At 33.3% G+C, this 122,043-nt stretch overlaps 14 protein-coding genes, 2 long non-coding RNA genes, 3 other non-coding genes and 1 pseudogene across 23 annotated transcripts; 8 read left to right on the forward strand and 12 right to left on the reverse strand.

Annotated features, from left to right (window-relative positions):
- Positions 1–980: 980 nt before the first annotated feature.
- Positions 981–6,064, forward strand: LOC108477271 (protein TPX2). The gene is made up of 18 exons (XM_017779773.2): positions 981–1,774; positions 1,965–2,117; positions 2,447–2,533; positions 2,668–2,815; positions 3,017–3,125; positions 3,550–3,600; positions 3,695–3,792; positions 3,883–3,958; positions 4,047–4,109; positions 4,249–4,335; positions 4,409–4,467; positions 4,673–4,751; positions 4,872–4,937; positions 5,027–5,089; positions 5,247–5,333; positions 5,420–5,464; positions 5,538–5,613; positions 5,728–6,064. Exons 1-17 carry the CDS (start codon positions 1,597–1,599, stop codon positions 5,580–5,582), a joined length of 1,494 nt encoding a protein of 497 aa, XP_017635262.1. The 5' UTR covers positions 981–1,596; the 3' UTR covers positions 5,583–5,613; positions 5,728–6,064.
- Positions 6,065–10,922: 4,858 nt separating this feature from the next.
- On the forward strand, positions 10,923–11,827 carry LOC108478978 (blue copper protein 1a-like). The gene is made up of 2 exons (XM_017781424.2): positions 10,923–11,252; positions 11,352–11,827. The coding sequence occupies exons 1-2, from the start codon at positions 11,087–11,089 to the stop codon at positions 11,684–11,686; spliced, it is 501 nt and encodes a 166-aa protein (XP_017636913.1). The 5' UTR covers positions 10,923–11,086; the 3' UTR covers positions 11,687–11,827.
- Positions 11,231–12,632, reverse strand: LOC128285267 (uncharacterized). The gene is made up of 2 exons (XR_008275732.1): positions 12,535–12,632; positions 11,231–11,603 (listed from the first exon to the last, which is right to left on the reverse strand). It is a non-coding gene; the product is annotated as an uncharacterized LOC128285267 (long non-coding RNA).
- A 1,591-nt stretch (positions 12,633–14,223) lies between these two features.
- LOC108476523 (probable sugar phosphate/phosphate translocator At1g12500) lies at positions 14,224–16,124 on the reverse strand. Its single transcript, XM_017778746.2, has one exon. The coding sequence runs from the start codon at positions 15,710–15,712 to the stop codon at positions 14,636–14,638; it is 1,077 nt and encodes a 358-aa protein (XP_017634235.1). The 5' UTR covers positions 15,713–16,124; the 3' UTR covers positions 14,224–14,635.
- Positions 16,125–31,534: 15,410 nt separating this feature from the next.
- On the reverse strand, positions 31,535–40,250 carry LOC128285266 (uncharacterized). The gene is made up of 2 exons (XR_008275731.1): positions 40,164–40,250; positions 31,535–31,763 (listed from the first exon to the last, which is right to left on the reverse strand). It is a non-coding gene; the product is annotated as an uncharacterized LOC128285266 (long non-coding RNA).
- A 6,271-nt stretch (positions 40,251–46,521) lies between these two features.
- TRNAI-AAU (transfer RNA isoleucine (anticodon AAU)) lies at positions 46,522–46,595 on the forward strand. Its single transcript has one exon. It is a non-coding gene; the product is annotated as a tRNA-Ile (tRNA).
- A 1,229-nt stretch (positions 46,596–47,824) lies between these two features.
- LOC108461448 (growth-regulating factor 10-like) lies at positions 47,825–49,272 on the reverse strand. Of its 2 annotated transcripts, XR_001867750.2 has the most exons (4): positions 49,021–49,271; positions 48,643–48,933; positions 48,115–48,559; positions 47,825–48,016 (listed from the first exon to the last, which is right to left on the reverse strand). XR_001867750.2 is itself a non-coding variant. In XM_017761290.2 (3 exons), exons 1-3 carry the CDS (start codon positions 49,067–49,069, stop codon positions 48,171–48,173), a joined length of 729 nt encoding a protein of 242 aa, XP_017616779.1. In that variant the 5' UTR covers positions 49,070–49,272; the 3' UTR covers positions 47,825–48,170. The 2 variants fall into 2 exon arrangements, 1 of the variants encoding a protein (XP_017616779.1); XM_017761290.2 differs by having other exon boundaries at positions 47,825–48,559; positions 49,021–49,272.
- Positions 49,273–49,943: 671 nt separating this feature from the next.
- Positions 49,944–50,017, reverse strand: TRNAV-AAC (transfer RNA valine (anticodon AAC)). The gene has a single exon. It is a non-coding gene; the product is annotated as a tRNA-Val (tRNA).
- Positions 50,018–51,174: 1,157 nt separating this feature from the next.
- On the reverse strand, positions 51,175–53,643 carry LOC108461664 (uncharacterized). The gene is made up of 3 exons (XM_017761568.2): positions 53,279–53,643; positions 52,591–52,706; positions 51,175–52,178 (listed from the first exon to the last, which is right to left on the reverse strand). The coding sequence occupies exons 1-3, from the start codon at positions 53,387–53,389 to the stop codon at positions 51,674–51,676; spliced, it is 732 nt and encodes a 243-aa protein (XP_017617057.1). The 5' UTR covers positions 53,390–53,643; the 3' UTR covers positions 51,175–51,673.
- An 88-nt stretch (positions 53,644–53,731) lies between these two features.
- LOC108461633 (glyoxylate/hydroxypyruvate reductase HPR3-like) lies at positions 53,732–56,309 on the forward strand. Its single transcript, XM_017761534.2, has 2 exons — positions 53,732–54,847; positions 55,572–56,309. The coding sequence occupies exons 1-2, from the start codon at positions 54,389–54,391 to the stop codon at positions 56,094–56,096; spliced, it is 984 nt and encodes a 327-aa protein (XP_017617023.1). The 5' UTR covers positions 53,732–54,388; the 3' UTR covers positions 56,097–56,309.
- A 307-nt stretch (positions 56,310–56,616) lies between these two features.
- LOC108461632 (leucoanthocyanidin dioxygenase-like) lies at positions 56,617–57,996 on the reverse strand. Its single transcript, XM_017761533.2, has 2 exons — positions 57,419–57,996; positions 56,617–57,327 (listed from the first exon to the last, which is right to left on the reverse strand). The coding sequence occupies exons 1-2, from the start codon at positions 57,916–57,918 to the stop codon at positions 56,784–56,786; spliced, it is 1,044 nt and encodes a 347-aa protein (XP_017617022.1). The 5' UTR covers positions 57,919–57,996; the 3' UTR covers positions 56,617–56,783.
- Positions 57,997–64,574: 6,578 nt separating this feature from the next.
- Positions 64,575–67,263, forward strand: LOC108480657 (PGR5-like protein 1B, chloroplastic; annotated as a pseudogene).
- Positions 67,264–67,388: 125 nt separating this feature from the next.
- On the forward strand, positions 67,389–69,196 carry LOC108480658 (uncharacterized). Of its 2 annotated transcripts, XM_017783723.2 has the most exons (2): positions 67,389–68,249; positions 68,472–69,196. In XM_017783723.2, the coding sequence occupies exons 1-2, from the start codon at positions 68,090–68,092 to the stop codon at positions 69,026–69,028; spliced, it is 717 nt and encodes a 238-aa protein (XP_017639212.1). In that variant the 5' UTR covers positions 67,389–68,089; the 3' UTR covers positions 69,029–69,196. The 2 variants fall into 2 exon arrangements, with proteins under 2 accessions (XP_017639212.1, XP_017639211.1); XM_017783722.2 differs by having other exon boundaries at positions 67,389–69,196.
- Positions 69,197–74,774: 5,578 nt separating this feature from the next.
- LOC108480438 (protein FIZZY-RELATED 2-like) lies at positions 74,775–79,235 on the forward strand. The gene is made up of 9 exons (XM_017783441.2): positions 74,775–75,470; positions 75,567–75,794; positions 76,846–77,025; positions 77,299–77,361; positions 77,460–77,654; positions 78,003–78,104; positions 78,190–78,252; positions 78,424–78,492; positions 78,827–79,235. Exons 1-9 carry the CDS (start codon positions 74,970–74,972, stop codon positions 78,878–78,880), a joined length of 1,455 nt encoding a protein of 484 aa, XP_017638930.1. The 5' UTR covers positions 74,775–74,969; the 3' UTR covers positions 78,881–79,235.
- Positions 79,236–80,136: 901 nt separating this feature from the next.
- On the reverse strand, positions 80,137–95,155 carry LOC108482364 (agamous-like MADS-box protein AGL19). 3 transcript variants are annotated; one of them, XM_017785494.2, is made up of 8 exons: positions 94,920–95,155; positions 94,266–94,469; positions 81,004–81,082; positions 80,835–80,899; positions 80,636–80,735; positions 80,515–80,556; positions 80,388–80,429; positions 80,137–80,312 (listed from the first exon to the last, which is right to left on the reverse strand). In XM_017785494.2, exons 1-8 carry the CDS (start codon positions 95,138–95,140, stop codon positions 80,193–80,195), a joined length of 873 nt encoding a protein of 290 aa, XP_017640983.2. In that variant the 5' UTR covers positions 95,141–95,155; the 3' UTR covers positions 80,137–80,192. The 3 variants fall into 3 exon arrangements, with proteins under 3 accessions (XP_017640983.2, XP_052878564.1, XP_052878563.1); XM_053022604.1 differs by lacking the exon at positions 94,920–95,155 and adding an exon at positions 94,583–94,889; XM_053022603.1 differs by lacking the exon at positions 94,920–95,155 and adding an exon at positions 94,689–94,887.
- Positions 95,156–99,338: 4,183 nt separating this feature from the next.
- On the forward strand, positions 99,339–101,343 carry LOC108483702 (homeobox protein HD1-like). Its single transcript, XM_017787250.2, has 5 exons — positions 99,339–99,725; positions 99,850–99,970; positions 100,563–100,753; positions 100,865–100,996; positions 101,100–101,343. Exons 1-5 carry the CDS (start codon positions 99,375–99,377, stop codon positions 101,238–101,240), a joined length of 936 nt encoding a protein of 311 aa, XP_017642739.2. The 5' UTR covers positions 99,339–99,374; the 3' UTR covers positions 101,241–101,343.
- Positions 101,344–101,415: 72 nt separating this feature from the next.
- On the reverse strand, positions 101,416–104,539 carry LOC108483701 (eukaryotic translation initiation factor 2 subunit alpha homolog). The gene is made up of 7 exons (XM_017787249.2): positions 104,012–104,539; positions 102,917–102,973; positions 102,751–102,837; positions 102,527–102,673; positions 102,340–102,444; positions 101,982–102,080; positions 101,416–101,819 (listed from the first exon to the last, which is right to left on the reverse strand). The coding sequence occupies exons 1-7, from the start codon at positions 104,381–104,383 to the stop codon at positions 101,664–101,666; spliced, it is 1,023 nt and encodes a 340-aa protein (XP_017642738.1). The 5' UTR covers positions 104,384–104,539; the 3' UTR covers positions 101,416–101,663.
- A 66-nt stretch (positions 104,540–104,605) lies between these two features.
- On the reverse strand, positions 104,606–104,678 carry TRNAK-CUU (transfer RNA lysine (anticodon CUU)). Its single transcript has one exon. It is a non-coding gene; the product is annotated as a tRNA-Lys (tRNA).
- Positions 104,679–110,530: 5,852 nt separating this feature from the next.
- LOC108482026 (transcription factor TCP19-like) lies at positions 110,531–112,093 on the reverse strand. The gene has a single exon (XM_017785134.2). The coding sequence runs from the start codon at positions 111,841–111,843 to the stop codon at positions 110,686–110,688; it is 1,158 nt and encodes a 385-aa protein (XP_017640623.1). The 5' UTR covers positions 111,844–112,093; the 3' UTR covers positions 110,531–110,685.
- Positions 112,094–112,804: 711 nt separating this feature from the next.
- On the reverse strand, positions 112,805–116,877 carry LOC108480217 (hydroxymethylglutaryl-CoA synthase-like). Its single transcript, XM_017783125.2, has 12 exons — positions 116,630–116,877; positions 115,804–115,910; positions 115,581–115,713; positions 115,045–115,188; positions 114,631–114,789; positions 114,432–114,505; positions 114,253–114,328; positions 114,094–114,149; positions 113,921–114,008; positions 113,560–113,700; positions 113,314–113,463; positions 112,805–113,201 (listed from the first exon to the last, which is right to left on the reverse strand). The coding sequence occupies exons 1-12, from the start codon at positions 116,690–116,692 to the stop codon at positions 112,995–112,997; spliced, it is 1,398 nt and encodes a 465-aa protein (XP_017638614.1). The 5' UTR covers positions 116,693–116,877; the 3' UTR covers positions 112,805–112,994.
- Between the last annotated feature and the right edge of the window lie 5,166 nt (positions 116,878–122,043).

Below are 122,043 nucleotides of genomic sequence, written 5' to 3' on the forward strand. Positions count from 1 at the left end.
ACTTAAGGGGTTTTATGGAAGAGGTGGAGAACTTGTTCGTTGAGAGTTCGCGATGAAGAACTTGTTCATTAAGAACTCGTGTTAAGGTGGAGATTGTTAGAATTAAATGACCCAAATCATTATTTAAATAAAATACAGTGGTAAAATAAAATAGAAGTAAAATTCATATAGAACTACACTTCTTTTATTTTATTTTAGAATAATGTTTTTTAAACCTTATTAAACTCCATCTATTTTATATTGATTAGAATAAGGTGTTTCAATCTTACTAGAATATGGCTTTACAAGCCTATAAATAGACATAGTATATTCCTCTTGTAATCATTCAAAATTCGACATAGTGAATTTTTTTCTCCTTTGCTCTTGATTTTTTCCCCGAAAGGGTTTCCACGTAAAATCAGATATTCTTTATTTTATTTTATTTTCACATTTGATGTATCAATTAGAGGCATTGATAAATTTAACTTTCATTTTCATTTTAATATTAAAATTTGACTTATTCGATTGGTAAATTCTTACTTTTTAGAAAAAATATTATTTATCTTTTGAAATACTACTATTAGAACATTAAAAATTTTAAAATATTCCAATAGCAATTTAATGAATTAACATTCAAAATCTTAAAGTCGAGACCTAAAATATTAAAATAGTATAGACTACATCTTCCAATATTTTCATCTTAACAACTCGAGCTTCTATGACAATAATATTAGACTTGACAATTAGAAAATAATTATTTAATAAATGTATTAGACTCTTATCTCATGAATCTTTAAATACCCTTTCTACCCTTCTAAACTTTAGTCCTCCAGATTTGAATTCCTATCTAAAGGGGGCCCTCACTCTGTCCATTTCCCATCCCTTCCCCACCTGACAAACGAATAAAACCGTTAGGGGTAATCTCGCAATTATGTTGAAACCTCAGTGGCAAATTCTACCCGCGCCGAAATTTCAGTCCCTTCGACATGATCTCGCCACTCGAAACCGCTGTGCTCGAACCCCGATAGTACTGCTTCTCACTTCAAAGACAAAAAGAAATTCAAATCAAATTCACTCTTTTACCCTCTCCGCACAATCGCTCAACATAACGTTCCCCCCTCAAAATTTTCATAAAACATTAGGGATACTTTAGTCAAAATCTAATAAGCAGCCTTATGTTTTTGTTGTTATATTAATCTTCAGAAGCCCATAATTTCAAAATTTGGATCGTTACAATACCTCGGCGCTATAGAAAAAAAAAAAAAAAAAAAGGAAAAAAACGCAGGGCCAGAGTCTGGCTCCGCTAGCTTGTACCTTACGCTATGAATGTTGTCCTTTGTTCTTCGTTTTCTTATTTTTCCCCCTTTTGATGAAATAAACATTTTTTTTTTCGCTTTGAATGCTACAGTTAAGTTGGCTCAACCGTAGTCATCGCTGTTATCAACTCAAACTCGCCGTTTCCAAGATTCCTAGGGTTTCTAAGCGAAAATCAATTTCAAATTTTCCATGGAAATGGCGGCGGACTTTAGTTCTGGTTGTTTCAGGTGAAGTTAGAGCAGCATTGTAGAGTGAGGAAGAGGGACTGAGTTTTGGAGAGAGAAAAACAAGTAAAGAGAGATGGAAGAAGAGATGGAGATGGAGATGGAGATAGAGGCAGTGTTGGACGTGAGAGAGATCGATCTTTATTACGAGTTCGATGCGGCTAGATTCTTTGATTTCACGCGCGAGGAGTCCCCGGTGGAGGCCAGAGAAGCTGAACTTTGGTTCGAGTCGGCCCCAAGTTATCCTCCTTCTCGTCAGTTTCTCTTTTGCTTAATAATGTTTGCTTGAAGCAAGAATTTTTCACTGTTATTTCAGTTATTATTACTATCTTTCCTTCTTGTTTGATTAAAGAAAATATGCCGTAGAAATATTTAAATTTCTTTCTTAAAAATAGAGTTATTATATCAATGATAATCATTTCTTTACTTTCTTTTGGGTTGTAGCTTTTGTGACAAAGTTAGTTAAAAGAGAGGAAAGTCTCCTGGAAAATGTTACTACATCTCCTAAATGTGATGAAGATAGTAGTACATTACATGGAAGTGATCCGGAAAATATGATGGCGTTGGGATTTTCAGCTGTGTGTACCATTAACAAAGGTACAATTAACCATATTTAGCATCTTGTATGAGGTGCTTTTATTTCTATGAACTTGCTTTCTGTTTAAATTTTAAGGCCGAATGATATAGTTTAGCTTATATTAATAAAGAGCCGTGGAAGTCGGTTAAGAAGAGGCAGTCTGAGGCAAGCTTGTGCTTCTGCAGGCAGTTATATGAAACATTTATGTTTGAGTGTTTTTAGAGTTCTTGGTTAGACCCTTGATTAAAAGGGAGGATAGATCACCAAGAAAAATGTTAAAAAGAAAAAAAAGGATGATTTTCTTTGGAAAATCTGAAAACTGTGCTGGACTGATATTGTTGTTTTTCAGGAAATGAAGGAACTAAGGGGGGGATCTCCGCCCATATACAGAAAATTTTACAAAATGCTCTGAATAAACCATTCCAATTAACTTCAGGTGACCAAGACGCTTATTCGAAGTAGTTTTCAAGCTTTATTATTGTCATTTTTGCCTTCTTTCAAGTATTAAGATTGTTTTTAACATTACTTCCTATACTTTTGCTCACTTCAGTTTTTTCGTTCACTTCCCAGGGTTGACAACTTACAATCACTTACCCAGTGATAAGTTAAAAACTAGATCCAAGAGTGTAAAACCTGTGCCTAGGAGCTCAACTCTTATGAGACCTACTGCTAGCCAGTTAGCCAAACAAAATCGACCCACTCAAGTTGCTACGTCCAGGCAAGTCATGGAAATGCCAAACAGACTTTTCTTTTCTAATTTGATCATAGTCTCATTCTCACAATCCGGTATTTCACAAAGAGAGAGTATCTTACCTCTTGGAAATGGCTGCTTTCAGTTTGAATATTGTTGAGTTTATATCCTATTTAGCAATATTAGATCCTTAAATTAAGGTCATTCTATTTTGGTTTTGTTTTGTAGATTTCAGAAGCTACAGGTTCTAAACAGTAATAGAAGCCTAGGTAATTCTTCTGTGGTTGAAAGTCAAGCTGCCAAGAGGCAAAAGCTAGAGGGAGGTCTCTTGCATAAGGTATATGAGTTCGTGAAATTCCCCTCCTCCCACCATGGTTGCTCATACTTTGCAGGATTTCTCATGGCAGCTATTTGTATAATGTGTTGGTTTTAAATCATAATGAAGTGGTTTTTATATGAGAACCTTGCCTTTTAATGTTTGCAAGTTGGCAACTCAAATGAGTGCACGTAATCATAAGGTCCTCCTACGGGTTTTGTTTTCCATAATATGAAGTAACAAACCAATTAAAACTGAGAATAGTGGCAAACTAGATGTTGCATAGATCAGTTCTTCTAGTGGGCATCTAACTTCACTTTTCCCACACTAGATCTCTGATGTTGGTATTTGAAATTTATCATTAATTTCTATTACTAGTATGGTTCAGTTTACATGTTTATTGAATAAGCTTCTGGTTTGGGCTAACTTTTGTTCTGCATGGCAGGTTGCGGAGGTGAAGCAGCAAACCACTTTGGTCCACAAGGCACCTAAAAAGGTAAACTGAATTATGTTTAGTTTTTGGAAGTGCAGTTGGATCCTAACCTGTGTTGCGTCTAAAATATTCTGAGATTTTCATTGTGGTTATGCAGGATGGAACTAAAGATAGAAATGCCATCAATACCAAGCTGAGGCTTACCATTCCAAGGGAACCTGAGCTTGAAACAGCACACAGGGCTCAAAGAATACGGTTAGTTCAGGTCACTGTTTCTTTACATGTTGAGGTGTAAAGTATAGGTATTATTAACAAGCTACTGGTGCGATATTGTCTTCATTTCAGGCCTAAGAATGATTCAGAAGAAGAGCATGTTACATCTGTCACGCATAGATTCAAAGCACGCCCATTGAATAGAAAAGTTGGTACTTATGATTTTACAAAAGGGACATCCTTCAAATCTGATTTTGTTGTGCTTATGATCTCAAATATATATTTAAAACTTGCAGATTCTCGAGGCTCCTTCATTGCCTCTTCCAAAAAAGAGTGTTCCAAAGTTGCCAGAGTTTCAAGTAAGTGATGAACAGTAATTTCTTGCTTGTTCCTGAACTAATAGGATTTTGCAGAAGCATCAAAAGCAATAATTTTTTACCAAAACGAGGTTGCTTGTCCTCCATATGTAGCTTAGGTTGCTGTCTTATTTCTCCTCAGGAATTTCACCTGAAGACACAGAAAAGGGCAGTGCATCTCTTATCAGCTGTATCCTCCTCTTCAACCCATACAAATGCTGTTGATAAGGTTAGTTGTTGATATTTTTATTTGTCATCTTAACTTAGGCTTTTTCATATCTGGAAAATTTCTGCTCTTGCAGGGGTTTGAGAAACCTTGTACAATTTCTGCTAATGGCAATGAAACTAGAGAAGCCAGAAGGTAAAGTGCTTTAAAATCTAACTATCTAGAGACTGTAGTTTTATGGAGAATATACGATGTAGGTATCTATTCAAGCATACATTTGTTCTTGTGCTAATTCTTTTGTATGTGGGTCCCTTTGTGTTTCTTAGTTTTACGTTCGTATTGAATCTGTTAAAGGAGTGACACTGGTTTCTTTTTTTTTCTTTTTTTTTTGCATCCTTAGACCTAGTTTCATGGATGCCACTAGCCAGGATGTCTGTGAAAAAAAGTACAACTTCAAAGCTCGTCCTTTAAATAGGAAGGTAAAGAAAGAACAAATTACATCAATGTATTGTTTGTTTAAATGCTCACAAATTACATCAATGTATTGTTTGTTTAAATGCTTGAGCTAGGTATCAATGAATATATAATTCCCTCTGCAGATATTTTCCAGTAAAGGTGATATTGGCGTTTTTCGAAATATCAAGAGGGAAACCACGGTGCCAATGGTATGGCATAGAATATCTTTCCTCTTCATATACACACTGATTGTTTGCTGAATTGTTTGAGATGATATTGTGCTTTGTCTACCAAACAGGAATTTAATTTCCATACAGAGAAGAGGGTTCCACAAAATCCACCCATCGAACTTTTTAGTAAGGTACACCTGAATATGATTTTTAGTTATGCTTAATTGGTATACATCCTTTTATATTTCTAGTTAACATTTAAAATGTTTGATCTTTTCAGGGTTTTATTGATTGCATGATATTTTTTTTCTTTTCTAAATACTCTATTTCTGCCTATTTTGCCTGCAGCTATCTCTTACAGCTGAGCTACAGCCAAGCAATGGATCTCAGATGACGTCCTCTCGCCCTACCTTCACATCTACAAAGGTTATCCTGGTATGTTAACTGTATTTTCTGTTTAGCACTTATAAATTTTCAATCTTTCTTAGTGTGGTATTCATATAGTTCTTCTTTGGTATAAGGGCTCAAAAGAAAATAGATTGACTTCTTTCCAACCAGAAAACGAGGTAAGTGTTGTAATTTCTGTCTCTCCCTCCTTCCCCACCATCTTGTAGTACATCTAATGACATTTTCTTACAGATGAGATATTTGGCAAAAGAGAAAACACTTCTATGGGGGAAATAATCACTGAAGTTGGTAACCAATTGAGCACAAGGTACGTTGGGACCATTAACACAATAATCTCTACGTTGGGACCATTAACACAATAATCTCTCTTTCGTCTTCCCTTCTTAATTGTTGATTTTCGAGAACAAATTACTCTACATAGAGATTACGCAGGAGCTTGGGCATCTGCTGAAAGTGAAGGCAGGCTCCATAATGGTTTTTCATCATGACGACATCTTAATATGCTGCTGTTGATTCAGAATTTGACGGATCAACAGTTCGACAAATGCATAGATCTCATCAACATAGTTTTTCTTTCTCTTGTTGCGGTATATGGAATCTGTGGAATATCCACTTTAGAAAGTTTATATTTAAAGGAACTGGTTGTTAGATGTACTTTCGTGCTCCATATACTTCTGGGTCACAACTGACCAAGTGCATAATAATACAAGGAAAATGTTATACATATCTGTACAGCCCCAGATATGGCCATTGTTTAAGTCACTTTCTCCATTGTATTCTTTGTCCACATGCTTTATACCATAAGCATTTTTGAAGGGCCACTTCGCCTTTGTATTTGTTATAGCAGTGGCGAGACCATTAGGAGACATTGTCTGCAAAAGGAATGCACGAAAAAAGGGTTCGACATGAATAACACAGACATGAGAGCCCCTTGCTTAAAACTCAAGGAATCTGTTTTGCAAACTTTATTTCTTATTTTGTTCTTGCTGGAACACGCTTGCTTGCGTACTCGTAAGGACAGATTTGGATAGAAGGCCAAAAATAAAACCTTTAAAGTGTTTGGTGTTTTCTGATGTCATGGTTTAAATGAAAGGTGATTGTTGAAAAAGTTATTTTATAATGTTTGATATACATTTATTACATAAAAGATAATTGTCATATATTTAATTTTTAAAATAAATTTTATTTTTAACAAATATTTGGATTAAATATTTAATAATAAAATTTAATTGATAATTTTAAATTATTTTTAAATTTTTAATTTTAATTAGAAGTAAAATTGTTTTTAAGTTTGTCTTGCTTATGTTTTTTAAATATAATAAGGCATATATAAATTCATGGATATATAAAACTTAAAATTAAAAAAAAACTCGAAATCATGTTTTATTTTAGTTAAGGCTAACCTATAGAAATATAAAAAAAATAGTTGATTTCAAATATTATTTTGAGAAAAACTAAAATAATTAAATCATAATAATATAAAACCATAAGCGATACGGAACAAGTCTACCCATATTCTACAAAAAAAAAAAAAACTAAGTATTTATATAAATATCGGTGCTAAATCAAATTTCTAACTAGGAAAGTAAATAAAATTAGAAAAAAGAATTTACTTGCGAAGAACCCGTTTAGTAATAGAAAAATATTAACTTTTTCATCTTTTATCATATGAATCACATTGCAATGGTCATGAGAAAAGTAATTCTTAAGGGAAAATTAGATTTTAAGGATGTCGAAACCATCTTTTTGAAAAACGGGAATCGACTTTGGAAACGAAAATGAAAGAACGGGAGTCACCACCAATCTTTTTTTGATGAGGTGTGACCGGGTCACCTCGTAAAAACAGTTGTTTTTAATAAATAATTTGATTTATTTAAACAACGATTTTGGTCCGCAAAATTTAGAAAAACGGGTTCGGGAGTCGTTTACGTACGAGGGAGGATTAGTACCCTCGTAACGCCCAAAAATTGGTACCTAGTTGATTAAATAGTGTCTTAGTGTCGAAAATTGAAAACTTGAAAAACTTTGGAATACGATCCCTCTTTTTTAAAAAAAAAACATTCGAACGTTAAAGACCTTCTCGTCTCGAAGCAACAAAATGTCATATCCAGTGAGTTAGGACACGACATCTCAAACTTTTGAGAATGAGCTTGCCTTTTACTTAAAAATCCATGTATTTTAACTTATTTTTAAAAGGATATTCGGTTAGTTAGGGTGAACGAGGAAAATCAAAATCCAGTAAGTTAGGGCACGTTTCCTCGAATTTCCAAACACCGAATATTGCCTTTACTTGTGAAAAATCTTATTTCAAGGTAACAAAATGTCATACCCGGTAAGTTAGGGCACCACATCTCGTATCTCCGAGAATAAGCATTTTTTAAAACTCGTATTGCGATTTTTAAAAGAATATTTCGTTATTTAGATTAAATGAGAAAAATCGAAACCCAGTAAATTAGGGCACGATTTTCTCGAATTTCCAAATACGAAATATTGCCTTTATGGAAGAATTAATATTGGGTTGGATAAAACCTAAATTCGTGATGAAACGAGATAATAAAGAATGCATAACAAATAAAAATTGATAACCATAACAAAATAAACATAAACACGAATGTGAATGATAACGATAAAAACAAAGACAAAATAAATGCATCAAAGCGAATAATAAGAAAGGGAAATAATAAATAAGCTAAATGTTTGAAAAAAAAAACTAATCGTAAAATAATGAAGATTATGAGAGTCTATTTAATAAGAGAGTAATAGTGATGATAATGATAAGAAAAATATAACGATAGTAAAATACGATATTAGTACCTAAATATTAATATAGACATAATGCCTAAAGCATAATAATAGCGAAAATATGAATGAATAAGAAATATAAATAATTAAGTAATGAGAAAATAAATAAGATGAAAAAAGTATATTAATAATACAATGATAGTAAGAAAGAAAATTTAGTGTCAAATAATAAAAATAATAATAGTAACAACAATTTGAAAAATAGTAATGTAATAAGATGGTAATAAAAAGGAATAACAATATGTTAGATAGTAAGTAATAATAAAATAATAATAACAGTAATAAAAAAATGATAATAGTGACATTAGTAATAATAATGATAATAGGAAATAATAATAACAATATATACTAATAACAGCAATAATATGAAAAATAAGAAATAACAATACACGAATAGTAAATATAGTAATAATAATAATAATAATAATAATAATAATAATAATAATAATGATAAATATAGTAATAATAATAGTAATAAAAAATAGAGCAACAAATAATAATAATAATAATAATACAGTAATAAAAATAATAACAATATGTTAGTAATAATAAATTAATGAATTAATAATAAAATGAATAAATAAATAAACACAAAAATAAAATATAATTATAATAGTAATATTAACAAAAAAAAGAATCATAATAATAATAATAATAATGATAATAATAATAATAATAATAATAATAATAATAATAATAATAATAATAATAATAATAATATTAATAATAATAATAATAATATATTGATAATAAGTAATAATAAAAGGAATAAAATAATAGTAATAATAAGAATATTTAATAATAGTAATAATAACAATAATATAAATAATAATATATACATGAAAAATAATAATAATATAAATAATAGCAAAATAATAAAATTAACTAATTTAACAGTAAAATAGCTAAACAATTAAAAAAAGGATTAAATTGAATTTGAAACAGAAAGTTTGGGGCGAATTTGAAACAAATAATGACGAAAATGGACCATATTGAAAGAGTGAATAATAAGGAGGGGCTAAAGGGGAAAATATCCCCCCTCCAAAACGCATCACTTCACGTAGGACGAAATTGAAATCGAAATAAAATTCTAGGGTAAATTTAGAAATAACGAAAGACTCAATTACAAAACTATAAAAAAGCGAAAGGACCTACAGCGCAATTAACCCTAAAAATAAAAACACGCGGATCCTCCTAGTGGGTCGGGTCGCCTGCGAGGGTTGAGGGCCAAACAGCGCCATTTTGTGGTCTCCAAAACCCCATCGAAACTACGTCGTTTTATCCTTCTATATAAATCAAATTTAACAAAAGAAGGTTCATTTTTGCTGAAAATAAAAAAACTCAAGAAGGCCTTATTCTTTTTCTTTGCTGGGGCTCCTGCGCCGATCATGGGTCCGGTCATCGGATTGACGCCATCCGTCATGAGGTGTTGTCACGGCCATGCACGCCTTGTGATGTGTAAAATCAAAAGGTACTTTTTCTCTATTTTTTGTATTTTTTTTAGGTTTATAATATATGTATATATGCGAGGAAATAAATTTGAAAATAGGATAAAAATAAAAACTAAAATCACCTTAGTCCTTCGATTGTGATTTTGGTATTTTGGTTGCCTGATTTTGTGATATTCTCGTGCTTTAGATGTTACTGAGATTACTGCTTTTGTTTATGTTTAAATCTATTTTTGTATTGAAAAGTTGTCGAATGTTTTGTGTTTGCAAAGAAAAAATTTGCCGAATCCCTAAATCAATTTTTGCTTGGCTTTTTAAAGCCACTTACATGCCTTTTCTCTTCTCTCTTTTTTTATATTATCTGTCTCTTCTGCATTTATTTTGCAGGCGCAAGTGGAGGCACTGACTAGGACTGTGGAGTAGGTGGCCGACTGGCATGGGGGATGGGACAGAGGTTAGAGGCGGCAGCACTTGATTTAGGGTTTTTTTTTGTTTCACCTTTGATTCGGGCTATTAGGGTTAATTTGGGCTTGGGGTTTAAATTTAGCTGGGTTTAGCTATTTGGGTCGGGGTCTGATTTGGGCTTTTTGGGTTGCAATTTTAGATTGTAAAAAAAATTGAACTTTTCATTTATTTTTGATTTTTGTTTGATTATTTTCTGGGTCCAGGCCAAATTGGGCCTCTACAAAGGAAAGTAAATAAAATTTGACTTGCCAAACATTAGAACCACTTTCTAACTTACTAAATTTCTAAAAAAGTGACTACTACCCACCGTATCGAACCCTATGATCTGATAATTTTGATATGATATGATATGAATATTAATATATTGAGTTTTAAACGTAGACATAATATTTTTAACTTAATGACACATGTAATATATTAACACTGTGGACTGAAAATTGGAAGGCATTAACATGGTTTGGGTTCAGCAGTTTATATATTCATTAGCACATTTCAACCATCACAGTTTGAATCTTACCAACAATTTCATTTGATGGGTGTTCCATAAGCACTACATGCATTCCTCCCTTCATCTGAACTTTTTCTAGGGTGGAAGGCAGAGCAATGGAAATAAGACTATCAATATCAAATTACAGCATGTAAAAAGGGGTTTCACAATTTTCAGAATTGAAATATGCATAAGGAATGAGAAACCATATTGTAAACTTCAGTTTTCTTATTTGCAACCCAGTCAAATTTCTCTTTGTTTAATATTCACACACATGGCAGGCCATTTTCGCAATGTGTCAAATGAAAACCATGAAATTACAGTTAACCATTTTGAAATAGTCCACTGCAGGAACAGTTCTAAAAAAATTAAATATTCTAAACCTGCTTGATTCTTGAAGTTTTTTGTACCCTCTTCCATGCCATTTGGCTGTGCCGATCTTAGCCGAATTCACATATACCGAAATTAACCATATGTGCATCAGAAACCTTATAAATAGTCTGCCTATGAAACCCTTCAATGCGACCATATAAAAAACACACCATCAAGAAAACTAAAGAACAGGTGCTTACTCCACAATGGCCTCTTCCAACATCTTCTTCATCATAGCTATTGTTGCTTTCTTTGCAGTTCCTTCATGTTTGGCCACCGAGTTTACTGTTGGTGATGAGAAAGGATGGAGTCTTGACTTTGATTACCAAAGTTGGGCAGCTGGAAAGGAATTTCATGTGGGAGATAAGCTTGGTAAACCAACCTTCTCTCTCTATCTATAATCTAAAAATCATACATATATATACATTTAAAGTGATGAAAACATCTAAACAATTACAATTCTTCATGCAGTGTTCAATTACAGAGCAGGAGTTCACAATGTGATTGGTGTTAGTGGAATTGAGTTCCAACAATGTCAAGCATCAAGTAACAACACTGTTCGCTCCACTGGCAACGATGTGATCACACTTTCTACTCCAGGAAGAAAATGGTACATCTGTGGTGTACCCGGCCACTGTGCAGCCCGGAACATGAAGCTTAACATAACTGTGCTTGCTCAAGTGGGATCTCCGGCTACCGCTCCCGGTTCACCAACGTCACCATCTGCTGCAACACCAAATGTGGCGTTTAGCTTTTATGGATGGATTGCTGTCATGGTTAGCTTCATTGGGTTGGTCTTTGTTTGAGGGTTCAATGGTCTTCTACCTTCATATTCCTAGGTTAAACTGTTGTTGAGTATTCGTGTTTTTAAATTCCCTACTTTGTTTTTTCTTTAAGAGAATTGATTTGTGATCGTTTCTTTAAGGCTTATGACAGTACTTACCAAATCCCAACTCCTAATTTCCATCTTCAAGGGAAAAATTAATAATGGTGGAATACCAATTTATCCGTTGATGGAATTGCACCAATCATGTTAAATTTCATGATCAAGAAATTAAAACACTTGATTAATTGAGCACTAACACTAAAGGATAATTTACCGAATCACGTTAAATTTCATGATCAACGTTAAATTTAATATGATATATGATTTGGTAATTATTTTTTGTCTAACATGATGGAATCACTTTTTTTGTCTAACGTAACGATTTAATATGATTTAACGTCGGTAATCATATTTCAATTATTAATTGATCACCAATTAATTTAGTTTTGATTCTAAAATATTTTAACTCTCAACATTAAAAAAAAAAAAACTGCAAAAATGACTAAATTACACAATGTATCAAGACTAAATTAACTCAATAGACAAATGTTAAAAGGATAAAATTGTTATTATCCCTATTTTAAAAGCTATCACGGTTAGTCAACGGGTAACTAAAGATAAAATTAAATAGTTAAATGATAACTTTATATCTTTTGATAATCAAAAGAATTTTAATAATAGTTAGGATAATTAGTTTACACTTAAAAAAACAACAGTATAACAACTTAACAACTTACCCAAAACACAATGGGCTCAAATACTAAGGTGATAGACAAAAGAGAAAGGTATTGAATAACAGCTAAATTTGAGAAAGAGTTTAGAACCAACCGCGTGAGGAGAGGGCTTTATTCATCCAATTTCCTGAACCATCTCCATTTCCCACACTCTCCTCCAACAATAAAAAAAGTTGGACATTTTTTTATTCTGGTTTAAAGTTCATTCTCTAACGTCATTATAACATCATTCAGTAATTGGGACGTGACTGTCATCCTTCAGATCACACTCACATGCTTCGTTGCTGTATGGTAAAGGGAGCCCCCATACTGTCACTGTTTCATCCAAGATTGGGTTTATTTTTGTAGTTCAAACCTCCTTTTTTTAGAATGTGTTGTTGTAAACAGGGATCCTACAACCAGTAAGTAAAGACGTAAACGTGATCACCCTTACAACACCAGACAAACAAATAATAATATGGTACAATTTGCGGTGCTGTCAGACTTCTTCTGCAAATGGAAATTGATCTAAAACATTTAATGAAAGATGAAAGTGGAACCATAGGTTAGATCCAATGTTTTTCCAAACAAGCATCGGCTACATGGATTGGTTTGAAAGATTTAGATTGATTGAATTGCAACTAGTATGAATAGATGAAACTGAGTTAAAAAATCGATTAAATTCGTAATTGAACATATTTTCTCTAAAATAATTAGATCGAATAAATTAATAATTTTGCTACTTAATCTAGGGATCAAATCTGAAAATGTTGGTTAAATTTCTTATATTAAACTTCTTATATTGATTGCAAGGAAGGCTAAGTAATTAAAACAAACAGGAGCAGGCCACGTTTGCCTGAATTGCCTTAACTGACATCCAAAATCGACTGAGACAAGCCATGTGTTAATACGACTCCAAATTCCAAGTCTTGCTTTTAACTAACACAAACAAAAATTAAAGCTAAAGTCACTCCGAGGGTAAAATTCTAACCACCACCACAACTTTGAACAACCCTATGTCCCTCGGTGCAAGTTGCTGATTGGAAACCGTCACAATCAAGCCACACCAAGCTTAAACTGCTAGACACATGCATACCAAGTTAAACAGGTCAGGGTGCTGAAATATTTGATCATTTTGAAGCTGAAGTTGATAACAGACACCTGTTTCATGGAATTTCACGATAAGACTAAATGAAATCACATTGATTTGACATTTTAAAACGTTGGCTAAAGTGAAAGCTCGATCACTCAGGGAAAAGAAAAAGGCTTTACAATCAAAGTTAACATACAGCATGTTAGACAATGAAAACGCCTATCTAGGACTATTCCAAGTACCTAGCATTTAAAGTAAATGAATGGTGTCAATGACCTCAAACGTTATCAAGAAATAGTCCTAAAGGTTGATTCATTGTCCATCAATTTTAAAACCTAAAATCCTTAAATTTTAGACCACAATTCTATTTGACACATGAAAATGCACCCTGAAAAAGAAAAGAACGTTAATCATGCATACAAATAGACCATCCGAGTAACCATCAAGTCCTGTCAAACTATTACAATATACAGAGCTAAGAATTGATATAACCCAAACTAAAGCTAACTAATTGGGACTAACTGAAATAAAACTTTCATACAAAACAAGACTTAAGAGACAAATTTCGAATCTAGGTACTCGAAACCCAAGTCCTCAACATTTGCTAACTGAACCAAGTTCTCATAGGCAGCATCAACAAATTTAATGAAAAGAAAAATGAAGTGAATAATGCAACAGCAAGATATACCCAACATATTGTAGTGGGAAAACTTTGTTTCTCAGCCATAAAACATAATAAACGAATATCTGAATTTGAGTCTTTATCGGCAGCACTCCATATTAATGCAGCAGAAGCATATTATATAAAATTACAAACAGGGGAAAAGTGAAGGAGAGAATTTTATTCTCTTAAACCACCCCAAAAACAAAAAAGGGAAAATAAAATGAAAACAAAGAGCATCTAACCCTTTTCCCCTCAATCGTTCCTATACAATTCAATCACAGTTTTCTTTCTTATCCAAATTCTCTTCTTTGGTTATTTCCCTCCATTAAATCTAATCAAAAGTTTAACAAAAATTAAAAGCAAGGAATTGTAGTGAATAATAAAAAAGAGGAAAAAAAAATTGTGACAATCAAAATGAATCCCATCCCATCTTATCTTTCTTTTTTCCTTTTAATCTTATCAATGCGTTGTGAGTTGTAACTTTGATCTCTTCTTTGCCTCACTGTAAAGCACCACTCCCATTACTGTAACAGCGAATCCAGTCATCCCCATCACGGTCACCGGATTCCTGAAGATCATAACCGACACGAATGCTGCTAAAGCAGCTTTGGCATTGCCCAGCACCTGCAATGTAAGTGCACTTGTATGTTTGGTGACCAAGAAATTTGCCAAGTTCACCAAATAGGCCACCGTAGCATTCCCAAGCAACAAGAAAACAATGAAAGAATCACTCCTAGCTTTCTCTAATGTGATTCTCGCAACGTTCCCTTCGATGTATAGAGTGAATGGTAACAAAATCATGGCTGCCATAGGTGCCATGTACAACAATAAGTTCATGGAATGTAACTTTTCAGCTTCACTGGTTAATAAGATTCCTTGAACGACAGATTTCAAAGCACGGCCAGCAGTGGAACCGATGCAAACCAAGAAGCCAAAGAGGTTAAACAAGGGCTCACTGTTACTAGCCAAAACAATTCCAAATACCACAGGCAAAAGCGCGAAATAGACCTCACCGGATTCCTTCTTGCAAGTGATTAAGAAAGCGAAAATGGCGGTAAAGAAAGGTGTCGTAGCACCAATAGCTTGGTTAAACGATACCGGAATGTACCTCAAAGAAGTGTTCCCACACACGACGGAGAAACAAAAAATGACACTCAAAGCAAAGATCTTGAGGAACTGCTTCCTCGATAAAATGTGTTGCCTTGGAACTATTTCCAGAAAGTTTATGGCAGCGTAACTGTAACAAGCACAGGAGATCATGTGAAGCATGGTGAGGAAGATCGGATAACGGTAGCCATAGAAGCTTAAGAGATACTTGTTAAGTATGAGGACTCCGATATTGGACATGAACCATGAAGCAATGATCAGCGCCGTTAAAAGGTTAGGAGAGAGATGGGATCCAACGTTGTAGATGCTGTTCCTGACATCAGCCGTTGGAGTGACTGGAATATCCAAAACTTCGTGGTCGGCGGTAGCCGTTGAGTCCAACCTTGGATTGCTCATTCTTCTTGTGGTCCATGTCTGCGCTTCCACCATTTGGCTGTTTTGGATGACAGTAAAGATTAACTTTCAAGCCCAAAAATTTTGATTCTTTTGAAATTGCAGAGAACGAGAAGCAGAGAGAGGAACTTTTGGGCTTGTTTTTGTGTGGTTGGCTAGATCTGAAAGAGGAAAGAGAAGAGGATACGTGCAGTAAGAGTGATCTAATCTGAAGGTGGAGATTTAGATTTGAGAAAATGGAGTAATGGGAAGCGTTGGATTAGAAGAAAAAGGGTGAATAAAATAAAACAGTGGTATTGTCCGATTCAATTTCCTAGTGAAAGGGAGTTTTAGTGTTGGTGGGACTGTCGGTAGTGGATTCGCCAGCAAGCAACACGCTGGTCTGAATCTCGACTCTGACCAAATTTTCTTCTTTCTTTTTTTTACTCCAGTTATTACTAGTACTATTTAACATTTTAACTACTACTGTTATTCTTTTTACCTTCCTTTCTTTTACTTTATCACCGGGTGTCTTTTATGATAAAATGACCAAAATAGATAAAAGTATCATGGATTTTTTATATTAGTAGTGATTATATTTTACTCATTTTATTTAAAAAATAGGTATATATATTATATTAAAGAACAAACTGATGATTTTATCGAATTTTTCATCAATTTTTATTATTAAAATTTATTCCATGTATATTAATATGAAGTATATGACATGTAATGTGTAATTATTTGATCATTTTTTCAGTTATACCAATTTTAATAATACAAATTAATAAAAATTAATAGAAATGATATATTTACCTTTTAATAACTCACATGAATTAATTTATTTATTTTTAAGTAGAGAATGCAAAATATAATCATACTTACACGTGTATTTTTTTCTTCAATAGTAATTTAAGAGGTTTTTTTTATACATTTAACGATGAACAATTAAGTATATTTTGTTGAAGTAAAATGAGTTGAGAGTCGTTTAAATATTTGTCTTATTTAATTTGGTAATTTAAGGCCATTTTACTAAAGTAATCCAAAAAATTTTGATATCTACAAAAATAATCCAGGTTCAAAAACAATCACAAAAATAACCTGAAATGAACAGTAAAATTGAGTTTTGGCCTGTCAATGGCCGGCACTAACTCGTATTTTGCACCCATGATTGTCAAATAATTGTGTCAGGCTTTAAAAAATTAATTTTTTTAGTTTTGGCCTGTCAATGGCCGGAACCATGGTATTTTTTTTTAAATCGTATCATATTGGTATACAAAATACGAGATAAAAAAAATTTTTTGGGTGCTGGCCTGTCAATGGCCGGCACCCAGTCAACCAAAAAAAAAAAATCAAATTTTTTAGGGCAAAAAAAAATTTTTTTTGCTCTCTAAAAATACGAGTTTTAAAAAAAAATTTGGGGTGCTGTCAATGGCCGGCACCCAGTACAACAAAAAAAATTCGAATTTTTTTCAAAAAAAAAATTTTTGCTCTCTAAAAATATGAGTTTTAAAAAAAAAAATTTTGGGTGCTGGCCTGTCAATGGCCGGCACCCAGTACAACCAAAAAAAAAATTTCGAATTTTTTTTAAAAAAAAAATTTTGCTCTCTAAAAATACGAGTTGTTGGAGTTTATAAATATATAATAATACTCAATTATTATAAAACAGTTGTTGGAGTTTCAACATACTTTAACCGGGTAAAGTAAGAATTTCAAACAGAGCACCAGCAGCAACGTATTATACCGGGGTAAAATATGAAAAAAAAAATTTAAAACTCGTATTTTTAGAGAGCAAAAAAAAAAATTTTTTGAAAAAAATTTGAAATTTTTTTTTTTGTAGATGGGTGCAGAGCCATTGACAGCCAAAGACTAAAAAATTTTTTTAAAACTCGTATTTTTAGAGAGCAAAAAAAAAAATTTGAAAAAAATTCGAAATTTTTTTTTGTTGTACTGGGTGCCGACCATTGACAGGCCAGCACCCAAAAAATTTTTTTTTTAAAACTCGTATTTTTAGAGAGCAAAAAAAAATTTTTTTGCTCTAAAAAATTCGATTTTTTTTTTTGTTGACTGGGTGCCGGCCATTGACAGGCCAACACCCAAAAAAAATTTTTTTATCTCGTATTTTGTATACCAATATGATATGATTTAAAAAAAAATACCATGGTTCCGACCATTGACAGGCCAAAACTAAAAAAATTAATTTTTTAAAGCCTGACACAATCATTTGGCAATCATGGGTGCAAAATACGAGTTAGTGCCGGCCATTGACAGGCCAAAACCCAATTTTACTATTCATTTCAGGTTATTTTTGTGATTGTTTTTGAACCTGGGTCATTTTTGTAGATATCAAAAATTTTTGGATTACTTTAATAAAATGGCCATAATTTAAAAAAAAAATCTTTGGATGTGATGTTTTATTGAAGATATTATGGTTCGTCATTAGAGACCAATCTAGGTTATGTATGAGAGTTTATTGAGTGCATCCGAATCTGTTCATTAAGGATTTTTTTTTTTGTGTGAGAGAGTGTAAATTGAATTGTAAACATTGTTGAATATTTATCGCCTAAGTTCTCAAGGAGAGGATTTGGAGGTGAGTATTTTAGTCTTTTAAGTACAAATATGATATCTCTATACTTGAATAGTGATAATGTGTGAATTACTCACCAAGTTAGGCTCCGTAGACGTAAGGAAACCGGATTACATAAACAAACCTTGGTGTTCTTTAAATTTTTGTTTACACAATGTTGATAGTGCCAAGCGTAGTGACCATTACAATCTAACACTTCCATTGCAATTTTCATTTTAAGCAATCTAGGAACTTAAGGTAGCAACAAATTTTATAATTTTATTATTGTATTTAATAAAATAAAGGGATAAATATCAAATTTATATATGAACTTTAGTTTAATGTGTAATTTGATACATGGACTTTGCTTTTGTGCAATTATACACATAAAACTTTAATTTTGATTCAATTGTCCATATTAAAATATATACATTTATTTTCATATTATATTTAATATAATTGTTTTATATATAATATATCTACATAAAATAACATTAATCTAATAATATTATTAATAATTTATGAAAATTAAATTAAATTATAAATTTATATATAAAAATATAGAAACTAAAATTTATATATAAATATTATGCATTAAATTAAAATTTATATATAATTTTAATATTTATCCTTTAAAATAAATAAAAGAGTTGACGAATGGATAGACTCATGTTTAGGCGAAAGAATCTTTCGATTTTATACATAAAATTTGTGAAACAAACGATTTTATTTTTTAAACATCGGCGTCCGTTTTCGTATTTAATATTATTTTTACCTTTCTTTCTTATACTTTTACATGACCAAAATGTCTATCACATGAATCAGATGCTACACGTGTGATTTTTTGCTTCACCAGTTACTTAAGGGATTCTTTTATATATTTTTAAATTTATACTTAAATAACTTTTCTTTTCTCTTTAATTTTATTATAGATTTTGATGATATTTATTTTTTATACAAACATTTTAACGTATTCGAATATATGCCTCTTCTATTAACAATAATATCTATGTCAATTGAATTAATACCCAATCACTACTTAAATAACTTTTAAATTCATTCAAATAATGTAATTTTCAAAAATTTGTACAATCGATACTTTTTAACTTGTAATATTAATTACGGGTTTAAAATAATTTTTAGTTCTCAAATTGATAATTGATTTATATTAAAATCCTTGAATTTAGAATTTTTTCACATTAAAACTATAAGTTTTTTCCAAATTAATAATTCATATTAAAATTAGAATTTTTATTTAAATTAATCATTGATAATTCATTGAAAAATAAAATAAAATAAAATATTTAGATAAATAATTGTAAAATTCAAGAATTAAATTACATTATACATTATAATATATATATATATATATATATATTATTTAACCGTCTACTTAGGAAACGAAGGGCACAGATAATTATGATAAGTACACGATCAAATCTTATCTTAAAAATGTGATAATTATATACAAATCCTTAAAACTTCATTAAAATAATCCAAGTGTAAAGCAACATTGATGAAATTGATAATTTTATTACTAAATTTAATAAAATAAATAAAGGGGTTAATGGATGGTTAGACTCATGCTTTAGCCGAAAGAATCTTTCGATTTTATTTTATAAAATTCATCAAACAAACGTATTTATTTTTGGGTAGATTACGTAGGTTAAAAGGAAATTCTTCCAATTTCATCAATTAATTTTTAGGGTGTTTTTATTTAGTTATTCAATGGTTAAATTTTTATAGCAATTGGATGTGCACACTATATCTTATTTACATTTTTATTTTGATAACCTAAACTTTTAAATTGTTTTTATTTTAGTCACCTCAAAATATTTTTTAACAAGTATTGATTAAAAATTTTAAAAATATATTAACGATTAAAGTGAAAAAAAACTAAAATAATATATTAATTTTTTTATATTGTACTGTTTACTCCATTGCCAAAAGTTCTAAATTTCTTTTTTTCAATATTTAAAATTTTAATTTCAAAACATCAAAATCAATTAAATAAGTTGTTGAAAAATTTTATCCCCTAATAGTGTTAGCCAAATTGATACTATAATTGTCGAAACCATTTTAAATTTGAAAAACGGGAGTCGACTTAAAAACAAAAATGGAGTCGCCACCAATCTTTTCCAAGGTGAGATTGGGTCACCTTAAAATCAATCGTTTTAATAAAACATCTGGGCCTATTAAAACAATAATTCTTTTTGGTCTGCTAAGTTTGAGAAAATGGGCTCGGAAGTCGGTTACGTACGAGGAAAGATTAGCACTCTCGTAACACCCAGAAATTGGTACCTATTTGGTTAGTTGATGTCTTGATGTCGAAATTTAAAAAGATTTTTAGAGTACGATCCTTTTATTTGAAAGAAAATCGGGATTACTCGAATAAAATGTAAAGACCTACTCATTTCGAATGTAACAGCCTAATTTTCAGTGGTGTCGGAACAGTGATTCGAGATTACTAAATCCGATAAATGAGTAGGAAATATTATTAATTTAGTGAGTATAAATTAAATGTGAAGTTAGGAAAAATTTTGATATAGTGAATAGTGTACTAAAAATAAATATTAAAATAATTAAAATCGAAAACGAGGTATCGAGACCTCGGGAATTTTAAATCGAGCCATAAATATTTTTATAAATATTTATGGAGTGTTAATATGTTAGTATTAAAGTTTTGTCAAGAAATTTTAAAGTTCTGATAGTTAATTGAACAAAAAGGACTAAATTGTATCAAACGCAAAATTGTGGGAAATGATTAAATAGCTTAATTGATAAAAGAAAGAGGGTTTAAAAGGAAAATAGACCCAAGGTCTATTTGGGCTGGACCGCAAGGGCATTAAATCAGCAAGAAAATAAGGAAAATTAAGGGCAAAATTGGAAAATTACAAAATTTACTTAATAAAGCTAGGACTAAAGTGGAATTATCTAGATTTCTCTTTATTTTTCTGCATTCTCATCAGAAAAACGCCATGGAGGAGTTCTATTAAGCTAGTTTTTCATATTTTTACTCCAAGTAAGTTCAATTATTGATTATTTCTTGAAATTTTGTGTTTTTGTGACTTTTACAACTAGGTCCACTTGTTGAATTCATTAGTTTTTGATTCTATGAAAGAAATTGAAAGTTTATATACATATTTTCTGGAAGTATATGATGATTTGGCATGGAATTAGAGTTTTAAATTGTTTATATGTTGATTTTATTGTAAGAATTGAATAGAAAGTGAATGTTTGGGACCTAATTGTAAAAGAGTTTGAAGTTAGAGTTTTATGTGGAAATTCTAAATTTCAATAGTTATGAAACAACTTATAATGTTTATGAAAAGTATTAATTGAGAAAATCATCTTAATTGATGGGTTAATTAAGCAAGGACTGAATTGTATGAATTGTGAAATTTGGGGCAAAATGGAAATCAACATTTTGCACTAAAACTGTTTTGGACAGCAGCAGTAGTCTAACTTTGAAAAATCACCAAAAATTTTATAAATGGAATTAGAGGATGAATAAAATATGAAATTAAAGCTTATTGAGTCTAGTTTTTTATAGAAGAAATAATGTAAGCAATGAAATTGTAAATCATGAGATATGATAAATTTTGTGAGACAAGGTCAGAATGATTTCGGGTTCCCCTGTTCTGACTTTGTAAAATCATAAAAAATTGGATAAACATAATTAGGGGCTTAAATTTATATGTTTAGAATCCTGAACGAGTCTATTTTCAAGAGAAATAAACGGAAATATCATTCGAATCCTGTACGATGAGATAATTAATTTTTAGTGAAGAAGGGTCGGAACTGGCAGACAACAGAACAGGGGAGACTTCAATGAATAAACTGTATTAATTGGCCCAACTAAAAATTATGAAGTTTTTATGGTAAGAAGAAATATGAGTCTAGTTTCTGGGAAAATTTATGGATCTTAATTTTGAGTTCTTTAGCTCAAGATAAAAATAATTTAGTGACTATGACACAGATGGACAGCTTGAATATTCACATAAGTAGATAGTGAAAATTATGGATAATGTTACCTACAAGTGTGTTGTTTATACTAAGGATGTGGATGGAGAGGAGGAGGAGGAAAATATACAAAAATATATGAATGACTCGTGTATAAATTGATCACATGCCCGATTATAATCGATAAGTGTTGAATTAGAAACGATATAATGTTTTATTTGGAATATTTATTATGAAATTATGATTATCGTTATAATACAAAAATCGAACTTGTGAGTTTATATAACTAAATTTAGTGACTATTTGTTAATATTATTAAATTTCAATATTATTTTATGAATGGTGATTAATATTTATGTATGTTAATTGTTGAAAATAAGTAAATTATGTACAAAAGTTATGAAATTGAACCGAGAATTTGGAGGAACGAACGCAGAAATAAGTACAATCTTTCAATGAAAAGATGAATTGACGGTAAATTACCCAAGTAAGCCGAGATTCAGCATTTGTTGCAATTCTCATGTTTGCTTTCTGTTTAGCTCTTACGAGCTTCGTTAACTCATATGAGTTTGATTAACCCTTTTGGGGTTTCAGTTCACTGGTGAGCTTGATTAGCCAGGCTTCCGTTTAGCACTTGTGTGCTTGATTAGCCTTAGACTTCCGTTTAGCACTTATGTGCTTCAGTTAGACTTCGGGCTTCAGATCACGATGTACTCAAATCCGTAAGCTGTTCCTTGAATGGACAAGTTGGTAAGTCGTAAATGTAACATGTGAAAAAAGAAATGTAAGTAATGTTATCATTATTATTATTATTAATATTGAGCTCAATTATGTGATTTTGTCATTCATAGATTGTGTTTGACAGGATATGTTAGTAAATTATGAGTATGTGAATCAAAGTGACAGAATTTAAACACTTAATGAGGTTGAGCTCATTCACACGAATTTGTCATTTGAAATTGTGATTGACAGGAAGAAACAGTGAATTGAATGCTTATCAATGATTACACATAATTATCTGAAAAACAAGAAAAATGACGGTTATTGATATATGGAAATGTGAGACATTGATATATGAATGTGGAATATGTTTGATAAATGTGTTCATTCTTAATTATGGAATTATGTACCTCATGTGTGCTATTTGCATAAAGATGATATTTCAAATACTTTGGTGAGTAAAGCTTAAATATGAAATAGTATGAAATCGAGACAAGTTGTTATAAAAATATATTTAAATTATCTGTAAGTGTTTTTATACTCCTCGGTAATGCCTTGTACTCTATTCCGGCGACAGATACGGGTAGGGGGTGTTACATCGAAGGAAAGAATGCCATACCCAGTAAGTTAGGGTCCAACATTTCAGACCTTCGGAATTAAGTTGGTCCTCGATTTTACAATTCATGTAATGAGGTTCAAGAGAAGGGTATTCGGTCATCCGAGCCTTGTGAAAAATTGATGCTCAGTAAGTTAGAACGCAATCTCTCAGAACTCCCAAATACCGAATATTGCCTTGATTTTGGAAATCATTATCCTCAATATAACGCAACGCCACACCCAGTGGTTAGGGTGTAACATCCTGAATTTTTAAGAATAGGTTTTTTATTTGAACCTCATACAATTAAATTTGAGAAGGGTACTCGGTTATTTAAATTCAACGAGAAAAATTAGAACCCAGTAAGTTAGGGCACAATCCTCCCGTGGATCCTAAATATCGAACATTGCCTTTATTTTGAAAACAATCGAGGATAAATCTTTGAATAAAATGAATTTGGTAATTGAAACTTAAAAATGATAACATGCAATATGGAAATAGCAATATAATAACCCTAATAACATATATTAATACCTAAAATATAGCAAGCATAAAGAAAATTAAGAACAGTAGTAATAACTGAAGTGATGAATGTAATAACAATACAAAACTAGTTAATATAGTGCCATTATAATAATAAAAATAATAATAACAAAAATAACAATATGTTACTAATAATAAATAAATAATGGTAATAAATATATATAAAATAATAGTAAAAGTAATAAAATAATAATAATAATAATAATAATAATAATAATAATAATAATAATAATAATAATAATACTCTCCCCCTCCCATCTAAATCCGGCCATCAGTCCGACCTTACTCCGGTCACCAGACCCCTATGAGCCACTATCGGCGCCACCGTACACGGCAGTCGAATCTCAAAAAAAACCTTTTTCGATAATTTTAAAATGGGTAATGTAATATCCTAAATTAGGGCTTAATCGGAATAGTGGTTTCGTGACCACAAATCCGAGATAGAAATAATTATTTTACAATGATTTTGATGTTTATGATATGATTGCATGATTGTGTGAAAATTTCGTGATGAAATTCTATGCCTAAAGTGCTTAAATTGAAAGTAGGGACTAAATCGAATAAGTTGCAAAACTTGCATTCTAGAAGTTTTTAGTATGAAATTGTTTTGGAATATTAATGAGGAGGTATTAAATAGCAATTTGACCAATTTTAAGTTCATGGACAAAATTAGGACATGGAAGGAATTTTTGGAAAGTTTAGTAGTAAGGGTATTTTGGTCATTTAGTTATTAAAATGAATTAAAACAAAATTAAAAGCCAATTTTGTCCATCTTCTTCATTAGGCCGAAATTTCAAGGGTTCTCCATAGCTAGGGTTTGTTTCAAGCTTCCAAGCTCCATAGTAAGTGATTCCAAGCCCGCTTTTAATGATTTTTAAGTTTTTGAGATCCCTAACTCGATAAAGCTTATGTTAGCAATAATTTAACCTAGGGTTTATATTTGGAAAAATACCCATAGGTGAAATTTGTGTATTTTGATGTTTTATGATAGAATATGAAGTTTTAAATTATGTTAGACAACTTGTACTACTCGATTTTAAGCAAAAACGAGTAAAGGGCTTAATCGGTAAAAATACCTAATAGTCACAAGTACATGTTAGAGTGAGAATTTGATGTTGCCATAGAAGAGAAAAGTGATCAGCATGTTGTAAAACATAAGAATAAGGAATAAAGTTTAATCCAGAGCCTAGGGGCAAAAATGTAAATATGCAAAAGTTTAGGGTAAAATTGTAATTTTGCCAAAATTTGAGTTAAGGATTAATTTGATAATGTGAGTATTAAATAAGATAAATGTGTTATTTTAGATCAAGAAAGACGTGGAATCGACCTCAATCGAGGAAAAGAAAAGATTGTGGACTAAATTGCAAAATCTTTGTATTTTGGTACCAAGGTAAGTTCATGTGTAAATAATGTAGCATAATGGTTATTTTTAAGTTATTGATGTTAATTATATGTTATGCTGAATTTTATTATGAAATGTATGCTTTGTGGTTAATTTCAAATAATATGTAAATTATGTGAACTATTTGTTAAATATAATTGTTACCGAGTATTGATTTCGGCATTCTACGGAAGACTGCAAGGATAAGTGTTCGAGAAAAATCCCGTTTGAACCTTAGGAATAGATTAGGATACAAGTGACATGTCACTAGAATGGTTGAGCATCCGAACTCGTTGAGTTGAGTCCGAGTTCGTGAGATGTAACTAGGCATCCGAACTCGTTGAGTTGAGTCCGAGTTCACTTATGGATGCGAACGCCCGAGCTCGTTGAGTTGAGTCCGAGTTCGCTTATGGGCGGGTTACATGATTGCTTGATTGAATATGTGGCACTTATGTGCAAGTTATCCATGTATCCGAATTATATTCCGATGTGTTCAACGGGTAAAGTTCTACTCAAATGGAGGAAAATTTCGAGATGTAAAGAGACGTATTGGTAAGTGATATGAAATGGATATTTTGGACAGGTATGTATTTAACCCTCGGGTTGAGTATTGATACAACCACGATAAGGTAATAAGATGATGAAGAATGATTAAAAATGTGATATGTGTTTTAGTGATGTATGCTAATGTTGATGGTATAACTGTTTGTTATGTTACTTATTATTTGCATATGAACTTACTAAGCATTTATGCTTACTCCTCCTTCTTACTCATTGTAGTTTTGGACAAGCCAGCTCAGAGTCGGGATAGGTCGAAGGCTCATCACACTATCCGAAGATTTTTGGTAAATGGCTTGTAAATTTAAGTATGGCATGTATAGCAATATACCCATTTTGTGTAAATGATCTTATGGTATGGTTGTGAAATGGTTGAGGAAATGCTTGATAATGATAAATTATGAAAATGGTTAGTTTAGATTATGTTTGATGTTAAGGAACACTATTAAGATACTTAGTGCATAAAACTCATAAAAGGATGAAATTTACCATAAACAGAATACCGCAGCAACACTAACGCGAGTTTGAAAATTTACTAAAAATCATAGAAATTGAATTTGGTGGTGAAATACATATCAAATTGAAGCTTATTATGTCTAGTTTCACATGAAACAAATGAAACAAGTAAAGGAAGTATATGTTAGAAGATATTTTAATTTTAGTGAAACAGAGTCATAGCAGTTTCTGAATCCCTGTTCCTACTTTAGAAATTCACCATAAATTGTAAAGATATAATTAGGTGGTGTATTTTATATCCTCAGAATCCTTATTGAGTCTAGTTTTATTATAAACAAACCTCATAGTCATATGAATTTTTTACAGAGAGAAATGTGGTTCGTAGTAAACAGAGGTCAGACCAGTCGAGTCCTGAAACAGGGGTAACTTTAACTAATAAACTGTACTAATTGGCCCAACCAAAATTCTAGAAAAAATTAGTAGATATTTTTATGAGTCTAGATTCAGGAAAAATTTACGGATCTTAATTTCGAGTTTCAGTAACCGAGAATATGATTTTCTTGTAACTGTGACGCAAGTAGCTTAAAAGCTGTGAATGTAGAAACAAATAATTCAAAGTTCTAAAAATGTTAAACTAAGCTTAGTAACACCTCATACTCGACTCCGGCGACGGTCTCGGGTGTGGGGGCGTTACAGGTAAGCTTCTTCCCTTTATTTTTACTTTCGTATAAAAAATAAAATAAAATTAAAATAAAAAAAAAGACAAACAAAGAACTTAAAACGAGAATAGACAAAAAAAACCTCTTTTGCTTTGATCTTTGATTAATCTCCAAAAACCAACCCCCCTTTACAATAGTTTTGAATGGCTTTTATAGCCAAATTTTACAACTGATTGCCTCCTTCCATGGTGGCAAGTAGGGTAATGGAGTTAGTGGGGTAGCTTAGTGGGGTGATGGAGTTAGTAGGGTGGCTTAGTGGGGTGATGGAGTTAGTGGGGTAGTTTAAGAGTTAGTGGTCAGTTTAGTGGGTGCTAATTGGATGGTTGGTGTTCTGGGCTCTGCTTATTGGTCCCGGGCATAAATTTGGTCTACAGCTGCCCCTCTTTGCTCATTGTCGTGTAACGAGAATAGAGCAAAGATTTTAGAAGGGCCAAATTTGCCTGGGCTGGTTGAGTCTTGTTTTCTTTGCCGCAACCCACCGCACCTTATTGCTTCAAAATGCTCTGTTGCTGCTTCACGGAGATGTGATCTGCTGTAATTTGATCTGCTTTACTCCTGCTCAGTAAAGATAAGATCTGGTATGTTTAGCCTGCTCCACTCCTGCTTAGTGAAGATAAGGTTGATGATTGGAACCTGCTCCATTGCCGATACATGGAGATAAGATTCATCAAAATTTGATCTGCTCCGCTCCTACTCAGCGAAGATAAGATCTAGTATATAGCCTGCTCCACTCCTGCTCAGTGAAGATAAGGCTGGTGGCTGAAATCTGCTCCATTGCCGATACATGGAGATAAGATTCACCAAAATTTGATCTGCTCCGCCTCTTTCGTGAAGATAAGATCTAGTATTTAGCCCGCCCACTGCGCGGTGAAGATAAGGCTAGTGGCTGAAATCTGCTCCTTTGCCGATACATGGAGATAAGACTTGCCAAAATTTGATCTGCTTCACTCCTGCTCAGTGAAGATAAGATCTAGTATATAGCCTGCTCCACTCCTGCTCAGTGAAGATAAGGCTGGTGGTTGAAATCTGCTCCATTTCCGATACATGGAGATGAGACTCGCTATCTTCGATCTGCTCCATAGCCAATACATAGAGATAAGATTCAAAATCTTCGGTCTGCTTCCTGCAACTTCAGAAAGATAAGATTTGTATCTTCAACCTGCTCTCTGCAACTTCAGAGAGATAAGGCTGATGGCTAAAATCTGCTCCATAGCCGATACATGGAGGTAAAACTCGCCATTTTTTATCTGCTCCATAGCCGATATATGGAGATAAAATCTGTAAATTTTGGTCTACTTCTAGTAACTTCAGACAGATAAGACCTGTATCTTCAACCTGCTCTCTATAACTTCGGAGAGATAAAGCTGATGGCTAAAATCTGCTCCATAGCCGATACATAGAGATAAGACTCGCCATTTTTGATCTGCTCCATAGCCGATATATGGAGATAAGATCTATAAATTTCGGTCTGCTTCCTGCAACTTCAGAAAGATAATACCTGTATCTTCAACCTGCTCTCTGTAACTTCAGAGAGATAAGGTTGATGACTAAAATCTGCTCCATAGCCGATACATAGAGTTAAGACTCGCCATTTTTTATCTGCTCTATAGCCGATACATGGAGATAATATTTGAAATCTTCGGCCTACTTCCTGCAACTTCAGAAAACAAGACCTGTATCTTCACCGATGTCGCTACACTGTCTTCTGGAGAACATGCCTTGTGGACTTGGTCGCATATACCTATGTTTATGCCAAATGATTAAGATGCTATGATCAAAATGAATTAGATGCCCCTAATCAAATGCGCTATGAATTATATGAATGTAAAAATGTCATGAGAATGATTCATTTTTTTAAAAGCTTAAAGTATCATCATTCGTTATTCATCAGAGTTTTATCATTGTCGTATTACGCTGCCTTTTTGCTCAACTAGCATTTCCAACGAAAACCCAGATAAACAACTCATTTTGCTCAACTGGCTTGCCCCACTGCAGTTTCAAAGTCTCTTCCACTGTACCTTCTGAAACATAAAGTTTATACTTCCCACTGTAACTTCAGGGGAGTAATCATTTTATTTTTCCTATCCATCATGCTGCAACTCAGAGGTATAGGATTTTCATCATCTTCAATCAATTTAATTTGTTACACCATTCCCTGGGTGTAATGAACAGATGTATATGCCTGATATCTGCATGAATACAGAATACCATTTTCTTTTTTCTCCAGAATAATCCTCTTTACAATCTTTGTCGGGATTATAACACCAATGTAATTTTTTTTTTGCTCAACCAATACCTTTGACAGAAAACCTAATGAGATAATTTCAATTTGGACTTAAATATTTCCAACCCTTAAGCTTGGTGAGTTTTAAACAATAGTCCCGTTTCAGGCTCCTGTGTTATTTAGAAACTTATAGAGTAATATGCGAAACTCCTTTTATGAAAGTGTTATTAGTCCATTAATCATTATTTAAATGCAAAATGCTTGAAAAATATCATAACAACGGACCAGAAACATAGCTCGAAGCAAGTAAGTTAACCAATGATGGCAAAATACAATTAAGAAGGAAATTTATTGGGATGTATCTTGAAAAGAATAAGATATTCAAAGATATCAAATCCAAAAATGGGTAAACTAAAAACTAGGTGCCCCAGATATCGCAGCTTGAGCTTCTCTGTACCAACTTCTTGAGGACCACTTTGAGCTCAATCTGTATTAAAGGGATCCGGAGCACTTTGTCGATGCCCCCAGACGTATCATACTTCTTAATTGTTAATTTAAGCATAGCAAGACTACTGTATGTCCCACTTTGATCCAAATTCGAGCCGCCCTTTTCGGGTTTTCAACTCAAATCCCTTTTTGTCTCAAGGCGCCCTTTGCGAGTTTTCACCTTGGCCTCTCCTGTTTCATTTCTTTTCTTTTCTTTTTGTGTTCCTTTTTTTTATTCTTTTTGATTTTTTTAAGGTCTCAAGGCGCCCTTTGCGGGTTTTCGCCTTGGCCTCTCCTGTTTTTTTTTATTTATTTTATTTTTCCCTTTTTTTGTATTTTTCCCTTTTTTTGAAACTGTTAACTGTGACTAAATTTGAGTTCACCGAATTGGGCAGGTTATTGCCATCAGTCTCGGTCAATATCAATGCTCCTCTAGAAAAGGCTTTTTTTACTACATAAAGTCCTTCCTAATTTGGGATCCACTTTCCTATGAAGTCTTTTTGTATAGAAATCTTCAATGTCAGGTCCCCCTCGCGAAGTTCTTTAGGACGAACCTTTCTGTTGTAAGCTCGCATCGTTCATTTTTGGTATATTTTGACCATGACGGGTAACTTTCACCTTCTTCTCTTCAATTAAGTTCATTGAATCCTTCTGCTTCATCCAGTTCTCGACTCAATCAAAGTTGGGAGAGAAGGAATCTTGATTTCAATACCGTTTTTATCCCATAAATCAATGAGCAATATGTTGCCCCAATGAGTCCTGGTCGACGTTCGATAAACAAAGAGGGTAAATTATAACTTATTTATGCCAATCTTTATAAGTCTCGGTCGCCTTTCACTTTGTTTTTTTAAGGGGTTTGATGACTTTGTAACATTGGCATATGAAGTAACCTTTACCCTCCTCTTGAAGCAATCGACGATTGCCAAGATGAATCAATGTATATTAGTCGAGAATGACCTGATAACATTCATACCCCATATCGAGAAAGTCTGTGAAGAAATAAATGAGGCACATGGATCTTGTCTCAATAGTACCCAAACCTCATGATTAGTGTGGCTACCGTGAAGCCATTAACATATGTCCTTCTGACACCCATATAGATATTTTCTGCATCTCTAGGCATATCTTGATATGGTTATGAGAAAACATCTTTGAATTCTTGGAATAACTCAATGACGATTCGCTTTGTCTTTACGATGACTCCAGACTCCAATCTTTGCCTCCTGCTCACAATGTCCATTGACTCTTCGTAAAGTAAGGTCTATTTTTCATATTCTTAACAAAATCAAGAGATAAGCTACAATCTCTATCATCTTCAAAGTCCTAAGATCCGCTTAAACACATATCTCACCCCAAAAGGGAGTCAGTTATAGTGTTGCTCCTGTCGTTGATATCTGGGGACCTATTGCAGGTACAAATGCATATTTCCAAAGAACAAATGATTCTAAGGATGTTATGGATATGGCATGATCATGAATGAAAAATAAAACATATTCAAAAGTGTAATGCCCCTACCCGTATTCATTGCCAGAATAGGGTACGAGGCATTACCGGAGTTTACGAATTAAATTTTTTTTTTTTATATTCAATATAGTCCTTTTATAAATATCTAACCTTCCCTGTAATATTAAATCGAGACCAATCCACATCAACCAAATCAATTCAACATATTTTCATGATAGATTCATGCATTTATATAAGATAACGTCATCACATATCTATAACCAGGTTTGTTAACCATACTAATGGCTAACTTTACATTCATTTCACGTTAACATTTACTTTGTTAGCTTATACATGCCATTGATTTCCAAAATAAAGTTTCTTTATATACCGAAATCCTGAGGTTGACAGTGTGATGTGTCTCCGACCAAACCCGACCTCCGAGCTCTTAACACTACAAAACAGGGAAAAAGGAAACGGGGTAAGCACTTTGTGCTTAGTAAGCTCATGTAACAAGAATTATACTTACCTAATATTTTCAATACAATATAATAAACATTCATATATCCTTTCAATGCATTATTACCTTAATATGCACAAACTCAACATTCAAGTTAGTACAATAATTTCCATGTACCAATAATATATACTATGATTTCCATTTCCTTGTTATTTTTCCATATTTATCCCGTTGAATTTATCGGAATTTTCGATGGATTTTCAGAGGTACACTTTTAGTGTACAATTCCGGTCTCATCAATTCATATTCATGTGTGCACATTTCCATTTCAGAGAGCACACTCTGAACCTCAACCTTGCAAGGATTACCGGTCAGGCTAAATCCTCGCAATATAAACTCATAGAGTATTGTCGGGATTACCGGTCAAGCTAAATCCTCGCAACGACAATTACTCTAATGAGCTTGGATCTGAATTACCAGTCAAAGCTAAATTCAGACCCTAATTCGGATTACCCGTCCGGTTAAATCCATTTTACACATATTCTTGGAGGGCTATATCAGATAGGATCACCCGTCCTGCTAGATCCTTTTACCGTTAATTCCTTTTCATAAATCCATCGAATTTTCCTTTCATTCAAACGGATTTCTTCCCATTTTATCAAATATATCAATGTTTCATAAATTTCCAGATAATGAAAATTCAAATCATATTCATATCAAAACATGCATTTCAAGCATTTAAGAATATAATTCAAGTTACACGAACTTACCTTGATACTTGTTTGTAAACAAGAAAATCTATTAATCCCAAACTTTTTCCTTTCCTCGATCTAGCTTCAGATTTGAATCTTCTGGATCTAAATAAATAAATTTAATTATCAATTTAATACATTTCATGTTCATATGCAACATTCTCTATAATTCAACTATTATTTATAGTTCATTCAAAGCTGTCTACTTGAGTCATAGTCACTAAATTATTTATAACTTGAGCTACGGAACTCCAAATTAAGATCCGTTAATTTTCCTGAAACTAGACTCATATATATTTTTACCATAAAATTTTCAGAATTTTGGTTTAGCCAATCAGTACAGTTTATTCTTCAAAGCCACCCCTATTCTGTTGTCTAACAGTTCTGACCCTTCTTCACTAAAATAAATTATCTCTTTATACAGAATTCAAATGATGTTCTTGTTTGTTTCTATTAAAAATAGACTCATTCAGAATTCTAGATATATAAATTTAAGTCCCTAATTAATTTTATTCAATTTTTTATAATTTTTCAAAGCAGAACAGGGGAACCCGAATTCATTCTGACATTGTCTCACAAAATTCATTATATCTCAAAATTTACAAATCTATTGCTTACAATTTTTATTCTATGAGAAACTAGACTCAATAAGCTTTAATTCCATATTTTTTTCATCTTCTAATTCGATTCCTACAATTTTTGGTGATTTTTCAAAGTTAGTCTACTGCTGCTGTCCAAACTGTTTTAGTGCAAGCTGTTTATTACCATTTTTCCCTTAAACTTTTAATAAATGATAATTTCGTCCCTACACAATTAGCCTCTCAATTGAGCTGATTTTTCTCAATTAACATTTTATTCTATCACCTTAAACTAGTTTACAACCTTTAGGAATCAGAATTTCAGCAATAGACTTTAATTCCAAACATTTTCACAATTAGGTCCTAAAATCAATTTCCATTGAAATTGCCTAATAAAATCATCTCATAAACAAATTAAAGCTTTAATTTCATTCTATTTCATCATAAACTTACAGCACTCAACCATTGTGACTTTAAATTTCATCCATGAAATCAAAACTAATGAATTTAATAGTAGGATCTAGTTGTAAAAGTCTTAGAAACACAAAATTACAAGAAAAAGGCAAGGATTAACTCACTTGGTGCAAAATTATGAAATACCAGCTTATAGAACCCTCCTATGGCGTTTTTAGCTGCTGGAATTGAAGAGAAATGAAGAGAAATCTAGATATTTCCTATTTAGTCCTAGTTTTATTTAGTTAATTTTGCAATATTCCAATTTTACCCTTAATTTATCAATTTTTCTGCTGATTGCATACCCTTGCCGTCCAGCCCAAATAAATTTTGGGTCTAATTGCCTTTTAAATCCTTTCTCATTAGACTAATAAGCTATTTAATCACTCTAGCAACTTTTACACCTATTACAATTCAGTCCTTTTCATTTAATTGACTACCCAAACATTAAAATTTCCTAACGAAATTTTAATACCACATTAATAACATTTCATAAATATTTATAAAATTATTTTCGACTCGGTTTTACGAGATAGAGGTCCCGATACCTTATTTTACCCAATTTTTCAATAATTTCTTTTTCTAACTAATCACTAAATCGATAAAATTTTCCTAGCAATATTTTCATACGATTTTCCTATCATATAAATTTTCAAGCAAAAATATTGAAATAAATTTCTCTTTAAATCGGATCTATGGTTACGAAACCATTGTTCCGATAACCTTAATTTAGACCATTACAACTCTCCCCCTTTTAAGGATTTTCGTCCTCGAAAATCTTACCAAGAAAGAGGTTTGGGTATTGTTTCCTCATTGCCTCCTCCGGTTCCCATGTTGCTTCCTCAATCCGTGCTTTTGCCACAATACTTTCACCAAATTTATCTTTTATTTCTAAGCTCTTTTGTCTCCGTGCCAATATCTTGACCGGTTCTTCACCGTAAGTCATATCCGGTTGAATCTCTACTCGCTTGAGAAATAACATGTGAAGGATCTGATCGATATCGTCGTAACATAGATACATGAAAAACATTATGGATTCTATCAAGTTCGGTGGTAATGCCAATCGATAAGCGACCGGTCCAATTCTTTCTATGATTTCATAGGGCCCGATAAATCTTGGACTCAATTTACCCTTTCGACCGAATCGAAGAACTTTCTTCCAAGGAGACACTTTCAGAAATACCTTGTCACCGACTTGAAATTTAATCTCTTTTCGCTTAAGGTCGGCATATGATTTTTGACGATGCTTTTAGACTATCTCGAATAACCTTTACTTTTTCTTCTGTTTCCCGGATCAAATCAACCCCATATATCTTCTTTTCACTAAACTCTGTCCAATATAACGGTGTTCTACATTTTCTACCATACAAAGCTTCATACGGAGCCATTTTAATACTAGACTGATAACTGTTATTGTAAGCAAATTCAATCAAAGGTAGATACCTTTCCCAATTACCTTCAAACTCTAGTATACAACATCGGACATATCTTCCAATACTTGAATTACACGCCGATTGACCATCCATCGAGGATGAAATGCAAGGTCTTGAAATACAACCGAGTACCCAAGGCTTCTTGCAATTTGCCCCGAAACGAGACGTAAATCGGGGATCTCTATCGATATAATGGAGACAGCACTCCATGTAACCCGACAATCTCGGATATGTATGCTTCAATTAGTTTATCTAAAGAATAATCCATACGCATTAGGAATAAAGTGAGTGACTTTGTCAATCGGTCTACAATCACCCAAATAGCATCTTTTTCCTCGGAGACAAAGGTAGTCCCGATACAAAATCCATAGTAATTCTTTCCCATTTCCATTCCAGGTATAGTAATTGGTCAAGTAACCTCAAGGTACCGATGTTCACTTTAACTTGTTGACATATTAAACACCTTGATACAAACTCGGAGATATCACGTTTCATTCCGACCACCAAGACATCTTTTTCAGATCATTATACATTTTATTACTCCCGGATGTACAGACATAGTACTCTGTGGGCCTCGCGTAGAAACTTCAGATGAGCTCAATTCGAGGTACACATACCTTACCTCTGAATAATAAACAATCATCGAACCAATCAAATTCGAATCATTACCGACTCACACTGTGCCCGCTTAACTCAGTAACTTCTCATCATTCTTCCGAGCTTCACATATTTTTGTAAAAATGTCGATTTAGCTCTCAATTCAGCTAGGATTGAACCATCATCATCAATGATAACCGGGTATTCATAGCTCGTAAAGCAAACAGAGATTTTCGCTCAAAGCATCACTACAACATTAGCCTTACCCGGATGGTAATCAATAATCAAATCATAATCCTTTATCGTTCAAGCCACTGCATTGTCTCAAATTCAAATCTTTCGTGTCATCAAATATTTCAAGCTTTTATGATCGGTATAAATATGACATTTCTCACCGTACAAGTAATGCCGCCATATCTTCAAATAAATACAATAAAGACTAATTCAAGATCATGTCTTGGGTAATTTCTTTCATGTGGTTTAAGTTGTCTTGAAGCATAGGCTATTACTTTACCTTCTTGCATCAAAACACAACCTAAACCATTTAATGAGGCATCACTTGTAAATAACAAATTCCTTACCGGTTCAAAGCTACACTAATACAAGTGCTTTCGTTAATAGGTCTTTCAATCGGTTGAAACTTTGTTGACATTCATCATCCACTCGAACTTTACATCTTTCTCGCAATAATCGAGTCATTGGAGAAGCTATCATAGAGAATCCTGTACAACTCTCCGATAATAACCACTAAACCCAAGAAACTTCTAACTTCGGATACATTCTTGGTGGACTCCAATTGACAATAGTGAGATTTTACTTGGATCTACCGATGCCTTGGCGGCAGATATAATGTGTCCAAGAAAACTCACTTCTCGAAGCCAAAATTTCACATTTCTTGAATTTAGCATACAATGACTTCTCTCGTAGAATTTGCAACACAATTCTCAAATGTTCGCATGTTCTTCTTCATCCCGAGAATAAACCAAAATATCATCAATGAATACTACTACAAATCTGTCTAAGTACGGTCTAAATATCCGGTTCATCAAATCCATGAATCTGCAGTGCATTAGTTAGCCCAAACGGCATAACTAGAAACTCATAATGCCCGTACACGGTTCTAAAGGCATTTTTGGCACATCCGACTCCTTTACCCAGAATCGATAATAACTCGATCAAGATCAATCTTTGAAAACATAGTAGCACCTTTCGGTGATCAAATAAATCATCAATCCAGGTAACGGTACTTATTCTTTATGGTTACTTTATTAAGTCTGCGGTAGTCGATACACAATCTCAAAGACCCGTCTTTCTTTTTCACAAATGTAACCGGAGCACCCCAAGGTGAATGACTCGGTCGAACAAAACCCCTGTCAACAAGCTCTTGCAATTGTGTCTTTAACTCTTTTAATTCTATAGGAGCCATCCGGTACGGAGCTATGGAGATCGGAGTAGTTCCCGGAATCAAATCTATAGAAAATTCCACTTCTCTTTCTGGTGGCAATCCTGGTAATTCTTCTGGAAAGACATCGGAAAATTCACATACCACTGGAACTGCCTGTATCTTTGACTCAGATACCTTGGTGTCGAGTACATAAGCCAAGTAAGCATCATACCCCTTTTTGACATACCTTTGTGCTGCCATTACTGAAATCATATCAGATAACCTCTGCATCGATCGATTTAACCCGGAGCAACTCACCATTCTGAAATTTTAACACAATATATTTTTGTTTACAATTTACTACCGCATCATGCTGGGTTAACCAATCCATACCCAATATCACGTCAAATTCATCAAATGGCAGTAACATCAAATCAGCCGGGAAACAATAATCTCTTACCATCAGTGGACAATTTTTACAAATTTTATCCACTAACACAGACTCGCCCAGGGGGTTTGAGACTTTAACCACAAATTCAGTAGGTTCAACAGATAAATTTTAACAATTGCAAGTTTAGCACATATATATGAATGCGTAGAACCGTGGATCAATCAATGCAAGAATATCAAGATCAAGTAAAGAAAATGTACCAAGAATAACATCGGTCTTTGTCAAGCATCTTCTCCGCACGAATGGCATATGTCCTAGCAGTGCTCGTACCTCGTGCCTACCTATAGTATCTTTTGTAGCTCCTCGACTACCACCGACATTACCGGATGGTCGAGGTGGTCCGCCTCGAAACTAGATTACTCGGCCGATATATGTTCAACTTCTTTTCAACCCTTTCGGACAATCTCGAGGAAATGGTCAAAAGAACCACATCGGTAACAAGCCCCACTCTTAAATCGGCATTCACCAAAATGAGCTTTATTACGATCGGCATCTCGGTTTAGGAGTGCCAACACTGCCAACACTGGTCACTGATGGAGTAGAAGGCCTTGGATTAGTGCATTGAGAACCTCGCCCTTTGCCCGAATACCCAATGGTCAAGTAGAACGATCCCGATATTTCTTCAATTTCTTTGAAAGAAACCGGATTTTCCCATCGGTCTTTTACTAAAATTCGAGGTTCCTCTCACTGTTTCTTTTCTTTGCTCAATTCTTCTACTTTATAAGCTCTCTCGCCAATGTAGCAAACTCGAATTTCAAGAATTCGATCAAGAACTTAATGTCTTTATTCAACCCTTCTTGAATCGTTTGCACATTTCAACTTTCGATTGTACCCATTCTCGAGCATATTTACTCAATCGAACAAATTCTCTTTCATATTCGACATCGATCTATTGCCTTGTTTTAGCTCAAGAAATTCTTTTCTTTTCGGTCAAGGAACCTCTGGTCGATATATTTTTTTCGAACTCGATTCGAAAGAATTCCATGTAATTTCTTCTTTCGAACAACTCAAGCTTTAGTATTCCACCAATGGTAAGTGTATCTTTTAGCGGTGAGACGGCACATTTCGACATTCTTCGGTGTACAAGATAATTCTTCCGAACCCGAGTAGTATTTTCTAACCGAATTCACCGCTCGAATCATCATCAATCTATTTGCTTTCAAATTCTTTACCCCATATTTTCAATTTTATCTCTGGAGCTTTCCTTTTTCGTGATTCAAGACTGCACCTTGTGGGATCTCGGGAACCGTGAAGGAGCAGGAGGGAGCTTGAACTTGTCTGCACTACAAGGTTAGTTCTTAAGTATTGATTAAACCATTCATTCATCATTTGAAAGAAGGTTGTTTTGCCTCCTCCCTCGACCCTCTATCTCGGCCTTCTACGCTAGTTTATTCTCTTTGTCTTGAAGCGGAGCATGACTCCCGACTTCCTCAGATTGAGCTCTACGGATGACATTACTATAAGAAAACACATTTTAAATGGTCGGAGATATCACACTATCAATAATAATATAAATGGCATGTATAGCTAATCCCAGATTTGCTACATCGGTCCTAGAACCGACTAAACCGTAGCTCGATACCAATAAATGTAATACCCTACCCGTATTCATTCTTAGGAATAGGTACGAGGCATTACCGAGTTTATTTAATTAAATTTTTTTATATTCAATATAGTCCTTTTATAAATATCTAAGCTTCCTTGTAATATTAAATCGAGACCAATCCACATCAACCAAATCAATTCAACATATTTTCATGATAGATTCATGCATTTATATAAGATAACGTCATCACATATCTATAACTGTGTTTGTTAACCATACTAATGGCTAACTTTACATTCATTTCACGTTAACATTTACTTTGTTAGCTTATACATGCCATTGGTTTCCAAAATAAAGTTTCTTTATATACCGAAATCCGAGGTTGTGATGTGATGTGTCTCCACCAAACCGACCTCCGAGCTCTTAACACTACAAAACAGGAAAAAGGAAGCGGGTAAGCACTTTGTGCTTAGTAAGCTCATGTAACAAGAATTATACTTACCTAATATTTTCAATACAATATAATAAACATTCATATATCCTTTCAATGCATTATTACCTTAATATGCACAAACTCAACATTCAAGTTAGTACATTAATTTCCATGTACCAATAATATATACTATGATTTCCATTTCCTTGTTATTTTTCCATATTTATCCCGTTGAATTTATCGAATTTTCGATGGATTTTCAAAGGTACACTTTTAGTGTACAATTCGGTCTGTCAATTCATATTCATGCGCACATTTCCATTTCAGAGAGCACACTCATGAACCTCAACCTTGCAATGGGATTACCGGTCGAGCTAAATCCTCGCAATATAAACTCATAGAGTATTGTCGGGATTACCAGTCCGAGCTAAATCTCGCAACGACAATTACTTAATGAGCTTGGATCTGAATTACCACCCAAAGCTAAATTCAGACCTAATTCGGATTACCCTTCCGGTTAAATCCATTTTACACATATTCTTCTGGAGGGCTATATCAGATAGGATCACCCGTCCTGCTAGATCCTTTTCTTGTCAATTCCTTTTCGAAATCCATCAATTTTCCTTTCATTCAAACGGGATTTCTTCCCATTTTATCAAATATATCAATGTTTCATAAATTTCAGATAATGAAAATTCAAATCATATTCATATCAAAAACATGCATTTCAAGCATTTAAGAATATAATTCAAGTTACACGAACTTACCTTGATACTTGTTTGTAAACAGTAAAAATCTATTAATCCCGAACTTTTCCTTTCCTCGATCTAGCTTCGTATTTGAATCTTCTGGATCTAAATAAATAAATTTAATTATCAATTTAATACATTTCATGTTCATATGCAACATTCTCTATAATTCAACTATTATTTATAGTTCATTCAAAGCTGTCTACTTGAGTCATAGTCACTAAATTATTTATAACTTGAGCTACGGAACTCCAAATTAAGATCCGTTAATTTTCCTGAAACTAGACTCATATATATTTTTACCATAAAATTTTCAGAATTTTTGGTTTAGCCAATCAGTACAGTTTATTCTTCAAAGCCACCCCTGTTCTGTTGTCTAACAGTTCTGACCCTTCTTCACTAAAAATAAATTATCTCTTTATACAGAATTCAAATGATGTTATTGTTTGTTTCTATTAAAAATAGACTCATTTAGAATTCTAGACATATAAATTTAAGTCCCTAATTATTTTTATTCAATTTTTTATAATTTTTCAAAGTCAGAACAGGGGAACCCGAATTCATTCTGACCTTGTCTCACAAAATTCATTATATCTCAAAATTTACAAATCTATTGCTTACAATTTTTATTCTATGAGAAACTAGACTCAATAAGCTTTAATTCCATATTTTTTTCATCTTCTAATTCGATTCCTACAATTTTTGGTGATTATTCAAAGTTAGTCTACTGCTGCTGTCCAAACTGTTTTAGTGCAAGCTGTTTATTACCATTTTTCCCTTAAACTTTTAATAAATGATAATTTCGTCCCTACTCAATTAGCCTCTCAATTGAGCTGATTTTTCTCAATTAAAATTTTATTCTATCACCTTAAACTAGTTTACAACCTTTAGGAATCAGAATTTCAGCAATAGACTTTAATTCCAAACATTTTCACAATTAGGTCCTAAAAATCAATTTCCATTGAAATTGCCTAATAAAATCATCTCATAAACAAATTAAAGCTTTAATTTCATTCTATTTCATCATAAACTTACAGAACTCAACCATTGTGACTTTAAATTTCATCCATGAAATCAAAAACTAATGAATTTAATAGTAGGATCTAGTTGTAAAAGTCTTAGAAACACAAAAATTACAAGAAAAAGGCAAGGATTAACTCACTTGGTGCAAAAATTATGAAATACCAGCTTAGAGAACCCTCCTATGGCGTTTTTAGCTGCTGTAATTGAAGAGAAATGAAGAGAAATCTAGATATTTCCTATTTAGTCCTAGTTTTATTTAGTTAATTTTGCAATATTCTAATTTTACCCTTAATTTATCAATTTTTCTGCTGATTGCATACCCTTGCCGTCCAGCCCAAATAAATTTTGGGTCTAATTCCTTTTAAATCCTTTCTCATTAGACTAATAAGCTATTTAATCACTCTAGCAACTTTTACACCTATTACAATTCAGTCCTTTTCATTTAATTGACTACCCAAACATTAAAATTTCCTAACGAAATTTTAATACCACATTAATAACATTTCATAAATATTTATAAAATTATTTTCGACTCGGTTTTACGAGATAGAGGTCCCGATACCTTATTTTACCCAATTTCTTCAATAATTTCTTTTTCTAACTAATCACTAAATCGATAAAATTTTCCTAGCAATATTTTCATACGATTTTCCTATCATATAAATTTTCAAGCAAAAATATTGAAATAAATTTCTCTTTAAATCGGATCTATGTTTACGAAACCATTGTTCCGATAACCTTGAATTTAGACCATTACAAAAAGAGAGTCCAAAGAATAAAATAATATGTCACGAATGAAAGAACATTTACTCAAAAAGATGCATTTTGATTGAAATAAAGGCTTTGAACACAAACCTATTTCACAAAAGAGTTCTTATTGCCCTTAGGCTTAAAGCAATAAGTGTATTTTGGACATTACTTTAGATTAGCTCTAAAAATACAGAGATCTCTTTCACAAACCCATTATTCAAAACACTCCCAAGTACATAAGGGTTTGGAAATTTTCATTTCCCGGTTCCTTCTTGAGAAATATCATTCAGATTCAGCGATATGTCATTGAGATAGATAGCTAGTGGTTACAACCCTTAGCTGGCCTACATTGACCAATTTGGAAGGCATGCTCACGATGTTCACTTCATTTTCATTTCTCTTTTGGGTTGACCTCTTGACGCTTTCTCCCGCATCTATCTTCCGGCTCCTTATTGCATTTTCAATCAATTCACCAGACATTACCGTATTTGAAAAGCTCAGAGTAGTGCTTCCCAACATATGGTTAATAAACGGGGCTTTAAGAGTATTGATGAAAAGTATGGTAGTCTCTTTTTCTAGGAGAGGTGGCTGAACTTGTACGGCAACTCCCTCCACCTTTGGGCGTATTGCCGGAAACTCTCATTTGGTTTCTTTTCCAGGCTTTGTAAAGTAATCCTATCAGGAGTCATATTCGTCACATAACTATATTTTTTCATGAAAGCTTGTGCTAGATCTTTCCATAAATTGATCTGGGTACGGCTCAATTGGTTGTACCATTTGGATGCTGCCCCAACCAGACTCTCTTGGAAACAGTGAACCAGTAATTGGTTATTATTGACATACCCAGTCATTCGTCTACAAAACATGGTGATGTGAGCTTTTGGACAGCTAGTCCCGTTATACTTTTCAAATTCAGGCATTTTGAACTTGTAGGGAAGTATTAAGTCTAGAACCAAGCTCAGGTCCCTGGCCTCAATTCTACGATAATCATCAGTATTTTTCATCGCCTTGAATTTTTCCTCCAACCACCGATACCGATCCTCGAGTTGTTTTGGCAATTCCATCTTTGCTTTTCCTATTTTGTTCAAATCAGGGACTACAAAGGTAGTTGGATTGCCCCCCGGATTGGAGTCTGAGCCTATCAAATAATTCACTGGTGCTGAGGTACTGGCCTGATTTTGCTGAGCTCTGATAATTGGTAGACCTTGAGAACATGCATGTGCATTTGTCGGAGTGAAACCCGGAGGACAGAGAGGCTCCTCATTGTCCACCCCAGCACTAATCATGGAGCTTTCCCTCTTTTTTAGCCCTTTAGTCAGTAATTGGGACAACTGGTTCATCATATTCCTTTGAGACTCTAGCACTTGGTTTCTCATATCTTGCCGTATCCTCATCAGTTGTTCTTGCATTTGCATTTGTAACTGGTCATACATCTCTCTTTGAAGTTGTTTAAGTCTTTCCAATCTTTGTTCTATATCTTTTGTCTTAGCATGGGTACCGTAACGACGCTTGGTTGGTAAGTTTTATCGGTTTCCAGATTAACTGAAATGATTTCAATTAATTAAGGTCCTTTTATGAAAATAAAATGCAAATGATGCAATGATGCAATGTAATGTAAATGCATGAAATGCAAATGCATGGAATGAATGCAAAAGAAAGAAAGGCGTTGATTCTGAATTCAATTCTATTGGAACAACTTTTCTAGAAAACAAATTCCTTTACATAAAACGGATTACATATGCGGCCCTGCCCTCATGTTCCAGGCGAAAACACCAATTTCCTTTCTTCGTAGAAGTCAAATCTCGCAAACTTCCAATAGATGCCTTCACTAGCTCCTTTTTACTTGATTCGGGCCACGACCTAATACTCACTTATTCTTGTAATGTTCATTAGCTTCTTTAAGAAAGTCGGGATGCGATGGCTCTCAAACAATCTTCATTAGCTTAAATCCTCGGCAAAGTCTTATTTTTTTCCATGAACTATCAGCTTTCTTTGTGCTTACTTGGACCATATTCAGACAACCGTATTATAATCCACTTTATCAAGAAATCAGTTTTCTCATGACAAACTGTTCTATTTAGCAATCGAATATGAATCAACACCTCATTTCTATAATGATGTAATACAATGTAGTCATAAACAAAGCAAAAACAAAACACGTTAGTACAGAAGCAAAAAAAATAACAAATGAAGCACCTATTCGGGTGACCACTAAATTTGGACATGGCTATACCTAAGGTGGGCTCCTAAGTCTCTCTATATGTGGTTCGGTTCTAGAGAAAATGGTACCTGAACTAGCAGATTCCTCAATCCTTACCCATTATAGGCTCACATGGACCGAGTTCAGTTCAGGGGAATACATTTCCCTATGGCTGCACGGAGGTGAAAACCTCACGAAGACATAGGTACGGATGTATCCCAAAAGTGATCCACTATCCTGCACGGAGGTGAAAACCTCACGAAGGAAATAGTTTCTCACTCCCACTTAAAAGGTGTGACCACAACGGTCATGCAATGCAATGCAAAAGTATTCTATGAGACTTCAACCAAAACGAATGCAGTAAAATGATCGTATGTTAAAAACTAAATTTTAAATTTTCGATAAAAGGACAAAAAATAATCAATTTTGCGGCTTGACTCTCTTATGTTCCCCAGTGGAGTCGCCAAACTGTCGAAACCATTTTAAATTTGAAAAACGGGAGTCGACTTAAAAACAAAAATGGAGTCGCCACCAATCTTTTCCAAGGTGAGATTGGGCCACCTTAAAATCAATCGTTTTAATAAAACATCTGGGCCTATTAAAACAATAATTCTTTTTAGTCTGCTAAGTTTGATAAAATGGGCTCGGGAGTCGGTTACGTACGAGGAAGGATTAGCACCCTCGTAACGCCCAGAAATTGGTACCTATTTGATTAGTTGATATCTTGATGTCGAAATTTGAAAAGATTTTTAGAGTACGATCCTTTTATTTGAAATAAAATCGGGATTATTCGAATAAAATGTAAAGACCTACTCATTTCGAAGGAAAGAATGTCATACCCAGTAAGTTAGGGTCCAACATTTCAGACCTTCGGAATTAAGTTGGTCTTCGATTTTATAATTCATGTAAGGAGGTTCAAGAGAAGGGTATTCGGTCATCTGAGCCTTGTGAAAAATTGATGCTCAGTAAGTTAGAACGCAATCTCTCAAAACTCCAAAATACCGAATATTGCCTTGATTTTGGAAATCATTATCCTCAATATAACGCAACACCACACCCAGTGAGTTAGGGTGTAACATCCCGAATTTTTAAGAATAGGTTTTTTATTCGAACCTCATACAATTAAATTTGAGAAGGGTACTCGGTTATTTAGATTCAACGAGGAAAATTGGAACCCAGAAGTTAGGGCACAATCCTCCGTGGATCCTAAATATCGAACATTGCCTTTATTTTGAAAACAATCGAGGATAAATCTTTGAATAAAATGAATTTGGTAATTTGAAACTTAAAAAATGATAACATGCAATATGAAAATAGCAATATAATAATCCTAATAACATATATTAATACCTAAAATATAGCAAGCATAAAGAAAATTAAGAACAATAGTAATAATGTAGTGATGAATGTAATAACAAGACAAAACTAGTTAATATAGTGCCATTATAATAATAAAAATAACAATATGTTACTAATAATAAATAAATAATGGTAATATATATATAAAATAATAGTAAAAGTAATAAAATAATAATAATAATACTCTCCCCCTCCCATCTAAATTCGGCTATCAGTCCAACCTTGCTCCGGTCACCAGACCCCTATGAGCCACTATCGGGGCCACCGTACACGGCAGCCGAACCTCAAAAAAAACCTTTTTCGGTAATTTTAAAATGGGTAAGCTTCTTCCCTTTATTTTTACTTTCATATAAAAAAAATTGAAATGAAAAAATAGACAAACAAAGAACTTAAAATGAGAATAGATAAAAAAAAACCTCTTTTGCTTTGATCTTTGATTAATCTCCAAAAACCAACCCCCCTTTACAATAGTTTTGAATGGCTTTTATAGCCAAATTTTACAACTGATTGCCTCCTTCCATGGTGGCAAGTAGGGTAATGGAGTTAGTGGGGTAGCTTAGTAGGGTGATGAAGTTAGTGGGGTGGCTTAGTGGGGTGATGAAGTTAGTGGGGTAGTTTAGGAGTTAGTGGTCAGTTTAGTGGGTGCTAATTGGATGGTTGGTGTTCTGGGCTCTGCTTATTGGTCCTGGGCATAAATTTGGTCCTACAATAATATTAAAATTAATTAAATTAGTACAATGATGATTTTTCTTATTGATGACTTTTTGAATTGGTTAATAGTCGTTTTGTAGTTTTTTGAAGTTGAGTGATCAAAACGTAAATTTACTAATAGTTTAGTACCTTTAGGTGTAGTTTACCCTAAATTAAACCTATGTTAATCCATAAAAGAAAAGTTGTTGTGCAATGACACACTCGCAAGGGAGGAATGTAGGTTCGAATTCTGGAGACAACATTGTTAGGAGGGCAGCCACGAATCCTAAACATATATAGTAAAGCAGACATTTATAATATCAAAATAAAATAAAAGAAACACTTCACATCAATGGCCTATTAGCTCAGTTGGTTAGAGCGTCGTGCTAATAACGCGAAGGTCGCAGGTTCGAAACCTGCATGGGCCACTTGATCTTATTTTATTTTGTTTCTGAAAACGGTGTCGTTTTCCATCCATTTGACCTCCTTCAATCTTTTAAGGGGTAAAGTGTCGTTTACCTTAGTTAGTGGTCCATTCCTTTCTAAGGTTCACACAATGTTGTTCGCACACAAATACTATTCATATTTAATTTTTTTTAAACATTTTTCATCTTATTTTATTATTTATCTTTTATGGAAAAATAGAAAATAAAACATGAAAAATATTTATAGTCTAACAAAAACGAAATTTTAGCAAAATTTCAAATTTAATAAATTTCTATTTAACATTTATTCTATTTCTTCTTACTTAAAAGTCACAATGTAAAATTTAAAAATAGAGACAGAGAATAAATTAACTAATGTTTTTCTTTTAAATATGCTAATTTCTCTTCTTCTTTTTAATAAAAATTGTGCACTTTTATTAATTGGGTCAATTTCGAGCATCTAATATTTAATTCAAGTAGTTGATGTCATCACATTAAACCCTAATTAAATATTTAATTCAAAATTACTCGACACGAATAGAACGTAAAAAACTAAAGGAAGTGGTTGTTAGATTTTAAATTTTACCATGCACATATGCTATGTATAAATTCTTCAGCAAATTATTTTGAATTTAAGTATCATCACATCACATGTGATTCTGATTTGAATATATTTTAATTTAGTTATTTTAAGTAAATTATAAAAATAATATTAATGTAACTAAAATGCATGAATATTTTTTTTTCTTGGGAGAAAGAATGCATGGATATCTTAAATCTATATAATTCTATTTGTTGATATATCAAAGTATCAAACCGTCAATTTGGTGGTTGAAGCCAAGTTAGAGTTAGAAGGTATGGCCACGAGAAAACTCTCCATATCACATGTGCTGCCTCTGTTGGGCTTTTGTTATGTTCCAGTAGTCATTTGGAGCCCAACTTGTAGCTTTGGACGGACTCCACCGTCGTTCATTTTGTATACACATGTTTCAAATTTTTTAATAATTTTTATATTTTATATTTTTTGACAAACTATTTTAACATTATTTATAATAAAAATAATACGTTTCAACGTATTTAAACTCACGTCCTATAATAATAATAATATTTATGTCAATCGAATTATTCTATTGTCTCCAATTATTGTGTTTACTCACACGTTTTTTTGTAAGTGACAATCCTTTATATTTATCTTATCATGATAACAACTTGGCTCATATCTCATATGGTAATTGTTGTTAATAGTACATAAATCATATAAAAGTTTAGCATTTCATTGTCATTTAACCATAGCATTGAAAAAGAGCGACAGATGACCAAAAAAAACAAAGGGCATTTTGAAACATAACTAAAGTCACGTTACAAATTCCATCAGAAATGGAGCCCATCATCATCACTACTCACCACCAAGCAACCCAAGAAACCTACAAACACCATTAATGTCTCTCACATATCAAATATTACACACACACACAAAAAAAATAAAAAAATAAAAAACTCTCCCAAAGGCTTTTAGCTTTACCTACAAACGTTAGATAGAGATCTGTCATTGTTAAACCTTTCTTTTTTTCTTTTCTTCTAAATTTCTTGAAATTGTATTGAAGATTCAGATTTTGGGTTACTTCCACGAAGAACACTCTTTGGGGAGAAACCAATAAAGCCGGAAGAAAGATTGCCGCTGCTGCCACTACTGCTAGTATTACTGTTATCAAGTTGCAGAGAAATGGAGAGGTTGGTGTCAGCATTTCCATGCCTGATAATACGACTACCACTACTGGTAGCTTGAGAAGCTTCCACAAGCTTTCTTGAACGCTGTCGGCCTCTATGCATGTGTCTCTCACAGTATTTATGGTCTGGGACTGCTTCTTTGCTGCACCTCCATTTCTTCCCATCCGTACGTCTACATCTTCCGGGCTCTGGATCAACCCCATTCTTATACTCCAAGTGCAATGGTCCACAACCCAAATCTGAATCAACAACATCAAAGCAAAAACAAAAATCATTTCATCTAATCTATGAACCAATAAACAGAAGGGTGTTTAGTGTTTACAGCTAGAGTAGAGTTGATAAGGATTGGCATGGAGACCACCAAGAGAACCAGCAACACTTTTCCATAGAGGGAGAAGGAGATGATTAGGGACAGGGAGACCAGCTTCCATGTACTTGTAGATAAGAGATTGAAGCTGCAGTTCTTGCAGTTGAAAAACAGTGAACCCACACGATTTTGTGAACCCAGTTGGCCTATGATCAGATCCACGTCCAAGCTCAAGACCTAGCCCAATTGGAGGCGACCCTTCTCCACCACTCAACATATTACTCTCCATGTTTGTAAGTCCAATCCCTGGAAAAAGAGAAAAGAAAAGGTTTACAAATGCATGATAGTCAAGATTTTTTTTTTTTGAGAGAGAGTATAAAAAGAAGAGTGTACCGAAGTCTGCAAAACGGGCAATCTTGAGAGGTGTGTATTGAGGTTCCATTTCTTGATAATCAGTATGAGGGTCAAAAGCAGAGAAGAAGATGCAGTATGGACTGGCAACATACACTGAATTAACAGTAGTAAAAGGCCTAAAAGATTTACACACACTCTGAAAGTTGCAGCAGTAAGAATAGATTTTTTTTCAGGTCAGAAAATTTTTTAGTTCCCTGGCAGTTTAAATGAGGATGGGTGGGGGAGGTATCTTCTTAAATGGGTTTCAAATATTAACAAAAAAAAGAAAAAAAAAAATTCCTTACCGGGTTGTTTTAAAACCTGACAAATGCAGCAATGACAGCAAGCAAGCAAGGCACGCCCCAGTTGTCTTTCTATGAATCCTTTGTCTCTATGCAACAACAAAGAGAGAGAGAGAGAGAGAGATTAAAGTGAGAGTGAAGTGTTCTGAAATTGTCAGGAAACTCTGCAGGGTGTTTGCAGACACAAACGCGTCTGTCAGGTCATGAATCGTGACAACTAGAATCTGGGACCCCCATTATATGACAAAGGAGGACAGAGTTTTCTTTTTGGCCTGTTTTGCTAATTTGCCACTTAGGAACAAGCAACAGTTTCATTTTCATTAAAACAGGCAGATATGCTTAAGTAGAAGACGTGAGTGAGTTAAATTTTGATGATATGAGCTGCTGGGAGGGAAGAGAGTGATGAATGAGTAGGATTTGGTCAACAGTTACGGTTTCGACTTGGATTTGATTACTTCATTTCTGGCGTACGCAAATTAAGAAGCCCAACTAAAAGATAACATTGAATTGGAGCTTTCAATGCTCAAACTTCTAGGTGTTCTTTTTTAGCATTGTTATACTTGTGTCAGCATTGTTATACTGTCAAAACAAAGTAAAAAACAAAGGTACTAAAACAGTAAGTGGCGTCGCCCGGACTCGAACCGGAGACCTTCAGTGTGTTAGACTGACGTGATAACCAACTACACCACGACACCATTTGAAACTGACTCTATTTCTTCTTTAAATCACCATTTTCATATTGTGTTGGGTTGTATTATACCTACTTTCCATGAGTAAAAGTATAATGGAAATCCTGTACTAGGAATCAAATTACATTTTGTCATCTCCATTTAAAATATGATCAAATTAGTCTTTATATATTAGATTAAAAAGTAAATTGATCATTTATGTTAAAATTTTCATTCATTTATATTGTTAAAAACCGACGTAACTGAGAAAATAATCAGATAGTGACACGTGACATACCACGTATACCTTATGATAACGTACAGAGATAAGTTTTTAACTGCAAAAATGGATAAATTTTTTTTAATAAAAGGACTAATTTACTTTTTGATCTAATGTATAAGGAGTAATTTACCCATTTTTTGAATGAAGAGGACAAAATACAATGCAACTCCTAATATAAAGGCTTTTATAGTTATTTTTACCGTTTTGTTTGTTTTTCAAGCATTCTGAAGGAATTGGATTGCTTTTAACATGGAGCAGAGACCCATTACTGTGCAACTTATCAGATGGAGAATTGGAAGGTTGTTTTTTGGTAACTTTGATGTGCAACATTTGGATTATAATTTCTTTTGCAGAAATGATCATATGAACAAATTTCTTCTTCTATTTTTTTGTTCATTATAACTTGAGAGAGATTTCCCACAGACAGGATGGCTGTTAGAATAAAGCCTCACGGTGAATTCTATATTATATATTGGGATGCCCGCACATAGATCGGCCAAGTGCTAAGAAAAGCCGAGTAAACGGCAAGAAGAGTTAAACTATACTTCATTTTCTGTCAAATTAAGACCATCTCAAATATGCACAAGGACTTTGACAAATGTTGGTGAGGCAAATTCATCTATTAAGAAAGGTAACTTAATGACATTTACTCGAGCAGAATCAGAATATAAAATTGGTAAATTCACTCAAGGGTATGTCAAATACATACCTATATCTAACACTCATCAATTATATCCAGTTATAGATGTGGAGTATCTTTGCTTTTCTAAACTCAAAATCAATACTTGATAATGACGTTGCTTAAAAAATGTAAATAGTAATAATGTCTATCAGAAGATCAACAACAACAATAAGTAGAAAGGTTTGAGAGAAAAATCCATGAAAAGAATTAATACGGTCATTTCATGTGCCAAAGAAGTCCTACAAAGTGCATTTATATGAAATAGAAACATTGGAAAATCTGCCTGTTTGCTGCTGGAATTAAGGTAAATTTCTCCAAAAAAAAGGGGAGATACAGAGTCGATACAAAGTTTAGAAAGTCGTTCAAATAAGAGGTACATACAGTTTCAATTTTCACATCCCTACCTTGTGCATTTTCAAAAGCTCCAATAAACCAGTTATTAGTAACAAAGAAATATTAGTAAAACAGCCTCTTACAATATTAGTAACCCCTTGCTGATTCTCAAGAATGCCAGCATAGAAAAAATTATAAAAGGGAATATGGAACCGGGTTATCACAATTAGCAGATAACAGGCTCCCTCCCCGACTGAAAACAGAAAGGAAAGGCCATTAGAGCAGAGAAAGAGGTATACCGTCTCAGTAGTTCACGACTGATCCATTTATAGTGCAACATTTACATCACGATGGCTGTGGGAAACAACTTGCAAGTTTACTCTCATCAACCAAATCCAGGAGGCACATCAGGGTCATCATCACTGACATCACACGGATGCTTCTGATCAATATCTACAGAAAAGCCAGGTGGCACACAAACATCAACATCATCTTGTTCCTGCCCCTCCTGTGAGTGACTGGGCTCTTCCTTACAGTTCTTCAAAGCTCCATCATAAGGCCTAGGAAGCTGCTGTTTAGCCTTGTGAGATTGCTGACAGTGGTTGCCGTGACGATTATTTGACATAGAGAAACCTGGTGGTTCTTGTGGATCACCATCAGATAATGTCTCATCGACTCTTCTAGCTGTGGCCTTAATGGTACCATTACTCTCAGATTCCTTTCCAACACATACCATTTCACGGACAGATGATTCACCTTTTTCTTTCCCTTGAGGATTAGCTAATTTATCGTAAACAGATTGTACCGTTTCTGTAATTTCAGTTCTCATGCCACCTTCCGATCTTATTATTTCCCAGAGACTATCTGAAATCTGGCCCATCACTTTGTTCCTAATCATTATAGAAAATTAAAGTGTCAAATTAACATCAACATTATTGACTACATGGAAACAACCAACAAGAACTTATAGCTGGTGAAGCATATGTGAAGAGTGAAAAATCTAACATACTCTTGAATAGCTAACGGAACTCTGAGTTGATATTCTTCTCACAAACTGCTCCCAATTTATACTTATATCGATATCTTATTATTCCCAATGCTGAAATTTTTAATAACCAGATTTCACATAAATAAAACACACCATAAAGATAGATGCAAGCATTTTATTCGGGAACACGCATCATTTCAACTAAGAAATCCAATATGGATTCTTAATTTTCACTCTTATATGCATATATACACATATAAATGAAGTTCTTAAGTTTAAAGTCATAACTAACTTTGACAACAAGGTCCACTTACCCAACCTCATCATGTATTGCATCTGATAGTTGCCTTACTTTCATGTTTTCAGCGCCAGGACGGTTAAGTGCTGCCGACTGCTTCACAGCTGAAATGATGTTGTTGCGTAATTCTTCCTGCAATTTATTGCCTTATTCAGAACATATTATAAGGGACACTGTAAGAATGCCGCTATTTACTTCATATTCATTTAAAGTAATAAATATACGAAGGTTGCATTCGGCGTGTTCTTGAGTTGACAGAGTCATTCTTTGAATCCATTAGGAAAGAAAGCAAAGTATAAAATACATAGCTCGAGCTGAACAACTGATTTTATCCAAACAAGTTTAATCAAGCTGTTTGGCTTGTTTTCGAAAAGCATAGGCTAATTAAATCGATATACAATAATCACATTTGTCAACAATCTATAGCAGCAAAGCAGCTTAATCAAACGTGGCCTTGAATTTGAAATTAATAAATTATACCCAGATATAATAATCAAATTAAATTCCATGAAAATACCCAAAACTCAAAATCAAGACAAAACCCATTCAGGCAAACAATCACAGACAACAAGCATCCATGATTTCCAGGTTACCCAAAAGTTCAGCATTCTAAAACTTTTACCTTAATCTTAGAAAAAAAAATATAGAAGCTAAAAAAAGTAGATAATATTGGTGAATAAAAAGAAGAAGAAGAAAGAACGTACGTTGTGCTTGAGCTTGCGGATGATTTTGAGACGGAGCTTGTCGAAGTCACCATCGTCCTTGAGCTTTGCAATTACCTCTTCTTTCCTAATCTTCTTGTTTTCTTCTCCCATCGGTTGCTTTGCATTCAATCTGTTGGAAAAAAATACCTTTCTCTTTTATGTTTCTGTTAACAGGGAAAGGGGAAGAACGTTGTACTAAAATTTTGTGCGTTTTTAGGGTTTTACACGGATCAAGGAAGTTCAATTTGTTTCGAATTACAATTGGGATTTTGGTTTAAGGCAGTCATGTTGTTTCATAATCAGCAATTATTAGCAGTAAAATTAAAAATTTAGACACTTTTTGGGAATTGCGAAATGGGATTTCTTTTCTGGATTAAACTGGGCCATTTCAGTTTAGACCCAGATGAAATGTATGGGTCATATTAGGCCTGAGCCATGGAAATATCTTTTGAATGTTTGGGCTTTTGAGCAAAATGGCAATCCAGATTTTTCAGCTTCAATATTTACAAGAATGCAACCGCCGAGGCATTGCCGTCACCATCGCTGGTCAAGTCTTCACCGAGGATGTTGCTGACTTTCTGTTGGGCTTCTCCTCGATGTTCTCCAATGAATGTTAGCCAGTGATAGGTATGTCCGGTCCGGATCGTGGGTCGCAAAAGGAGCATACCCTCCTGGTATCAAGGTGATAACTTTTAGCCAGTGATTCATGGTTGCAGTTGAATGGAAAGAGGATTGGGATCGTGGGGCTTGGGAGAATTGGTTCCGAAGTTGCATAAAGGCTGGTACCATTTGGTTGCAGCATTGCTTACTGCTCGAGAAGGGAGAAGGCAACCGTCCCAGACCTTTACTATTCCACTTTTTTTATATCAATGAGAACGACGTGATTTAATATCCTAGTAATAATTATGAAAATCAATTTACATGCCTCCTCAATACCATCACTCTCCTAATTTTTGTGGTCCTCGCAGCAGTATCTTCTTCCTTTAATTTAGCCATCTTTGCTTGTGTACCATTAGACCTATCCAAATAAACTTGCGAAGAACATGAACCGTAAAAATTTGTTTTTTTAGAGAACTTGAGGGGTTCAGCTTCAGAGCTTTGGGGCTCGAAATGGCCACCGTTAAACAAGAAGAGCTGCCGCTTGTCCTTTTGCGCCGTCCACCCAACTTCCATTTTCCATTCAAAGACCGTCTCCAAACCCACTTCCGTCTACTCGACCCGCTGGATTCGGACCCTCCCGAGTCGACTCATTCCTTCTTTTCCCGCCACGCTGCTTCTGTACATGTCCTCCTCTGCGTGGACCCTACACCCGTCACCCGCGGCCTCCTCTCACTCCTCCCTTTCCTCCAGCTTATCGTAGGCTCAAGCACTGGAGTTGATCATATTGACCTACAAGAGTGCCGCCGCCGGAGCATCTCTGTCACCAACGCCGGGAAGGCCTTTTCCCCTGACGTAGCTGACTTGGCCGTAGGCCTCCTTATCGATGTTCTCCGAAGAGTTTCCGCCGGTTGCCAGTACGTTCGGGCTGGGTTGTGGGCTCAGAATGGGGAATTCCCGCTTGGTTTCAAGGTTTGGTATTGGTTCTTTGCTTGTTAAAGATTGTATTTCTTTTATTTCAAAAGGTGCTTGCCTACCATACTGAAAAAAGAGTTTCTTTGGCAAGACTATGTCGTTCTTTGTGCATTTCTTGGTTAAACTCCGGTGCGATGTGATTACTACAGCAAAGCAGAACTCTGGATAATCTCTCTAAACAGGAGTGAACTTTGTGTTCGTTGTAGTATCCATGGCTGATGGACTTGCAAGCTGTTATAGGGCATAGTACGAAAGAATGCAACTACGTTTAAAACATGAAAATGGATGCCGTTTACTTACCAGACATAAAATTGACAAATTAGTGCTCTAGATAATTCTCTTAAGACACCAAAAATGCCAGAATTGGCGTCTAGAGAGTTTCAAAGCTGTGCTACAAATTCTAGTTAGGTGGACTGGACTAGTAGAGTGTGTTGCCCACTAGTTAACTTAATGGGAAAATCATGATGGTCCAGCTACTCTGCCATCCGATTTATATCAGATGCTTTCCGTTTTCCATCTCGAATTATGTGGTTGTGTGGTGTAGTCTAAGCAATAAGCAGGTTTGGCCAGAAAAGTATAACTGAAATCCAGGTTAAGTTTTAATTTTAAGTGAATCATGGGAGAGTCATTGTTGGTGCACCATTTTGGTCATGGTTTTATGCTACATATTCATGTTTTCTGGAAACTAAATTATAAGGTTGCCTCATAAACATCGGTGCAGTTAGGAGGAAAACGAGTTGGAATAGTGGGCTTGGGAAGCATTGGTGCTGAAATTGCGAAAAGGCTCGAGCCATTTGGCTGTTCTATTTCCTACAACTCAAGAAGGAAAAAGCCATCTGTTCCATTTCCATGGTTTAAAAATGTCTATGACCTTGCAGTCAATAATGATGTTCTAATTGTTTGTTGCACGTTGACAGAAGAATCTCGACACATAATTAGCAAGGATGTCATGACTGCCCTGGGAACGGAAGGGGTAATAATAAATGTTGGACGTGGGGCTCTTATTGACGAGAAGGAATTGGTGCAACTTCTGGTCAGAGGTGAGCTTCGTGGTGCCGGTCTCGATGTGTTTGAGAACGAGCCTGATGTTCCCCAAGAGCTGTTTTCCTTGAAAAACGTTGTACTGTCTCCTCATTGTGCTGTTGCAACTCCTGAATGTTTCGATGCACTGGAGGAGTTGATCACAGCCAACCTGCATGCATTCTTTTCGAGTAAACCTTTGCAGTCAGTAGTTGAACTTGAATGAATGGTTTTCTAAAGATAAGAAGTCTATAGGTAGCTTAATCTTAGCCAGCTTCTCCGATTGGCAGCGCTTGAACTTATTGATGATGTGGGATTGTAATGTCAAAGCTGGAAAGCTAACCTAACCACTATTGTACATTGAATAAGAGAAGATATGGGGTGGATGAGGTTTCTTGTTACTTGAGTTTTATCATTTGTTTAAAACTTTTGCGTCTCATCAAGTGGGAGAGCAGCTGCATGGATGGCCAATTTCTAACAAAAACATTTTTTGTTTGATAAAACTGAGCAATCAACAACGGGAAACCAGACCAATTAAGATCCGAAACTCGCACTTCCGTGCGGAGAAACGTAATGGAAACACATAGCAAAGCACAAGTCAAAAGCATTGATGCTTGGTTGCTGCGAAAAAGAAGGTTTTGCTAATATTGTTTTCCGAGGTCTGTTGACCAGGCAGAAACTTTCATGTTTTGAGTTTGACGCATTGGATGATAACAGGTACATTAAATGTAAACAAAGGCCATTAATTCCACAAATAGCTTCATACAGGGAAGCTATTCAGTCTCCCATTATTCCACAAAACAGGTAAATGAAGCAAAGGGATGAAAGACACCATTATGGCTCATCCCCAAACTTCGAAAGGATACTGAACAGCTTATATAATTTTAGATCGGTCTTGATCAGAAAAACCATCCTAGGTCTTCTTAAATAGCTTGTGCTGGATAAGCTGAGCAAAGGTGCGAGGCGGGAACAATGGAGGCTCCGTCTCGGACACTGTCTCGGGCAGTGGCTTGAGAATGATCTTCTCCTTGGGTGGCTCACAGAAAACTGCCCATGATATCCTAACTTTCTCCTTGTTAACTAAACCCCTGTGGAGAATGCTCTTGAACTTACCATTGCTGAGGATCTCAATGGTGTCGCCAATGTGCATGATGATGGAGTTTGGAACGCATTTCGCGGTAATCCACTTGCCTTCATAAAAGAGTTGCAGACCTGGAACCATGTTGTGGAGAATGAAAGTGAGTGCACTTACATCTGTGTGAGCTTCCACACCTAGAGCCAGCTCTGGTTGAGGGCATTTGGGGTAGTAATTGATTTTCATTTGAAGGAGAAGCTCTTCTAATCCACCAACTTCCTTCTCTAGCCCGCCTTCTTCCAATCCCAAGCAAAGTGATAATGCCGAAAAAATTTTGCTGGCTAGGCCACGAAGTTGCCTTGCATACTCACTTGTAACTTCACTGCACTCACTCACACACATATATGCATACGAATCGTTAAAATAAACCATGAAGTGAAGCTTGTTTAAATGTAACGCAATGCAAAACTCACGTGTATTCACTGGGTGTTTTAGGCCAGATTGACAGGTCTCTCTTGTCCTCAGGAAAGACAAGATGGAAGAAGTAATCTATCCACTCAAGCTTGCCACTAGCATTGTTAGCAAGCTTACTGCCGTAGCCTTGAATCTTCCCCGAAGCTTGGTCATTGGCATACTTCTCTTTCTCCTCGATAGGGAGTTCAAAGAACTTCTGCCCGGCGATCCTGACACGGTCCATGAGTTGGTCCGAGATCCCATGGTTAACAAGGTGCATCACGCCCCACTCCATGGCAGCTTTCTTCAACTCCTGGAGACATCTCTCGCGCACCTTGATGTCCTCGGACTCGATATCCTTTAAGTCAATGGTTGGAACCTGTGGTCCTCCTTTTTTCTCTTCTTCGAATACATTGCCTATACTTGCCAGCTCTTCCTTAGGTCTAATATACTCTTTCGGGATTGACTGAATCCCACTACTTGCCAAGCTCTCCACTCTGGGGGCAATTGAACTCGCCATTTTAGCAAACCCTAACTTTGTTTATTATTATTATTATTTTATGAACGTGAAGTACTTAGAATTCAAGTGGGATTTTTATAGGGCAGTGTATGTACGGGAAGCTGTTATCACGTGTGTGATTAGCCATGGTCAAAGTTAGTTGACTGGAAGATTTGTATCATAATGAGCTTAACAAAGTGAGTAGCAATGGTCAAAGTCTCAAAGAGCTCGTGATGCATGTGTAATGAAGGTTGATAGAAATTTCAAAATGAAAACATAGTACCTAATAATTATAAAGTGTGAAAACCTCTCGCTATAAATGTTTTTATTGTTTTAAATGTGTTGATGGTGGTATCATATCTCAAACAAATTGATTTGGTTGATGCACACTTGTTGAGGTTTTTTTTATTAATTTTTTGTATTTATAAATCACGGTCTCTTAATGTGATGTATTAGAAAATAATTAGGTGTCATGCATATGACACATTCTTTTCTTAGACTCGACACGTATCTTTGGATGTGTCTCTTTGATAGAATTCGCACTCAAGTATCGTCATAGATAGCGAGTAGTGCCCATAAGTTCTTTGCATTCCACCTTGCGAGGTGGAGAGGCACAACGGGATCACCTCACGAGGTCATCATGTCAATGCGTGCGAGACACAATGGGGCTATCTATCTCACAGCTCATACATTTCCTTTGCGCTCCACCTCGCAAGAAGCGATGGAAGGATCCACATCGCGGGGAGACTTAAATTTCGAGTTGTGAGGATGGGTTAAATTTCGAGTTGTGAAGTATCCTATAACATCACTACATAGTAATTGTTATGCAGTAATTCTCTGTTAGAATTAAGTGACCCAAATTCTTATTTAAATAAAATACGATGGAAAATAAAATAAAAGTAAAATCCATATAGAACTAGACTTCTTTTATTTTATTTTAGAATAAGGTTTTTAAACCTTATTAAACTCCATCTATTTTATATTGATTAGGATAAGGTGTTTCAATCCTACTAGAATATGGCTTTGCAAGCCTATAAATAGACATAGTCTATTCCTCTTGTATTTGAGTAAAAATTTTTCGACATAGTGAATTTTCTTCTCCTCGCCGTGGTTTTTTCCGAAAGGGTTTCCACGTAAAACTTTATGTGTTCTTTATTTTTATTTATTTTATTCTATTTTATTTTTCACAAATTGGTATCGAGCTTAGGGTTATTCATCTCGATCACGGTAATGGCGTCTTTGAAGTATGAAATTCATTGTTGGATCGCAACACAGATTTGCGTTGTGGCAAATTAAGATGCAAGCGTTCTTGCACAGATGGATCTAGAGGATGCCTGCTAGGATAGATAAGATGCCTTCGACATTAACAGATGAAGAGAAGAAGCGTAAGGATCGAAAGGCATTAACACAATTACATCGCATTTGTCCAACGAAATTTTGCAGGATGTGATGAAAGAGAAAACTGTCATTGCATTATGGAAGAGGCTAGAACAAATATGTATGTCGAAAACTCTAACAAGCAAGTTGCATATGAAGCGGCGTCTTTATGCTCATCGTTTGGAGGAAGGTGCGTCAGACACGAACACTTAATGGTGTTTAAAGAAATTCTCTCAAACTTGGAGGCCATGGAGGTTCAAGATGATAAGGAAGATCTAGGGTTGATTCTACTTTGTTCGTTGCCCGTCTTATTCAACCTTTAGAGACACGATTTTATATAGCCGCGAGTCTCTCACAGTTGATGAGGTTTATGATTCTTTAACCTCGTATGATAAGATGAAGCATCTTGTGGTTAAACCCAACTCTCGGGAGAGGGTCTCATTGTTCGTGGGAGACAAGACCGGAATGTTGATGATGATCGTGGTAGAACACAGAACGGAATCCTCGTGGTAAATCTAAGGGTAGATCGAAATCTTCAAACAGAGGTAAAACTTGCAACTTCGCAAGAAGAAAGGGCACATTAAATCTGAGTGCTATAAGCTACAAAATAAGATTAAAAGGGAGGCTGCGAATCAAAAGGAAAACAACCGGAAAATTCGGTGAAGGCGATGTTGTAGAAGACTACAGCGATGGTGAACTTCTAGTTGCTTCATCAATGATTCTAAAGTAAGCGAGAGTGGATACTTGATTCAGTGCACCTTCCACATGAGTCCCAATCGGGATTGGTTTACAACTTATGAAACAAAGATCTCAAGGTGTTGTTTTGATGGGAAATAATGCTTCATGTAAAATCGCGGTGTTGGAACAATTAAAGTTAAGATGTTTGATGGAGTTGTCGAACACTTAGTGACGTGCGGCATGTTCCGAATTGAAAAGAAATTTAATTTCGTTGAGTACTCTTGATTCAAAAGGTGCAGATACACGGTGAAAGTGGGGTTTTAAAGATTTCCAAAGGGTCCCTTGTTGTGATGAAAGGGCAAAGAAAGATTGCCAAGTTATATGTTTTACAGGGTTCTACTGTTACTGGTGATGCAGCTGTCGCTTCCTCTTCCTTGTCAGATGATGATATTACTAAACTTTGGCATATGCGCCTAGGGCATATGAGTGAGAATGGCATGGCAGAATTAAGCAAAAGAGGACTTCTTAATGGGCAAGGAATTTGCAAACTGAATTTCGTGAGCCTTGTGTTTTGGGAAGCAAAGAGAGTTCGATTCACTAGAGGAATCCATAACACGAAGGAAACGTTGGAGTATATCCATTCTGATCTGTGGGGGCCGTCCAGAGTGCCTTCGAGAGGTGGAGCTAATTATATGCTAACCTTTATTGATGATTTTTCCAGAAAAGTTTGGGCGTTCTTCCTGAAGCAGAAAAGCGATGTGTTTTCCACATTTAAGTCTTGGAAAATTATGATTGAAAAACAGACGGGAAAACAGATAAAATACCTCCGTACAGACAATGGCTTAGAGTTCTGTTCTGATGAGTTTAATAGATTGTGCAAGTCAGAAGGGATCATGAGACACTTGACAGTTCGTCATACTCCACAGCAAAACGGCGTTGCAGAACGAATGAACAGAACGATCATGGAGAAGGTTCGATGTATGTTGTCAAATGCCAACTTACGAAGTCATTTTGGCGAAGCGACCTCATTGCATGTTTTTGATCAACCGATCTCCATCCGTTGCCATTGAGAAAAAGACTCCACAAGAGGTATGGTCTGGTAATCCTGCTAATTATTCTGATTTAAAGATTTTTGGGTGTCCTGCGTATGCTCATGTTGATAATGGAAAATTGGAACCGAGATCCATTAAATGCGTTTTCTTGGTTATAAATTTGGTGTAAAAGGCTATAAGTTATGGTGTCTGAAAATAGAAAAGTTGTGATTAGCAGAGATGTTGTTTTTGATGAAACCGCTATGCTACCTAACTTATCTCTTAAAGACTCTTCCAATAAAGAAAACCAAAAGCGGTGGAGCATCGATTAATACTGAATCAACTCCTCAAGCCAAGATAAAAATTGAGAATAGAGTTGCTTCTTCACCGCAATACTCTATCGCCAAAAACAGGACAAGAAGAGAAATTAAACCTCCAAAGAAGTATGCCGAGGTTGATCTAGTTGCTTATGCTTTAAATGTGGTGAAGATATAGATGCGAATCAAGAGCCATTTAATTATTCGAGGCGATTAGTGTGAAGACTCGAAAAGTGGATGTTTGCTATGCAAGAGGAGATGGAATCACTCCACAAAAACAGAACATGGGATCTTGTAAAACTTCCTAAAGGTAAAAAGGCATTCGTTGTAAATGGGTGTTTAAAAGAAAGAAGGGACTCGGGAGTTGAAGAACCGGATATAAAGCAAGGCTTGTTGCAAAGGGTTACTGATCAAATTCAGGAGTGGACTTCATGATGTGTTCTCTCCGGTTGTTAAGCATAGTTCGATTCGAGCTTTGCTTGGTATTGTTGCCATGCATGATTTGGAGCTTGAGCGGTTAGATGTAAAAACGCATTTTGCATGGAGAACTTGAGGAAGATATTTACATGCAACAACGGAGGGTTTTATAGTCTCGAAAAAGAGGACTATGTTTGCTTGCTGAAAAATTCCCTTTACGGTTTGAAACAGTCACCAAGACAAGTGGTACAAGAGGTTTGATTCCTTTATGACTTCTCATGATTTCAAAAGAAGTAGTTTTGATGAGTTGTGTCTACTTTAAGAAAAACAGTGATGGTTCTTTTGTGTATCTACTTCTTTATGTTGATGACATGTTGATAGCGACAAAAGATAAAGAGAGATAAGAAAGGTTAAAGCCCAACTAAGTGAAGAATTTGAGATGAAAGATTTAGGACCAGCAAAGAAGATACTTGGTATGGAGATTCTCGAGATAGAAAAGCAAGTAAATTGTACCTAAGTCGGAAGGGGTACATTGAGAAAGTTCTTTGCGAGTTCAATATGCAGAGTGCTAAGCTGTTAGTACTCCTTTAGCGACCATTTCGGACTTTCATCGGCCTTATCTCCTCAATCGATAATGAGATTGAGTACATGTCACATGTTCCATACTCTAGTGCAGAGGATCTCTCATGTATGCTATGGTTTGTTCACGTCGATTTATCATATGTAGTCGGTCACGGTTAGCGGATACATGGCGAATCTGGTAAAGAACACCGGAAAGCGATTCGATGGATTTTAAGATACTTACGAGGCACTACTAATGTTTGCTTACAGTTTGGAAGAACTAAAGATGGAGTTATAGGGTATGTTGATGCTGATTTTCTTGGAGACCTTGATAGAAAAAGATCTCTCACGAGTTACGTCTTTACAATCGGAGGTTGTGCAATTAGTTGGAAAGCCACTTTGCAAACTACGATCGCTTTGTCTACCAATCGAAAGTGAGTATATGGCGATTCTTGAGGCTTGTAAAGAAGCTATTTGGTTGAAGGGACTATTTAGTGAACTCAATGAAGACCTTCAAATCAAGACGAGATTTTGTGACGATCAGTGCCATCTTTCTTACAAAAGATCAAATGTTTCATGAGAGAACAAAACACATTGATATTCGGTATCATTTTGTTCGTGATATTATTGCTCGTGGTGATATTGTTGTGAGCAAAATTAGCACTCATGAAAATCCTGCAGATATGATGACTAAGTCACTTCCTATAACCAAGTTTGAGCATTGCTTAGACTTGGTTGGTGTTCATTGTTGAAGTTAAACCCTTAAGGGTTTTTGGAAGAGGTGAAGAACTTGTTTATTGAAAGTTCGCGATGAAGAACTTGTTCATTGAGAATTTGTGTCAAGGTGGAGATTGTTAGAATTAAGTGACCCAAATTCTTATTTAAATAAAATACGATGGAAAATAAAATAAAAGTAAAATCCATATAGAACTAGACTTCTTTTATTTTATTTTAGAATAAGGTTTTAAACCTTATTAAACTCCATCTATTTTATATTGATTAGGATAAGGTGTTTCAATCCTACTAGAATATGGCTTTGCAAGCCTATAAATAGACATAGTCTATTCCTCTTGTATTTGAGTAAAAATTTTTCGACATAGTGAATTTTCTTCTCTCTCTAGTGGTTTTTTTCGAAAGGGTTTCCACGTAAAACTTTATGTGTTCTTTATTTTATTTATTTTATTCTATTTTATTTTCACATTCTCATTAACAAAATGACTTATTCCGTCTTAATTATAATCTAAGTTGTAAGTACATATAATTGAAAGAAAAGTAAAAGAAATGTATTTATATAGGTCAATATATTTGATGTATATTCACATGGTATAATTTTATACTTCATTAGAGAATCTAATGATGCCACATAAGTTGAAAATAAAATTACTTAAATATAAGTTAAATTTTTGACATTTATTTTATTCATTGTTAATATATAAAACTATATTGATTAATGCATTAAATATAAATTTACGCAGATATATTTCCTTTGGAAAATGAAACTTATAAGTAACATATATTAAGTATTTATTTGCCTAAATCTAAGCCTGTGACCTATGTTATTATAAATCTTTATCTGACCTTAGTGTGCCCATGCCCTAAAGTTAAGCTTGACCAACAAATGGTGAGCCTTGAGAGCTTCACATGCGTTGGTGGAGAGAATCTAGCATTAAAACAAGGATACAAAAAATAAACGCTTTCATAGAAAAGTCTAAAAGTATCTATTTTAAATTTTATTAAATAATTATTATAATTAACATATTGAGTTTTAATTTAGTTGTTATTGACATTATTATTCGTAAAAGAAAGCGTGAATTGAGTATAATTTAAGGATTGAGAAAATATTTAGATAATTTTAGTCATTATAATGATAATAATAATTATAGTTGAATTACTTTAAAAATAGAAATGCCGAATGACATGAGTATTATTGCTAGCAGGAGTAAGTTTGAATATATTATCTTTCTATTTAAAAATTAATGAATAAGTATGATTAGTTTTAAATATTATATAAAAAAAATTAAAAAAAACAGACATTCTAAGCAATAATAGCCAACTTAAATTAAATTCAAATATTAAAATGAATAAAAAATATACAAATATTAAAGTGAAGTTTCAGTTGCTAGAAGTTATATTATTTACATGTGCAGCCTCGAAATCAAAGGTAACGTAGTTTGGCAGCAAGCAAGAATGAGATGAAAGGCCAGTTCACGTGACGGCCCTATGGACGCACGTGGAACAGACAAGGCAATCACATGTCCACCTGATGCAGGCCAACATTTTCGTAGAAAACGACATCACCATGGGAACCTTGATGATGACTCACTGAACATGAATGAAATCGAAGACCGTTGTATTTCCCTCCACACTCTCATCCCTTACCTTATCTCCCTTTCCCTCCAACAAAACCAAAGTGAAACCAATCAAATAACACTGCTCCTCCATCATCACCAGTTTAACAGATTGAGTTTTGGTCCAATGGCTAGCAAATTGGCTTTAACTCTTAACACCCTATCGTTTCCTAAATGGCCATATACAAAAACCACTGGTTTCTTTCTCTTCTTCTACGAGGGTTCTATCAAATGGAAAGCAGCTCTGTTGTCGACACAGATTGTTCGTACTTCCCATCAAGGCTGCTGCTGACCAACAAGGTTTTAAAACGTGGAATAATGTTATTTCAGTTGGGATTTGTGGGAACTTGTTGAACTGATAAGAGTAGAATTTGTTTGCAAGCCAGGTGGAAGAAGATAATGTTGTTGATAGTAAAATTCTGCCATACTGTAGTATAGACAAGAAAAAGAAGAAGTCATTGGGTGAAATGGAGCAAGAGTTTCTTCAAGCTCTGCAGGCATTCTATTATGAAGGAAAAGCTATTATGTCAAATGAGGAATTCGATAATCTCAAGGAAGAACTAACGTGGGAAGGAAGCAGTGTTGTTATGCTAAGTATACAGCCCCAAATTTTACAACCAATCCTTGCTCAAACAATATGGTCAGCAATTATGAAATTAGCCTCGAAAATGTTAATGTTATATCATCTGTTTTTGCAGGTTCTGATGAGCAGAAATTTTTGGAAGCTTCAATGGCTTATGTATATGGGAAACCAGTTTTGAGTGATGAAGAATTTGATGATTTGAAGCTGAGGCTAAAGGTTTGTCATTATTTGTCCCTTTGTGTGTGTGTGTGTGTGTGTGTGTGTAGTTCCATGCAACCATGTCACGTCCATTTCATATTCTTTTTCCCCATAACTAGATAGAAGGAAGCGAAATTGTGGTCGAGGTCCACGATGCAGTCTCCGTAGTAGAAAGGTATACAGTCTTCTGTTTTCTGTGAATTAAGCATGCTGCATAGGTTGTTGATATAGTTCCCTCATTATTACATTAATTAAACCACTGTAACAGCTAGCTCTCTCTTCTTGCCATTTTGAATGGATTTTGTTTCTTTCTGCAGTATATTCCTTTCAATTTCAATAGCACAAGGCATTTCCTTTTTGATCCTATGCAATTGGCTCTAATAATTTGGATGAAAAATTAACTCAAAAGCTTAACTTGGTAGGAAAGGACTCAAAACTATTATACTTACGTTTCAACTGGTTGAATTCATAGTCATTTTATCATCATTCTTCTCATAGGTGTACAGTGACCTATCCGTTGACTATTTGAAGATGGTCCTCTTGAACGTCCCAGCGACTGTGGTTGCCCTGGGACTGTAAGTCTTTTCTTCGTTTGCACTAATACTGTCCTTATAGATATCTGCATTCCAATTCCAAGCCTGTTTCATAGAATTCTAGCTTGTTCGTTATGTTTTTCTTCTGTAATATCATTTATGTTCTGGTTTTGTCAGGTTTTTCTTCTTAGATGATCTGACTGGATTTGAAATAACATATGTTTTGGAGGTAAACTGTTATTACTGCAGAAATTTATGCATGCATGCAATGCAAAGGCTGATGATATATTGAATTGCAGCTCCCAAAACTGTTCAGTTTCATTTTTACTTGGTTTGCTGCTGTGCCTTTGATAGTTTGGCTAGCTCAATCCCTCACAAAATTGGTTGTCAAAGACTCTCTAATCCTAAAAGTAACTAAAACCTCACTATTTCATCATTTCCATATAATGTTTATATAAACTATGAAAATAAATTTACAACATTTTTACCTTATAGGGTCTTTGCCCGAACTGTGGTACTGAGAATGTCTCCTTCTTTGGCACCATACTATCCATCTCCGATGGTGGAACCACCAATACACTTAAATGTTCAAAGTAAGTGGGATCATTTGTTTACAAACCACATTCAGTAATTTTTAGTCTTAATTTTATTTTTTTCACTTCAGTTGTGGAACCCCATTGGAGTATAATTCAAAAACACGGTTGATTACTTTGCCAGAAGGAACCCAAGCTTTATTTCGAGGTATATACTGTGAGTATGCTCTTTTCCAAAAGACTTGTAACAATATCTGAACATGTGAGACATAGCTGTTAGACACGAATGCTCCAAATAAAATGAGAGGTTGGCAATAACTCTGAACAAAATATAAATACGGTCTACAATCTACCCTGTCTGCTCAATTATAAATTGAACTTTCTTGTTTAATTTTTTTCCCTGCCCTCCAAAAGTTGCAGGGGCCCTATCTTGTTAGTGCTTTGAGTAACTTTCTAACCGAGAAATGACATTAGCAGTTTACTTTTGCGTCTCTTTTCCCAGACAACGTAATTCCCAGTTTTAAACAGGACTGGCCATGGATGCGGGACTAGTTACTTGCAGGGAACCACATCATTTGCAGCACAGTGAGGAATAAGTTTTGATATGTGCTTCATTGTAGAATGTATATTTGTTTGTAAGCCATGTAGTAATATATTTTATACCTATAACAAGCATGTTCGACAGAAAGAGAAGTGAACAAGCTGTGAAAATCTTTTATTCAATATATATGCCCAAAACAAAAAGATATATTTATACTATGATTGGGGAGTTGGCAATATTTAAAAAGAACTTGACTTGGGCATGTGTCTTTGGGGACCAAAATCAAAGGGATAACTAAAAAGAACAGTGAATGGACTGACGGGATGCCCTATGGCCAGCTTATAGAAGACTTGAGACCCACAAATTTTGTTGAAGTGGGGAACATGTTGAAACCACAAGTTGAGTACTGACGACTGAGAGCTAGCTCCCAAAGGCGAACTTTGCTCTCATTTCAATTCCTCAGCACAGCAGCATGCTAGATTCCTTTTCGTTTCTCTTTTTTCATATGAGGGGTCATCATCAAGCCACGCCCCCAAATCATTTCACCCTTTGCCTTGCTCGTCAAAGTTTCTTTCCATGCCATAAAGCAAAAGGCTTCATGTTTTTAGAAGCTTTTAGGCAAATTTCAAACGAATTTATTAATATATACCCAATCACTACTTGCCACATTGTAAAGCAACTTTAGGTAAAAATGGCCTAATGCCTAAATGCCCCCACTTCATCCAAAACAGTCGGTTGGTTTTAGCTGCACTGTTACATCCATCTTAATGACTAGGTAAATTCTATTTGCATGATCAAGAATTTGATATTCCTTAACAAAGTCTCCTGTTTGAATTCGATATTCCTTGAAAAAATCTCTTATTTGAGTTCAATAAGATCCGATTTCACTATTTAAAGCCTCTTTTATCATCTATAAACTTCCCCCCAAACAGTACAAGCATTCCTCTTTGCAACTTCAAACCTGTCACATCCAGAAGAGAAAACAAGAATCTGATCTTAGAATACAGCTTTGAAAGAAACCACACACAACAGTTGTTGTAGCCAACTTCCTTTTACCCAACCCTAAGCTCCTCTCATGGGCTCTTTTTTCTCTCTCACATTGATAATACTTTCATGGGCATCATTACTTTCAACGGAAGCTGAAGCTGAAGCTGAAGGGATCAGATCAGCTCGTCTTCTCGATCTTCTCATTAGGGACAACGTAGTAAAGTCCTTTGACAAGCATTTGAGAACAGGTACTGTACAAACTGTAAATTTACCTGCAAATGTCTCGGGCATCAAAGTTGAAACAGCAAGGTTTAGATGTGGGAGTCTCCACAGATATGGTGCTCAAGTTAAGGAATTTTATCTGGGAAAAGGTGTGAATGTGCAACCATGTGCAGAAAGAGTCATGGTAGTAAGACAAAACTTGGGTTCTAATTGGTCATCCATATACTATGCTAACTATAATCTTTCAGGTTACCAGCTTGTGTCACCGGTATTAGGCCTCCTCGCTTATAATGCCGGCACCGATGTGAGTTCCGGCACCCCTTTCGAAGTTGGAATCCTCGCAAGGGAAAATAACCCAATTAAAATAAACTTCAGCAACGTTATTACAAACACTACATCGTCCAGGAGAGGAATCAGGCCATTGTGTGCTAGCTTTGGAGGGGATGGCAAAGTGAGATTGAAAAACCAAGTGTCACCCAATGTTTGTGTTGCGACCAGGCATGGTCATTTCGGTTTGCTCATCGAGTTACCGCCGTCGATGCCTGTGAGGAAGAGGATTAGAACGTGGAAATTGGCGGTGGGAAGCTCGATTGGAGCGGCATTGGGTGCTTTCCTGCTGGGTTTGCTTTTGGTGTCGATGCTTGTTAAGGTGAAGAAGAAAGCGAGAATGGAGGAGTTGGAGAGGAGAGCGTATGAAGAAGAAGCACTTCAGGTTTCAATGGTGGGACATTTCAGGGCTCCAACAGCATCGGTTACTCGAACCACGCCTACAATTGAACATGAGTACTCACCTTATCCTTCTTGAAATGTTATAATAGTCTCAGCTTTTTCCTTTTTCTAGTGTAAGATCATTCTTTTTTGTAAGATTAAATCTATTTGTTTCTTGAGATATAAAAGAATATTGTTCACATCTTGGAACAGACAACTCTGTTTTTTCATCAAACTTGAATTATACATTAAATTTGAATTATAATTTATATATTTTAATTTTAATTTAATTAATGAAATTTATTTATTTATTTTTATATTAGATTAATATAATTGTTTGTATATATAAAATTAAAATGTGCTAATTTAATAATATTATCAATGATTTATAATAATTCAATTAAATTAAAGTTTCATTTCTAAAAGCATGCAAAACCCAAATTCACATATAAATTATACATTAAATCAAAATTTATATATAATTTTAACATTTATCCTTTCAGGAAAATGACTCAACTTCTATTTTAATTTGTCATGCCCATAGTGCTCAGCCACACTTATTTTTATCGAAGTTCATTATTTATATTATATTACAAATTTAAAAGTTATATAAATTATACTAATAAAATTTATATAAAGATTAAATGAGGTTTTAATTGAAATGTTTAAAATTATCGTGATTGTATGATAATTTTATGTCTTAGTTTGATTTTATCATTTTAATTTTGTATAAATTTTATATAAAATTAGATTATCTCACATTTAGTGTGAAAATAATTATTTAACAAATTATAAAATATATATAAAAAGAAAATATTTTTTACACTGCAGTTTTTAAATTTCACAAATAAAGTTAAGTGTTGACAAGTGTTCTATAATATATAGTAAAATATTAAAAATCAAATATTAAAAAAAGAAGAAAAAAGAAATATGACAATTTTTGAGAATGTTTTAGAAGGAAAAATATACATTACGAGTGTACCAAATACTAAAACTAAAAAATATAGTTTTGATTTAAACAGTAAAATTATAAGAGTGAAGATATACATATATTTTTTAAAAAAATTATATTTTAAAATTTTTTATATAAAGTCACAAACTGAAATGATTACGACACAATCCAGTCAAAAGTTTTAATAAAATAAAAATAAAATAATCTCATTATAATACTTATTTTTAGAATAAAATTTATTATTTTTAAATGAAATAATTTTTAACAACACCAACTTAATTAAATAGAGTCACATATACTCCAACATTAACATTTAAAAAACCAAATACCATTAGATTGAAAATTCGATAGGGTTATTCGGTTATTTTCTTCTGGTTTACATTTGTCAAAAGGCCATGAGCGTGACCTTTTACTATTGCAACAAAAATGATTGCAACTTCTGCTGAAGGAAAGAAGTTTTACCACCCATAATTGGGTCATATTCTTATTCAAGTCCTTCTATATGCTGATATTTTGATTTAATCCCTCTATTTAGTAGATCGCAAGCAATGAGTTTTATTTACCGTTATTCAATCATAAAATTGTGAATCAAATGCTTAAAAAAAATATATTTTTAAAAATGGGTCATCACCGTTTGAATAAATTATCGGATTCAACTATATAATATTATAAAATAGAAAATAAATTATTTTAAATTAAAGTAAAAAAATACAGACTAAAACCAGAATTAGACACTCATTACCATATACCCATTCCCCCACAAAGCAGACATTAATCAGCTAAAGATAATTTGTTTTAAGGGTGAAAACAGATGAAATTTGGGTTTATCGAGGAGTTCGGACCACAAATGCAACTTGCAATAGTTTATAATAGCTTGAAATGTCAGATATTAACAAATAACAGACTGAAATCTGAATTGGCATTCAATAGAAAAACATGCAATTATTTCTTCCATTAAATCAATAATCTGAAGAAGAAGGGAAATAAGTTGTGGATATGGCGGTGCCACCGTGTTGGGGTACCTAATTATAATTCAAGGGTTCAATTATTCACTATAACATGCATTGTACCTTTAATAACTTCTTCCCCTCTCTCATTTTCTACAAACGCTTCACCCATCCCACCTTTCTTAATTTTCTGTGATATTTAGGTCTACCAATGGTCCTTGAAACCAATTTGTTACCAACAGACCCAATTTCTTAATTTAGATCTAAGGTGTGGTTGAGTACTTTAAAATATATTATCTTATTATTTATAAATTAAATAAAAATTATAAATAATTCTAAATATTATATTAAAAAATATAGTCAAAATCTATAATAAAATTATTTAAAAATACAAACAATTTAAATATCATACACAAAAACTAAAAGGTTGCATTATAAACCATAATAAAAATTAATAATGTCTTATTTGAGTCAATAAAGTTGAAATCTTAGACCACTATCCCTTTTACATTTTACAAATAAAGAAAACCAACCATAATAAATATTGATACACTTTTTTTTAATTTTATAAATCGCTATATGTATAATTTATTTGTATTTATTTTTCGTATTACAAGTATATATATTCATTCAAATTAAAATTAATAAATATATCTATAGCAATCGCACAAGGATTTAAAGAGTTATACATAAAATTACGTATGCTAGGTCTTGAGTTTGGGTACTTAGGACCCGAGACCTACGCCTTTGCCAATTAAATGATAGTTTCATTGGCAATTCATTTGTATTTTTAAATAATTTAACAAGTAATTTTTAATATGGGTTAATATGTAAAATTGTCACTAAACTTTAAGTGAAAATTGAAATTTGTTATTGAACTTTATTTTGATTGGTATTTATCATTATCTTTATAAATTAAAGATAAACTTACCACTATACTTTAAATCTATATTGAATTTTGTTACTTTACTTTTATTTGGTTGAATTTTGTCGCTAAAGTTAAATTTTTATTAAATTTTGCTATTCAATTTTAATTTAAAATAATTTAAAGACAAAATCTAATAATAATTTTATATTTTATTTTAATACTTAACAATAATAAATTATTAACATATTATTAAAATTGAATAAAATCTGTTATTTTATAAAATAAACTTAATTTCTTTCGCTTTATTTTTCAAGTTTTTATTTCATTGAATAGAAGTTCTAATTTAATTTGTTAACTTCAAGTTGAATTATTTTCAACTATTACAATAAAATAGTTGAAAGAATTTTTTATTTAATTATGTCTTGAAATCATTGAAATTAATATTTAGTGATAAATTGAATTAAAAAAATTAAAATTAGTAGTAAAATTTAATAAAATTTAAAGTTTTGTAGTAAATTCCAATCATTTAATAGTTGAATGATAAATTTATCCAAAATTTTCAAAATATAATAGAAAATATCAACAAAAACAAGTGTAGTACTAAATTTCAATATTTACATATAGTACGGTGATAAATTTACACTCTTAACTCTCTTAATATTCATGCATAACGATTTTTTAACTCTTTAAAAAATACCAATGGTATAGCAAATAGTGTTTTTAAACTCATTCCCGTCTCATTTTATGATTCTTTCTATTATTTATTTTTAATATAATGTCTAAAATTATTTAAAATATCTTCCCAATCTTTAAATAAGAGAATAATGTGCTTTAACGCATTCGAACTCATGTCTTCTTATACTGATAATAATACTAATATTAACTGAATTAAAACTCAATCGAGAACTTTTGAGTTTATACTTTGTATGAAGATCTTATATTTCCTCAGCATAAGAAATATTCTTAATTTTGAAATAATGTGAAAGATAGTAATTGAGGTCATAAGTAGCTGCCCCCAAAAAAGCAATGAATGAAAAAAGTTGGGCCCATTTCCAATGGGATGGCCCAATTATAAGCAGGCAGATTCGAGTATATAAATCTAACGGTCCAGGATCTTCATTCGCCACACAGGATCCTATTCCTTTCTTTCGCGCAATAACGCTCACTACTAACTGACTGTTACCGTTATCGCTACCAAGAATTCCCGGGAAAAGTGAAACACATTAACCAAACCCTGTCAAAATTCTTCCTTCAAAAGAAAAAAGAAAAACTATATTAATATATTTTTATGGACAACATTTAATATTTTTTATTTCAAATAAAAGTTAATTTATATTAACATTTATTTAATTAAATTGAATGCCAAAGTTTGTGTGCAACTAAATTTATCTCTTTCATTATCTTAATAAAAATTATTATACAATCTTAAATTTGCACATTTATACTTTTGAGATTTTTTTGTCTAACAATGGAATAATTTGAATTTTGGAAAAAATTATAAACTATAAAATTGATCATTATTATTCTTTTAATATTTACAAATAATTTCCATAAAAACTTGCTTATATTTTTTAATTATAAAAATATTTGCTTCCAGAAGTGAATATATATTATTTAATGATTATAATAATAACACATTTTTTTAAGGAATAATAATAATTTTCTTGCAATGTGTAAAAGGATTAAATCTCTATTTCCATTTATTATATTTATATAATTATTTTATATATTGACCGGAGTTTATGGATCTTTATCTAAAAGAATAAATAAATAAATAAAAATATATGACTATTTTTAACTCCATAAAATAAAAAAATCTAATATAAGAAATAATAACCCATAAATTAAATACCATCATACTTTATTAATTTTGTTATATTCATTCTCATCAACAAGCCAAGGCTCAAGAATTACTATTATCAAATCGAGTAAGGAACAACTGGCATCAAGTTAGCATACAACATTTTACTTATTTCCTTTAACATATGTGACAAGCTAAAATCTTGAATATGATCATATTTAATTTGGTATTATCAAATCGAGTAAGGAACAACTCGCATCAAGTTAATGTACAACATTTTACTTATTGCTTTAACATATGTGACAAGCTAAAATCTTGAATCTGATCATATTCGATTTGATCCATATGTTAGGACGAAATTTTTTTTTTGAAAATCGAGTCCGATTTGAATCGAATCAAGTGAATTTAGAAAGAAATAGTTAGGTCGGGATTAAGTTTGAGGTAAACTCTTCTCCCTTGTTGTGAAATATTTACAAAAGATGTTATTAACGTATTAAATTTTAAATCTAAACTAACAAAAATTTTATTTGCTTCAAAATAAAAATAAAAAATAATTTTATTTACTTTAAAATAAAAAATAATTAATTAAATCCGAGTCGGATTTAAATTTGAAATAATTTTTTTTCAAATACCATACTTCAACAAAATTATTAACGTTCATATCAGAGTTGGAGATATGCAAAAATCTGCCCCGTCCTGCACAATTGCCATCCTAATTAGTATAGACAATAGCATGCTGCAAGCTCAACTTGCTTGCTCTATTTTCATTAAGCTCCATTTTATAACTTGAACTCTAGGCTCTATCAGCTTTTAATTCATCTAGTTCTTGCAAAGTCCTCGATAATTTAATTGAAATTTCAAATCCAATAAGCTCATTTAAAAAAAGGAAATAAAGAAACTTTAATATGAAAGAAAAATTTTATGTAAAGAAATATATTTGTTAAATTTTATATAAACTTCAAATAAAATTGAAATTTTAATTAAAATGATAAAGTTAAATATTTTAAATTTATTGAATTATAGATTTAAAGTTTATGATTATTTAGTTATTGTATAAAAATATAAAAATAAAAATACCTTAATAATATATATCCTAATTTGTATATAAAATAATAATTTAATAAAATTTTAACTGAATTCAATTTTAGAGGTTTAAATATAAGTATAGAATATTATTATTATTATTATTTTGGAATCTTATAAATCTGATCTTGTCTTAAATTAATTGGGAAGATTAATAAACCGACTCAGCTTCACCATTGATTATATAGGTTAGTCCACACAGGATTTGTACTTTTTCGCGGAAAAAGAATAAAAAATAAAACAGCCAACGATTTTCGTCGCCAAAAAAGAATCTAAAAGACAAAGAGAACCTGCATCCAAGCAATAACTCGTCTTCAACCTCTCAATTATTCTCTTTTTAGGGTTTGCCTGATTATCAATCCCTTGTCCAAAACACAATAATTAGCTATGGACGATCCTACTACTGTACGTAATCAACGTAACCAATCAGCTCCGGAAACTACCCGTCTCAACCTCCCGGCCAGAATGTCCGACTCTTCCGTCTATCTCGAAAACCTTCCGTCTCGGACAATGTACATCAACCGTTTGATCAATTCCAACTACAACAGCTCTCCCTCGCGCACAATTTACTCCGATAGGTTCATCCCCAGCAGATCAGGCTCCAACTTCGCGCTTTTCGACATCTCAAATTCTCCGACGTCAGCTGAAGGAAAAGAAGATGGTTCTGGTACTTATAACAGCCTTTTACGCGCTGCCCTTTTTGGTCCCGATACGCCGGACAAGAAGGATTCATTGGGATCTCCGGCTTGCCGTAATATTTTCCGGTACAAAACTGAAACTAAACGGTCACTACACTCGCTTTCACCTTTCGGCCTTGATGAGTCGGTTCCGGGGATTATCCATAGCCCTGTTAAAGCTCCCAGGAAGGTTCCCCGGTCACCTTACAAGGTGAGTTTTTTTAATGGTTTTTACGGTAAATTTGGTTAAAATTTTGATTTTCTTTTTTGGTGTGGGGATTAATGTTTTTTCCTTCTGTTTTTGTAGGTTCTGGATGCACCTGCGTTACAAGATGATTTTTATTTGAATTTGGTGGATTGGTCATCGAATAATGTGTTGGCGGTGGGGTTGGGGAATTGTGTTTATTTGTGGAATGCTTGTAGTAGTAAGGTTACTAAATTATGTGATTTGGGGATTGATGATAGTGTTTGTTCGGTTGGTTGGGCTCAACGTGGAACTCATCTGGCGGTTGGGACTAGTAACGGCAAAGTTCAGGTTTAATTTTATTCGTATTTGATGATAAAAATTGTTATGTTGTCAACATTTTTAGTTTATCTGTTGAGTATGCTGGCTTTCTGGTTTTTCTGTGTTAGTTTTAGGCTGTTACACTTTGATAGTGTAGTTATGTCATCGATAATGCCTTGAGTATAATTAATAAAGAAAGTTGTAAACTACTAGTTCTTAACTAGTGCAGTAATGTTTTCAAAGAAAACAGGGGTGGCAGAATGCATGCAACGTTTGAAAGCTTTGGCTTCCGAAGAAAAGTATCAGTGAATTGGAAAAACAATATGAAGATTGAAGAGTAAAGATTTATTGCCATTCATTGATTTAGCCGGCAATTCTTGACATTTATTTGATTTATTGTTCTTGACTTCACTGATGCTTTTACATGTTTTCCTACGGGATTATCAAGCTACCATACCATGTCCTAATTGCAAACTGAAAATAATAGGAGGACTTTATGATGTAGATTAGAAAACTTTGTAGTTAACTTTTGGGAGAAATAAAGGGGGAGAAGAAAAGCCATAAATTTGGTCCGAAATCGGAATCTGCTTCAATGGTCAGATGAGGTATGGCCCAAAAGTGAAAGCCTCTATCCATAGTTTATGGATGCAGGGCAGAGAGAAACTAGAATACTGTTTAATGGTCTTATCAGATGCAAGCATGGGTACCTTTTATAGATATCTACAAATTAGCAGGACTTCTTGGCAGTCTGCGATGGCTCTTGATAAATTGAGACTGAACTTCATTCTATTTTATAAGAGTTTAGTTGTTACTTGATAATCTTGAAAATATAGGCCTGATCCTTCATTCATTTCCTTATATCTTTGGGCTTTAATGAAGTTTGGCATAAATTAGTAACTTAATGCTTCTACCATGGTCATCGAAGGTGACCAAATTTTCAGCCCTTCTTTGGACTTTAGAGATTATCTTTGCCCCACTGTTTCCTTTTGTATGGAGTCTTATAATATCTGTCTATGTTCAACTTCCTGCGTGTTGCTTGTAGGATGATGTAGTTATTTAATGGCTACCACTTTGTATGTAGATTTGGGATGCATCTCGCTGCAGGAGGATAAGAACAATGGAGGGGCATCGGTTACGCGTTGGGGCCTTAGCTTGGAGCTCTTCTCTGTTATCTTCTGGTAGTCGTGATAAGAGCATTCTTCAAAGAGATATACGTGCGCAGGATGATTTTGCTAGTAAACTCTCTGGTCACAAGTCAGAGGTTAGACTCTTATCCACTATTAGTTTGATTCAACCCGATCAACCACACAACTTTTTATTACAATTACATTTTTTTCTACACCAATTTTTTGTACATGTGTCTTCTTTGATTTCATCAGTGCTTCTTTTTCTTCTTGTTTTATATGAATTCATACTCTCATGCAGTCATTATTTATTTTCGGAAGTTGCTTGTGCTTCTTATTGTGTTTGTGTTCATTCATGCTATGCTTGCATTTTATACCCTGAGTCTGAGTATCGATTGAGCATTGTGTAGGTTTGTGGGCTGAAGTGGTCTTATGACAACCGTGAACTAGCATCTGGCGGAAATGACAACAAAGTATGGAATAACAGTTCTCTTGCCAGTCTGACTTATTCTGATGCTTAGTATTCATTTAATTTTAAGCTGGTTTAATGACAAATCTCATCCATATGCAGCTTTTTGTTTGGAATCAACATTCCACCCAACCTGTTCTTAAATACTGTGACCATACTGCTGCCGTAAAGGCAATTGCTTGGTCTCCGCATCTGCATGGCCTTCTTGCATCTGGGGGTGGTACAGCTGATCGATGTATTCGATTCTGGAATACAACCACAAACACACACTTGAGCTGCATGGACACTGGCAGTCAGGTGATTCTTTCTTTTTTGTTTTTATATCATGTCCCTTCAATATGGCCTTAAATGTGCTTCAAATAGACAGGTCCATAATGTTGCTTCCTTGACTGCATTGATATGGGTGATCTTTCTCTTATTAGTTTGAAATGATAAAACTTGCTGTCATCTGCATGGTAGTCAGAGTAATTCTCCTGTCAATCTGCAATGGAATAAACCTTGTCAATAAGAAGTGGTTAGGAAATTTTAATCTAGATATCTAATTTGAAGTTCTCCTATAAGTCCTTGGAATATGTTCATGGTGGTGCTTCTCAAGACTAGAGTTACAAATTCTAGCTGGTTTAATGTCTGCTCTATGCATTGCAGGTATGCAACCTTGTGTGGTCTAAGAATGTTAATGAACTCGTCAGCACTCATGGATACTCCCAAAACCAGATAATTGTTTGGAGATACCCTACGATGTCAAAGGTAAAAGAAGTTTAAAAACCGGGTATATATGATAATAATATATCATCTACTTTTTCTCCTCTAAAATTTTATTCTACTAATGCAGTTGGCTACTCTTACGGGACACACATACAGAGTTCTTTATCTTGCAATCTCACCTGATGGACAGGTAGGTCACTTCCCACGCTTTATACTTTTTACCATTGGCTTCTACTTTTGTATTACAATAAAAATATTAATAAAATATACGACAAGTGCTGCAATTTTACTTTCTGTTTTAACATCAATGCTCTTCTTCTGTTTGAAATAACCATTTTCTACCCCTTTTTCTTTTTTACAGACCATAGTTACTGGAGCTGGAGATGAGACGCTAAGGTTTTGGAACGTGTTCCCATCCCCTAAATCTCAGGTAAATGACACTTGTGGAGTCCAGGCTATCTGAATATTTTTGTATTCTCACAAAATTGTTTAGTCTTCTTTTCTCTATATCACTCTCCTAAACATAACTTTATTTTATCGGGATTGTAAATTACTTCATGGGGAGCAAGGGGAATTTGATATTTTATAGTAGTACATTTTGGGGTCAAAAAGCTAGTTTTGACCATGTACTGTTGAAGGCCTGCTTTTAAATGAAAAAGTAAATGCTGCATTATTATTCTTGTGGGTTGCCTTGCCTCTAATAACATGAAGTTGTTTCAAGATTTTCTTATTTCTGGTATTGATACATATGATGTCTAATGCAGAACACTGACAGTGAAATAGGAGCATCATCTTTGGGAAGAACCACAATTCGGTGAGTCCAAGAGAAGATGCTGGAAGCTTTGGGAGCATTTCTCATGCTCCGAAAAATCAAATTCGAAGAATTTGCAGCAGGTGCAAGAACTAAGTTATTGCCGGTTTTTTGCAGATCATTGATTTTGGATCCCAATTTATATCTTTTTTGATTAATGTATAGCGGGAGTTGTTATATCAATTACTTGTAGCTGCTCCCTCCCTCCCTCCCTCCCTTTGTAAATTAAAGAAGTTGGAGAGTTTGTTGATGAACACGCAAGTTATTGTATCACGTTCTTTGTGTTTGTAAATAAAATAAATGAATCTATATCAGTGTGTGTTTGAGTAAATTGAATTATTATTCATTTAATATGTTTTTAATTTTGTTCAGCTTTATTTTTTGAATTATTTATGGTTGTATTTGTATGTTTTTAATTTAATTTATAAAAATTTTACATTTTAAAATAATAAAACAAAGTAAAATATTCAGAATTAGCTACCAACACCTTTACTTTTAACCTTCTGATTTCTAAGCTCTAAGTAATAAAGATTAATGGTGAAATGCATCAAACCTCGCTCTAAAGATCATAATTTGAAATGATACTTTCTACGTATGTCGCACATAACATAAATTTTTTTAATACAAGTATCGTATCTCCACAAAAATCGAACATTTTAATACGTTGTGGAAAGAGTGAGGCCAAGGCCCAAATATTTTCTCTAGGCTCTAAGGTAAGTAGGCTTGAAATTGGATTTAAATAGGGGAATTTTGTTGTTGACAAGATGGTATAATCATAGACACGGCACAAGGGTATTAAATTATAATTAAAAATCTAAATACATGTTGAATCAATTACAATGGCATGTAAAATTAATTAATTCAGTACAAAGTATAACTGATGAAGAATTGAAAATAATTAAAAATTTACACATGGCAGTGTATAGTGAAACTCAAACATGAGTTTTAAGACTTAAGTTTCATGTTGAAAAATAGTATAAATTTAAATGAATAATATAATGATATAAAATTTAAGTAGATTTTTCGGAAAAATAAATTCTCATGATATTATTTTTAGAAAAAGTAAAAGTTAACCTGTGACACTTAATTAGCTCTTAATAAATACAATATTTTCTAAAAATATTTAAAAACTCAAAATTTTTATTAAAAAAGTATTTAATCTAATTCATTGGTACATCAATTTTTTTTAAAAAAATATCATACAATAAATTTGATATATGAAACCTATTTGTTTTCAAATACGATGTCTTTAATAACAATGAATATGAAAGCTTCGAAGCTTCATTTGAGATTTATTAAATACACAATAATAAGAAAAACTAGGGTTTTAGTATACATCTTCTCTCCGGTGGGCCTATACACAATTCCGTCTCCACCTCCATGTTCCGCTCATCATCCGATTGCCTTGTTGACGTCGATTCTCGTGGTCGCATCCCACACTAATAATTTTTAATGTAATCAAATGTTACAAAATGTTTGACTATATATAGGAAAAGTAGAGACCAAATAAATACCTCTTCACGCAGATTTGCATTTTCTTCTCCAAGGCGTCTCTCCTGATTATTTAAGGTAATCAGTTTTTCATCCAAAATAACATCCATGTTGTTATATTAAAAAATATATATAATCAAAATGATTCACCTCTTCTTTTAGCTTCTCTATTTGCTCCGTAAATACCTGATTCTGTCACATATTAAATAAAATTATTTGATATATTGTCGGTAAAAAGAATTAGATTCGAAACTTATGAAATGGGATGTACCTTTCTTGCCCTAATTCGGCTTAAGCTTCGTTCCAACTGCTTTTCTAACAGTAGCAGATCGTCAATAGAACATGGTTCTAATCCATGTCCCAGGAGTTTTCTATTATAACATTATAAACATACAGGGGTTTACACATGAAGTGGAACTGAGTGATATATATATATATAAAAGTAAAAGTATGGAGCTCAGGTTTTTAACCTTTTAGAATCTTCAAGAGATTCGATCTTCTTCGCCAGTCTGTGAGCGTCTTCCTTTACATCATCCTTCCATTCCCATACCAAATTTCAATTATTAGAGATTACACAGTTTCCAAGTTGCAAACATTTATATTTAATGCATTGAGATGGATATATGAAGAGAGCATTACCTGCATATCTTCCCCTTTGCTGCTGATTCCATGGATATCCTTCTGTCTCTTCTGATACCGTTCTATTGTTTTGTTCGTACTGAAACACACAAATATCAACAATAATGAGTGCATTTGGATCATTTTTATCAGTAATCAAGTAGGATCAAATCCAAATAATAAATGTATAATAAAAGATGATACATTTGAATAGTGTGTAACTTTTTTCTATGAAAATCCCAAGGCAGATTCCATCATACACTTATGTCGAAAGAAAACCCACATTTCTTGCTACAATTATCTCGATCACAGTTTTCAACACAAAGATGTTTTCAAACCGACCAAGATTTTCTGTTTCCAACATCCTTGACAAACACACTAGATTGCCTGATGCATGACTAAGATAAACTATATTAAAAACATACGGATTATGACCCCAAACGATTAATCAACTTGTGTAAAAAGAATATATGAAATTTTCAGATGTAACAACTACCATATCCAAGCATACCAGGAACATGGATCACTGCGAAATTCAACAGCATAGTTTGGGGTTTAGACCAGATGATAGGTTTTATTGAAGTAAAGGAACCTTATGAGTTATGGCAACGAAGAGTGTTACATTTAAAAATAGAAATAAGACAAAATAATAATGCAAAACAACTCAAAAACTAAGACAAAGATAATTACAAATTTATTTCAATCTTAGATTATGTTATTATGTTCTTGCAGGATTGATCGTCAGCTAAATTGATGATGACAAAAGAAACTGCAAAGAGTTGATGAGGGAAAAGTTGGAGTTTTCCATTGAGAAAGTTTTGATGGCAAGCTCTTATGAATTATGTCAACGAAGAGCTGAATCGGGAATATTGTAATTTGGAGACTATATGAATGGTGATCTAGTATTGCGAGTACAAACCTCACCACTTTGAACATGTAATTATGAGCGGATGATTATCTGGTATGGTGAGTAAGAGTTGACATTATTTCAGTAGGAAATAAATAAATTTTGGAACTATACGAAAAAGAGTAAAAAAGAAACATATAGGCCAAGATCGAAAATCAGGTCGTTAAACAAAGGTTCACAAAGTGATTGCTTTGTTTTTTCCCAAACTAATGGCGATCTCTCTAAACTAATGGTGATCAGCAATTGGGAGAGAGTATTAGTCACAATTTTATTTAAGTGTTAACGACCCAGAATTTAGGCTTGCCTTTCAGGTATGAAAGAAATCTTGTCATTCAAAGGGGGTAGGCTGACCCTAATAAAACCAGTCCTATCCAACTTGCCAACTAAGTTTATGTCTTTGTTCGGACTGTCAAATTTAGTGGCTACATGACTGGAAAGATTGTAGACGGAATTGTTGTAGGAGGTTCCACGGATGGTATGAAACTTAATCTGGTGTGATGTTTGTAATCCTAAGGATTGGGGGGGGGGTGTTGGCATCACTAGCTCTCTCATGAAAAGCAAAGCTCTTTTAAATAAGTGGTGTTGGAGGTGTGTTATTGATGCTAAAGACGTAAATCATGCGGCAAACACCTCTCGACTCAACACACTATTTCTAGAATTCAGAGTTGTGGAGCTCCCTTTCGACTTGGAGAAGAGACATGTCATGGCTCTTAAGATCGTATTATAAGGAAAGGGACAACCACCGATGAATATACAACAAGGTATTCCCTAACAACGATTGCTAACTCACTTGCTATCAAAGCTGTCATGCCCGAATTTTATCTCATTTTTTTCTATTTCTTTCCTAACAACTATTTGCTTTTAAGCTCAAATTTGGAGTGATAATATTATTTTTTAAAATTTACAATAAGACACATAAACAATTAATTTGGCAATAAACACAATCTGGAGACAATGTGATAGTAAACACTAACTGGCATAACCTAATGTGGGATATGAAGTAGTTCGCTAGATGGGAGGGAGCCTAATAAATTAAAGTAACAATTTAGGGTATAACTATTTACCCTAAAATTTAAAACTTTATATATAAATACCCTGACTTGAGACGAGACAGGTTTACCTCAAACTTGATTTTGGTTATTTTTATAATTTTATCAGACTTGATTTAATTTATTGAAATTTAATTTTAAAAAAATATATAATCCTAATGAATTGAGTCAAGTTAAAATCCATCAAATTTAAAGATTTTTTTTTATTATCTTTTGAATGATGTGCAATAAAACCTCTTTATATCGATTATTATAATAAAGAGAGCGTGTATCATCTTAAGTGAATGATCATGCCTTAGATAAATAACAATTATCCATTCTCACTTTGTCAAAAGCATCCAGCATGCCATTCGTTTTCTTGCAAACCTAAATAACATAAACCACGCCAATGTCATGAATTCTCCTATCCCAATGTTCCACATGGTCCACGGTTGTATGCCACAATCAACGGCTCAAAAAATTGGTAATATCAAGTTAGATACAATCACCAATACCCCTTGTCATTTACCTCCATTAGACTTGTCATTTCTCAAAACCCCCAATGCAATCCCCTTGATACATAGTTCCCTTGATTTCTGATCATACTTTATAATGAAATATGAAGTTAAGCGCAAACTTGCTGCAAAATAACCTCAGAAAGGATACAAACACCACCCGCAAATCACAATAGAAAAGCCATAAAGCAACTACAAACAACCTTTCTTGTCATCTAGCAATCTGCATGAAAACCAAAAGAAAATAAATGTATCCTTAATTAAAACTCAGTCTCTACCTTGTGTCCAAAAACCAGTCTCTCGATCCTCAATTATTTTGGTCAAGTCTTTGATAAGTAAACCCTCATTGTCACCTGCATTCCTTCAAAATTAGTAAGGGAACCATTGATAATACGATGATTAGGCGACTGCTTCTTCACCGAGATTTCTAGCATTGAGATTTTTTTTTTTTTCAACCGATAACTTCAATTTTTCTTCAATCTCTAATATTGATCTCACTTTCTTCTTTACACAATCAACAATAACAATCGTCATACTAAGATTTTGCATTGTCTCTCCTTATGCTTCCTTAGACTCGTGTATCCTATCACTACTCCAAGGATTCCCAACAATCGATTAATCTGGACCTATGTTATGGATAGTCTTATTCTCTAGGAATTACAAATATTTCGATGCTCCTCCAACCTTCAACTTTCAGACTCATAATTCATCTTAACCTCCTTATTTTTCACATAAATCTTCTACAATTGCCTCCTTATCTTTCTTCTTACAAGGGTTCTTCTGAATGCAATATCCCTCAAACTCCTCTGCAATTGGCCATTCTGAGTCCGACGGCCCACATCACCACGACCCAAATCCTCCAAGTCTCTATGTGAGCCTATAACCTCTTCCAAATCGGTCCCATCTAAAATACAAAACTCAAACCATACAACACATTTAACTTGTCCAAAATCAAATCTCTTTTGAAGCCGATGAACCACCCAACAGCTCCTTCGAACTTAAACTTGAGCCATCAACCAACCTATTTTCCTTAACATTTTCAACTTTGCCACCTTCCCATAGTAATTCATTAAGTTCGTTTTCATGAAAACGCCCACTTAGTCGTCCCTATGCTCAAGCGGCTATTCATCATCTGACTCCATGGATGAGTCTTTGTTAGGTACACACTTTCATTTCCAGAGCAATGGTTATTTTGAATAGTCACATTTTGTTGCCTTACATCACTTGATAATGCCAAACCCACCCTAGAGACCCTGAATAGGAAGCAGTCCTCACCAAAATGCATGATGATCGTCTCCTCTTATCTCTTCAATTGGGTAGAGCTTATCAATAATCTTGCTTCACTATAATCACTGACGTTTATCGAGTTGACGCCTAAAGCAAACAACTCACCCCACAGCTCCGAAATACGTTTGAAAGAATTGGAATCCACATACGAATTGGAACCCCAAACACATTAATCCATTTTAATCTACATTTTGCATAACAACATTTTGACCATGGCTGGATTTCAATAAATCTTTCATTTAACCAAGGCCATCGTTGTTGCTTTATCTCCTCCTTCATGTTGTTCTCCAAGAATTCAATCAAAAAATAATTCCCTGCAAATTTTTTAACTTCAATGTCCAAAAGAAGATTCATATAAAGATGTCCTTAAGTCAAGAAATTTCAATGTAACTTTCGACTCTACCAACCACACATTTTCAAGCTTCTTCAATTGATCTACCTCAACACAACCTTCTACCTTTCTCGACTCCGAAAACTCAGAATTTGAATCTTTTTTTTTTTTTTTTGTACAATCTGAGTTAACTCCATTTCCCTTGATCACCTCAGTATTGTTTGTACTAACACCTTCTTAGCATCCAATACTTATTTTCCTTCTCTCTTAGTTCTTCTTTTTCATCCAAAAATTCCTTCAACTGTTGAACTTTGTCAAAAACACACTAATGTAACTACCAAACAACCTATAACCATTCAGTCTCATCCCAGCGCTCTGAGCATCAACCATTGTCATAAGTCTGACAAATCCAAATCTCTTTTCTTCACTGCTTGAAGGCCCTTCCAATACATCCTCTTAGGAAGATTGAGGAAAAAAGAAGAGTAACATGGCCACTCATGGTTAGGGTTTTAAATCTTAGACTAAATAGGTCAATATTAATTTTAGTAGCGCCAACCAATGAGTTAATTTGCAACATGCATTAAGCAGCACAATAGATTTATTCTTAATGACTAAATCCAACTTATTAGCATAATAATATAGATAGGTGGGGCTTATTAGCATAGTAATATAGATAGGTGGGAAGGGAGATTAACTTAGATATTATAAGGGTCTACTTAATTCCATCAAATCTTGGATTAATAATTATATAGACTAAACAATTGAATAAAAGATAATTAATTAATTAGATAGAGTTTCAAGTTCATAATTTGATTGAGAAACTTAAAGTTTTCATTCCTTATTTTAGTAAAATCATTATAATTTGTATAATTTAATTTTAATAGTAATTAGAATTTAATTTATTGATACGCATCATATAAAAGTAAATTATTGGTATTTAGCATCTTAAAATTTGATCTTCATAGAAATGACATCATCTTATCACTTTATTACTTGATTGATGGGTGCACTTATGTTACAAGTTTCAATCATCAAGTTTTTGTCCTTTTTATGGTGCGGTGTTAATTTAGTTTGCTTGTAGTTTTTTCTCTTCTCCGATTGACAGTGAAATCCTTGATTGTGTTTATTGTGTATTGGTTTGTATATTGGTGTTTGTTGATAGCGAAGGTTGCGAGTTTGATATATACCGTCATATAGGGTGTAACTTTCTCCATAAGTCATATTCTCTGTGAGTGTTTTTTTTTTTTGGCCACTTCAGTTCGGACTTTGCTTGTTAGATAAAAAAATGTTAATGGAATTCATAAATATTTTGATGGATGAGTAGATATTTGTTAACATGTCTGGATTCTCGATGTTTGCATGTGATAACGTTAATTGGAGTAGCACTTTCAGCACAATCTATTGGTGTTTGTGGAAGAATCGAAATTACTCTCTATTTAATAACTCCTACATGAATGTTAAAGGTATCTTAAAACAAGCTTGACGGTTTTCTGGGAGGGAGTTGCAGGTACATCAACATATGAGAGGTATTGACAAAGGTTTCGTCCAACATGGCAAGGAAATATGTTGGTAGTTACTAGAGATTGGCTAATGTAAGATTAACACAGATGGCGCAAGGATGCTAGAGCTTGGACATGCATCATCTGGTGGTGTTATTAAGGATGATATGTGTAATAGCCCGATTTTCAGTGGTGATAGAATAGTGGTTTCGGGACCACAAATTTTCGTCATGTCAACTCGTAATTATTATTTTTAGAATATTTATAGAGTCATTATAATCGTATTAAAATTTATTTAAGAGATATTAATGTTTAGTTAGTTAATTAAAAAAAAAAGACTAAATTGGAAAAGGTACAAAACTTGCTAATTATAGCAATTAGGTGATGAAATGGTGTAATTATTAATTGAGGAAGGACTTAAGTGATAATTAAGCCTTAAATAATACAATGGGACGACAATTTGATGGATAAGAACAAAATAATGAAATTATAATGGCAAATTTGTAATTTAGTTGAAATTAAAACAAAATTAAGTAAGAAGAAATAGGTTTTCTTCTTCATTTTCTTCTTTTGTCATTGCCAAAACACCATAGAAATAGCTTGGAGAATCGGTTGAGCATAGGAGTTTCCATGTGAGTTCAATTCTTAGCTGTTTCTTGTAATTTTTATATTTTTGAAATTGTTGCAACTAGGTCTAGCTAGTCCGTACCTTCGTTTTCAATTCTATTAAAAATTTTAGAAGTTTCCATTGATAAATATTAGATGTTTTTGATGAATAACATGGATTTGGAGCTTTGATTGTGTTGTGTGATGATTTTGTAAAGTGATTTTTTTGAAATATTAATTTTAGGATTAAATTGTGAAAATGTCAAAATATTAGGGCTTGATAGTGAATTTTAGGTTTATTAGGGGCTGTATGAGGGCCTAGAATATTTGGATAGATTATTGATTTGAAAAAATTAGCTAATTTGATAGATTAACTAATTAAGAGATTAAATTGCAAAATTTGTAAAAGTTTAGGGTAATCGCACAAATTTAAAAAATAAAAAGGGTATCAATTGTAGAATGGATTGGAAATGAAATATATGCTAATAAATGAGTAATTTTATATTTTAGATCAAGATCCCGTAGATACTCGTGAAAAAGGAAAAATAGGGGAATTGTAACAGCCCGTTTTTTAGGGTTGATCGGAACAGTGGTTTCGGGGCCACCAAATCCGAACGAGTAGGTTGGTAAATATTATATTTAATATTTATGAGTTAATTTTGATTTTAAAAATGTTTTTGATATTGTGATTTTTGTTTTATAAGCGATTTATTAAGTTCAAGTGGTATGACCCTAAGGTCAAGTGGGTTTAGAAAATGAGGTATCGGGACCTTGTTTCTATAAACCGAGTCGTAAATATTTTTATAAATATTTACGTAGTGGCAATAAGATGGTATTAAAGTTTCGTTGAAAAATTTTATCGTTTCGATAGTTAATTAAACAAAAAGGACTAAATTGTGTAAAGTGCAAAAGTTGTGTTCTATAACCTAAAGGTATTAAATAGATATAGAACTTAAAAGTAGAAGTCCTTATTTGGTAATTAGCCCATTAAAGAGATAGTGGGATATGATGGCTTGGCATTTGGTGTAATAAATAAAGTGTATAAAGGTTAATATTGTAAATTGGTTAAAAATAATAATAAAATGAATATAATAAAAGAATCAAGGTGTCATCTTTTTCATTCTCTTTTTACCAGCCGAATATGAAGGCTTGAGAAGCCACGGAAAAAGCTTTCAACTTTCAGCTAATGCATGGTAGGCATTTCTAGTCCCGTTTTTAATTATTTTTATATTTTCGGGATCGTTGTTGCTTAATCTATCTAATGAGGGGACTATTTTGCAAAACCATTGAATAGTTTTATATTTTCCATTGATGAGTATAATAGGGCTTTGAAGTTTAATGGAAGAATATGAGTCCTTGTTAATAGTTAAACACTTTTTGTTAAGTGAATTTTTGTGAAATTGATAATTAAGGGCTAAATTGATAAATGTGAAAACTTTGTGGTTAAAATGTAAAATAAATGAAATGTGTGGGCTGCTAGAGACACTAGTGATATTCGTCTATAGTATAATTTTACTCAATTTCATGAATTTGCATTTTTATGATATAGGGACTAAATTGTAAAGAAGTTGAAATATTAGGGGCAAAACTATAATTTTTCCATAAAGTGAATTATGGACTGTTTTGATACCATGAACATTTGGCTAAGCTTAATTATGGTTAAAAATGGTTAATTTGCATGTTTTGAGCTCAGGGACTAAAATGAATAAAAGTAAAAGTTTAGGGTAATTTTGTAAAATGAAAAAATTACCAAATTGTATGAAATGAGGTGTTTTAATGTCTAAATTAATATACTGAATGAAATTATTAATTTAGATCAAGATCGGTGGAAAATCGAGAAAATGAAAAATTACCAAAATGCCCTAAACTTTGGTATCTCTACAATTTAGCGAGTAAGTTCGTATGCAATAAGCATTGTTAAATTGATGTTTCTAATGCTTTAATATTGTATAAATTGTATATCGTGAATATTTTAATGTCTGACGACATATCGACAAAATGTGGCACTTAGTGTGCGGGGCAATCAAATATGGTACTCAGTGTACGAAATATTGAGAACGGCACTTAGTGTGCGAGATATCGAGAATGACACTTAGTGTGCAAAATATCGAATGATTCAAAGGGAAATTATAAATTGTGATTGAATGATTAAATAGAGCAAAGTGAACAAGTATACATGCTATATTATATGAATTGTTTATGAGACAACTTTATAATGGTGATATTTGGGCTTTGAGCCTAGCAAGCTTTAAGCTGGTGAATAATATTATCGGGTTTAAAACCTAGCAGGCTAAATGCCGGTGATTTGATAAAAGTCTAAGACTATGAGACCTTGTGTTAAATCGGCAATTGAATTTGTTCAATGCATTAAGTTGGCCAGGTATGTGATATATTCTTATGCATGTTAGATCGATTGGAATTGAATCATGAATGTGAAATGAGAAGCATAGGTGAAAATGCCTATGTCATATATGTGAGTAAGGGCAAAACCATCGTAAATTATCGATAAGGGTGGACTATGTGCGGAATCATCTTATAATTGCTAATTTGAACGGTTGTGTGCGAATCATTGAGCATGATGTATTGTATTAAGATTATGCTTGAGTGAAATTATAGATATGTGATGAAATTGATTGGTGATATACATGTTTAAATAATGTGAATGCAAAGAATGTGTGAAAGAGTAAATTTGTAATAAATCTGCTTGGGACAGCAGCAGTAATGTGATTTTGGAAAATCACCATAAATTGTTGGAGTTGAGTTGGAAGCTGAATAAATTATGTAATTAAAGCTTAATGAGTCTAGTTTCTTATAAAAGAAACCGTGTAAGCAAAAGAATTGCTGATAATGAGATATTTGAAGTGGCGTGGGATAGAGTCAAATGACTTCGGGGTCCCCTATTCTGTTTTTAGAAAATCATTATAATTTGTACAAAAATGGTTATAAGATAAAATTTATATTATTAGACTCCTTAATGAGTCTAGTTTCAAATGAAATCAAATAGAACATATTTTGAATTCTGTACAATGAGAAATTTGATTCATAGTGAAGAGTGGTCAGATTAGTCAAACAGTGAAATAAGGGAAACTTTAAGAAAAATCTGGTATTGATTGGCCAAACCTAAAATTCTGAAAATTTTATGGATGGAAGATATATGAGTCTATTTTCAGGGAAAATTAATGGCAATTGATTTGGAGTTTTGTAGCTCCAGTTATAAATAATTTAGTGACTATTGCTCAGGAAGACAACTTGTAGTGAATTTGTGATTATGTTGTAAACATTGATAAAACTTGTTAATGAGTTGCTTATTGTTTTCTTATGAACTTACTAAGCGTAAAGCTTACTCCCCTTTTCTTTCCCATATTCCCTAGGGTTGCCAGGTTAGCTCGGGTTGGAGGCCGTCAGAGATATTATCACATTGTCAAGTCTACGCTATCGACGTAAGTAAATCTTAGTGTTTCGAGTCTATGGCATGTATAGGATTGTAAAGTTGAGTAAGTAAATGATACAAGACTAAGATATTGGTAAATATATAATAATGCCTCATGAATATTTTGGGCCTTGTAAGCCCGATTAAAGGATAATATACGAGTGTATGAAAAGTTTAAAATTGATCAAAAAATTTTACGGTCTGGTTTTATATAAATGGATGAGTTTAAATCTGGTAGCACCTCGAACCCTGTTCCGGCGAGGGATACAGGCGAAGGGTGTTACAGGAATAGTCCTTAAACTTCTGCTATTACTACAATTCAGTCCAGGTAAGTTCGTACGGTTAAAATTTAACATTTTATAAATTGATGATTGGTATTATGCATATATTCTATTGCTGGAAATGAATTATTGTTTGAATTATAATATTGGATTGGATATTCGGTTTGAATTGAACATGGGATTTGAGTACATTCGTGATTTGGTGTGTGACGGGGGTTTAAAGTGGAGATAGTATTGGAGGGAGATATTGGCATTTTACCCAAGTAAACTAAGGTTCAACATTTGTCGCGAACTCTGGTGTTATACTTTCTGCTTGGCATGATTCGGGTGGATCAACTCTTACAAGCTTCTATTCAGCTTTCAAGCTTCTGTTGGCGTATTCGGGAGGACTACATATATTTGAATTGTTGTGAAGTATAGTTGTTATGGTAGTATGTGTGGCTTACATATATTTGAATTGTTGTGATTGTGGTAACTTTATTAGGTATATTGTTTTAGTATTTCTTGAATGAGTTGATGAGTTGAATTAATGTGTATTTTGAGGTAAAGTTGTATATAATTGTGGTACCAATGAGGGTACATTGGTTAGGCACATATTAGGTTGGTTTTGACGCGTTTTTTACCCGATTAACGTCATTTTGATTTGGTATTTTAGTAAATATTTGAGTTTCTTAAGGTTTAAGCAATTTGAAACATTTTGAGGCCACACGGCCTGAGACACGGGCGTGTGCCTCAACCATGTGACCCCTGCAGCCTAAATTTTTTAGCTTTTTCCTAAAATTTCCTAATGTTTCCAATTTAGTTTCGAACTGTTTCTATAGTATTTTTAGGGTCTCGAGGGTTCGATTAAGGGATATTATGAATGTATTTGAATGGAATTTGACTATGTTTGTATTAATGTATGATTTGAATGATTTACTATTCCGTTTGTCCAGTAATGCTCCGTAACCCTGTTCTGACGACCGATATGAGTTAAGAGTGTTACAATACGAGTCGGTAGAGGATGGAATTTCCCCGAAAGATTGGAATATGCTCAATTGCATAAGCTGAGATGTGGGGAACTTATGATAGTCTACGACAAGCTTGGAGTATCAGTACTAGGAAAGTGATCCTCAAGATGGACATCTTAGATGCTATCCAAATGTTGCAGAGCTCTACGTCAAATGTTAAACAATTGATTCAGAACCAATGAGAAGTGAAGATACAACATGCCAATAAAAAAGGTAATAGAGTTGTAGATGCTTTGACTAAACAGGCCTTTAGTTAAGAGTTAGGTTTCTATAAATTCATACAGTCACTTGATCATGTTTTGATTATAATAGTCGACTAGGACTAAATGATTTGATTATAATAGTTTCTATTACCTTTATCTAAAAAAAAAAATTCAGAACATTTAATTTTCAAGTAATCTTACATTATATTGCTAGTATGAGATTTGAAACAATTTTATCTTCCCAAGCATTTCAACTATATTTCTTTATTATAAGTGAGTTTTTTATTAGTTAAATAATTGTTTATAATATTATATCTTGTAGATTACATTACCTTAGTTTTTAATTAGTTATTTTAAGTGAGTGTGTTCATTATTAATTAATTAATTAATTATTAGTTGAGAAAATTTAACATTTTATATATGATTATTGTCTTAAATATTTTTCTATATTTTCATAGTTAACTTTCAATTTCAAAATAGTTTAATATATTTTTATTCTTATTTATGATTAAGGGTAATTTAATAGAATGTCATTTAGATAAGGGTTAGTATTTGATACATTAATAGTGTACTTTTTTTATTTTACAAGTAGTCTTGATAATATTGACATGTGTTTTTTTCAAAATTTATTATTTTAATATTTTACTATATCACACTTGTCAATTCCGTAACTTTACTTACGAAGATAATTTCCTTTAATTAATATTACATTCCGTTAACCAAATAATAAAATTTTATTTAAACTAAATAAGGTAATATATTAGTTCTAAATAATCTTATATTTTAGTAATTCTAAGGGAGTAAAATTTTCACAAATCTCACATTATCAAAATAACATAAGGTTGATGATGCGAGATTAACCCGATTGTAATTATCGATTTATCAAATGTGATTACGTGATTAATCCAAACCACATCTGCACGAAAACCGTTGGTTTCCCCTTTCATCTAACCATAGTGCTATTAAAGTGTAACAGCACCACCAAATTGTTCTGTGATGTTGTAAGGTTGACCAGGTTCAGCCCTTAGCCCGTTGCTGGTTGCAGCACCATTAGCTGCAACACATTCTTAAAAAGGGTCGTTTCAGTTTAACCCAAATATTCATGAAACAATGTTTCATACTGCGTAGACGTGATGTAATCCATTCCACTCACTTTCCTGTGACTCTTTCATGTTATCATTATGGTTATTTGATTATGGAATTTAAGATTCTCATTTCAAACGACCCATCTATTAAACACTATACTTATACTGTTTTTACTCATGTTAACCTACATCTAACAATCAACAATTAATAGTAGAGCTAGCAATATATGATAAGTTTTTCAAGCTCTTATAATAATGGTACCATGTAAAATGGTCTATGTTATATATGCATCATCCCCGTTAAGGTTTCAACTTTCAACAGGATCATAATATCATAATAACATTAGAAGAATCTGTAGGAAACCATGTGGGCATCAGTCTTTAAAAGCATATCCCCTTGAGATTATTAAATGTTTCCTAGCTAGGGATCCATGAATGTAACTTGTAGTTTATAGATGAGTAAGTTTTTGTTTAGCAATTTTTAACCATCAGATCCTTAAACAAATACGAAAATAAGATAGTGGGAGTACCTTGAAAAATGCAAATTGTTTATACCCAGAACTATAATCCAGTCTATCTATGCTTATTTTTCATTAAAGTTCAAAACAGCTTCAAAGCTTGTTAACGAAAGGTAACTCCTAAACTTTGGTGACTAATAATCTCAGTATGTATTTACCCAAAAACATTAACCCTAATTAAAGACCATGATGAATCTCTCTTTAAAGAGACAGAAACCTGCAAGATCATAAACAATGAAACCCAACAGCACAAAATCACCTGCTAAGATTTGATTCTAAACAAAACCAAACAAGACAGGAAGATATCAGAAACCAGACACCCCCTTGTGATGGACATAAAAAAAGCCTGCGATCATCAATGACTCTTAGTACTTACCTATAGTAATAGCTACAGTACCCGGTAAGAGGGCGGGGCCTCTTTATAGATAAACATCCAAGTTCAGTTACCGAAAATTATTGGTATCTTCCCAGATTTAATTAACATAAAACAATGAATCAATGAAGTATGATTTGGATTGTATTTTGCAGTACCTTTGCAAACGCATAAAGCTTAAAAGTTATGAAAGATGATGAGAAAACGTACCTAGAACTAGAAAACTCATATAACTTCCCTCTGGGAGAGAAGATGATGAGTGCAACTTCAGCATCGCAGAGAACTGATAACTCAAAGGCCTTTTTAAGCAACCCATTTCTTCGTTTTGAGAAGGTTACTTGCCTGCTTGCTGCATTTTCTATTCTCTTCAACTGGGTTCTCCGTCTCACCATTTTCTCACTCTTTAACTTTCTCCTACAAACCGGAAAGGAAAAGTATGAGTTCCTATAAAAGATGAATAAACCCAGAAAAGAAAAAGGAAAAAAAAAGAAGGTGGTAAAATTATGGTTGAATCCTAGGAAATATACTGATTTTGATGTCGACAAGCAAAGAACTAAAATTCCCAGATTAGAAAAGTTTCCAAAAATAGAAAGGAAGTATAACTGAAAAGTATACTCAAAATTAGGTTATTACTCAAGGGAAAATCTGCAGAAGTGTAAGCTTAAGTTGAAGTGAAGGGGAAAACAAAAAATAGAAAATTTGTCTTGAAAATGAGGAATCTAATAAAAACCCTAGATTTTGCAGATGAGAAATGACATGACCAATCACTCCCAGTATACTTTTAGTAGTAAATAAATATGAAAAAACAAAATGAAAAAATGAAAAAATATATAATAATTGACAAAGTCTGTGGAAGTGAAGAACCTAATCTCTTTCTTCTTTTGGTAAAATTGGAGGATAAAAGAACAGGCACCTCCCAAAAAAAGGAAACACGCAGAACAAATGCCAAAACATGTGATTCCACAATGAAAGAACGAAAATGGATGCACCCAAATTGTGTGCCCATGGTCTAAACTCAAGACACCTGTTGTGTTTACCGACAACCTCCGCGCCCGGTATCCACCGAAAGAAGCAACAACTAACATGTGAGGTAAAAGTAAAAGACACGGGACATCTCTGTCGGTTGCATGAAAATATTGGACACCCGCACGATTGATAAATAGGTTTTATTTTTTATTTTCTCTCTTTTTCCCTATACCTGTGGGTCCGTACAAGGTTAGAGAAAGCACCTCATTCAGATGACCGTACGATGAAAAGGGATATAACCAATGGGAATTCGCCACGTCATTCATTGGAGTGATCATTATCTGACTGGGTTTCACGTGGCTCTCCCTTGTTTTTATTTATTTATTTTTCACATGTGCGATGTGTCAAGTGGTGGCGCACTAACAGATCCCTCGCTTTTTTAAAACAAGAAAAATGAAATAAAATAAAATATTCTATATTACTGTCTACGCTGGGGACCACATTAGGGACATGAGCCCTTCAACTTTTGAGGATATGACATGGACAACTTTGATCACACTAGTCTTAGATTATGGTCTACATTAGAGATATATAGATAGTATTCTATATATTTTACTATTCAAGAATATAGACACTAAGATTTTGATCTAGTTTCTTTTTAAAGCAATTAAATTTAATGAAGTATTATTTTCTCTTCTTTTTCTTTTCTTTTTTTACTTTAAAACTTGGAAATCAAATTAGTCCACCATTTGTTGGCTTACTTGGTGTGGAACTGTGGGGATTAAATGAGCTGCAAAATGCTGATCAAGCCAAGTCCTAAAAACATGGACAATGGCAGGTCCAGCCTCTGTCACTGTTTCTGTTGAATAAGTAAATCAAACACGGCATGTTTCTAGGACATCCCTCCCATGTGGGAAATTGGCATCCTCTGGTTAAGATTTTTCAGTTGCTGTACCCGGAATGAACAGTGAAAATGACCATCCAACGCGCTCTCTAGGCCCTACTGGTTGTGGTCCATCAGCTTCACTACACGTGTCAAGGCAGCCCATTTTGATTGACCCAATTGGATAAGTTATAGTTCATGGTCCACCCAGTATTTTTGGGTAAATTATAGAAATAGTCACTAGTTTTGATTATTGAATTTTAATTTGTTACATTTTGGTCATTAATGTTATTAATTTGTAACGTTTTAGTCACTATGCAGTAGATCTGATCATCGATTGGGACACTTGACCCGGCCTGACAGCCAGTCCAAAAAACTAGAGTTTGGGTAAAAATTTAAGCTAAAAAATGGGTTTGGGTAAAAAAATAAGGCCCATTTTCTAAACAATCTAGGCCTCGGTGAGTTTTTTTTTTCTTTGCTCAATCCTAACCCGAATTTTTAAAAAAAAAGTTGTTGTTTCCACTATTTTGGTGTTGTTTTGCAATCATTTTATTATCATTTCGCTATTATATTGTTACTATTTTGTTGTTATTGTTTGAATATTGTATAAGTCTTGTTTTATTATTAATTTTACAACTATTTTAGAAGCATTTGTTTGTTAAGTTGTACCTATCTTAATATTATTTAAACATAAATATTAAATAATTTTTAAATTTATTTTCAGTTTGTAAGGAAACATTTATTGTAATGTTATTAGTGTATTTGATGTATTATATTTTTAAATTTAATTTTATATAATAATATTATTATTAAAAAAATTAATACGGACAGATTGGGCTTAACAAAATTTTAGGCTCAATTTTCGGGTCAAGCCCGAACCTAAAAAATGAGCCTATAATTATGTTGAGGCCCAACTCAACCCGATCCATGATCACTTCTATTGTGCAATTAATTATTTTTGATCATTGTACAGTTAATGATAGTAGTATTACGAAAATGTCATGTGGCCCGTTAAATATTGACATAGCTTTCATGTCAGCACCACGTTATTTAAAACTAGTTTAAAAAAATTAACCTTTTTTTTTTTTTCCTATTCTTTTCCTTTCTTCCTCTATCTTCTTTCTTTAACGGACCTTCAAAGCCTTGGATCTTCACTAGACCTCCAAATTTTGATTAGTTTTAACTAGTGAAGGAGCAAGGAATATATGGGGAATCCACCAACAAAGTTTTGTAACTTATGATGAAATGCCAATATCTTTATTGCTAAAAAAAAAAAAAACCCATTGACCAACATAAGTCTCCTTACACATCATGCAATTGTTGAAAAAAATGTTTAAAAAAAATGCCAAGATGTTTCTTAGAAGGTTTTGCAATAATATACACTAAAAAGCATTAAAAAAGTGTTTAGTTACAGTTAAGAGTAGTCAATAGAAAATAAGAGGGGATTATTAACGAGAGAGATTAAAGAAGTTTAAATCAAATTAAAAGATTAAATATGAGCTATATTCAGTAGAATTCACCATCCTTACACTACCTACAATCTAAACTCCGAAACCCATACCATCTGTTAACTCTCGAAACCTTCCATCCATCACCATTACCTATAATATTAGCCACCAACAACGAATCTGCACTCTACAATCAAAGATAAAATCCAAAAGAAGAAAAAAAGTAAAGGAAGGGAGGAGCACAACCCATTTCGGTTTTGACAAGTTAAGAGGATTTGGGTTCTTTATTAGTCCGTTCTAACGATGAATAAAGATAGAAATGTGATACTGACATTAAAGCCGTATTAGCATTTAACGAATCATAGTCACGTTAGATTTTTGTAACACCATTAATGTAAGGTAAAAACATAATAATCAAAATGCTACAAGTTGATAATATTAATGATCCAAATATAATAAATTAAAGTTTAGTGAACAAAAGTAATTTAAAGAATATTGTTTTTATAGTTTCCTTTGCCTCCCAAGGTTTTGTACCGGCAATCAGGCGGAACATGGACCGAGTAGTAGTTCCCCTAATTGGCAATGGGCTGCAAAAACAAAATGAATAACAACTACCGAATTAAAGCTGGAAATGGCATTGGCAACTCATGTTTTATGGACTCTATTCGTTTTCTCTGGAACTTGTAGGCTTTATATTTGGTTTCATTGTAAACTTGCCCAACTCATGCTCTAGACTTGTGTAGTAAAATGACCTTTTCATAAACAATGTAATTACAAACTTAAATCCCAAACTTCCTTTTTTTTTTTCTTATAAATATCAAAATCATTATTAAACTTTGATCCATTGTGGTTTGAATCCGAGTAAGTTCTGCGGGTGAATAGCTCTTAGTCTCTAGGTCAATCATGAGAGTTGATGTATAAATTTGATATTTATCTTCAACTTTTTTATAAATAATAAACATATACATTATAGATGAAGAAATTCTCAGACCAATTACAAAATGTCACGTGTCAAGTCAAAATTATAATGAGTGAAGCGAAGTTATCATGAAATAAAAAACGACATCATATTTATGTCATAATTATTTTTCTCAAATTAATTTAAATTTAATTGAGATAAATAAAAAATTATTATCACTAATTGAAATAAAATAATTAAGTGAAAATATTAAATAATTACAAAAGCTCTGAACAAATTGAAGAGCTTGAAGAAATGTTTTTACAAAGACATTTAAAAGACTGAAGAGTTTGATGAAATTCTGACGAACATCGTATTAATTCTACTAATAATTTATCGACTTTTAAGTGTAATTTATCTATTAAATAATTACATATAGTATTATATACAAACAAATATTCGAAACTAGAATATTCTAATAATAATAATTAGAAAAAGAAAAAGAAAAGTGATCCCTTAACGGTGTTGCAATCCTACAGCTGTGACCGTGACTCCACTTCTACTTTCGTCTTTCCTACCACCACAACGTCGATGGCGCACCTTTTTTCCCCTCTCCAACTTTCTTGGGAATTAAGTCATTAACCTTCAATCTCTTTCCACTATTTTCTTTTATATTTTAGTCTCTATAATCTTATAAACTCTTCTGTATATTTATAATGAATATATATACACTTTTCTTGCTTCCAACGCAAACATTTCCCACCAAAAACCATAGGGGAAGCCAACCGAACCCAAGCAAACCATAAATTATATTTTCCATATTATATAGAGTTTTTCTCATGCTTTTATTGCTTCAAATTAACTCCCGACCATTGTTACTGTTTTAATGCTGTTAACGGTTAGGACCCATTGCTGATATTTGTGCTAAAAATGGGCCCATCATCACCAGTTGGAATTTGGGAACACCAAATTAGAATATATATTTGATGTAGCATATTTTTATTATTATATAAAAAATTAACAATAAATTTAAATAATTACTATTTCTCACGTAACCCAAAAGGCTATTGTTATCCAATCTATCTCCAACCAGTTTTGGTGGACTGTCCCTTATTTAAACAATAATGAAAGAACATAAATTCCGTGAAATGCAAGAACCAGAGTTAGGCATGATGGCGAATTTTGGTGGGACGACGACAGCTGCAATTGGAGGGCTAAGCAGCCGTGAATTGTCTGTTCCCCTCGACCAGAACCACCGTCAGTTGAAGGCTGAGATAGCCACACATCCGCTCTACGACCAGCTTTTAACTGCTCACGTCTCTTGTCTCCGTGTTGCTACCACAATCGAACAGTTGCCTTTGATCGATGCACAGTTAGCACAGTGTCATAATGTTCTTAGGTCCTATGCTTCACAGCATCCCCAACATGGCCACTCCCTTTCACCCCATCACAGACAAGACCTCGACAACTTCTTGGTCAGTTCATTATATAATTCTTCTTTTCTTCTCTTTTTTTAGATAAAATTTTCTCAGCTAATGTAGGAACGTGTGTTGTTGTTTAAGGTTTTTTTTTCTTCTTCTTCTTACTTGGTTGTTGTAGGCACAATATTTGATAATGCTGTGTAGGTTCAAAGAAGAGCTTCAACAACATGTGAGAGTCGATGCCGTTGAAGCTGTCATGGCTTGCCGTGAAATCGAAAATAACTTACATGCTCTCACTGGTTTGTCCCCCTTCTCGTCTCCCTCTCACAATACTAAATAAGTCATCGATTACCATAGATACATACCGTTCCAATCTTAATTAAGTATCTAATCTTGTTTGAAGTTTGATTATCTAGTTGTTTTAAAATGGTTGGTAGATTAGCCAATAGCCATGTAGGACATTAGGAGGGATATATATATGGAAAGAGAGGTTGGTTATGCAGAAACCGCCATTTAAAGGATGCATTGGAATATTTGTATTCCAGGGTTGGTTCTTTTTTCCTACGATAAATTTTCATTAAAAAATTTCCCACACGACATGCACCAATCTCGTTCGGTAGTGATTGCGTCAGTCCCACACTATTGAGATAGGTTTCCATTCCCATGGTGATTACGGGTGGAACAAATCATAAAGAAACCAATTTAGATTTGGGGGAGCTTCGAGAACGTCTCCTATCCAAATAATAACAATAACAATATCCATTGGAACAATATAGTAATCTAACTGCAAGCATGTAGTTCAAACTTTAAACTACGTTGATTGGTAATTAAGTTTTTTCTTTTCTTTTCTTTTTTTCCTGATATCCATATTTTAATTTACATAATTTTCAGGAGTAACCTTGGGTGAAAGTACGGGTGCAACAATGTCGGATGATGAGGATGAACTGCAAATGGACTTTCCTTTGGATAATTCTGGTGTTGAAGCAAATGATTTAATGGGTTTTGGTCCACTTCTTCCTACTGAATCCGAAAGAACTTTGATGGAAAGAGTTCGTAAAGAGCTTAAGATTGAACTAAAACAGGTGATGATAAAATTGTAAATATTAAACCATGTCTCTGTCACTGCCATGTTTTAAGTTTGATCACCAGATCAAATTAAACAATGACAAACGCATATAAAATGTGGATTACAGGGTTACAAATCAAAGATTGAAGATGTGAGGGAGGAAATTTTACGAAAAAGAAGGGCTGGGAAATTGCCGGGTGACACAACTTCGGTGCTCAAAAACTGGTGGCAGCAACACTCTAAGTGGCCATACCCCACTGTAAGGAACTGACTACATATAGCTCCTGGGTTTCATGTTATTTAAGTTGCATGTCCTTGGACTTGAAGTTTTACCATGGCTCTGTATGTGTGATAATATACAGGAAGACGACAAAGCAAAACTCGTGGAGGAGACGGGGTTGCAGCTAAAGCAAATCAACAACTGGTTCATCAACCAAAGGAAACGAAACTGGCATACCAATTATCAATCCACAACCTCCTTAAAGTCCAAGAGGAAAAGATAGGCACAATAAATTTTATAAACATGCTAATGAAAAACAAAAATACAGCCAAGCTGAAGTGGTTGTAATAGATTCAGGTTTTCTAACAAAGTTTTCCCTGTCAGAATCTCTTCTTTTATTTCTTATTTTGAGAGATCTTGGGATTATGAGAATTATATTAAGCGACTCAAAACCAAAGTTTTTCCTGCAAATAAATGCATTCTCTTGCAAATCAAGCAACTCAAATGAATCTAAAGAATTGAACAAGACCACCTTCCAAGATTTTGAATAGGCCAATACAGCTGTATACTCTCCATTAAATCGAATATTAGAAAAAAACAAAATAACAACACTTTTTAGGTTTTGAACTGCCTGGGAAATGGGGCAAAAAGAAAATCAAGTTGTAAAAAAGAATTGGTGACCATCATGTTCATAAATGCAGTAGCGTCATTCCATTATTCCGTGACCTGCATTTTCAACATCAACTTCTCCCATGCCTGTGTCTTCCTCTTCTTCACTATCTTCGTCACCACTTACCTCTTCGTTGTCATTACGCAATTTAGCCATGTGCTCAGCAAGCAATTTATCATCTCGTTCGCTCACCTAAATCAATCCAACATGTGAGACACTCCAGAGAAAGATTACAAGAATGAATCCAGACAATTTCAATAGTAATGACAAGAATGAATCCATGATGAGAATCTCCAATAGTCAGAACATTAACACTGAATTAAATAACAAATCTGAAATAAGATGTACACTCACTGCTCTAGGCTGTTCCTTGACAACAAGTTTTCCCTTGTGATACTCTATTGCTTCGGTGCAAGCTGTAATTGCTTTATTGAGAATAGCTATACCTTGCTCCTGAACAGCACAATAAAGAATTTACATAATTTTAGAGAGAGAAAAGAAAGGGCTAAACAGACATGTATGCAATCAATGTCAACAGATGAATTTGGCATGGACAACTGAAAAGCTTGGACGGGAACCAACAGGAAAATACCATAAAGCATACTATATTCATGCAAAAGCTTTCAGAACTTAAAGCTGTGGATCTGAACTGCAGCGACCAGTTTGGGAAAATAATTCACTGCTGATGGACGAAAAAAGATATTAAGCTGACCTTGTCAAGGGTTTGAGTGGTAAGAACATAAAGTGGAGGAGCAACAAGCTTGATTTTAACAGGGCAATCATCATTCCCAGCAGCCTCAGCTTTGCGCATGGCCTCCTGCAAATTCAGAAAATAACCTCTCTTAGCAACGAACAAAGCAGAGTGAGAGAGACAGAGAGAGAGTTTCAGCGAATAAGACCTTAATGTGAAGAACACCATCAAACTGGAAACATTTCATTTCAATGTCAGCCCGAATCTTCAAAGGTTGTGGAGTCATTCTTCTCCTAATGTTTTTAACCAAAGCATCTTTGACTTCCTCAGTAACAGCAGGAACCACTTCAGTTACCTAATGAAAGATTTGGTTAGAGACTAAAACCAGAAGAAGAAATAATGATACTTGCAACTCACAAATAAAAACTTTACCTCCTGTCCATCTGGGCCAGGCTTCTTGACTTCACAGGTGAGGGTGTTCAAGACTGAATCAGGATCAGTCACAATTATTTTGAATGCCTGCAGACATAAAACTTAAGGCCAAGATAACATTATGTCTAAATAAAATAGCAATTCAAAAGAAAGCAGATATTCATACCTCAAAAGCATGGCCATATTTCCGGTATAGAGGCCAACCAATTTTAATGTACAGCTCCTGTCACAAGTAATTAGCACTAGTCAGTTGCATGCTGCTGACAGAAATCACTTCCAACACTGACTACACATATAGATAATTTGATCAAGTAACCATGTACCTTTCTATTTTGAAGTTTACAAGTAATAATAATTGTAAACAATACATATCCGAATCAACTATAATCAGAATCAAGCATTATAGTGCACAATAAGACTAATAACTGGAATATCTCCGGAGCCAAACTAGAATAACTCCAGAGAAGATCCACACATGGTGGATTTAAGACAAAATAAATTTGGATACAACCCACCCATGATTTACGTAAGTTGAGAGTCGAACCTGAGACATCAAAGTCCCAGAGCATCAGTCTTTGCCAACACTGCTAAGGCCTCATTAGCATCAAGGAATTGTATACTTATTTCCTCATTTCACTCGACTTTGCATAGTAATCTTCACCTTATTATTAAAGGTTGTTCCTATTAGCTTGTCCAAAATTTTCTAAATCATCCAATTTGATTTCTGATTATGCATTTCAGTAACAAAAAACAATTCTCCTCATAAACATTAAATCACAAAACAATTGGAAAGCATCCCCTAATTGTCAATAAACATCAAATCCACAGAACCAAAATTTAACAGCAAAAACTCATCGAAAAGAGATAAAAATCCTTAAATTTACTTCCAATTCACTACCCATAAGGCATGGCTAAAAATATTTATTTTTATCTAAATTTAGAAAACTAAGTCCCATGAACCACATACAGCAATTGAGTCTTATGCTGTCCGGTTAGGTTCCCTTCTAGTAAAAACACAAAAATGGCAGAATGTTATTCTTGAATCTGACAACAAAACTATCACTAATTGCTTGTCCAGTAAAAGCAAAGCTCAATGGGAATTCACGGCTTGGGTTTTCTCATGTTTATCGTGTTTATAATAGGGCTGCCGACTGAGTAGCTAGAATGGCTAAAAACGGGATCATGCACATTAAACTGGAGTAAACAGCAATCAACATAGTCCCTAAACATCAAAATGTAAAAAGAAACATAAACAAATTACCTCCAAATCGATACCCAAAGTCTCCGCCACGTGTCGCATAATGGAGTGAACAAGCTTACTCTTATTATACCTTTCTTCACAAGCCTGAATATCTTCCTCGCTAACTCTCCTCTTACTCAAATCAATGTAACCCTTTTCCTTATCGACACGAAGGACCATCACAGGCTCGGTTCGGCCCACCTTGATCAGACTGCTGACGCTACGAATACGGCGGCGGGAAAGCTCCGAGAACAAGATCATGCCTTCGATGTTGTTGTATTCAAGGAGCGAAACGTAGGCACCCATGTCGGCGATGTTCTTCACTTGTATCATCACCGCCATGTCCACCTCAGGGTACTTCGTTTCGTACATACGACATTCAAGGTTCGGCATCTTATTCAAACTTTGAATTCCTTTTCTTTGTTCTTTGGATTCGACTCTTTGAGGGATTTTATTTTCGGGGGGCTTAGGGTTTTCAGAAGCTGTTGCCTGGACTGGTCAGACTTGAGTGAGTGAAAAAAGACAACAAATTTAGTTTCTTATGTGTTCAAAACGACGTCGCTACGAACAAGGCAGGTAGCCACTACCTAGTACGGTATTTAAAAAAAAAAGGAACGCCCACCGTGGGGCTCGAACCCACGACCACAAGGTTAAGAGCCTTGCGCTCTACCGACTGAGCTAGACGGGCTTCGTTGATACGGTTATAAACATATAATGTTCTATGTTAAGAAACAGCTGCAGCAGCCATCTATATGCTCGGGTGTATGAAGAAGCCCAAATGACTACATCTCCTTCAATCTGGGCTCCAAACCAACAAAGTCCCAGATTTTCTTCTCATAAAACATTAAAATTAGCTTGTCATTATCTCACTTGTGTAACCTTTCATCTTTTGCCTTGTTGATATATAATATCAATGAAAATGTACAAAGAGGAATCAATATTTTGATGAAGAAATAGATCAAAAATATCGTCTAAACAACATCTTTAAAAAAATGCATAAAAAGATTTTTTCAGATCGAATTCTAAGTCATCGAAGTGAATTAGATTTTAAGTCAAATTATAATATATTTTATTATAATTTTATAACAAGCCTCCTAGTGCTGAATTGCCCATGTTTTCGAATTGGATTCGTGTTTTTCTATCGACATCGTCCTATTTAAAGTATCAAAGAAAAAGCAATTGCGTTAAAATATGAATACACTAAAAGTAGGAAGAATATCCAAGGTTTGTAGAGGTAACACGTGTCCAATTTTCTTTTTCCAAAGACATCTTCTACTTTCTTTCCAAAGACTCTTCTACATATTAAAGGGATTCCAGAGATTTCATCAAACTATCTATATACCTACCATACATAAAAGAAAATTATTAAATTTCAATTTTAATTCTGAATTCTGAAATTTAATATTTATATTTTATTTTCTAATATAATTGTGATGTCAGTTAATTCAAATAATTAATATTATTAACTTTTCTATTAAAATATTAAATGGTTATATATAATTTGAATGCTTTAAAGGTATTGAAAACTAATACATCTTTTACGTTTCTCCTCTTTTTTTTTCTTTTGCATTACAAGACAATGATCAGATTTTAAATTTAGTTTATATTATGTTGTTTTAAGCCATAAATTTTAATTTAACATAATTTGATCCCTTTACTTCTATAATGTTATTACTTAATCTAAATAATTAATATTATTAGCCATTTAAATTACTACACTAGTGTCAATTTGTTTTCCTTAAAAACACCATTCTAACAAAAATAATGTTTTATCATAATAAGTTCAAATTGATGTTTTAAGAGAAATCCACATTAGCATTTGCAATGTTAGTTTTTTGTCACATTATTACCAAGTGTGTTTTTTTTAAAAAAAATTTTAAAGTGTCACACCTAGGGGTGAGTATTCAATCGAGTTGAGTCAAATCGAGTAAAAAATTTTTGAGTTAGTCGAGTTGACAAATCCTATTTTAACAACCGAACTCAATTTGAAATTTTTCGAATCGAGTCAAAAAATTTCGAGTCAAATCGAGTCGAGTTAACGAATCCTATTATTTATACTTAATGTTGTGTTTAGATGGACCGATTATTTAACTAGTAGTTGAAGTACAAGATTATTTAACTACATGAATAATATAATGATTTAGTCTTTTAATTTAATGAGTAAACATTTATCAAAACGACGTAGTTTCACCTTTTAACTTAATTATTTTGAATTTTAACTTTTAATAAAGTAAACATTTATCAAAACTACGTAGTTTTGTCTTTTCTTATTCGGATTTTCGGATAACCCGAATTGTGTAATTCATATTTGAGTTAAACCGAAAAACTTAATTTTTGATTTGAGTTGATTCGAATAACTTGATTAACTCAAATAACTCGAACTATTTAATTCAAAATTTGAATTTTTTATCGAGTTTTCCGAATCGAATCGGATTTTGCTCACTCCTAGTCACACCAGTGACGGTTGTGGCAATTGGACTTGAATTTTAAATTTAGGATAAAATACACTATTAGTTACTAAACTATAGATAAGTTTTCATTTTAGTCACTTAACTAAAACAATTATAATTTGGACATTGAACTATTCAAAAGTTTCCATTTAGATCACCGGGTTATTAAAATCAGCACTATATGGCTTTTTCCATCCACGCTGCTTGCACCAATCGAAAAATATTTTCTCCCCTTATATTCTACAATTTATTTTTTTTTTTTTGTCATTAAACAACTCTAGACATCATGAATATATGAATCAAAATGAAAACTTTAAAATAATTTAGTGACGTGAATAAAAATTTTCAAATAGTTCAATGACCAAATTGTAATATTTTTTTAATTAAGTGACCAAAACGAAAGCGTACCATAGTTGAATGACTAATGGTGTGATTTATCTTAAATTTAAAATACAGAAGGAAAAACAAAAATAAAAATTTTAAATTTTAAATTTTAAATGGAAAAAATATAAAAACTTGAAATATATTAAAATTTCACTTGATAATTTGACCCAAAATAAATAATTAAAGCAGAAGAATACAAAACAAAATAGCTAACAAGCAAAAATGTTTTACCTTTCTTCTTCTTTTACACTAAACTTTCACTGCAATGACTAACTTAATTAAACCTTAATCAAAATATATCTTAAAATTAACTTTTAGATAAAATAAAATACTATGATGACTACAATATCCAGAAATTTCTCTCCAACGTTTTCCGTTGTTCTTTTTCTTTTTGGGAATATCTATGCAGCTTCCACTCAAAACTGGATTAAGATTTCGAATGTTTCCTTTAATTTATCAAATTTTATACCAACCTAATATTTTAGACATCATATGATTACATATGAATACATTTCATACATTAATTAAATTTTATTTGAAAATTTTTAACATTGCATGCAAGAATCAAGCCAAATAAAAGTTGGATATAACTTTTCAAGATAATCGAAATTTCTTTAAATAAAATATTTGATTGACTAAAGATCTCTAACAAATATACACTTTATTAAAGTATTTTACCAAAATTAAAGATTGATATTGATATTACTTTTAACAAACATTTTGTAGTATATTAGATGGTTTGTTTAGGTTAAGTGTACAAGAGTGATAGCAACTAATTTCTTCTATTAAGATTAAGAATTTGTTTTGAAGTTATAAGTTATAAGTAAGTTGAATCAAGTTCATCAATTTACTCTATAATATAGGTGTAATGTTGCACTTTGATATGTACTTTATCATTATATAATGGATTATTCTCTATGCAATCCTTCACAATTGTAGGAAATTTACCAACAACGCAGAAAAATGATCGTGTCCATTTATGTTTTTACAACTTATTTTGATTTCGTTTGGATGCAATTGAACAAATATCTGACATGTAAAAATCAAGATTAATTATATATTTTACTAAACTTTACCATCAATCAACCACCTTATGGTTGGTGGAGAAAAAATGCCATAGAAGTTTATGTACTACATTCTCTAATGCATATTAGTTTATTTACTTTGAAATAGGTTTCATAAATTATAAAAATAAGTAAAATATTCTCTTCACATCTTCCAAACCTTCAAATAAGAGGATAATATATTTCAACGCACTCAAACTCACATTCTCCTGCACTGACAACAATACCAACTAAAACTTCCAATTAATAAAATTTTCTCAATACTGACTAAAACTATATTTAAAATAATAATTTATGATAACAAAACACCGGTTTAACCTATATTTATTCACGTAAGACCCACGTGATTCATCATATTTCTCATTATTTGAAAATTTAATAATAAAAAATAATTGCACCTCAATGATCAGTAAAAAAATTCATTTTTTTCCCATATTGTATTACGACATTTAAAATAAAATAAAATAAAATCGTGGCTCCACAGTTGGAGCGAGCCAGACAGCCCAACTATTTAAGGACCATTTCTGATGTAGATGGAGCCCAAAAAAACAAAAAAAGTGGGCCCACTTTTGTAATGACCAAATTTTCAGAACCATTTTATACAATTTTCACGGTAGATCAAAGTTGTTTTAAATTCAATGAATGGGCTGAAAAAGTTGATAAACGTTTTAATTATATTAATCTGAGTAATTCTTTTTACTTTATATCCTTTAAGTTAAAAAGTAATTAATGATATTCAACATGTATATGCTATAAATATAATTAAAATATTTAAAAAAATCAATCATAATATATAAATAAAATATTGTATAAAAAATTCTATAATATGGATTAGAAATATTTTTAAAAATTATAAGTTGATAATGCACTTTTATAGTATTATAAAATATAAAATCACCCCAGAAAAAAAAAGTGCTTTCTTTCTTAGAAGGCAAAAGGCAAAAAGAGCTTTGCACTTTTATAGTGTAAAGAAAAAGAAAATAGTGAAGTCTCTATAGTTTGATGAACTCAAGAGGCTCTCTATTAAGCTTGCAATTGTCAAATGGAGTGCAGAAAAAGATGCATATTTTTGTATTTGATGGAAACTCAAACTAGCCAACAAGGTTCATGTTGTCATGCATTGGCCCACCAAAGAAAGCCAACAATAGACGGCCAGGATTCATGGGTACATTGTTTGATCATCTTTTATATTTTTTTTTGTAGAGGTGGACCACCATGTCCCCGCCCCTAAAAAATATGGACCACTTTGGACCAATGTAAACCGTCCATGATAAAGACCATGGGTTCATCCACCCGAAAAGTAAGGGTGAAAGCGGTGAGGCTGCCTGCCCCACCCAATGCCTAGAGAGTAGAGTGAAGTGAAATTGAACCACCCAAAATTTGGAGTGCAATTTGGATTCCACAAATAAAAAATGGAAGTAAAAAGTAGGGACCCATGGTCCCATGGTGCATGCGCACCCCAAATCCACGGGTAACACGTAGTAGACCCACACCCCCCCCCCCCGGCCTTTGCACGGGTTATGTTTGAAAGCCTACATTATCCTTTTCAGCGCGTGTAAGGGAGGAAAGGAGGTGATGATGTTACGGCGCGTGGACTGCATTGTTTCCGGGGTATGGATATGAAGCGGACCCACCACAAGTACCAGTGTCCAGACCAACTCCGCCTACCACTCCAACGGGAACTTGCCCCACGACCCCTACTGACACGTGTAATACACTAGTTGATACCTTCAAATTTGCGGTCTTATATATATATATATATTACGCATGTCGTAATAATGGATCATGTTTAGGATTCGTATTTATTTTTAATAATATTATGTTTAAGATTTAAATTTAAAATTTTTAATTATAACGTATTTTATCATTATAATTAATAATTTATTGATAAACAACAATATTCTCTGTAACAATTTGTATGCAACATTTCTAATTTTGATAATGAACTTGTTTCTTTTTTCGTAATTAGGATATGTGTAGTAAATAGTAATAATTAATTCTTACTCTCCAAAATGTCAATAATTAATCGTGATTTATTTCCATTTTCGATCCCAACCATGTGGTTATTATCAAAACTTTGAAGTTTTGATATGTTTTAAGATTAACTTTTGTTATTAAATCTCCAACTATACGGATTTAATTTATCTATTTTAATTTGATCATTTTAATTTTTATATTCTTCAAATTTTAAAATTTTAATAATGACCAAATAATAACTATTTCTACATACTAATAAAAAAGCTGATTAATGAATTTTAATCGTTGTTGTTTTTGTTAGGACTAAAATTTAGAAATTTAAAAGTAAATCTACAACCTTACATATACTATAAGACTAATAACATAAATTAACCAATCGGATTTAACCGCTATTCAAGTTAAGACTGAAAAATTAAAAATTCAATAGTTTAGGAACTAAAATGAATAATTTAAAAAGTATAGATGTAAAAGAACTAAATCCACAACCAGGGGCAGAATAGAAGAAGTGGAGCAATGGTTAGTATGTAAGTTAAGAAGTTATAATCGTGGTTACAATTATACAATAGCAGAATTTAAACTAAACCAAATTTCGCACTAAAACATGGATAAGTGTGAAGATATGGTGCTATGATGGAGGAGGAACTATATACTTTGCATTTTGCAACTTGTAAGATGAACAAATTCTTACAATAACACCATCACTTTGAGAACACACAGATTACAGAACTGTTTTCCGCTTTTGTTCGCATTGTAATTATTTATTCCATTGGAATATATTATATAATATGTTCCAGAATCTGAAAACTAAACTCTACGGATTTTATTGCTTAGAAGCAGCTTTTATCTGCTGTTGATGATGATTCCATGAACGACCCATCAACTGCAACTCTTGTTTATCATAAATCTCCAATGAAAAATCCCTAAGCATTTGAGCCTTTCCCCCAGTGCCACCGCCACCGTTACCACCCGAACTCACGCTTGGCGCCATTGTAGACTTCTTTGCCTCCGTCGCTCCTACTGGCGTACTGCTTGTACTCACAGCCAGAGTTGATACACCGTCGCACACGACAGCTTGAGTTTCAGTCGTTGTCGCAACGAATGAAGATGTGGGCCTTACGGCTATGTTACAAGCCGATGTCAAAGCTGGCGAGAAAGCCCATAACTGTGGCGGTGGCCGCTGATTAGTAAGCCAATCACCGGAAGCCGTGGGCGTGGACTGTGGGATCATCCAAAACGCATTAGCCGGTACCATCATTCCAGTATTTCCGACAGCCCACACTGGCACCAGAGCTTGCTGAGCAACCGGAGCTAGCCCTGAATATTGCGTCACTAACCTCTGCTGCTGCTGCTGTTGTTGTGCAATTGCGATCGGAATTCCATCATTTACATCGCAGAACTCGCTGCTCGCCGGGCGCTTTCTTTTCTTCGTTCTGTCATCTATTTGACTATTATTATTGGAAGTGTTAGTGATTGAGGTTGTGGGAATCTTGAGGGTACCACCGACTGATACAGCGATAGCAGGCACAGTGCCGGTACCGGTAGCTTCAATAATAGCATGTTCAGCGTGTTCGAGGAGCCATCTGACGGTTTCCCCATCTGATTTATGGCCGAGTTCGCGAGTCAGCTGGAAGATCCTGGCGGCACAAGTGGCGGGTATTCGGATTCTTCGACCGCGGCCTTCAACCTTCGTGTGACGGTCCTTGTTGTAGGAGCGTTTAGCGGTGGTAACAGGCGTGGGGATAGGGATTTGCATTGACATCTGCCTGCTAACTGGGACTACCCGAATAGGCCGCGGAGGATGGGTTTTCCGGTCCGGGTCGGGTTCTATTGGCTCTTCTTTCAATGGCATAACCATTAACGCTGAGTTTTCACAATTCTCATCGTTCTTGACACTGTTAGCGGCGGTGGGCGTGGCGTTGTTAGGTCCTCCGGTACTGGTGCTAAGATCAGATGTGCCTGCGTCTTCAGAAGGATCCATTTCCTGGATCCGAATTGTATTACCCTTTTGGTCAGTGAATCAAGGGGAGACTTTGTTGCTTGGAGAAAGTTAGGGGCCGGAGGATTGTAATTTATAAAGGGTTAAACTCATAAATGATGGAAAAGAAAGACAAATGGAAAATGATTACAAGTGTAGGGATAATAGAAAGGTTTAATTATGATCTTAATCTTTATACATTTCACAATTCAAAATTTAGTCCCTTTACTTTTAAAGTCAGAATTAAATAGTTCCCTTACTTTTACTGTTTAATTATTGAAGTTAAGTTTATAACACTTTTAAAGAACTTTTATTAAATTGGATAATGTGTCATTTTTAAAATGAAAAAAATATTATTTTAATTAATATTACTAGTACGAAAGACTAAGCAAGCAAATAAAAATGTTGAATTTGGAGTTACGAGATTTTTTTTATTGTGAATCACGAACAGTAAGGTTTTTAGCACTACCATAGAGAAAGCTCTTTCTCTTTACATAGTTTTCACGTCATAAATCTTTTATTTTAAAAATGTCACAAACATAATTCTTTTTATTTGTTTTCAATTGTGAGACTAAATTCTAATTGTTCAAAGAGAAAAGGGACTAAAAGCATAGTTGAACCTAAAAAAGTTATTTATATTTGTTGGACTTTTCATCTACTCGGTTTGGTTTTATGTTTCTGATATTTGTTTTTGGTTGGAAGAGAAATCCAACGGCGGTGATTGCATTGGGTCCCATTGGTCTGGGTGACCAAGGTGATGGGACAGGTGGCCACTACTGTCAACCAATAAACTTGTGAGTGGTGTCAGAAATGTCTGAAAAAGGGCTTTATCTTTGTGGGTTAACAAATTTGATTCATTGGTTGATGCCACGTATCTATGGTGGTCTCCGTACCACTACACAATAATTAGCCTTTAAAGCTTCTTTCGATGCATCAACAAGCTAAGCTAAAAATAAAATATATATCTCATGTAAATTCACCAATATATTGCCAACTATTTGTTTCAACATAGGTAAAACTGGGTTTACAATGAACTTATTACAAACAAGATTGAAAAATGAAAATAGGGTTGAAAAAGGGATTTGCTGCTACTTGGAACTATGTCGTTTTCAACTTACAAATGGGAACCCAGTTCTTGGTAAATCCGTTGTTCTTCAGTGACCATTGACAACAGAACCATTCTCATTACCAGTACAGTTCCCGTCCTTCTTTGCGTAGAATCTCCGGTACTTAGAATCCACTTCGGTGAGGTAGTATGTTCCGGGAGACAACAGGCTAGAGTCTTTGCTAGTCACAAAGTCTTTAGCTCCATACCTATGCTCCATGAGGTGCATAGTCTCGACGAACTTCTCAGGGGCAAACTGCACAGAATCACCTCTGTTACAATCTTTTCGGTGACAATTAATACGAGAATGAAGAAAATTGTCCTTTCAGTTGAGTACATCAGGCCTAAAATGGAAGTGCAAGAATTACCTCATGCCTAGCCTTCAATTTTCCAGCAACATTCATCACCGTCGCAATGTTCGATAGGCTAAAAGGATGTTGACCTTCATGGAGTCGCAATGAAAACATTGTGGCAGTCAGTCCACTTCCGTATGAGAATAATATTACCCGCTTTCCTGCCTGCATGTTGTTATATATATATATATATCAGATGTGTGTGGAAATAGGGGCAGAGAACTGATTTTCATATTTGGAAAAAAGAAATAAAACAATTACCAGTTCACTGTTTTTGTTGTGAAGAAGAGATGCAAAAGCAGCGTACAGAGATGCTGTGTACATGTTGCCAACTTGCTTTGGTATCAAGGTGGTTGGTTGCACCTTGGCATCATAAAGGGGCTTTGAAACTTGTTGGGATGCCTGCAAATGCATGAAAGTAAGTGGCATCAGCAAGAAGTCTACCGTTTATGAAGCAAACTAATTAAGAATCTATATGACATTTTCATTTACGGATTACAATCATGTATCAACTATACCACAAATTTGTTGGTAGAGTATCAGACTTCTAATTTTCACTGATCGCTAACTAGAATCTAACCCTAGATACCACAAGTACCCAAAAAGGAAGTTAAAAATAGACCTTCTCAAGATCCCTGCTTTGGTAGCTTTCATCACCGGTCAAAGTTGAAAATGGAGCCAATTTTTCTTTAGCAATGTCATCAACAGAACTACAAAATTACGTAAACCGAGTAAATAATAATACAGAGATGGATCAATCAATAAAATCTCAGAGCATTAAAGAAAAAGAAAAACCTGGCATTCCTCACAAAGTCATTGAACACCAAACGAGCAAAGCTTTTTTGCACAAGCTGCAGCAATGCAAATGGAAAATTTTAAAATAAATTCCAAAATTCCCACAATTATTTGAAAGGTGTTTCTATCGATTTATCAATAACTCGTCAAACTAGCTACCTTATTATATGGAGAATGAAATACAAAGTAGTCAGCATCGGAAAGGGAAAATTGCTTGCTCTCTAGTTTCTCGTACCTGCCAACCAAATATAGAGGCATTAGCAGATAATAACTAGTACATATTCCACATTCATAAAGGAAAAAAAGAAAATACTTCAAGTACTTCTACAGTGACTTACTTGTGACAGAAGTATTTATAGCAAGTATCAAGAGCCATGAGATAGCACGTTTGAGAGAGTTTTCCATCAACAACCTACACATGCATGTCAATAGATAGAACCATTATCTAAACAGGAACTCATAATGAACAAAAATTTCAATATAGGTGATTGGTATGCCGAGTAAATGGTTCCTATAAACAAATTTAAATGTCTTTACCGGATATTCACTAGCAAGGTTGGGCTTGTAAAAGTCGTAGGCATGGGACATGTGACTCCCCCTAAATTTGCTTTCAAATGCAATAGGAGCATCAGGCCCTATTAGCATAGCAATTGCAGCTGCTCCTCCAGTTGGCCGGGCTGGTCCTTCAGCATAGACCTGAAAAACAAAAGATCTCAGGTTTTACTTAACTGTACTCAAATGACTTGAAAGCTACATATCTTGCCTATATAAATGTACAAACTAAGAGAAACATAATGTGTGCTTGGCTTCCTGAAGTGTGCAATGATCGTGTGAACAAAGAAGCATGTTATGATCCCCTTTAGTCCAAAACTAAAACCATGCACAGAGTGGCATTTAAAAAGAAAGGGAAAGTTTGCTTTTTAAAAGTAACAGTACAGGAAATGAGCATACCGCGCTGTCAGTACAAACAACAATGCCATATCGTCCATCCCATGAACTACTTTCCACCCAATTGACACAGTTGAACAGAGCTGCAGTCCCTCCATAACATGCATTAGTTGAGTCGACCCCTTCAATGTCAGTGTTTCCACATTTCTGTTTGTTTAACATGAGAAAAGAGCATTAAGTGAAGAACAGACATTTAATCATAAACTGCAACAAAGTTGTCTTAAGAACTAGATAGAGATTTAATCATGAACTTTCAAGTTATTCAATATGAAATTATATGCACTTCTCACTGATATGCCTCTAGCTCCATCCACTAAGATAGGATGAGATCTTTGACTAAGATGGCTACCATATAGTAATGTTAAAGCTTTTGAAAAAATGATCCCAAATAAGTGCCAGAAGCTATAATTTTCAATTAATATTTCAAGCAATTTGATGATGTTTCAAAGCATACGTTTTGATTAGTTCTTTTATCCATCTAGGATGAAGAAAGGGGCAACTATCTAATGTAATAATATCATGATGATCGGGAATATTACCTCAAAAATTTGCATTAGGAAAGTCTTAATGGACTTGCTCTTGTCTATCACGGTCTCGCTGCCAACTTCAAGACGGCCAATTTGTTTAGGGTCAATCTTATACTTCTCAAGGAGTGAAGTAACAACTGTCAAACTGCATATCGAAGATCCCGAGTTAGAAAAACGCAAAATAACCATACAACACATATTAAGAAGAATAGGTATAGAATGTAGGATCAATAACCTCATTGAGATAACATCTTCGACCTCAGTACAGAAGGCCAAACAATCTTGTCCAAGTCCAATGGTGTATTTTCCTTTGCTCACGCCATCATGAGCCTCCAAGGCTTCCTGTTTATGTAGGACAAAGAAAGGAATAACTAAACAAGCGATGCTAATGTAATTGACAGGATCCATAAGATCCATTTATTACATTAATTTATTATAGAACAACAACAATAAAGAGATTGTTCATGTTATTAATTTATTAATTCTGCAATAAAAGGTTTCCAAGAGGAAAGGAAAAAAAAAAGAAACATCACTATTTTCCCGAAAATTTTATAAATAAACATAGAAAACAAAAAGGCCATAATTCTACTGGTATTAAAAGAAAATTAGAAGTAACTCCAAAATATCAATTAAGACAAGTATTTAGACTCAGGACAATCATGCAGACATAACATATAAGAGAGAAGAGTGAAATACAAGAAACTATTAATTACTATCCATCTGCGATCCAGGTAAAGAAAAAGCCAAAGCTAATGAACAAGAATTCACATCAAACAGTGAGGTAGCCGACATGTACACTTTGAACTGTATATAGAGTTCCCAAAACACCGTGATTTAGATGACCCCATCAACTCAAATCACATAAAAAGAACACTGGAATAAACTTTGCAAACAGAAAATTAAAAATCGTAAAAAAGACCAAAACAAGAAGGGGGGAAGGAAAGAAAAGTGCAAGCAAAAATAACCCAAGGAATCCACCTTTTACCCATTTTCTCACTTGTATCAACCACGAAACCAAAACCCAGAAACCCAAAAAAATCCCAGAAACCCCATTTTCTCACCTGTTGAACAAAGGTAGGAGGGAAGTAAATATCCATAGCAATAATTCCCACATTCTTAGCCATTTTTCTCTCACGCGAACGATGATGGATTAGCTACAACAAAGATTAAAACGAAAAGGGATATTTTTTCTTGGATTAAGAAAATGATGCTTCCTTTTTGTTTCCCCGAAACTCAGCTGAGAGCAACGTTGGTGAGGAACTGTGAATCCGATGTGGGTGTCGTTCCACTATATATAAGCAAATGCAGACTTCATGAGTTCGTCTCACGTGTATAGTTGGAAACTCTAGTTTCTGTTTCCGCCCTCTTCTTTTCACTTATTTACGGTTTTCGCCCTCGTGTCAGTGTCGAAAATGGTATAAAACTTTGGGTTTCGATTATTTAATAAATACGGCGAACATTTGCAAAAATTATTAAATTTCGATATAGATGAAAATTTTATAGAATCAGTCTTGATTATAATCATATTTTGTTAATTTACTATATATAAAAAAAATCATAACTAAATCTCAAAAATAAAAATGGATCACAATTTTTTTTTAACTTCGTTTGTGAGTAAAAATTATTATTTTTAAATTTTAATTATTTATAAATTGAATTCTATAAGATACTCATTAATGTAGGAGAAAGATCTTTATAAATTGCAAATATAGAAAATAGAAGTCAAAGATCCAAAGGAATGGATAAAAAGTATTTAAAAATATTTTATCGGCTTGATTGATGTAGATATTGTTGTTAATGCAAGACGATATGGATTCGAATGTATTAAAATACATTGTCCTTTTATCTATGGGTTGAAAATGACTATAAATAGTTCTAGACATTATGTTAAAAAATATATACGATCGAACATATAATAAAATTATTAAAATGATTATTTATATAAAAATGATAGATTCTAGGGTAAATTTTATTTAAATATAATTTAAATTTGATTTAATTATTAATTTAATTTATCATAGTTTAATTCAATAAATTTAAGTATTCTATAATGATTTAAGTCTCAAATTTTTATGGAGTTGATGATTAGATTTGATAATTTATATATGATTTTTTTCTTAATCTTTCGTTTAATTGTAAATATTAAATATATCTATTTTAAATACAACATATCATTTATAATATGAATCATTTATTCGTTAATAGGGTGTAAATGAATCGAGTTCAAACGAAAAATGATTTATTCTTGTTTAGTTCATTTGTTTATTATTTGGCATGTTCATGTTCCATTTATTTAATGTTTACGGACATGTTTAATTATTGTTCATAAATATTAAATTAACGTGTTCACAAATAGAGGTGCTCGTGGATCGAGTCGAGTCGGTTTCAGTCGAGTTTAAGCATGACATTAACATATTTTACACTCGCTCAAGCTCAACTCGACCCAAAATATGAGCCTAAAATTTTACCTAAACTCGTCCATACTGATAAAAGACTAAGCCTAACCTATTTTAGGCTCACCCGTATTATGTTTTAGTTTTAAAAAAATATTTATATTATATTATTTTAGTATTTAATAATTTTATACATTTTTATTGAAATTTTTATATAGTCATCTTAACATTATTTTAATGTTTACATTAGATTAGTATTATATATTTAGTATAAGTTTATTTTTTAATGTGTTTTAAATTACATAATATATAAAAACAACATAATATAAAGTATTACAAACTTAAAAACGAGTCGGGACGGGCTTTGAATGTTCAAGTCTGAGCTCAACCCATATTTTAAATGAACCTAATTTTTTTGGCCAAACTCATTTTTTAGGTCTAATATTTTTATCCAAACTCTTTCAAATTTCGAACAGACATTCGGGTTTGGATGAGTAATCCGACCCATAAAGCAGTCTATCCACAAACAGTAAACCAAACAAAAAAGACAAATAAATTAAATTTAAATATAAAAATATGGAAAATATTATTTAAATATTTTTTATAAAAATATTATCTTTAAATAAACAAGTATATAACTAAACTTATTCGTGAATCGATCATAACTTCATTTAAACTCATTCATTTAATAAATCAACATAAATTATTTAATCAATTCATTTATTATTCAAATTTAATAAGTCTGACATCCTATTCCATGGACAGTTCTTTAATTTCTCCCATTGGAATCTCCGCAGCTCCCTCTTATTCCTTTTTTCTCCCTAAATGTTCCATGTAAACAATGCTCTTTTCAAGTATAACTAGGATTAATATATATTCAATTAATTAAATAAAAAATATTCCGAGAAAATTCACATATAAAATTCATATAATGTAATATTCAAATTTGAGATTTGTTCGTAAATATTTGTTTTTTATATATTAAATATTCGTTAAAATTATTTATATTTATAAGAATATTTAATATGAAATTTAAAATTAAAGTCTAATTTTATACATTTTAATATATTTAAAACAATAATATAATTCAAAAAATATCTTTCAAATTTCAAAGGTGATGAAATGAAAAATAAAGCCATTTATTTTTGGGTCATTTATTTCGAAAAAGAAAATAGTGACATTAGTGGTTTTCATGTATTCAACTTTGATATGCTACAAAAGTTTTTAATCAAGCTTTAAATAAAATTTTGCATTTTTTGAATGTTCAAGTCTGAGCTCAACCCATATTTTAAATGAACCTAATTTTTTGGCCAAACTCATTTTTAGGTCTAATATTTTTATCCAAACTCTTTCAAATTTCGAACAGACATTCGGGTTTGGATGAGTAATCCGACCCATAAACAGGTCTATCCACAAACAATAAACCAAACAAAAAGACAAATAAATTAAATTTAAATATAAAAATATGGAAAATATTATTTAAATATTTTTTATAAAAATATTATCTTTAAATAAACAAGTATATAACTAAACTTATTCGTGAATCGATCATAACTTCATTTAAACTCATTCATTTAATAAATCAACATAAATTATTTAATCAATTCATTTATTATTCAAATTTAATAAGTCTGACATCCTATTCCATGGACAGTTCTTTAATTTCTCCCATTGGAATCTCCGCAGCTCCCTCTTATTCCTTTTTTCTCCCTAAATGTTCCATGTAAACAATGCTCTTTTCAAGTATAACTAGGATTAATATATATTCAATTAATTAAATAAAAAATATTCCGAGAAAATTCACATATAAAATTCATATAATGTAATATTCAAATTTGAGATTTGTTCGTAAATATTTGTTTTTTATATATTAAATATTCGTTAAAATTATTTATATTTATAAGAATATTTAATATGAAATTTAAAATTAAAGTCTAATTTTATACATTTTAATATATTTAAAACAATAATATAATTCAAAAAATATCTTTCAAATTTCAAAGGTGATGAAATGAAAAATAAAGCCATTTATTTTTTGGGTCATTTATTTCGAAAAAGAAAATAGTGACATTAGTGGTTTTTCATGTATTCAACTTTGATATGCTACAAAAGTTTTTTAATCAAGCTTTAAATAAAATTTTGCATTTTGAGTGTTTAAAATAGCAGCCATCGTTGCTTAAATAATCTGCAATTATAATATCGGGGAAAGTCTACTAGACAGCAACCAAACCATTGCATAAATTGTCCAAATTCAAGTTATAAATCTTAGTATTAAGGCAACAACTGAAAGATTGATTGATTGATATCAGTAATTTCACGACAAAAACGTTGAATCATTTTATTTGTACCGATGTCATTGTTGGACTTGTACCAACATTAATAACCATAATATTATGGCACAAACATTAATTTGTAGTTGATGAATTTTGACCATTTTTTCCTATTTAATCTTCTTTCTAATTGGAAATAGATACTCATGATTGTGATTTTTCATGTGATAATAAAGTAACAACAAGAGAGCTCATCTTGGTTTGAAAACTATGCGGATGATATAGGATTGTTTTTTTTTATGACTTTGATCTCAATAAAAATAAAATTAGACAGATAAAATGACTATTTAAATTAAAAGATATGATAAATATTGAATTTAATACAAGAGAATTTGTTAATTATCTAAAGTTGATTATTTAAACGTGAATATCACATAGACTTAAGTAGAAATTTAGAAAGAGTTTGAGAATTTGAAATTTTTGTTTGTGTGTTAGGAACACTTTTATTTTTAGAGTGTGTCATCATTAACTAACTTGAATAAACTTACTAGTTGATAGTTATGGTAAGTTGAGAAAATCAAATTTAAATGTACAAAGGTGAAACAACAACTTAAAAGGGAAAAGGGGTTAGGTTTAAATTATTGTTTCTCTGTACAAAATGTGAGGTTGCAGTTTAAGAGAAAGACTTTGCCCACTTAAGCTAAGTCTGAACCGTATAAACAATTATTCTGTACAATTTCAATGAAACCTCTTAATATTTCAATACTCTTTCAAGTATAAACCTTTTGAGGGTCTCAACGTAATTCCCTACAAAGTATCTTAAAGCTCCAATGCCCTATTAGGCATAGTCCTTCAGAGGACTCCAAAATCATTTTTAATGAAGTCTCTTAAGAAGACTCCAATGTTTCATAAGCTGCAACTGATAACCATTTTGAATATATCATTTTTAAAGTTTTAACAGATTAACACTTTAACTCATCAAATAATATAGATACTATTAGACGGGTACAATTTAATTTGAACTTTATATTAATAGTTGATGAGATTATCCTACGTGGATTTTGATGGATTTGCATATAATTCCTGATAATTAATTCAGGATAAATTAATAGGTTTTTATTGCCATCCAAAATTGACAGCATTTTTTTTTTTTTTGGTTATTAGAGCATTAAGTCGTTAGGCATAATATTACTAATTATTATAAAAATATGTATATAGCAAGAAATAAAAATCACGTTGATTGGTCAAAACTCAAGCTAGAAAAAGAAGTGCAACCCAAAGTCCAAATTGACTTATTAATGTCGACTATTTTATTATCAGATGTTATTTTTTGAAATACAAGTACTCTTAAAATTACCGTCACAAATAATATGTCAAAATATTTATAAAAAATAATTATAAAATTAAATAAATTAATAATTAAAATATTTCCGAATATAATTGATATTATTTATGCTTACATGTAGGATTAAGTTTAGATTAAATTCGAATAATTTTAAAAAATACTTGATGAAATTCTTATCAGACTTTAACTTAACCCATCATGCTTTTACCATGTTTTGTTATTAAAAATCTTCGATCCGATTAGATGCAAACTTCGATTCCAATTGGATTTAAAATAAAAAATAAAAAATCAGTCTTTAAGCTATCGAACCGAAACGGTTGTTCTCTATTTTGGAGCGTTTTGAACTTAATTTCTTTTTGTGTGTTTAAGTGTAATAAAGTGGGACCCAGTTGGGGTAGTTGAAACATCGGGTCAAGCATGTCAGCATGTGACCTCCGTTTCACGCTGCACGTGATTATTTTTTTAAT

Source organism: Gossypium arboreum, chromosome 12 (genome assembly GCF_025698485.1).
Source record: "Gossypium arboreum isolate Shixiya-1 chromosome 12, ASM2569848v2, whole genome shotgun sequence".
NCBI classification, from domain to species: Eukaryota; Viridiplantae; Streptophyta; class Magnoliopsida; order Malvales; family Malvaceae; genus Gossypium; species Gossypium arboreum.

Coding starts and splice junctions, on each gene's coding strand:
- LOC108477271 (XM_017779773.2), top strand. CDS start 1,597: ATGGAAGAAGAGATGGAGATGGAGATGGAGATAGAGGCAGTGTTGGAC. Junction 4,336..4,408: donor ATACAAATGCTGTTGATAAG/GTTAGTTGTTGA, acceptor CTGCTCTTGCAG/GGGTTTGAGAAACCTTGTAC. Junction 5,334..5,419: donor CATCTACAAAGGTTATCCTG/GTATGTTAACTG, acceptor CTTTGGTATAAG/GGCTCAAAAGAAAATAGATT.
- LOC108478978 (XM_017781424.2), top strand. CDS start 11,087: ATGGCCTCTTCCAACATCTTCTTCATCATAGCTATTGTTGCTTTCTTT. Junction 11,253..11,351: donor TCATGTGGGAGATAAGCTTG/GTAAACCAACCT, acceptor TTCTTCATGCAG/TGTTCAATTACAGAGCAGGA.
- LOC108476523 (XM_017778746.2), bottom strand. CDS start 15,712: ATGGTGGAAGCGCAGACATGGACCACAAGAAGAATGAGCAATCCAAGG.
- LOC108461448 (XM_017761290.2), bottom strand. CDS start 49,069: ATGGAACCTCAATACACACCTCTCAAGATTGCCCGTTTTGCAGACTTC. Junction 48,934..49,020: donor TGCCCGTTTTGCAGACTTCG/GTACACTCTTCT, acceptor CTCTTTTTCCAG/GGATTGGACTTACAAACATG. Junction 48,560..48,642: donor TTATCAACTCTACTCTAGCT/GTAAACACTAAA, acceptor TTGTTGATTCAG/ATTTGGGTTGTGGACCATTG.
- LOC108461664 (XM_017761568.2), bottom strand. CDS start 53,389: ATGGGAGAAGAAAACAAGAAGATTAGGAAAGAAGAGGTAATTGCAAAG. Junction 52,707..53,278: donor TCCGCAAGCTCAAGCACAAC/GTACGTTCTTTC, acceptor AATAAATTGCAG/GAAGAATTACGCAACAACAT. Junction 52,179..52,590: donor GCAATACATGATGAGGTTGG/GTAAGTGGACCT, acceptor TATAATGATTAG/GAACAAAGTGATGGGCCAGA.
- LOC108461633 (XM_017761534.2), top strand. CDS start 54,389: ATGGCCACCGTTAAACAAGAAGAGCTGCCGCTTGTCCTTTTGCGCCGT. Junction 54,848..55,571: donor AATTCCCGCTTGGTTTCAAG/GTTTGGTATTGG, acceptor ACATCGGTGCAG/TTAGGAGGAAAACGAGTTGG.
- LOC108461632 (XM_017761533.2), bottom strand. CDS start 57,918: ATGGCGAGTTCAATTGCCCCCAGAGTGGAGAGCTTGGCAAGTAGTGGG. Junction 57,328..57,418: donor AAAACACCCAGTGAATACAC/GTGAGTTTTGCA, acceptor GAGTGAGTGCAG/TGAAGTTACAAGTGAGTATG.
- LOC108480658 (XM_017783722.2), top strand. CDS start 68,090: ATGGGCTCTTTTTTCTCTCTCACATTGATAATACTTTCATGGGCATCA.
- LOC108480438 (XM_017783441.2), top strand. CDS start 74,970: ATGGACGATCCTACTACTGTACGTAATCAACGTAACCAATCAGCTCCG. Junction 78,105..78,189: donor GATACCCTACGATGTCAAAG/GTAAAAGAAGTT, acceptor CTACTAATGCAG/TTGGCTACTCTTACGGGACA. Junction 78,253..78,423: donor CAATCTCACCTGATGGACAG/GTAGGTCACTTC, acceptor TCTTTTTTACAG/ACCATAGTTACTGGAGCTGG.
- LOC108482364 (XM_017785494.2), bottom strand. CDS start 95,140: ATGTTAGTTGTTGCTTCTTTCGGTGGATACCGGGCGCGGAGGTTGTCG. Junction 94,470..94,919: donor CAAAAGAAGAAAGAGATTAG/GTTCTTCACTTC, acceptor TCCGGTTTGTAG/GAGAAAGTTAAAGAGTGAGA. Junction 80,313..80,387: donor ATGCAAATCTGCGTGAAGAG/GTATTTATTTGG, acceptor AAAAATTATTAG/TGTGGGATGCGACCACGAGA.
- LOC108483702 (XM_017787250.2), top strand. CDS start 99,375: ATGAAAGAACATAAATTCCGTGAAATGCAAGAACCAGAGTTAGGCATG. Junction 99,971..100,562: donor TAACTTACATGCTCTCACTG/GTTTGTCCCCCT, acceptor CATAATTTTCAG/GAGTAACCTTGGGTGAAAGT. Junction 100,997..101,099: donor CTAAGTGGCCATACCCCACT/GTAAGGAACTGA, acceptor GATAATATACAG/GAAGACGACAAAGCAAAACT.
- LOC108483701 (XM_017787249.2), bottom strand. CDS start 104,383: ATGCCGAACCTTGAATGTCGTATGTACGAAACGAAGTACCCTGAGGTG. Junction 102,974..104,011: donor CTTTGGGTATCGATTTGGAG/GTAATTTGTTTA, acceptor TACTTGTGACAG/GAGCTGTACATTAAAATTGG. Junction 102,838..102,916: donor AATATGGCCATGCTTTTGAG/GTATGAATATCT, acceptor TTATGTCTGCAG/GCATTCAAAATAATTGTGAC.
- LOC108482026 (XM_017785134.2), bottom strand. CDS start 111,843: ATGGATCCTTCTGAAGACGCAGGCACATCTGATCTTAGCACCAGTACC.
- LOC108480217 (XM_017783125.2), bottom strand. CDS start 116,692: ATGGCTAAGAATGTGGGAATTATTGCTATGGATATTTACTTCCCTCCT. Junction 114,009..114,093: donor GACTTTGTGAGGAATGCCAG/GTTTTTCTTTTT, acceptor GTAATTTTGTAG/TTCTGTTGATGACATTGCTA. Junction 113,701..113,920: donor AAAGCAGGGATCTTGAGAAG/GTCTATTTTTAA, acceptor ATGCATTTGCAG/GCATCCCAACAAGTTTCAAA.